We start from the raw sequence: 121,896 nt of genomic DNA, 5'->3' as shown, positions 1-121,896 counted from the left end.
CGGCGGCGGCGGCTCCCCGGTTGCTGTTGTATCCCGCTATCTCATTGGTTGTCTCGCGAACCTTTCACCTTTTACCCGGCTCTCGCCGCCAATCGCCGCGCGCCTTTCATAGCGCCAGGGCGCGGGGTGAGCGGGCTGCGCAGGGCGGTATTCTCAGAGCGGGCTTGCGTTGCGGGCGTTGGGTACGGGTGGGAGGGGTGGGGGAGGTGCGCCGTTTGCGTAGCGCCGGCAGCGCAGGGGGGAGGGAGGGGGAGGAGGAAGAGGCTGTCCCGGGCCCAGGTGAATGGAGGAACCTGACAGTTGGGAGTGAGGCGGCGGCGGGGAAATGGCGGCGGCACAATGAGGCGCGGTCTGTAGCGGGGGGGGAAGCGCCAGGCCGGATCCCGTCCGAGCAGGTAGGAGATGGCGGTCCGTGAGCTGCGTGGCGGGGCTTAGAGCTCCCCAAGCGGGGCGGGATGGCGGCCGCGGCTCTCGCCCTCTCCGCCTCCCGGCCCCGCCATCGGCCCGGGGGGACCCACAGCGCCCGGGCCCCGCGTGTGGGCGCAGCGGGGCCCCTCGGCTTTGTCTGCCCGGGCCTGCGGGGCTGCGAGCCCTCGGGCCGCCCTCGGCCGCTGGGGCAGCCCCGCCGCGGAGTGGAAGAGGAGTTTCCGCGCTGGAGCGTTAAAGGCGGTGTGAAATACTCTTAGCTCTTGGCTTCCTTTCCGTCCTCCCCCCGTTTAAATTAAGGCAGCGCGTGGAGTCGAAAAGGCATCGTGGCAGCATAATTCAGGCAGAGCTTGTGCTGTGTGATCTCAAGTTGGAAACTAAAAGGTTGAAAAGACAAATATTTCAGCACTGGAGCTTGTTGCTGTGTTGGCAAATCTAAAAAAAAATCCAACCCAAATGTATAGAAAATGGATTGTGATGCTAACATCTGAAAAAAATATATCTTTTGTGTGTTGTCATTAATCAGAAACTAGTGTTTCAAAAAAGTGAACCTGTCTTAGTGGTTCCATTAACTTCAACAGCTAAAAGTCTGGAGGTTGGCACTTCAGATGATGATAAGTTGTGAGTATTTTTGATGTTGAGATTTTAAGCTTCAAGCTATGTGGTAGGCTCAGGTGGTGGGAGTGTGTAGGCTGGGAGGTGGTTACCATTTTTAAAGAAACAAGACCAAATGGAAAATCAGAATTTGCAGATGCTCTTTTTACACTATGTTATGTTAAGTTTTATGCTTTTACTTTTTATAGGCTGTTTTCAATGCTCTGTTGAAGTACAAACTGCAGGTATACATTTAGGAAGTTGTGTGGTGGTTACTCTACAAGTTGATATAGACACAAACCGAAATTTATGTCTATTATGCCACAGTTATTGTCCTAAATCCTTCTTTTAAGACAGTACTCCCCATTGGCTAAGAGAAACGTAAATTGGAAGTTTTCCCTCAGGAAAGGTATGGGAGACATCATGAAATGTAGAATCATGAAGAAAGTAGATAGGGAGATGTTAATTTTTGTTTCCAGTGGTTTTGAAAGATGTTTATATTCTACAGATTCAAAACAGATGAGATACTCCTTTATATCATATATAACTAAAATACCTGGTACAGCAGCGTATTTGGAATGGCGAAAGCTTACAAGGAGGTTGAAACAATTAATTTGTAGGGAAGATCATCAGAGACTATCAAATGTAGGAGTATCTTCTCAGGCTCAGTAGACATCAAGGTGACTGGTCGGTGGAAGGTATTCCTGCTTGTCCTGCTATTATACTCATTTGCACGTTCTCAATTCGTTACTGGTACAGGGAAGCCAACAGGCTACAAAGCTGTTTTGTCTGGCATAATACAATATTAACTTTATTATACAAGTTATGTTTTTCTTTGAGAAATACTTTGGTCTTTTGTAGTCTACAAGAAGGAAAAAACACCCGGAACCTGAAGCTCAAAAACTGTTCTCATGGTTTTTCTGTACTCCATAGATGTTTCTCATTACTTTACAAATTTTTGAAATGGGAAGTTTTCCCATTTTTCAGTGAAGTTAACGGGTTGCACAAGATTATTTTATCACAGCTGATTAGAGTCCAAGTATCACTACTTCACCTGTGTTCTCTTTCAGTGTGAACTGATAAAATGTATAACTGGATGCAAGTTACTGGCAAAGCCAGTACAAAACCATTTGCATCCTTCTCAGAAGGGCACAGAGCTGTTTAATAAGATGAATATGGTAAGCTTGGAGTTTAAATGCTCCGACTTCCTTTTGGATAAGGTGTACAATGTAAGCGAGAGCAAGAGTTTAGAAAGATTTTGTGTAGGATAATACACTTTGGGCATGATGATCATTATAGTAAGTGCTAAGAACACGGACAGAAGTTTTATTTTGGGGTGTGATTTAGTCTATCAGGCAGCAGGTAGAACATCAAAGCATTCTTTGAGATGAGTTGTTCCATTATTCAGTTATTTGCTGTGAGGAAATCCAGTTGTTTTTTCTTCTCAGGTAGGTGGTACAAACTGTGGAGTATCTTGAGCCTGAGAGATTGTTAGCAGAACAGCAGGATGGTTCCTATGCTCTGCTTCCCTCCTGTCCAGTGCTTAGCCATGTAACCACTGACCATCTGTATCCCATCACCTTCATATGTGCAACAGTAATTTCTTCAGACTGTTAGCACAGAAGTTTGTGGTGGGTTTGTGTTGGGTTTGCTTTGTGGTTTTTTTGGGTGTTCCCCTTCTCTCCCCGAAAGTTGCTCCCTTTAAAGAAATTAAAAGTGTAATTGTAATATTGTATATAACAGGAGCCTCTATGTAATTGTGTGCAATGTGCTTTTAGAACACTCTACCCTGAAGGCTGAGAATGACTGGAGCAGAGGCGAAAGCATGATTTTTCTTTACACCACCCAGGCATCTTTCTTCATCCTCTAGCATTTCATGACTTCCATATATCTCATGATAAACTGGAAGAGAAGAACCTTAATATTAGTAAAAACTAGAGATTCATTTTTTTAACTGAACTTACTGCAGTCTTTGGTTGGGATTTGAAGGTTTGGTGTTCAAACTGTGTTGTTCTTTTGGGGGGATGGACAGATGTAGGAATGTCATTAAAATAACGATTCTAGAAGACTTAATCTACAGGACAAAGCAGTGCTTGCTTTTATGTATGCCATGGTATTATATTAGGTGGACTTCTGGTTTTGGAAGTTCTTGTGTGCCTTACCTAGTAATGTCATAATTTTTCCAGTTTGAATGTTGAGCAGTATATCTCATATTCCCTTATTATTTCTGCTTTGTATTGCAGACTGCATTAGTTAAGTAAATTTTCCGTGACATTTGTCACCTTCAAATTCCTGCAGCTTTTGGAGTCATGAAGCAAAGAACTGAAACTAGTATCAAGGAATTTCCTTGTTGGAGGTGTGTTGGCATGTCCTTCTCTGGTGGGAAAAGAGGGAAGGGCAGTATTCTCTAACTTTTCCTTACATACACACTCCTGCATCCAAGAGACTGTAGTACCTCTTGTTGTAGCTTTTACTTACGTGCAATACATCCATGAATCTGTGATCCTAGTTTTGGTTGGCACAGGTGTTACTTTTATCAAGGAAAAGGAATCAAAAGTATACTCTCTTGATCCTTGCTAATACATTGTAGAAAAACTTTGCTTGCTGTGCTTTTTTTCTCTTTATGTCCCTGGCTCAGAATTTACACTGTGTAAGCTGATGTGATCAGTTTCTGTCCATGATTTGCATCTTCTGTTACACTTCCTAAAGGAACAGTTCTTTGGGGTCACCGAATAAGCGTGAATTTTTATCTGAGATCAAGCAGAGGCACTGCTGATTTGAGGGGATGGTTGCTGGAAACAGAGGTGGTCACATTGGGAATACGTTAGCTGGCATTGGGGTTTTGTTGTTTTGTTAGAAATTGCTCATCAATATCTTTGCGTTTTTTCATTTGTACATGAAAAAACACCTGAACCCAAGCCCCTTACTGTTAGGCACTGGAAACTAGGTTTTAATTACTATCTCCTCTTTTGAAATCTGATTCCTGATAAATTGCCAAGCCATGTAGCAGCCTTTTCCTCAGCAGAGATGCTTAATAGGTAGCTGGGTAGTAGTGAAAACCAAATCAGTCTCCTTGAAAACCTAAGAATTCATGATTTTTTCTAAAAACTTTTCTATTGAAAACTAGTTTAGAGTTTTAGACCTGCCCACTTACTGATAGCATAAATTTCCTTTCCTTAGGAAGTGAGGCAAGTACAGCTTGCTTTTTAAAGTTAATTTGTTTGACATGATTGAGATGATTTGGTTGTGCAAGCATGTCTTTGCAATTCGTGTTTCTCATTTGTTTGTAAAGTCTGCTTTGTTTCTGATCTAAATCAAGTTTCTTACAGTTTCTTCCAGCTGTTACTGGTTCTTTATGATGACTTTGACGGTATATTTTCTTGTTCAAGAACAAATGAACAAGGCTTAATGGTCTAAAGGTGAAGTTGCTTCATAGTTGATGGTAAAAACTTCTGGAGGCGATCTAGTGGTTAGGACGTTGTCTAGGATTCAGAACTAACTTTGCTTATTGACTCTCAGTTCAGATATCTTTCTGTTGCCCCCTCCTTTGAGTTTTACTGTCAAGTGCTTAAATGAAAGTCTGTTTTTTATATGGTTATATTCCACCTCTGTACAATAAGACCTTTAGATAAATATCAGCTGACTTATTAATTGTGGCGTTATAAATTCTTAATGTTGATTATATGTGTTCATCTTGAATCAGGTTATTGGTGCCTGAAATCAAACTCAAATATGGCTTTTAGTTAGTCGCTTAAGCTCTTGTGTTTCTGAGCAGACCTGTCTGTCTTGCTATCTTTATGGCCAATGGCTAGTAGGTTCTCCTTTTTGGAAGAGGACATGAAATGAAAGTAAATGTTTACAATACAACAAAAAGCTTCAGCCTTTCATTTTTTTTTTCAGTGACCCACAGTCTTTTGCCATTTTTCCACTGAAGTTAAATGCCTATATTGTCAATTTACTGCGTAAAGTTATTAAGAAGTGATATGAGGTCTGTGAAAATCTTTTTTTGGGAAAAGACGACAAGCCCTCCCCCCCAAGCTGTTGAAGAAAATTTTTAGTTGCTCTTGCTGTCTGACACAGTGCTGTCTCAGTGACCTCCAAGGCTTTAGTAGCCCAGTGACCACGGGAGGTGGACATGACATGAAAAAGTGGGCATGAGAAAGTGCACCACTTCTAATAAATAAATATATAACCTTGAACCTCTGTTTCTGCTGTATGTTCTTTGAGTCCCCAGGAAGATGTATGTGTTCTTAAGTTCTTCTTTTTGCTATTTATGCTTTCCTGTTTCTGTGAGGCAAAATAAGAAGAAAATTTACCCTACCAAAGGAAGAGTTTCTACCAGTGTAGGGAACAGTCAGCATGGATGGCGGAGGCTAAGAGGAAAGTGACAGAAGTATGTTGCTAAGAGCCATGGGTTTATCCTTCTCCCTCTCTCAATATTTATATGTTTGTAAGCAAGGTCTGCGTTTTCTGTTAGCTTATGCAAATTAAAATCCCATGGGCCACCTTATAATTTTTTACTACTTGTAAAAAAAATGGGAGGAGAAAGTTTTTCTTCATTGTTTCCAAAGAATATTGAACTCTGTGAGCATCTGCCTCCTGAGTGTTTTGACGCTAAAGAAGCTGTAGAGCAAACTGTAACTGATAGGGCAAGAAAAAGCTGTATACTTTCAAAGATTCTAGATAAAATTAAGAAATCTATACCCAGGTATTCAGGTCCAAGGGTTTATATGCTGAATGAATCAGTTGATTAATTTACTGTATAATTAGAAATGCTTTAGTACAGTCTTCCTCTGAAGAAGTGTGACTATGCCATGTACTGAGGAATTTATCCTGGGGTTTGAGAGGAAAGAATTTGAGCTGCAAAAGATGAGAAAACTCTGGAGGAGAAGGTGTAGGTTTTGTGAAGGTAATGGACAATGTAGTTTTGTGGTTTTATTATACCTTGAAGTAGTTCATTGAAAAAGGACTGTGAGAATGCCGAAAACATTTATAGTTCCATGGGTCTTTGAAAGACATACAGTCAACTTTGAGGAGATAAGTAATTTTCCCTGTGGTAATCTTCGTATAGTTAATGCTCTGCTATGTAGAAGCTGAGAAGTGAAACACCTGCCTTGACAACCTGGGTTGTCAGGAAAATGATCTTCTCAAGACTATGAGTTACCTAAACTGAAAGGAAGGTGAGTTTTCAGTGAAAAAGTGACTTGTGAAAATTGTCTGCTGACTATTTATTATCTCAATGGATGAGGGTCTACAAGGAATTACTGGATGATTTTAGGGCATGTGGTGCCTGGCATAATGATGAAACGGGTGCTGATTTCTGGCAAGCTTTTCTGGTAGCTTGCCAGTAATGCTGCTAATGTATACATTGAATGCCAGCCATTAAGAGTTGTTTAAGTCTTTTATTGATTCATCCTGTTATTACTGTCTGCTGCCACAAGGCGTTTCCTTTTGCTGCAATCAGTTTCAGACCAGACAGCAGGAAGTTTTGTTTCTTGAATTTTTAGGTTCCTTGTCACTAGTGTAAAACAGTTCCACAACAGTTGGCAATAGGGAAGCGAAGCTGGTGTTTGTTTTTGAGTGGCAGTCAAAAACCTGTTGAATCTAATTTGCTCGTTTTTTGTAATGTAGGCGATCTAGTGGCTGTCACAATGGATGACAACTGTGTCCTCATGCCAGCTTTAATACTCGCCTCATCCCCATCAACTACTTAATTCAGCATGCTGAACCAGCAGAAAATTTGCTTAGGTCAAGAGAAAAATCACTTAGTTACTGTGCTGAACCGTTTCTTTCCCAAAGAGTCATACAAGTGTCAAAGCTGTTCAGGGGAGGGAAGGAGCAGCGAGAGCGGACATCTAGCGCTAGGTTGCCATGGGATTGGATCTGCAGTCTTGTGAAATCTAATCTCGAAGTATACTTAAGATTGTCTTATTTACTGTAAGAATATTGACTTCTTATCTATTAACTAATTGTTTCGTATTTTTCTGAACCTTCAACTTTCTTACTTATTGTTAATAGCTCCTGTTTTTATTACAGTAATCTTGTGTACAGTAATCCTGTTATAAGTCCAGGCTATGAACCAAATTGGGGAGGGAAGCCTATGGTGTGTTAGGAAAATGGAAGAAAAATTCCATTAGATTTAACTACATTTCTTTAGTGAGTAGTGTTCTGAGGCTTTAACAACTTTTTAACAAAGATGACAGCTATTAGAAAGTGCAGTGATTGAGATGGAACACTTAGGCTTTAGCAATTAGCTTGGGCAGTTCAGATCCAAAGATATGCCTAGTTTAAAAACCTCTAATTTTTACCTAGTGGTAATTTGTAGTCACAACTCCATAATTAAAGAGCTGTGCAAGAAACTGCTTTAAATTTTAGGACATATTTTCCATTTTTCCTCAAGTGCAGTAATTATGTATTCTAAGATGGCAATATAATCAAATAAAAATCAAAGCCTAATAACCTAAAAAATGAATGTTTTCCTCTATGCAGTTTTTCTTTTCTTCTGAAAGTGATAGAGTGGGTTTTTTGGTAATTGTGTGTTCAAGTTTGCAGGCCTACTGTGATTGGTTTTGAAAGCTCTTAAAAGCGAAGTGGTTAGGCTTCCATGAGGGAGAGGCAAATCGTTGTCCTGATTAAAAAAACGCCAAACGACAACCACCTCCCAAAGGCCTGAAAAACTACACAGAAATAAAACTCAACCCAAATCCAAACAAGCAACTCCCTAGTTTGTTTACCTCCAACATAGTACAGATTTGTAATCCTTAATTTGAAATCAAAGCCTTAGGACCCTGTGCTATCCACAGAAGAGGCCTTTAAATTACTGTGTTGGAAGTTCAAAAGCGAGAAGTTGGACTAGTTGAGAGAAGCAAGTCACCTTGGTAAATCAGGAAAACTTCCCGATTTTTCTTTTTTCCCTAGCTTGAGTGAGGTTTTCTCCTCACCCCATAAATTTGCTTTCAGAGGAGAACTGAGGGTGGGGTTAAGCTATGCAAATTTTCCAGACCATTGTTTTTTTCCAATAGACTAAGCTTGGTTTTATGGTGAAAATTGACTGTGTTTTTTTGTTAAAACATGTAATCGAATGGTAGTAGTATGGTTAAGAAACATTAAATCTTTGAGCAAGAGTATCCAAAATGTAAACAATATGCCTTTCAGTGTTAGGAGTTCAGCACTTAAAGTGTGGGCTAAATTTTTGTATCTCATTGGGTTTGTGGGATAAAAAATATTTACAAGTTTTAATTTATAGGTATACTTCTTAAGAATACTTACTTACTTAAGAATATCAATTGTATGATTTTCATATGAAATAGTAACCAGTACTTAATGCAGAATTATTTGTAAATGATGCTATGATGGTCTCTAGAGGATTAATTAAAAAGACAAAAGCAGAAAAATTTAACAGAATATTCATATTCTTTAAAAGTTTGCATTCTAATTAGGGGATATGTGATCATGGAGGCACCACTCAAAAGAGTAAATCCTTTTTCCTGTTAGGCATCTGAGATGCATAGGCTGTATCTTGGGCTGTAGTTTGATGTGCATTTTAGATGGAATTTCTGCCTTTAAGGAAAATATTTGTGTGTCCACAGCTAGTGGAATTTATTGTGAAGCTTTATTGATCCAAATGTTTCTGAAGTTGCATGGTGGAGTCGATTAAGGAGCCCAATTAATCTAATAAAAGTTTTATTCTGTGTAATTCTTTGTTCTGTTATGTTTTGTTTCTAGAGGTGGTTACAGATTACCTGAAAACAGTTGTGCTAGCATAAGAGGGGGTTGGAGACAACTTGTTGGTTGAAAAGTTATGTTCTTGTATGCATAGCAGTGCCATGTTAAATGTGTGTTAAGCTGTGATCTAGGAGCCTTATTGTCCAGCGTTTTGTCTTGCTGCTGTGTGAAAATGAAAGAAAAGTGACAAAATACAAAGTGAATTTCCTGTATCTTGTCTACTCCAGAGGTATCATATTTATTCTGTGATTATTTTATAAAAGCTTGCACAACCAGACAGATTTTTGAGCATACATGAGAGAGCTAAAATGAAATACCAATCTCGTGAATTTATGGTATGTTAAACAGCTGCATATGCTCTTTGTTTAATCCTACTAGAAAAGGAATAAGGTCACTCTTCTCAGTGACAGCTTGCCTGTAAGTACTTAACGCGCTTTTCCTTTTTAAATGAACTTCATTGCCTTAGTTCATTAGTCTCAGTTCCTCTAAGCTCTTGTCTGTGCAGTGAAGTCAAAGTTTTGAAAATAATATACCTTTAAAATTTCATTTTGAAACTATTCTTATATTGGAAATCTTAAATTTCTAGACTTATAGCCTGAGGTTTTGGTTTGGGGTTGTGTTTTTTTCACCAGTTAGTTTTAGTATGTGTTTGAAAGATACTGAAGTAGCTTGAATTTTAAGTTGAGTATAACCATTTTCAAATGAGAAAAAGAAAGTTTGAGTGTCAAAATTGTGCCCTACCTTCAGTAAGTATCTGTCTATTCAGTCCTTGAAATGGCAGGAACTAACTTCGCGTTTTTTCCAAAGAGTACCACTTTCTATTTGTGTTGTGCCAGAATGGTGTTTTAACTAATGTGTTAACTAGAGAGAAGATAGACAATCCCTCTTGTTAGGGTTGAGAAAGCAGTCCTGAGGAAGAAGTGGAGTGTCTTTCAAATCTCCACCAAAAGTTAGGCGTGTAATCTGCTTAAATCATTCTGAAAGTCATACCAATCCATTATCTGCCTCTTTAGGCATCTTAGAGCATCTGTTTATGCCTACTCAACTAAGTCAGCTCATTAACTATAGCCGGTAAAAGCATGATTAGTCAAAGAAATTGAAAGCCAGGGGTATTTACATATTTACTTTGCATAATATAAAGTTTATTTATTATAACTTTAAAATATATTTGCATTGAGCTGTAAGTTATTTCCAAACACATTGTTATGCATAATAGGCATGGGGGAAATTGTTCTACATAATGGAATATACCAATTAATAAGTTGAATTATATAATTGAATAAGTTGAATTATATAATTACTTGAATGTTAGCAATGCTGTGACACTACACTGCTAATTAATCAGATACCTGTATTTCATAGTTGCAAGTCAAATTAAATAATATCAATATGGAAGCACTTGTTTCTAAGGAAGACTACAAAACCAAAATTGGCTTCTAACTGCTAGAATGCTCAGTTATATGAGAAACCTTATATCTAAGGTTTCTCTAAGGTTTCTCAATATGAATTAAGATTAAATTGAGGGGTGTTAATGCCTTCAATTTAATCAAACTTTCTGTATTGGCATGTTATGGAGGAGTAATTTACTTTAGAATGCTTGATTATTGTCCTGCTTTTAAACATAATTATTTGCTATCTTAAGACACAGTAAAGTTGTTTGTTTTAGGCAGAAGTTTCTCTGCTTTTCCAGGACTTTTGTTGCTTTCTTGTTTTCTTGGTTTGCTTATAGAAACTTGTTTCTTTCCTTTTAGTCCCTAGTAGCTAGATTGTTTTCTTTGTCATTTAAACGCTGGCCATTATTCTTGTGATCCTACCTAAACGATTACATATTCACTACAGCTACTCTGCTCCCCATCCTCTTCTGTGCTACTTCGTGGATGCCTTCAGAGGGTCTGGATTTGATTGACCTTTGGAGAAATACATATTCAGTCAATCTGGCCTGTTAGTACTAATCATCTGCGGGGTACTGCGAAGATAAGTCATAGAATAGTTTGTGTTGGAAGGGACCTTAAAGATCATCTAGTTCCAACCCCCCTGCCACTGGTAGGGACATCCCACTAGATCAGGCTGCCCAAGGTCCCATCCAACCTGGCCTGAGACTAATGAACTAAAGCAATGAAGTTCTTTTAGAAAGGGAAAGTACGGTAAGTACTACAGGGCAAGAAAGTACTCCTAATCCAGTACTCAGTCACTAAGGGAAGGTATTGAAGTATTTGCAGAGCTGCCCACAAAGAGGTGCCAAGGAATGTTGTGCAATGTGTATACCCTGGAAAGAGGTATAATATGTCATACACTGGATTTTTTCAAATTAACCCAGATTGGAAGAATGGTGTGGTGATTATTCCAAAAGATCATGTGTGAATCTCTGCTTTTGCAGATTCAAAATGGTGATAGTCCAGGCTGATGCAGCTGTCAGGCAAACCTCATAGAATTTGGCTGCGTTTTTTCTGAAAGCTCAAAACTAATGAAATAGTGAAACATTTCAGGGTTTCTGCTGATGATTGATTGATGTTGGATTTTTAATGTTGCTGCCATCAAGTAACCTATAAAATGTCTGCTATTATACTTCCGGTACAGGCATACTTCTGACATTAGGCATAATAGTAGGTGGTTTGATAACTTCTGTGCAAACTACAACTGCTGTGGTAAAAATAAGATAGAATTCTTTATTTTGCTTCATATTTCCTATATTTTGACACTCCTATTATTCAAAAACCAGTGCTGTGGAGCTGGTAATTCTAGTAAAGCAAAATCATTAGTGATATTTTTAGAAAAGAGGCTTTACTGAAACTAGTATATTTTTGTTCTGTTCTGAAAATGCAGTTTGCAACTGATTGAATCACACCTTTAGGCATTCTCACATATTCCAAAAAGAAATTGGTAGGTTATGGAAATGTTTTACCTGTGATTCAGCTTTCTTCAGTGAATTGAAAGAAGCAATTTGTTTTGAGGTCGGTTCCACTCACACCCTCACCCCCTGCTCCCCTTGTTATCTCTCCAGAGATTAGATTCTATGGTGTCTGAGCAGATTTGAATGTCTTCTGAATTTGGGAGCAAAAATAAGTCACTTTATACTACCTGTTTTTGTGAACTTAGTATTGACTTCATCCCACCTTCACATGAAGGAAAATTCCAGTAGTATGCCCACAAATTTTTGCAGGGAAAGAACATGTGCAGATGTGTAACTGGTGAGAAACCTTTTTTAGAAACACTGATTAAAACCTACAAAACCCAAAATGTACTGGTGTAAATAATATGCTAACCAATACATAATGTAATATTTCCATATTATAAGATTGCATTAGGATGAGTTTGATGCACTGTTAATAATAAATATGTTCTTTTTTAAAAATAAGCCAATTGTTTGTACACTGTTTCTTGGGTGATACATAAATTGGTATCATGGCCAACTTTTTGAATTCTCATTTGAGACTTGGTAGAAATTCTAGAGGGTGACTTAAACCCCAAATATCTGCAGGTCTCACATCACACAATTAATGACTTCATGGAAAGCCTTTTGTGATGGAAGACTCAGTAATTTTGGCACAGAGATAACAGAAAACTATCAAAACACCGATGTTCTGGGGCATTTCACTTTTTGCAGTGTGGAGAGAAAGGATTTATGTTTATGTATATATGGGATTGAAATCCCCACATGGGGTTGCTTTCAGAGGGCAGCTGCTGCTTTTACTTATAAGCAAGAATAATTAGTGTTTCAGAACTGTTGCCTCACAATTTACCCCAAGATTGGGCAAGAGAGAAATCCTTGCCCTAATGTCTGCTTAATTGCCTTCCTGTTGAACATAATCTTTAAATAAACTAGATCCCAAGTAAATAATTTGGTACCCAAGTAAAAGACCAAATCATAAATAATTTCACAGATACGGTAAACTACCCCTTCTTGAGATATTGATATAATACTAGTACAGTTACCTACATAAATTAGGATCTGTAAACTTAATTGTGATTTTTCTGTGGGTTAGTTTTCAAGCAGGAGCTTGGAAAAAAATTAATGAACTATTACATGGAATAATTTAATTCCAGTTGCTGTTAAATCTATTAAATGTGTTTCATAGTGTTCATACAGCTCAGATTTTTTACTGAGATGAGTCCTGAATGTAACCTTTTTTCCTGGACTTTCATGGAGAAGACTTAATTCATTGGATGCTAAGAGTATTTTGTTTCGGAGTTAATCTGAAGTGGTAGGGAGTTTTGTACTGTTTGCTAACTAACTTTATTGTATGTACCATAATAAGCCAAAGATAAATATTTGAACTATAAGGTTGCTGGAATAATACATGGAAGAGAAAGATGAGTTCTGTTTAGTCACCCCTGCACACCCCCTCCTCCCCAGCATCTGTGACCAGCCGTAATTACAGAGACAGGATACCAGCCCAGATGGACTTGTTTCCTCCCAGACACAGTGGTAGTTCTTACTTTACCCCTCTGATGCTGCACAACTTTGATTCACGCTGGAATTAATTTTTACTTGTGTTAAATTAATTCACTTCACAGCTCTATTGTGAGTTTAAGTGCAGTTGCATAGATTGTGCAAGATAATTTGCAAGTTGTTAACAGTTTGAATAATGGTTTAATTAAATATTAACATCGTTTTGGGATGAAGGGAATAGTTTGATTTCAAATTGTAAATGATGTTGATGAGCAGGAATGTTGATAGCCTGTGTTTCAGATTCAGCTGTTGCCTGTAGCATGCAAATAGGTCTTCTAAAATTTCAATCTTTTTTCTGTCCATCATTTTTTAGCAGCAATAACTAGGTATCATATTAACATGATTATTTTCAAATACTGAATTACAAACCCAGAAAATAAAAGTAAAACCTGTTGATATATTTATCTGTTTACTCTGACCTGTTTGGATTTTGTATCTTGGGTTTTGGCTGACTGGCAAATAGCTGAGAGACTTGAAGATGTTGGCTGAGATTTGCAGAAGTAACTAGTGGTCACTTCCGGGTTCCTAGAGCACTGGAGATCTCCAGAGGCAACTGGTGTCGCTTCTTGGATGCTTCTCTTGATGTCTTTATAGGAGCTGATTTTTATTTTTTTTTTTTAATTGCAACTGCGTTATCCTTTGAGTATTTGATGGTTTTGTGATGTGTCTAGTTGGGCACTCCAAATGGCTGATTAGTTATCTTGGAACTCTCACCCTCTGTCTTCGGGTGAAATATGTGAATGTTGAACTCTTAATAGAAACTTCCTTTTTTAAAAAAAAAAAAAAAATTGTTGCTTTTCAATAGAAAACATTCTAGAAGTCTAATTTTCGGCAATGACAATGTAATTATTTTATCTTTTTGTCTCTTTTGCTTTCTTTCAACAAGATTCCTACTCACTGTAAAATGAGATATGTATAATTTTTTTTAATGTGGTAAAAAAAAATCGTATCAGATTGGGCTCCAATGTTATAGTTAACATAACCAATCCCTCCAGCACGAATTATTCGCTGTAGTAGCCCCTAGCTGTGTCCATTGTCTGGGTGGGATCCTTCGCAAGCTGCAGATGCCTTTGGCCTGCTGACGGGAAGAATTGGCCGTCTACCGCTACTAGGCTTTTGTCTAAGAGGGTGCACCAACACCATTTAGATGCTAATGTGATATAAGCTCACTGTTTTTTACTAGAACTTGACTGCATCTCAGGAATGTGGCCTGTCTGGTTTTATGTTGTTTTCAGCCTTAAAAGAGCCTTGTGTAATTGATGTCTGCCAATCGATTAAAGCTGCACTCTTCTGGCTTAGTGCTTTGATGTGCCAAAGGAAATTGTTGGGGTTGGTGGAGAACTAAATACCCTTTTTTTTTTTGGTTCTCCCAGATCGTAACTGCTGATCTGTAGAACCTTATTTTTTCTGTTCATGTTTGTTACGTGGTGGAGTAACTAAATGCTATATTATCCCTTTATGCATTTCTTACAAATGTGGAGTATATTTCTGTATTTTTACTGGAGATGTGACAGTTTTCTCTTAGGCTATTTTCTGATTCAATGGAATATTTTCTGGCTTATGTGTTAGAGGCAGTGAATAAATGAATAATCTAGACATATCGGGAACGTGTTATAATAAATTTATGTTCTGGTTGCTGCATCTTACCAGCAGTTTGCTGTATTCTGTGCAGAGCAAAAAGATGTGTATATGGTACAAATGAATTTAAGAAGTAGCCTTGGGAATAAATTTTTTGTAGGTCTGTTTTGTACGTGAATGCAGTGCTCATCAGATTTTCTGTGTTGCACTTCCTACATATTCTTGTTGTAAACAAAGCAGTAACTGTTTATATTGTTTTCTCAAAGTATCTTTAAGGTATTTTTTAAAATGTGTTGAATGATAAGTTTCTTCAATATTTCATTACTGTATTAGGTGAAACATGCGTGGAGGGAGCAAAGCTGTAAATCTAGTTGGACTCAGCTAGCAATTACTTTAGCAGATAAAACAAAATATGCAAATATCTCCTGAGGACTCTAAGGCAGATCTTTCAGACACTGACTGTCTGTATCCGTAGCCAAAAAGAGACAGATGATAATTAGATTTTGAAGGACCATGTGCTGTTGCTACAGAGCTAAATATTAAAATGCATGAAAGCAGACTACCACATGGCACAATTGATTTTTATGGCAGTTCATGTTAAAATGCTCTCTTTTTATATTGCCTTTTAGGTTACCTAGGGTGAAACAAAATTACAGGCTTGGAGACTCTGGAAAAGCTCAGCATCAGCATTTGAGGTAAAAATGAACATACTGAAGTAATCTTGGGAGTGTCCTTGTTAACTTTATGGAACTGATTGGAGTAGAAATTTTCATCAAGGTCCATTTTGCATTTAAGTTTTCAGTACTGATTTAAAAAAAATTTACTTCAGAATCTTTTTTTAGGTTTGGGGAGACATATTTCAGGTGTATGTATTGTGTAAATTGTCTGGTTTAGAGCTTTGAAAACATTGTAGATCTGCTTAGTGCAGTATCTTTGTTGCAAGTTCTAGTTTTATAGAATGATTAATATAGCTATGAAATTCTGTGTTATTAATGACTTTCCTAATTCTGCTTGTGTAGCTGAATGTATTTTTATTCGAATCACCATCTCAATAGTGCAATATTTTTACTTTTATTATAAAGCATGTGTTAATGTACTTAAGTGGTTGTTGCTTTATTGTGAGTATACTGTATTATTTGTGGCTTCAAATAGTAAGTTTCAGTTCTGATTTTTTTTTTACATTTAACTTGTGAAATGAAAATACTTCTGCGTGAAAAAGTGGTACAATTATACAGAACACAGTAAAATTATGTAAAGCATACTACAATATAGAATATAGTCTATTATACTACTACTGTATTTCTCACATGAACCAATTATTGACGTTGATCATTGTAACCTTTTAAGCAGGAGTAGGGAAGTACACTTTACTTGAACATTTAAACTACCAAAGATTAGCTTTTAAATAACTCTTAAATTTTTGCTTCTAATAATAAATTAAAATAATTCATCTTCAGGATAGACTTTAGTTCAGTTTCTGAATTTTAGTTATAGTGTAGGGTTGATGCATTTAAAGCTTTATAAGCAACTGCATTAACTATGTTGTTGTAGTTCCCTTTTCAAACCATTTTTATAGTTCATTGTTGTTGTTTTTAAGAGCTGAAGCTTGCAAATTATGTGATTAATCTACAAGCTGATATCATGATGTCAAGATGCAGTTTGGGAAGCATAAACTCAGAGACTGCGGAAATTAAAACGGTAAGACTATACTTTGTAGTATGGAAGAAGCAGGTTTTTGTGTATTACTTCACCATATTATCCTATTCTGTATTTAAAGCTTCTTCAGGAACATGGAGTGAAGTAACTTTCTGTGTAAGGTTCTAGAAATTTACTCTGAATTTCTTTGGAAAGAATAATAAAATTTCTTTTTATTTTATCCATAGAGGGTTAAATGCAGCAACGGCATAGATTAAAAAAACAAAATTGTTGTTATGAACACGTGCTTTGATATTTCTTATGAAGCTGGAGATTAGAAACTGTTCATTTTTTAAAAGGGGTTGTGTGTGTGTTTAAATATTTCTTGTGGATTTTATATTCAAATGTGGTTGTGTTGGTGGAATGCAGTCAGTTTTTTTAAAAAAAAAAGTGGGAAGAGGGGAGATATGAATGGTTGGAATTGGAATTGAATTTACATGTTTTTTCAAATAGAAGATATAAAGTAAATGGTGGGGAGGGTAAACAGCAGGTAAGTCGTCAAGGCTTTAGTTTCAATAGCATGCTTCAGTTTGAACTACGAGTCCAGCAAAAACAAGAGGAGAGGCTGTGCAATTAAAACTGTGTAGAAGAAAAATTGGTATGTAGTTTGATAACATAATGAAAACAGAAGCTGAACTTTTTTCACTGGTCATCACCTTGCCTTGCATCTTAAGTGTCATATGCTTCATGTTTTATCATGTTTTGTCCTGTGTGTTAAGGAGGTCTTAAAAGAAGAGGAATCTGCTTAGCATCAGTTCTGCACCACTGATTAAGCAACTACCCAGTTAGGACTGTCTGGCAGGGCTTTATACACATTGTTTTAAAAAGTGAAACAGTTTGTTCCAGAATCTGGCTACATGTCTGTATTTGTTAAAGGAGAAACATTCCTTTTTCTAACCTTTTATTCTGAATGCCTCAAATACTGGTGCCACTATAGATATGCTAGAAAACTGGGTTTTGTTTTGACATTGTATTTCTGTAGTGGTAAATGTTCTACAGCACATATATGTTATGCTGATTATATAGTGGTATAATCCTTTTGCTTTAGAGACTGCTACAATGTACTCCAGCACAACTTTTAAGTGATCTGTGTGGTGTGGACTTTGACAGAGCTAGAATAATTGCAACAGCAAGTGTCTGTTAGGCTTTTGCCTCAAATCCAGATTTGGTCGCGCTGGTGACTGAACACTTGATGAAGGACTTAAAGAGGTGGTGTGTTTTTCTGAGTCCGTTAAGTGTCACGTTGTACTCCATTTCACTCCTATATAATAGATATTTAGGAGGAATCTGCCAGAAATTCCAGCTTTAACTATACTGTATTGCCTGTAGAAATGTTTCAGAAGCAGTTTATTCAAATGCAGAGCCTTGGTGTAATCGTCATTTAATAAGCTCTTTAATGAAACTTTTCTGAACCACAGAAAGCAGTCCTTGCTGCTTTGGTATGTCTTGGTATGCTATTAGAAGTCAACATTCTGTTTGTGCTGTTAGACTGGTTCTGTATCAGAAAAAAAAAAACATTAAAAATTCTTCCAGTTCAAGATGAACATTCACAATCAATATGATTATGCCAGGGAAGCTGGGTCATATAGGAATGGTTACAGTTGAGCTTTGTAAGCATTTATGCGTTCTGTTTGTCCTTTTTGAAAGGGAACAGATCTTAAATAAGGGTTCCCCCCCCTTTAATCATATTGACTAATTGTAAGAATTGCTGTTAGGCAGTGTATGCGGTGAAGTTCATTGAAGGAAAACAGATAAGGGGTATCTTGTACAGCTGTATTGTATTTTAAAGGTATCATCATATATAAAATTTCTGCTTCATCTTATTGAATAATATTGTCAATGTTTCCTTACTTTAGACCTGGGCTGAATTACGTCACTTAGAAACTTTGAATTTTGAGTTGGGAGCAGAAATCTCGCTGCTTAAAGTATCTTAAATATTGGCTGCTAAATGAAGGAGGAGAAAAAACCTTTTGCCATGAAAATTAAACTTTTTGACTTGTTTCTGAGATGCTTGAGTTTTGGACTATTTTTTTGTTTGTTTGTTTTAAGTCTAAGATATCTGAAATTATAGGAGTAATATTCACAAAATATGCTGTTGTGATGCTTTCAGACTATCACAGGAAAAGTCAAATCCTTTTAAAAAGTATCTTTTTAAAAGCATGTTTAGAAACCAGACAATGTAGCAATCTTGTGTGTTGACATTCACTTGGGCAAAACCAATTTTTGGCACTGAATGCTTATAGTGTAAGTAGAAGTCACTTCACTGCAGTGTTCTGCAGTAGTTGGTGTGGAACGTCCTCAGTGAATATTTTATGTTTTGTAAATTAACACATTAATTTTCTACACCATATTTTATATTTGTAATATTGTACAGTTTTCTTATTATTGGTTCCTCTGTTACTCAAGTAAGAATTTTCTGTGTTAGATCTCTCAGCAAGTAAATGTTTCATGTAACATTCAGACGTAAAATTTAGTATAAAGAATGTGATATTTGGACTCGTTAATTGTCTGTATAAGAGAATATTCAAGAAACAAGATTCCATTTTATTTTTTTTTAATATTGTGCTTTATTTACTTTTGGAGTAAGTGGAATTTTTTTTCCTCCCTCTTTTTTTTGTAACTTTTTTTGGCTCATGCTGAGAATGTTTTTAGAGAATAAATTAGACATTCCTGAGCAAGGAAAAAAAACCTACAGCGTTAGAAGTTTTTGTATCGCAAGGACTATATCAGTTACAAATTTACAAGTCAGTGTTAGAGAAGAAAGCAGATGAGATGCATTGTATATGGCAGTAATATTTTTTGTTGTTGTTAATAGGAATAGTTGTAGTTTTGCATTAACTTGGTATGAATGTAGCACGTACTAAGCGTGCAAACAGTGATACAGACTTTAAAAGATGCGTCCCCAGGGCTCTAGTCTCTTCTGTTTACTTCAAAGTGTCATTCCATAAATGTTTTTAATAGTCCTTGGAACAGGAAGAGATCCAGAATGTCTTATTCCGGAGGACTGCCTGACTTGGTTTGGCTTGTATTCTGTAATGCAGGAAACCTTGGTTTTGTTTTTTTCTTTTGTTTGCCAAGAGATATAGTCCTGTGACTGAAAAACCTACACTGCAGTTTCAGAATTATTGTAGATTTGAAGAAACTGTTATTAAATGTTGTTGGCGGTTCATGCCCAAACTCATGCCCTTCTGAAATAAAGTTCTTTAAATGGTGGAACAAGGGGTGAGTTTTAGGTAGGCAGTTTATGGTTTAGTGGTGGATGGGTATGGTTGGACTTGGTCTCAAAGGTCTTATCCAACCAAACGTTTCTATGATTCACTGTTCACATAAATGTTCATTAAAGTAAGGACATCCAGTTGTGGATTTTGTTCTTAAAACTCAAGATTGATGGCCGTAAAACTGGACCTTTCAATATTGTTTTAGTAGAAAAGATAAGCTTGGGCACTGCACTGCTTTGTCTAGCTTCTGTAACCTAGCCTAAAGCCACAGGAAGTAAGACTTATTTCCTGTGTTTCTTTCCCCATATTCAGCCTCAGGAAGTTCTTACAGCTTCTTGTTTTGTCAATTTTCAAAATAATGCAGTGGATAAAGGTGCAGCATCTCAACAGGTATCACTGTTATTCAGAGTGGCTGAGCAGGACTAGTTTGGGGTTTTTTTTTTCCTGTTTCTCTACTAGCTAGTTCCAGTTAGCTAAGTTTAGTTGAATTCTGTCCATAAATTCTGAACACTTGTACATACACCTCAAATGTTTTCTATTTAAAACCTGTTTTTCAAATAGATGTGGTTTTTTTTCTTTCTTATTTGTTTTTTTTATTGAAGAACTTGATATTTTTTCCTTGCTGTCAAAATAGAGACTTAGAGTGATACAATTGCTTCATTATTCTGGCTTACTCCCTTAATAACATTGACATTGATCTTGTCAGATCTTGTGTATTTCCAATACAAATAATGCCAGTGAAGGCCAGAACTAGCAAAATAGCACAGCAGGAAGTAGCATTGATGGTTTAGGGAGGAGAGGTACATCTTTTTACCTGAATTAGCATACGATTGGACAGGATTTAAGCTATTTCAACTGTGTTCTGCCTAATGCAAATGGAACTCTGTTATTTTGCTAGTTATTCATGCAGTTTGTCACAACTAAATTATGCCTTGGTTTTTTTTTTTTTTGGTCAGATGGCAGGGTAAAAATGGTGTGGTTAGCAGTAGCAGGCAACATTTTGCTTGTGCTTACTTTTCAATTTTCGAATGTGCGTGAGTGTCTTCCTTTGCACTTCAGAGGTTTTTCTGAGAATGGCTTTTGATCTCAGACGTTTAGGCTTTAGGGCAGGTCTTTCATCAAGGTAAACAGAAACCAAAATTGCAATTTAGTCTGTATTTTGTTTCACAGCTCTTCCAGATCAAGCTGGAACCATACATAAGTAGGCATAAAAATGCTCTTGCTTCTTGCAGTGGAGTGGTTGACCTAGTATCACTGTCATGAAGCATGTAGCAAAGGACGTATGTATGTGTCATGGTTTAGCCCCAGCCTGGCCAATTTCAGCAGCTAAAACCATGCAGCTGGACTCCCAGTCCTCCATGTGCCCCCACTGTAAAGGGGAAAGGAAAATGAGAGTAAAAAGATTCATGGGTTGGAAATAAAAACTACAGTTTTAATGAAATGATAATAATAATGATGATAAAAATAATTAGAAAGTAGTAAATGTATGAAATATATGAGATTGCACATCCACCCCTCGATGACTATATGTCATCACAAATACTGTAGAGCAGGCATGAGGGGATGGGTCAGCGGCTAGGAATGAGATGGACTTGGGAACTGGATGCAGCAACATATGGATCCGGGATCTGGAGCAACCAGGCAGATGAAGTCCTCGCTGGACATCAGCAACTGCAGAAGAGACACCTTCGTGATCTCTCAGTTTTATACAGAGCATGATGTATATGGAGTGGAATATTCTGGTCAGTTTGGAGTCGCTTGTCCTGTCTGCCCCTGCCCTGCAGGTGCATCCCTTTTTTGCCAGCTTTGAGGATTGCTTTGTTCTCCATAGGAATAAGTATTAGCACTGGCCTTTCTGCATACCAATGCCATGTGCTATCACTTCTAGAGAGAAACTGCTGAAAAATGTGCAGAAAATGAAGTTACTTAGGTGAGACTTGGAGTCAAAAGCAGTCTCAAAGCAGTTATTTCTCATAACCATTATACTTTTTATTACATAACGAATTATACTTCTTTCATTTTTTTTCTTCCCTAGTGTGTATTTGGAAAACTTAACCAAATTATCTGCGATATAAAAAAGCAAGGATGTCTCTATGCAATGAGATGATAATTAGCTTTTTCTCATGTGTTTCTAATGAATGGTTAAAGTTGAAAGCATTGTCAATTTTATGCATTTCTTATTTTGAGGTTGGTACTAAAATGAATATAGAACATCCCAGAATTTTGAAGAAAAATAGCTTTTGGAAATATTTTGTCGAATAGGGTGTGTATTTGGTTTATATTCAGAATTTCTTAGATTTGATGTGTTATGTTTTTATTATACTTAAGTAATATTATCCTGTATCATCAGGTTTTAATCATTTTCCTGGGCAAGGTAGAATTGATTGTTTTGTGTGAGGTTGTTTGTTTGTTTTGTTTTTTTTATCTTCATCATCCCTGACAGAAAGCAAACATTTTAAAAAAACTCCAGTGATGAGGACTTCATAGGCTTAGTAGGAAAGTGTTTTCCAGTCTATAATTGAAATCAAGTTGTGAATAGCTTGTTTATCAATTAGAATATCTTGCCAGAAACTGGTAGTTAACCTGATGAGAGTCCCTTTCTTTGTTAGTCCTTACAAGAGTCATCAGCAGTTATTTATAATACTTCTGCCAATTTCATAAGCAGATAGCCTTATCAGAATCTGTTGACTTGAAAGTACTGAGGTTCTTGTGTAGTTACTGTTTTTTTCCCACTGATTAGTCTGAAGTTCCTGTTGCCTGTGTGTATGTAAACCTTCAATGGGTTTTGCTGGGTTTGGCTGGGTAGAGTTAATTTTCTTCATAGCAGCTAGTTATGGGGCTATGTTTTGGCTTTGTGCTGGTACTAGTGTTTGTGGCACACAGATGTTTTAGTTACTGCTAAGCAGCGTTTACACTGAGTCAAAGCCTTTTCTGCTTCTCACACAGCCCCACTGGTGAATAGGCAAGGGGGGGGCACAAGAAGTTGGGAGGGAACACAGCTGGGAGACAGCTGACCCCATCTGACCAAAGGGATACTCCACACTATATGGCTTCAGGCTCAGCATATAAAGCTGTGGGATGGAGAAGGAAAGGGGAGGGACATTTGGAGCAATGGCATTTATCTTCCCAAGTAGCTGCTAGGTGTAATGGAGCCCTGCTTTCCTGGAGGTAGCTGAACACCTGTCCACCAGTGGGAAGTGGTGAATGAATTCCCTGTTTTGCTTTGCTTGTGTATGTGCAGCTTCTGCTTTACCTATTAAACTGACGATATCTCAACACACAGATTATCTAATTTTTACTCTTCCAATTCTCTCCCTAATCCCACTGGAGGGAGTAAGTGAGCACCTCTGTGGTGCCTAGTTGCTGGCTGGGGTTAAAACGCGACACTGGTCATAGGGACTTTATGGATGGAAAGACAAATGGAAAATGTGATATTTGTGCCTATGCTCTAAGAAAGGATTCTTTTTCTTCCTTGGAGTAAAGCTAAAACAATGTGGTTTTTTAGAAAAAACAAGTTCCTAAAGATATTTTAAGTGAGATTTTGTCAAAGCATAAATGAAACTTTATTCTGAAATGTGTGTATGTAAATCCAAAAGCCTATAATGAACTTTGCTCCATGAAGTACAGCTCTTTTTGAATTCTTTTGGTAAACATACATCTCTAAGTGGAAAAGTGCCTGTGTATTTCAAATTAAAGTTTTCTACTGAAAATAGTGTGAGATTTAGCACTTGCAGGATCAAGTAAAATCAAGTAATGTTCTGTTCTTAGAATAAATTTTCTCTTCTTGCTTTATATTGTGACTATATCTAATACTGTTTCTTTTTCTTTTTGTAGTAGGCTGTGCTGAAACAAAAATGCAAGTAAAGAAACACTGGATGAATGAATGAAAAGCCCTGCTTTGCAATCCCTCAGCATGGCAGGACTGCAGCTCATGACCCCTGCTTCCTCCCCAATGGGTCCATTTTTTGGACTACCATGGCAACAAGAAGCAATTCATGATAACATTTACACGCCAAGAAAATATCAGGTGCTAGTGATAATACTAATATAGTAATGACAGAAAAAAAGCACAGTTAAATCCATTAACTTAATAGGAGAAGAACCAGAGCAGCTGGAGAATGTGCAGTGTTGCAGGCAGTCTAGGCATTTCTCTCTCACAACTCCATGTGTTGGGAGTTAACTGTGTCTCTTTCTGTAGCGTAGCTGTATTGTACATTTGTAGCATCCCCAATTCTCTCATCTCACTTTGCTCTATCAAGCAGGATAACTTTTAAGCTGAGTATTCTCTGTCCTCTGCAAAATGCTTTTGGGGACAAATGTAGTAAACATTACACTCTGCGTCTGGATTATATGCATACAATCATGTCTCCTTCCCCCTCTGACCTTTTGCCTCCTGCATGGTACGTTTTGATTTTTGGTTCACATACTGGTCAAAGCTTCTGAGTAATGTCAGAAACCCTATCAGGGCACTCTTTTTCTTTTGTTAAGGAAACTGTTTCCGAGTTCTAGAACTTCAGTTGCCTTTGCGCTGTAGAGGTGCCTGAAAGCTAGCATTTGCTTAGTATTAGTGGAAAGCTTAGATAACTTTGAGCTAATGTGCTTGCTTATTTGTCTCATTTAACATATATAGCTAGTATTAAAAGCTCTAGCCTCTTCATTGAAATAACATGTCTAGTTACTTAATCCTTTATTAAAAAGATAGCTAAAAAGCTATTAAAATAGCAGCAAATTGTGATACTGAAGGATTTCGGATTTAGAAGGTAAACTAAAGAACTGGAAAGATCTCTAGAGGTACTACTGACTTGTCTATAGTTTATTTATCATGTGTTATGTTTTTGTCAGCTTTTTCACTGCATTGCTGCCAGTAAGAACGTTATTTTTTAACCTAGGTCGAACTGCTTGAAGCAGCTTTGGATCATAATACAATAGTCTGCTTAAACACTGGCTCAGGGAAGACTTTTATTGCAGTACTACTCACTAAAGAGCTGTCCTATCAGATCAGGGGAGATTTCAACAAAAATGGAAAAAGAACTGTGTTCTTGGTCAACTCGGGTAAGAGGAAAATGTGTACTAAGTTCCTAAACATGCTGCTAATATATTCCATGAAATATTCCTTAATAGAAGTTGAGTGAAAGCAAAGCTGGGAGGAACCTTTGCATAAACTCTTCAACAGCAAAGATGCTAAACTGATTAAAGAACGTGATACCTTTTATCTTTTGCTTATAATCCATTTAATACAACCAGTTTACATCTGATATTTTCTCTTTCCTGCTTTAAGATTGAGGCATTGAATCTGAAGTGCAGTTTAGTTACCAATCTATATTTTTGCTGTGGTTTTACATGGAGACAGTTGCCATGTACACCTGTTTTAACATTAGTCTAAGCGAAAGATCATGTTATGGAATATGATACTAAGTAATATGACACATATCTTGAAACTTAATGTATGAAAAAATATTTGTCATTGAGATTTTTTTAATATTTTTTCTTAAGCAAATCAAGTTGCTCAACAAGTGTCAGCTGTCAGGACACATTCCGATCTTAAAGTGGGAGAGTATTCAAGTCTAGAGATAACTGAATCATGGACAAAAGAGAAGTGGAATCAGGAATTCTCTAAGCATCAGGTAATGTATTAAGTACAAATCATAAATATAAGCAGAGCCTACCATAAATTAGGCTTGGTTAAAGCTTGCGCTTTACTTATACCGACACTTTTCTTTTGATCTAGGTTGTGGTTATGACATGTCATGTTGCATTGGCTGTTTTGAGAAATGAGTATTTATCCCTATCTAATATTAATCTTCTGGTGTTTGATGAGTGCCATCTTGCAATCCAGGATCACCCGTACCGTGAAATTATGAAGGTGGGTTTTCATTATATGACTGTTCTAATATTTGTTTGTGGAGGAGGAGCCAGATGGGAGGGCTGCAAAAGTGGGTACCACTTAATGCAGCTTTTGCTACCAAGGAAAAATATCAGTGGAACTGTATTTGGGATGTTCTGGGACTGTAATGAATTAAGACTTAAGTGAAATTACAGGATATGTAGTAATTACTCTATTTTTCTTTTACAGTGGGGATTAAAAAAAAAAAAAGTGGCATTAACAGAGAATAGAGCCTAAATTTGTGGAATCGGCAAAATTCTGTAAATTCATTGATAAAATATTTGAGTTTGGGAATGGGATGTACTAATCAATTTTTATATTTTTTAATGTACTGATTTCTAAAGATGGTAGGGCTCTTTGGAGATGTTCTTGTCTCTGTGTGGTATTTGGCTTACACAATATGGAAAACCTGTATAATAGGTGTTTTTCGAAATTTCTCTTAAAGTTTAACCCAGAGCATGTGTCTTTTTATATTTCAGATGATACTTTACTTTTTACATGGTGTGGGAGTTGTAATGATGCATATGTTGTGGATGTGGCAAGGATATTTTGTGCAATGCTGTTTATTTCTTTGTGTTTTTCCACAATATAAGTATTTGCATTTAAAGGTGATTACTGTTAAATGTTATTCAATTTCTAGTTTAAACCTCCAGTCAATAGAATAGAAAATATCTTGATTCCTTTTCCAAAACCTTCTGTTGGAATGCTTGTTTCAAACTCAGCATCTAAGTTTGCAGTCTGCTAGCTTGATGGTAGATTTGCAGAATAACTGTTGTAAGGTATTTTATTCTCTTTTACCTCACAGATCTGTGAGGATTATCCATCATGTCCTCGAATCTTGGGATTAACAGCTTCCATTTTAAATGGGAAATGTGATCCTGCTGAGTTAGAGGAGAAGATCCAGAAACTGGAGAAAATTTTAAAGAGCAATGCTGAAACCGCAACTGATTTGGTGGTCTTAGACAGGTATATTGTACGGTTATGGCTGTTAAATTGATGCTTGCTTATTTATTTTGGATAGAGGAATAAATTTGTAGAAATATTTCCTCTTTTAAATTTTAGAAATGTTTATGTGTATATGATGACTTTTCTTCTGTTTGGGATGGGGAGGGAATGTTAAATTGCTTTTTGAGTAACCAGTGTTGGACTTCTTACCTTAATGGTAGAGAAAGGCAAATTTGCCTTGATATTTTCTGTAGCTGTTAAAAAAAAAAAAAATAACCATTAAACAAACCAAAAAAGACCCAACAAAACAACTAAAAAAATCCCCCCAAACTGAACAAATGAAAAATCCCAACCAGGCAACTAATTGAAAAAAAAAAAACCAAACCAAAACCAACAACCTAGCATATCACCAACCTGTGAAATTCACATTCCAAAACACATTTCTGAACTTGTGAAATGAGCTGTCTTATGTTGAGAGAATAACTGGTTTATGTTAGTATATGCCATAGTATTGCTATTTAATTTAGAAAAATGTTGCAACATCCACAGTACAAAGCGTTCTTAATGCCAGTATAGTTGCATGATTTTTTTTCTTTTTTTTTTTTTAATGAGTAGCCTGGGTTTAGAGTATGATGAAAGACAGACGAAGATGAGAAAGTATTAAAATCAATATTTAAGTAGTGGAGCAAGTGAGTGTTTTCCTCTATGTTCTTATAGAACGTAGAATCCTGTGGATGTGGTTTAAAAATAAAGGTGGTGATAATGTGGTAATTTGTTGTAGAGGACAATTAGTGTGAAATAATTCATATGTAGCATGTTTTCTTGCTCCAGCTTTACTGTGATGTATGAACTAAGTTTCAGACAAAGGCAAAAGTTATTCCGTGGAACGGGTGTTTTGTTGGTATGTTTTTTTGAAATGCATTTTTCTGGACTTGGTTGCACCATTTACTTTTAAGAATTTGTCACTCATAGCTCTGCCGTTCAAGAACAGTAATTACTTCACTTGTGGAAGTGTTTATATATAATCTGAATTTACATTATCGGGTTTGTATTTGTTTGGCGTATCAGAAGAGTATACTTCAGAATACCAAAAGTAAAGATGTTAGTCAAATAAATTTAAATTACTTTGTCTTAAGTTGTCCAATATTTGAAAAGAAGACAGTGATGTTAGCCTCCTTTTAGGAAATGTAGTAGATAGAACAGTTTTTTAGAATTGGTTAATGTAGTGTTTGGGGTGGTGGAGGGTATTTACTTTGGAGTATTTAACTGTTACTACTCGTCATTGTTAATTCAGTGTGGGGAAAGAAACATGCTTGAGCAGACTCCATGTTGCTGTTATTTGCTGTATAACCTTATCAGGCTGAAATAGCTCTGACTTTCAGAAACTACGTTTAACTTGATCTTTCCCTTCATTTAAGATATACTTCTCAGCCATGTGAGATTGTTGTAGACTGTGGACCATATACTGACAAAAGTGGTTTGTACGGAAGATTATTAAAGGAGTTGGATGAAGCACTTACTTTTCTAAATGACTGCAACATATCTGTACATTCAAAAGAAAGAGATTCTACATTAATTTCTAAGCAGGTAAGGACATTAAGCTATGTGAAAAAGCCAAGGAATAGAAATCATACTACTGTTTCTTTGCCATGTGTATCACATTACTGAAACTTTCTAAGCTAGCCAGCCTGGAGTATTTAAGCAAAAAGACTTCTGATTTTTGTACTTGTTACAGTGCAGATCTTTCCATAACTGGGGAAAAGCTTGAAAGTCAACTGTTGATTAGAAGCTCATTTGGTTTGAGAATCGTGTACTCAAATTTGCTTGAGTTAGTAAAATAATTCTGCACCCTGATGTTGTGTGTTCTTATTTCTGAAGTCAAGAATTTGACACCCCTGAAAGACAGAGAGTATTTTCCTAGATCAACGAGATGCTAAATCACGCCTAGCCCTTTAATGACTTGCTCAGTCAAAAGACTCGAGGAGTTTGGCATCGGGATACACCTGATAGAGGAAGAAATATGGGGAAAAGAGAGAAAAGGAACAGACGACCAGGATGGCGTGTGTGATTATACAGGGATCAGAATTAATATAACAATATCCAAACAAACCAGTACGAGTATAACATTTTAGCAAATAGGGTCAAAACTATAGCTCTTATCCTTGATTTTCTATCCCTTAGATTACCAATGGTAAATAAACAACTCTAATCTTAATGCATAACCCACAAACAATAATAATTTTGGAGCACTCCTAGGGGTGCCACTTATTTTCCCAAAAATTTTACAGTTCAATTTTGTAACCAAATCCCACTGGCTCAGATAAATTTAGGGGGCTTAAATCCAGAGCGTTAGGAAACTTGAGTTATGTATAAAGCCTCATAGTAATCTGGTTTCTCCAAAGGATAGAATTTTGGATCCCAAGGCCAGAACTCACAAAACACTGATGATGACATCCTCAAGAGTATCCTTGACCATCACTTTCTTGGTCCCAGTTGAGATCGGTGGGTCTAGATCTCTCTTCCTGAGGAGTAATAATAGCATTAACAGAGAATATTAACGGAGAAAGGTGCAACTTCTTTACGAAAAGAAATATTCAACTTGGGGAAACCCAAAATCTCTAATAGTGAAATAGTATAGTGAAAGTAGGCACCTTAATCATGTTGAATACAAACACAAAATCAGCAATTCTGACAATAAATAAATAAGCCAATCAGTTAATCAGCCTATCTCAATACAGGTATAGTGAAAAGTAGCCACATTAGTCATACTAAACACAAAACCAAAATCAACAGTTCTGGCAAAATCTAACTAAATAAATCGCAATACAGGTATCCACGTTAATCATATCAAACACTTTTTCCCACAACTGTTGATTTTGTCTTAGTCCATCTTTATTAGCAGAGGTTTTAGCAGGGCGTGTCAGGGCATGTTCTTGGTCCATGTGGCTCCATGGTTGATCACTGAGTTTTTTTCTGGTTTGGTTGAGTTTTTCCTAATAAAAAGAAAGAAAAAGATAACTTGGTCCAAGATAGGACCAATTTTAAAAGAAGGAACAATCCAGTGTGTATTTATCTTATTCTCCTTTACATGGGCATTGGTGGCTACCAATGCATACAGATTAAGTGTCATTTTTTAAAATAAGGGGTGCCTCTCAAAATGTGGGAGGCTCATCAGGACAGGCTGTCCTGGGCAGTATCTAGATTTGCCGGGTGGAAAAGTAGCTGATAAATCCCCATGTGTTTTCTGTGAGCCATCTGAAATAAGCCCACTGGCTGCTTTGTGGCTCAACTCTGCTAAAGGTAGCTCCACTAGTTTTCTCAGCCTGAGGGGGCTGGTAAACAGATCAAAATACTGGGGTGCACAGCCAGGACATGGGGGTGCAACTTCCCAAAGTTACAGAAATGAATCCCAACCTGTTTGGATCACAACCTGATCCCCGAACACAACCCAGGCCACTTGGATCCGACCTGGCATGTGCACCATAAGGGAACAGGAGGGAAACGGAGAGAAAGAGAGAAAAGGGGAAGGAAAGAAACCACCACATTCATGGCAGCAATGGTTCTCAGGAACATGTGGTCGTTGCAGCAGTGGCTTCTTCTAGTGGTCCAGACTGGTCTGATCGAAGTGATGGTTGAGACAGAGCATGAGAGCATGGGAGTGAGAGAGCCACTGCTTGGTTCCTTGTGGGTTCTTTTTATAAGGCCTGTCTGACCACCATCAGCATGCGTTGGGGTGGTCTTGCCATGTGTCTATTGGGACGGTCCGGCCTGGGCAGTCCGGTGGGTGGAGGAAGGTGAGGGGTGGAGCAGTCCCCGCTGCTGCAGCCTACCTATCCCTGCGGCAGCCTGCTCCGGGTCCCGAGCTCAACCAAGCAGGGAGAGCAGTACCCACTCCTGCACTGCCCCTCTGCTGAACCTGGCACCACAGGCAAGCTGGCGCCACAAAGCACGCAAATGGGCAATCTTCAGGCAAAATGTTAAAGGCAAAGAAAGAATTGTAGTTGGTCTTTACACACCTTCATGATCTTCCGTGACCATTGAATAATTCAGTACAGAAGAAGAAATAATGCCTCAGGAAGTATTTGGAAAAACTGTACCCAGGTATATTAAAAGATGAATAAAGTAAGAATTTGGGCAAAAATTCCAGCCGTAGATCTACGCCTTGCTGGAATAGAATTCGAACCTCAACCTTACCCTGCCTTTCTGTGAGTTTGTCCCTGTGCTGTTATGCAAGATGGCAGAGTGAGTCCAGAAGGCACAGTGTATAGAGCAGGGATTTATCACATGCAGGGGCTTTTTTTTACCTCTTGGGCTTCGTGGTTTGAAACTGCCTCCTGAGGTACAACTGTATAGGTATGTAAGTCCTTATTTAACATGAAGTCAGTACTGAGTCAGGTTTCTTCAGCCCAAAGTATTCCGGTTTCCATTAACATTCTTAGAAACCCAGCACTCTGATGCTGTCCAGAAGAAGATTATTTGGGCCAGAAGGAAGAATGATGCATAAGGCAGCCCACACTGCTGCGTGGGGAAAGGAAGTCCTAGTTACTTTTGTGTGAAACTTAAAATGTAAAAGGCTAAAATATGTAAAGAATGCTGCCAGTGTTCATCCCCAGGATTTGCATAGGCCAGAAGAGTGGATTAACTGCTGTACTGCTAGAACACATAGCCCTCTGTGCTTGTTTTCTGATCCAGTAGCTCTCTAAGAAGATGGAGGCACCCATAGTGAGAGGAAGAAACCAGCTTTCAGCCTGAGGTGCCTTTGATCTTGGCACTGGAGACCATCAAGCCTCTGTGCGCAGTTACAATTGGTTTTGATAAACTTTGCCTTTAAGTCTTACAGCTAACAGACTTCAGAGGGGATACTGTAAGGAGGATGATAGCCTGATTAGAGAAATTAAAGCAGCGACTGAAAACTGTATCATCCTGACTGTTATAGTTCTGTCATAGTACATCCATATAATGAGTCATCTTAATAGTATTGTAAGTGTACCCCCTTTCTGGATTCCTAGTTTATTGCTTGACTCTTGAGCAGGAAACAACATGCCATCAGATAAGATATTGATGGTATTCAAGTGCCTATGCCATAGTCCGAGTAGAGTATAGTTTGCACCGTTTTTCTTGTTCCACCCATGCATACAAAGCCTTGCTTTTTTCTTTTGAGGCTAGACTTGCTAAGATTACTCTAAGGCCCCTGTACAACTTTCTGGCTAGGTACTTTTGAAACCCTGGCAAGTATTAGTAACAAATAAAGTAAAAATGCCCAGTATTAGTTATGTTAAATATAAAGGATAATAATTTCTGCTTTGTTTATGTAGCTGCCTCAAGAAGTAATCTGCTTTTTAGCATAATTATCTTAAGATAAATTTCAAATTACAGTTGCACAAAACTATAAAATACTCTTTAAAATTGTTTTTTTTGAGATTCAGAAATATACAAAATTGAAAGTTTAGTTGTAGTCATTTAGGGAGGAAGGGGAAATTGTAGAAACACCAGCGTTCCCAAGGTAATCTAAATAAAAAAGCAGACTTCCACATACTTTTATAATAGAACAGTTGTCATAATCCTTACAAAGATTTTGCTATATGAGAAACAAGATCCCAGTCTTAAATGAGTAGTTTGTGAATGTACTCTTTGAACTGATATTTGAATTAATTTCTTGTAGGTACTGTCAGACTGTCGAGCTGTGTTGGTGGTTCTGGGACCCTGGTGTGCAGATAAGGTAGCTGGAATGATGGTGAGAGAGCTACAGAAGTATATCAAACATGAACAAGAGGAGCTGCACAGGAAATTTTTATTGTTTACAGACACTTTCCTAAGGAAAATACATGCACTCTGTGAAGAACACTTCTCGCCTGCCTCACTTGACCTGAAATTTGTAACCCCAAAAGTAATAAAGCTGCTTGAAATCTTGCGCAAATACAAACCATATGAACGGCAGCAGTTTGAAAGTGTTGAATGGTATAACAATAGGAATCAGGATAATTATGTGTCTTGGAGTGATTCTGAAGATGATGATGAAGATGAAGAAATTGAGGAAAAAGAGAAGCCAGAGACTAATTTCCCATCTCCCTTTACTAATATATTATGTGGAATTATTTTTGTGGAAAGAAGATACACAGCAGTTGTTCTAAATAGGTAAAGCTTTTTATTTGAAACAAGAAAAAAAATCATTTAAAAAAAAGATAAAAAGCCAGACTAACTGCCAGTACACAGATGGTAATGTTATAAATACATAGGGAGATTGTCTTATTTTCAGAACTCTTGTTTTATAAAGTTGCTTTAAGAGATCATACTGGATCTGTATAAAGAATAACAGAAGACTAGTAACTCTGGCTCTGTGTATCTGAGGTGGGTGGGAAAAGCAGGTCTTTCAAAATTGTACTCAAGGGCTTCTTTTGACCCAGGTTTGTAATGTGATTTCTTTAGAAGTCAAAATGTGAAATACTGTACTTAACCTGTAAAATAGCCATATACTGATTTGTCTTAATCTTTAAATTTATATTTGGAATGGATGGTGGAAACTTCTCTTACTGAATGCAATACTTCTGGAAAATTTACCATTACCTTACTAAATTACAATATTATATGATCCAAGTCCACAGAAAATCAGATTTGCCCTTGCACAAATCTCTCCTCAGATTTACCGGTGCTGCTTTAACAGTTGGTGTTTATAAAACTCCTATTCAGTCAAACACTAAGCACTTTCTTACGTTCTTCACCAAGAAAAATATGAACCCTGGAATATTTGCCAAGATATACTTTGCAATGCTCTCGTTTCTTATCAGTTCTTATTCCTGAATGCGATCCGTGTTGGTTATACAGAATACTTATTTGTTAAATGCTGGTTGCTGCAAACGATGAATGACATCTGATTTATTCATCTATTTTGATTTGGGGTTTTTTTGATAGTGTGCTAGATGCCCTGTGTAGTTTGTTTATTGCATTCTGGATATCTATGAATGTGACTCTTCTGTTGTTATGTTTTTGCCCGAGTTAATAGTTTGAGTGCATAATATTTTCTTCGATCTACAGGCTTGCCTATGTCATTTTTTTGGTGCACTTAATTTTTTTTCTTTGCCTGTTTTGCATTTTTTAAATGTTTACATAAATATGCAGTATGTGGCAGACTAAGCCATTGGGTGAGATGGACGTGTTCTATTAATAACTCCTGAAGAAATAACATTAACAGATTCTTGTAAACTTTTGCTGAGCTGAGTATTTCATTGTCCTACAGGGAGTGAACAGAATTGTGAATATTTTTTTTCTCTCTTATGAATGTGTTTTAAATTATACTTAATTTATACTTTTTCCACTGTGTGTTCTTATAGACTGATTTATGCACTATACTATATCTTAACTGCTGTTGAATCTGACAGCATATGGTAACTAAATAGGTAACCAGATTCCTCTACCTTTTAATCTTTAGGCACCTTTGGTACAGGTTATTTTCAGACAGAAATAAAACTATAGGAACTTTTTATCCACTTTGAAAGCTAGATAGCAGACTCTCAAAATGCTCCTTTACCTCATATTACACACCTGATCTCAAAATACCTGATCAGCAGACCTGAGCTGTGGGAATTAAGACTGGAAGCCTTCAATGGAGAACCTCGCTCTAGGTTTACTTCATTTGAGTAGATTCGGCTCAAGGGCCTCTGCTGACTGTGGCTGTACTTATGCTGTATATACAGGTGGAAAGACTATCTCCTGAATAAGGAAGTGATGAGCGTTTGAATTACTGTATCAAAACCACTTGAGCTTCCAGTAATCTGGTATGGATCATTAAACAGAATTAAGTTAAAGCAGAAATATAATTTTTTTCATATTTATTACGGTAATATTTAGGTACTAGAGTCCTTTCTGATGAAATCTATAGGTCTTGATGACTGAGGAAAGGCAAAATTCATGGTAGTGTTGTACTTTCTGAGAGAAAAAGGTAGGTAGAAAAGGGAACTTTCTTTGATGCAGAAATTACAGCTGACCTCTTTAGAGATCTGTAGCAACAGCCACTGTGCATATTGTAAACACTACAAGTTAGAAAAAAAATGAAGAAAAACGCGAACCCTAGTTTGTTCTTTGATTATTATTACACACACTGATGAAGTGATTTACTTACTGTCTTATTTGGTATATGCAGTTGAATTCTGGTTCCTATAAGTTCTCAGAAGATAAAAAAATTTCTAAATCCCAGCTTCTATTTTCATTGTGGTGCATCTTCACTGCCTTAGAAAGGAGTCTGAAAGCAGGAGTTTTGGTACCTATTTGAAAAACACCACCAGTTACCTACCACTAATAATATTTTTTAACCACTATTCTGAAGTCTTGATTGTTTCTTAAGAGCTTCCCAAAGATGTGCACAGTGAAATGTTTATTCAGATATTTTTTAATTGTCCAGCTCTATAGTAAATGAGATACAGTAAGAATGTTTGATATGCTTAGTAGGTAATCAAGCTAAGCTATGTATGACTTGACAGAAATGCCATGTGGAAAAAGAACTTAAAAAAAAAAAAGAATTAAGTTTTTTGTCCAGTTATTAACCCATACTTTCTTAGTATGTCTGAGCCTAGAGTAGATACAAAAATGTGCATTTTAGTACAGGAGGATCCTTCTAGTGTGTCTCTCTAAGGATACCAAGCTATTTCTAACTCCTTCATTCTCTTACCTATTATTTCCTGTCCATTCCAGTTTTAACAGTTGCAAAGGAAGGAAGTTTTCAAGGTGTTTTATGTTCCTATAAATCTTGTTTAAAATAGTGACCACGTAAGGGGAAGAGACTTAAGTAGTTTTCCAGGGGTAGAAGGGGCAGTGAGAACTTTGCCATTTTCCATCTGGTTTGACAGCAGCTTTCTGGGCAGGTGATAGACATAGAGCTGGGGACTGGCATAAAAATCGTCTTGTACATAAGGGAGAGCTGCCAAAGATGTCATTGCAGAAGGTTTGAATTACTGTTGGAGGTATATAAAGGCAGACTGTCCTTTGGATATGAGGAGCACCTGATAATGGGTGTGATGGATGTGCTATGAGCAAAGCAGTACTGGGATGGCTATAGTGAGATACGCAAGGGATGTAATTTTTTTGGTATATGATCCTTTGATTTTTATTGGTTCTGCTGCTCAAAAACTTGTTACAGTTGGAAATTCCAGATTCTGTCCATGCAGAAAACAGATCAACTAGGGACACCACAGCATAATTACTTTCATTACAGTGTGGTATTTTTTAAATCCATGAATGCTCAGTTCTAGATTTAGCACATTAGTTATATGAGCGCTCTTCTATGTTGTCTGTAAAATGAAAGCACTGCAAAAGCCAGCCTTCTCTGCTTCTGTAGTCCAAAGAAGGAGTAAACTGAGAGCATGGATGATCCTCACTTCACTTTTAAAGAATTGGATTCAATCCTGTGATTGTACATATTTTTGGGTTAACTTCAAAGATGGTTAAGTGACTCACTGTGTAGGCTGAGCACTGCTCTTTAGAAAACAGGTCAAAATTTTGTCATTAGTATACCTGAACAGAATACATGTTTTAATATTAGAGAGAATAACAATCTATAATTTAACCTAAAAATTAACACCCCATATTGAGGAAGAGTGCTTTCTTGAGTGAGCAGTTACAGGTGTTTTTGTTGAAATCGGTCATCATTTACAGAAAATAAGATTAACTAAAGTAGTTGTGAGTAGGATGCCTTAACAACAGAGAGCCTTAGAGTAATGGATTGGTTTAAAAATAGCTGATTTTGCCATGATAGGTGTGAAATGCATGCCATCCATGCACACTCCTGCTGTGTATCTATGCAGTCTGTTGTGTATTAGCCTTTCAGGGGTTTCGAAGGAACTAGTGTTTTTAATCCATTTCTGGTTTAATGTGGCTTGATTGCAACACTTTTATTTCTTTCTTTTCATGTAGGTTTTGCAAACAAAAGATTATCTTCCATTTTCTGGGTTGTGTGACTTCTAAAAACACATGCAATATTTTTTAGGTTGATAAAAGAAGCTGGCAAGCAAGATCCAGAACTGGCTTATATCAGTAGCAATTTTATAACTGGACATGGCATTGGCAAGAACCAGCCTCGGAACAAGCAGATGGAAGTAGAATTCAGAAAACAGGAAGAGGTAACTTAAATATTTGAAACTAACAGAACATTTTGCTTTCCTTTTAGTATTTGTGCCTTTAAAAACAAAACAAACCAATGGGCAGAGTCTGGAGCACAGTTATTAGAAGTTCAGGGAATACCACTGGTTTATCAAATATGCATACTTATTGGAGATACAGATGTTCTTCATAATAAAAAAAAGAACAACCAATGTTTAGAGACGTTGCTATGTCACATTACATAAATTAAAATTTCATATTAAATCATATTTGTGTCTAGTCGGATCACCAACCATCTAATTTTTCTGCATTTAAATATCATGATTTTTACCTTGCTTAAAGCGTGTGAAGTATTTTGAAAGCATTTTTCCTTCACACCCAGCTAGGTTGTCCTATTCTTCCCCCCAAACCTTTCCCTAGTATTGTTTGGCAAATCATATAAATATTAGAAGTACGATCTCTAGAACGTGCTTCCCTTCTTGAGGATGTTTCAGTCTCGGAAATCATTGGAAAAGATGCTGTCTTGAAAGCAAATTTTTTTTTTCTGTACTATAGCTGAAAAACTGTAAATAAATGGATGGCATCCTGTCCATTGCTAGTGGTTGTAATAGCTTCTTGAATTCATGTAATTCCACATACCACATTTTATTCCTAGCAGTGTGCCTGTTCTGATAAATAGTCTTGCTGTGTTTCTGAAAATATGTTTTTGTATTATTTTTATATCTGCATATTTAAGGTAAGTTTTTGGTGTGCTCTCCTTGTTTTTATTGGCTTTTCATGAATCTGAGGATGGAAACAGGTCTCAGACTAACCTATCAACTTTGTCTTTATTACTTTTGCAGGTTCTTAGAAAATTTCGAGCACATGAGACCAACCTGCTTATTGCTACTAGTATTGTAGAAGAGGGTGTTGACATACCAAAATGCAACTTGGTGGTGCGTTTTGATTTGCCCACAGAATACCGTTCCTATGTGCAGTCAAAAGGAAGAGCTCGAGCACCAATTTCCAATTACATCATGTTAGCAGATACAGACAAAATCAAAAGTTTTGAAGAAGATCTTAAGACATACAAAGCAATTGAGAAGGTATGATGTCAAAGGAATGTACCTGGTTTGATTAAACTTATTGAGTTTTTTTAAGGGGAAAATATCTCATCATGTTCTGTTCTTGAAATGTTAAGATCCTCAGAAACAAATGCTCAAAATCTGTTGATACCAATGAAACTGAAACTGAACCCATTGTTGATGATGATGATATATTTCCACCCTATGTGTTGAGGCCAGATGAGAACAGTCCCAGAGTCACCATTAACACTGCTATTGGGCACATAAATAGGTAAGAAGCACATTTATTTCTTTACTCCTTGTCTTTGAATAAAAAGTTTCTGAATCTGCAATATGGAAGCATAGGCTGGGGTATTGTAGACGTTTCCTCTTAGGAATCTTGACAGGGTGTTCTTTCCTCAAGAAAGTGTTGATAGTGATATGAAGGGTTAATTTGCATTTTGTCTCTTTATCCTGTGGAGGTTCTAGCTCTGATAATAAATTTAGCTATACTGATTCCTGATTAATTAAAAGCTGCCCTGAAAACATTCAGTTTCAAAATGGGTAGTAAGATGGGGGAGTTGTTAAAACTATAAACGAATCTTTCAGTTCTAACATCCACATTTGTAATAGCAACCTATTCTTTGTTTAAAAGTAAGCATAATACAAATCCCCAAGACAAGATGGTATGCTTTCAAGGGAGCTTGCTAAATATCGTCTTTGTAAGTCCATGGCAATTAGTAGAGATCTTCATTGACAAGAAAAGGTAAATCTTAGGACAAGGAAGAAGATCCAGGAAACTATAGACTGGTCAATTTTACCTTAGTCAAATGGAATATAGTGGTCTAATGGAAGCTGTTCCCAGGCACGTAAAGAAAAAGGGGGTTGGCAGCAGCCAGCAGTTTGACTGAGGGCTGGTTTTGCCTGACCAACCTTGTAGTCTCTCCTGTACGATGAAGTGATTGACTTTACAATCAGGGGAAAAGCAGTGAATGTCATTTACTTGAGTAAATTGCAATCGCTATAGTATCATAGTAGCCAAATTCTTGAGTTGCAGACCATTTCCATGAACTGCCTGGTAAATAAAACCTCACAAAACAGTCAGATTCAGAGGATGTAACGGTAGACAGTTCTAAGGCTGACTGGCAGCTGGTTGTGTGTAGCATTACTCATGGTCCCCTAGGGGGTCCAGTACAGTTTATTTCAACACATTTGTGTTTAACATCAGGTCGAGAGAGGAGGACGTGAGTGCAGTGAAGGTATGGCTACCATTCAGAGAGGAACCATGACAAATAGGAAGAACAAGACAGCAGTAAACTCAGGAGATCAAACAAAGACAAATGCAAACGCTGGTACCTGAGATCGGGTACTCTTGTGCATCACTACAACCTTGGAACCAACCAACTTGCTGGAGACTAGGTTTTTATTAAGGGACCTGGAGGTTTTCTGCTCGGCAGGTAGTTGAATATGGGTCAGCAGTGCTCAGTATGGCCTGAAGTTGTCTGTGTAGTGTTTACACTGGTAAGGCAAGATTCCACTGAAATGTGTTCAGGTTTCAGTTTGCAGGTTTTGATGATTTGTAAAATGTTTTGTTGACATAGGTACTGCGCTAGATTACCGAGTGATCCATTTACACACCTAGCTCCCAAGTGTAAAACCCGAGAACTACCTGATCATACATTTTACTCTACTCTCTACCTGCCAATCAACTCACCTCTTCGAGCTTCAATTGTTGTAGGTATCTGGGGAGAGAAAAACATGGAAAAGCGAATGTGTTGGTATAGATGTGCCTGTAGTATTTCTAGAAGTTTGTGAAAGTCACATGATTTTTCTTTTCCTGTATTGTTCTCTGTAACTGTATTTAGATCCTGGTTGTTATAATCTATTTTTCAGCAGCTACTGTTTATTCCAAAAGCAAAAATCTTTAGATATGCTTAAAGTACCTTGTTATTTCACACATTTATGTGTCATTTGTAGGAAAACATCACTTAATGGTTTTGATCAACAGTACGTTAAGTTCAAAAACTTGTAATTTTGCCTTCTCTGGAAAAACAACATAAGCCTGAATATCTTCACAAAACTGTCATCAATGTAATTTTTTTACAAAGCTTTGCTTGTCTAGTACATTTTTGTTAAATGAAAGTAATTGCATGTAACATGCATGATAAGTAATGTGCTAATCAACTGAAGTTTAAAAAAAATATTTAAATGTCTGTAGGGTCCTCCGATGAGTTGTGCAAGACTGGCTGAGAGAGTTGTAGCTCTTATTTGCTGTGAAAAACTGCACAAAATTGGTAAGAACTGGAAAAGCAACACCTGTTTGGTAAAGAATATTTTATAATTGAGAAATTGAACACGGTACAGATGATGTACATGTACATGCATTTCTGCTATAGCCATCTACTATAGCTTCCTTTTTCTTGCCTTGTTTTGTCATATGATCATGTACTTACTAATTTAGCTTACATCTTGTAAGCTAAAGTTTAATTTTCCAGGAGAATCAATCTGGTTATTTTACATAGTTTGTCTTAAATAGCAAATGCAACATTAATACAAAACACAGATTTTGACGTTGAATATACTTATTAAAGGGGAAGAGAGTTTTGTTCTCTAGAAGATTTAAGTTGTAGGTCAGGGACTACAACCTGCAGCCAAAAAATAACTTGTTTTTTTAAAATTAATTGTAACAAATTAAAACATAAAATGCACAGCCCTAAATTTATTGTAGTCTCTGTTGTATCATAAGTCATGTTCCAAAAATAGAATATTGCAGGATTATTTCAGCTCCTGTGTCTATATATATAATATAATGTCTATATATAAAGTATAATGTCTATATATAAAGTATAATGAACCATATTCTTTATTGTGGAATGTTTTAAAGATAATTCCATGTTATGGGTGCTTTGATGAAGTAAAGAAGTATGTATGTATCTTTTAAGCAAAAAAAAATTGTAGGTCTTAGGTTTGCATATTTTTTTTCTCAGTTAAACCTTCTGATTCCTGGATTCCTACCAATAAATGTATCCAAGAATAACACTGAGATGGCTTAAGTCAGTGTTGAGAGTGCACAATCAGCAACAGTAATTCCCTTTTTAGAATGATAAAAAAATATAACTGTTCTATCTTTGTTGGCATAACTCCATATGAATGATTTTTTTTTTTAATGAGTATTTCAGTTGCTGGTTGTTTTTTATGGGCAAGAGAGTTTACTTTGCTTTGATATTTTCATTACACAACTAATTTTTTTGCATTAAAATTTCAGAGATTTTTATTTTAAATAAGTATTTTTACCAAAAATTCAACCTTTATCACTCTTTCCTCAGTTACACTTTTGGAGCCTTGCAATAGTAAATGTATTTTGAAAACAGGTATTTTCAAGAGCAGTCACATCTACTGAAGGAACCAAGATTTGATGTTCATAATGCTATTTCTTTATACTCTCATAATATTCAGGTGAACTCGATGATCATTTGATGCCAGTTGGTAAAGAAACGGTTAAATATGAGGAGGAGCTTGATTTACATGATGAAGAAGAAACCAGTGTTCCAGGAAGGCCAGGCTCTACGAAGCGAAGACAGTGCTATCCTAAAGCTGTTAGTATCACTCACTGCTGTACGCATCTCTGATTAAATGATGAGGGGTGTAGGTTTTAAGCTGAAAGAGTTGAGTTAGATTAGATACTGGGAAGAAATTTTCTACTGTGAGGGTGGTGAGGCACTGGAACAGGTTGTCCAGAGAAATTGTGGACGCCCCATCCCTGGAGGTGTTCAAGGCCAGGTTGGGTGAGGCTTTGAGGAACCTGATCAAGTGGAAGGTGTCCCTGCCATAGCAATGGGGTTAGAACTAGATAATCTTCAAGGTCCCTCCCAACCCAAACCATTCTATGATTTTGTGTATTAATAAGAAGACAAAATTGCCAAGGAAGAATTACTGACTTTCTAGACAAATAATTGAAGATTAAAGGAGTTGCTCACAGAGGCAAAGTTGTCTGTCAGGCGCTAAACAAAGAACTTTTTTTACATGCTTGGTTTAGTTCGGTGACTTTGTAGGTCGAACACAGAATTTTTTAGTTTTTGGTGTAAATCTTAGAGTATCAAATAAGTATACCTTTTTTTCGCTTTTAAAAACAGTTCCAAATATGTGCCCTCCTTTAGCATATTAAATATAAGATACTTAGTGTAGCTCTGCATTAAGTAATAGAGTAAACACATCCATAGATGTGTTACAATAGGTTTCAGACACATCTGTTGGTAGACTTGTTAGATAGTATTTTTGGGGAAATGTTAAATACTTTAAAATAAAGAGTGAATGGAGAAAAGAAAGTTTGACATAATGTTTTGAAACTACTCCAGAACCTTCCTTTTTCCCCTGCAATTTTAGGTTCTGCCTGTGGTCCTTTGAATAGGACAGTTAATTTGTTTGAAATAGATTGCATAGTAGCTTCTGATAATCTTTACCTTTCTTGAAGAAACTGATAGCCCTTGGTCACACGTAGGAATGTCAGCATGTACACTCACAGAGCTACGTTACAATGCTGTATTGGATGTTCATGTGGAGCCTTCAGTTATGGTGATAGCCCTTAAGTTATTCCACTCTTGGCATCCTCCACATCCCAATTTTATTAATGGCTTAAATAATTGGTCATTAGGGAAGCTTAGGAAAGGATACCATGGGATCACGGAGTATATTACAGAGGGAATGACAGAAGAGAATACTTTTTTCTTGTAAAACCTCACAGTTAGAATCTTTGCACAGCATTACTTGGTGCTTCTTGTTGCAAGCACCTTCTCAGTCCTCTTACCTCATTAGTGATTTTTGAAATAGGGGTGACTCATCAAATGCACAGTTGTGGTATCTCTCATTCAGAGGAGTTGATTTGTAAAGTGACGCATTATTTTTTCTTGGTGTTTTTTGGAGTGGGTTTTTTTTGTTTGTTTTTGCTTTTCTTTCTTGGTACAGAATCCAAGAATACTTTCCCTTGCTTTTGTCCCAACTTTTCACATCTGGAAAAGAAGCTTTGGCAAACGTTTAAGGTTTACAAGATCCTCTTGGGCTTAATATAGTTATTAAACTTATGAGTAATTTTCCATTAAGCTAGGCTATAGTTCTGCTACAGTATAATTGTAAAATCCAAGACTACATGTATTGCTATTTAGTTTTAGATAAACAGGAGGATCGTGTTTTAGACCTACAAAGTAATGAGCTCCTACCAAACATAAAGCATGATTTCTTAAGGTCTGTGATGAATACGAGCAGCAGAGTTAAAAATGCTTGTGGCTGTTGTGAGTATTCACATCTACAAGCTAACACTGTTATTAGCAAACTTCTGTAGTGTTCTGCCTGGACAATGTGGCAATGTACCAAGTTTTGTCTGTGTGTTTGTCCCAAGTGTAGAAAAAGCATTTTTGATCTTTTTTAGCAGTTGCACTAGGGAAAAGAATCCATGTTAATGAAGCTATAAGTTCAACTGAACTTACATAAAAATTGAATTACGGGGATGTAGGGTTTTTTTTCCTGTGCATGCATGTTTTTGTCCCGTACCCTATCCCTCTGTTTTTCACTTTCTGCTGTTAGGCTCCAGAGACCTTGGATATAAAGTGTGCTTCAGAGTTACTAGCTAAATGTGGAAATTGGCATCAAAACTTCAGTTGTGTTTATTGTGAAATGCTTACTGCATTCTACAGTTAGACTTGCATTTCTGTCACAGACTGGATATGGAGGACATTTACTGATGTAGTGGAAGTTGCATCTGCAAACAGGAAGATTGTGGAGCATTGCACTCCCTTGATGCAAGAGTTCTGATAGATCTCATAGCTGCCAGGCTAGGCTGCTAACCAAATATTTTTGTTTAAGAAAGAAAAAATTACTTGAGATGAATTTTGGGTTTATTCCTCATTTTTAGGAATACCTCTCCAAATAAACATGTGAAGACTTTTTCAAAGAATAGTCTTTAGGTGTTTTTTACTGATTTTTATCATGTTAATGTTTTCTTTCTTTTTTTGATTTTTAGATTCCAGAGTGTTTGAGGGATAGTTATCCCAAACCTGATCAGCCCTGCTACTTGTATGTAATAGGAATGGTGTTAACAACTCCTCTACCTGATGAACTCAACTTCAGGAGACGAAAGCTATATCCTCCTGAGGATACAACGAGATGTTTTGGCATATTGACAGCTAAACCTATACCTCAGGTAATGAATCTAGGTCCTTCCTTTGCTCTGCATGCTGTACAACCTGTCGTTTTCCACTTCTTCTGCACCCCCAGACTGAAGAGTTGGAAATCACCATAAGTGCTGCTTGTATCTAGTAACCTCCAGAAAATAAGCAATGATATCCATCCAATCCAGTCATCACTTCATTTTCGGTTCTATTTTTGCCAAACTATTTATTTACAACTTTATTTTTTATTTTCTTGCAGTGGCAAATTTGAAATGTTCCTCGTTTTTTGTATGATGTATGATAGGAGTGACATATCAGCTACAGAGGTGGCCTGCAGTCCTACCTTATGTGAAAGCTATAGTAACAAGTCCCCTCAGCATTCCTGGTTTGCAGCAGCAGAAAAAGTAGGCCATGTTATTTGAAATTGGCATCTCTTGCTCAGGAAGATTTTTAATAGAAAGACATTTCTGTGAATGAGACTTAGCTGAGGAGGCTTTTTTCAAATTATATTTTCTGTTGTCTGCAGAAGAAAACATTTCAGGAATGTTGCTGGTTTTCACATTTCTTCTTCCATAGTGGAAAACACTTCAATTTTTACTTGATCTTATATAAAGAGAAGAGGTGTAAAACACAAGGAGAACTGTTAAAAACAAACAAACAAAGCAAACAACAATATTCTTTATGCTTTTGAAATTCCATACATAATTAAAGGTCATCAAAGGTCAAAATTCCAATCCAGTTTAATCTGCCTTGCTGTGGGGTCAGTCAAGTACTACCTCAGCCTTTGAAATAAATAACTGCTACACTATAGAGAATCTTACTCTGGATTTTCTGTCTTGATTTCTTTTGGAATTTTTTTCTTATTTAGATTCCTCATTTTCCTGTGTATACTCGCTCTGGAGAGGTTACAATATCTATTGAGCTTAAGAAATCTGGTTTTACTCTGTCTCTGCAAATGCTCGAGCTGATAACACGACTCCATCAGTACATCTTTTCACATATTCTTCGTCTTGAGAAACCTGCACTAGAATTCAAACCCACAGAAGCTGATTCAGCCTATTGTGTTCTACCTCTTAATGTTGGTAAGAACAGAGCTCTTGTTTATTATGTGTTCACTTTTAATTCCTTTAGCAACACAATTGTTAATGTTTATGTTAAATCTCAGGTGTTAGCTGTTAGAAATAATACTATATATGGTAGTATGAAAATTTGTTAGCTATATTTTTATGACTTTTTTATATTTGTTAGCTATATTTTTATGACTTCCTCAGAATTCCAAGTTAGTTTTAACTTGTTGATGTGAGTTCATTTATAGTAGGTTTCAGCTGACTCTATAAGGCTCTAAAATTGTATGTCTCCTTTGAATTTTTTTTTGGAAATAATCAAATATATGTGTAGAATAAGAAAAAATAAATTGCGATTTATAGCTTGCTAGAAAAGTTCAGCCTGGAAACTCCACCCTTGAATAACTGAGTTATGCGTTTTCCTTTTTAAGTTGATGACTCCAGCACTTTGGACATTGACTTTAAGTTTATGGAAGACATTGAGAAATCTGAGGCGCGTACAGGCATTCCCAGTACACAGTATACAAAAGAAATGCCTTTTATTTTTAAATTAGAAGATTACCAGGATGCAGTTATCATTCCACGGTAAGTATTGTGTACATACTTTAGGTATGTACCTATTGGATTTATACAAACACTTGTAATAAGGGAATGTCAGTATCTGCAACAGAATTTCTTGTAAGGAATGTGTGGTATTAATCTGAAGGTATCTGGTGGTGTCTTAAATAGTGTAAAGATTTTTTTTTTTTTTTTTTTAGTCAGTAGTTATTCTTATATAGTAGGATTTAAGTGTTTAGGCCTTCCAAGGCTCATTACCTTTTTATTAAGAATAGTAGAGTCCACCACAAAACGTACATAGTATTCTGATAAAGCACAGTGACCGCATCAATTGCTGGCCTACTGGAACCAATTATAATTTGGAAGACTGAGTGGGAGTCACACCAAGGCCTAGTAAAAAAGGTATGCGATTGGTAGACAGAAAAATTAACAAGTGAAAACGACCAGTTAAAACATCCTTTCTATTGAATGGTATTTAGAGAAGAAATTAACATAATTTTATGTGCCTGGATATGCAATGATTCTCCAGAATTGGTAGGTTTTGTGGAGACTTAATTATTCCCTGTGTCATGTTTGGCATGATATGAAATAAGAAAATGGACTGACTGGCTAGTGCTTGTACCTAGTGTGTTGTAAACAACAGTAGCTGCAGAATGGTATATGGAAGATAAATATTAGTACTTTGTTTTGGCCTGATCTGTGTTAGGCTTTTTTTGTTGTTGTTGTTGTTTCTCCTTTAAATGTCTTTCTACCTGTGCTGGTGTCTACTGTGGTATAAATGCTGGTGTAAAAAAGCAGTGACAGACCATCACTGTGTATAGTAAGCATAACTTCATATGATTAGAGTTAACGCCACAGAAGTAGGTCATAGGTGGTGTGAATTAACAGTTGCTGGACTTTAGTGAAGCTGTAGTACTTCACCTATCTGAAGATCTGGCCATAGCACCTAAACCAGTATTATTCTCCTCCATTGCCTCTCTATGATTATGATGATGATGATTACTGGGGGGCTGCAGTAGGTGGCTTTGCATGTCTTATGAGAATTAGTTGCTATCTGATAATGTTCAAGTTGGGGTGAAGCGAAAAAATGACCCTGTTTCATACATTAAGAAATCTCAGAATTTCGAGTATTTTTCAGTCAACATAAAAATGGTGGAAATATGTGCTTGTCCTTCTCTATCCTGTTTGGTTGTAAGCTCCTCACGGGGAAGCATAATACAATGACTATGTATTGGTACAGTTCAGATTAGGCATGACTGTAAATAAGATAAGAAAAAGGGATTTCATGAAAGCGCCTTTCATGAACCATGTTCTTCAATGAAGAAGTTCATACAGAAGTTCAGAAGAAATGTTTTTTCTTGCCTTTCTTCCAAAGAGAAAAATCAAAAGTCCTATTAATAGTGTGTTAATTTTATTAGAGATGTCTATTTAGATATTTGAATGGAAACTTAAAATGATAGATGCAGCAGATCAACGTACAAAATACGCTAATCTAGATACTGAATGTTGATTTTATGGTTTTTTTCCATTATTATTATTTTACTGTGCAAGTTTATCATCAAAGTATCCAGCACCCTTGAGAATTTACCTTACTAGATACTCAAGGTTTTGTGTTTTAATTTTATGCAGAGAATGACTGGTTAAAATGCCAGTTTAGGTGAGAGGTAGTATAATCTTTGTATGCATTGGAACTCCATTTCTACTTACGGTAGCATATAGGAGACTAGACATTAAAAAGACAAATTATCAAGTTTAATTGTTAGGTGTTTGTAATTAAGGAGTTCCCAAAAGGGAAGATAGCTGCCTGTAGCGTGATTTTATATAAGATATTGAAGATGTAGATCTTACATTTATTTTATTGTTTCTGTAAAAACTTTATTCTCACTTATCTTATACCATGTGTCTCATTCAGTATTTGAGTTAGGTAAACAAATGGTTTCTACAATACAAAAAACCACCCACCAAAAACCTCAAGTGAGCTATTTAATGGTTTATCACCTGATCATGTTAAAATGTGAAGAAGTTAGCACAAACTTTAATGTAAGGTCATAAAATATACCAAAATATTTAATATTTTTTTTAGGTATCGAAATTTTGATCAGCCTCATCGATTCTATGTAGCTGATGTGTACACTGATCTTACTCCACTCAGTAAATTCCCTTCCCCTGAATACGAAACTTTTGCTGAATATTATAAAACAAAGTATAATCTTGACCTGACCAATCTCAACCAGCCACTGCTGGATGTGGACCACACATCTTCAAGGTAACAACAGTCTTATTTTGTGTCTGGTGTTTGTAGCCTGACAATAAAGTTCGTTCCTTCCTTCCTTCCTTCCTTCCTTCCATCCTTCCATCCTTCCTTCCTTCCATCCTTCCTTCCTTCCATCCTTCCTTCCTTCCATCCTTCCTTCCTTCCTTCCTTCCTTCCTTCCTTCCTTCCTTCCTTCCTTCCTTCCTTCCTTCCTTCCTTCCTTCCTTCCATCCTTCCTTCCTTCCATCCTTCCATCCATCCATCATTTATTTATTTATTTATTTTGAATTGTGAGATAAAGCTAAGGGCTTGTTATGTTATAACAACTGTAACTTGAGTTTATTTTTTTTCCAGAGTTAGCTGTGCTGTCACTTCACAATGCATTAAAATTGAATACAAAGAATAAGACATCAGTTTAGAAAGTTCAGGCTAGTAAGTTGTATTTGTTAATTATGTACTTACATTGAAGTATTTTCACATCGTTTTTAGACTTAATCTTTTGACTCCTCGCCATTTGAATCAGAAGGGGAAAGCACTTCCACTAAGCAGTGCTGAGAAGAGGAAGGCAAAGTGGGAAAGTTTGCAGAATAAGCAGGTAAAATAGAAAGTATCTAGTTCAAGTTGCCTCTCTCTTAACAGTGATCTGACTACCACCTTTACAGGTGAAATTATTTTTTCCCCCCTTCTCTCCCCAGATATTGGTTCCAGAGCTCTGTGCTATACATCCTATTCCAGCATCATTGTGGAGAAAAGCAGTTTGCCTGCCCAGCATACTTTATCGCCTGCACTGCCTGTTGACAGCAGAGGAACTAAGAGCTCAAACAGCCATGGATGCTGGTGTAGGGGTTAAATCGCTTCCTGCAGATTTCAGGCATGTATTTTTTCAATATATATATTTTTCAGTATGATATCTGACTTCATTGGAAAACAGGATGGAAACTTCACCATTACTGCATAAATTTTAAACCAATCTCTTTTGTTTAACTCATGTCATTTTTCAGTGAAACTTAGTTTAAAAAGACTTGATTGTGAATGGTGAAGGTATGTGCTGCAGTCACTGTTCTTTTCAGAAGAATATGGCATTTTTTTAAACTTGTGTGTGCATGAAGAGTCCTCTTGAGATAATTTTTTTTTTTTAACAAAATCAGCGTGTGTCTTTACAGATATCCTAACTTGGACTTCGGATGGAAAAAATCTATTGACAGCAAATCGTTCATCTCTATTCCTAACTCCTCTTTAGTAGAGAATGAAAATTACTGTAAGCACAGCACAATTGTAGTCCCTGAAAATGCTGCACATCAAGGTGCTAATAGAACCTCTTCTGCAGAAAACCATGACCAAATGTCTGTGAGTTACAGAACATTGCTCAATGAGTCACCCAGTAAACTCCAAATTGATGTCTCGGCAGAACTTGCAGCAATTAATGGTGTTTCTTATAATAAAAATCTTGCCAATGGCAATTGTGATTTAGTTAACAGAGACTTTTGCCAAGGAAATCAGCTGAATTACTGCAGGCAGGAGATACCTGTACAACCAACTACCTCATATCCCATTCAGAATTTATACAGCAGTGAGAACCAGCCCAAGCCCAGCAATGAATGTACTCTACTGAGTAATAAATACCTTGATGGAAATGCTAACAGATCTACCTCAGATGGATGCCCCAAAATGGCAGTGACCACCAGTACTTCAAAAGCTTTTAATCTTTTGAAAGACAGAGCAGATTCTGAAAACAACCCTTCCAGTGGGTACTCCTCAAAAACCCTCGGTCCTAATCCTGGTCTCATTCTTCAAGCTTTGACTCTTTCAAATGCTAGTGATGGATTTAATCTGGAGCGGCTAGAAATGCTTGGTGATTCATTTTTAAAGCACGCCATCACTACATATTTGTTTTGCACTTACCCCGATGCTCATGAGGGACGGCTGTCATATATGAGAAGCAAAAAAGTAAGTAGTAACAGTCCAAGCATACTAAGTAAAAGACATCTTGTAATAAGCAATATATATAAAAATTTTACTAGAAGATTGAGTGGCAACAGGATGATTTAATTTCACAGCTTTACTGATTATACATTGGGTTACATGCATAGCAGTAATAAAAATACAGGCTAGCAGGATTAAAGTTCCCATAACTGTGAGTGATTGGAACTTCTATTCGACAGCTCATTTTGAAATCTAAACCAGCTGATTACCAGCCTAAAGGAGGACAGGACTGAATAGAACTAAAAGTTCTGGATTAGTGAGGACGTTTGATGGACTAAACACTAGAGCTGTATTTGAGTAGAAACTCTTAAACACGAGTGCTTGAATGAAGGAATGAGAATTAGCAGCACAGAGCCTTACTTTGTGGTATTATTTGACCTTTCCTTTCTTTTTTTCCTCAATATGCCACTTTCCTTGAAAAATTTAGCATTATCTTGCAGAAACACTAAAAATAGAATAACAAAATCTCACAGAACTGTTGCATCAAAACTAAACGGTAGTAAGCAGAGTCTTCAGTTCTGTTGCTTCTGGTTTTGGATTCCGGAATGATCAAATACAAAAGGTTTGGGGTATTTTTTCCCTACGTAATGTGATAACTTTAATTAAATGCTAACAATTTTCTGCCTCTAATAAAATGCATCACTAAGAGTTAAATGATTGAGTAGTTTAATCTTGGAAAATAAAGACAGCTAAATAAATTGCATAGTTAAAATAAAGAAAGCGATTGAATATTCAAGTTCAAATTTCAAGACTTTAAAAAGAAACATAGAAAGCATGTTTAAAATGGGAAACAGATCAGAGGTTGATAGTTTAAAAAGGAAAACTTTCTGTGTGCGAGAGTGCTTTTTTCCCTCCCCTTTAAAATATTTAAAAGAATTTTAGGGGCTAACAAAATAACGTCTGTATTATGACTTAAGATTTGTTATGCAGAACTGTTTTAACACTTTCTACTGCCAAGATTTAGGTCACTCTACCCATAATAGCAAGTATTTTTCATCTAGTCTCCATGTCTATTATTAATACTGGTAATCAATGACATTTTTACAGGTTATATTTACTATTGTTTTGAAAGTAGCAATTTTATTTTGCAAGAATTCTTAAGATATCAGACTACTATAATTGAAATTGTCACATCTAATATGCTTGGCCTTAAAAAAAATCTGTACCTTGCTGTGAATTGATTGTGCTGTGTTAAGAAAGCTGAACCTCCCTTTTGAGATCTAGAGAAATTATGTAATGGTACAAGATCTGGTTTGACACGTAAAATTGTTTTGCTTCTTTTGCTTTTTAACCTATTTTCATGGAAATATATGTCCAGAGGTTTATCTGAATGTTTTTCTTGAAGGTCAGCAACTGTAACTTGTATCGCCTTGGGAAAAAGAAAGGACTGCCTAGTCGGATGGTGGTATCAATTTTTGATCCCCCAGTCAATTGGCTTCCTCCTGGTTACATAGTAAACCAGGACAAGAGCAACACTGATAAGTGGGAAAAAGATGAAATGGTAAGAATTCATTTAACTGTGTTGAGGAATAGTTACTTGTGTGTCTATATTCTCTCACCCCTGCCTCCTCCCAGCCCTCAGAAATTTGGCTATGATTTCAGCAAAAAGAAGTAAATTTTTATCTTTGTTTCCTTTTAAAACTTCATTGTAACTTACAGAAAATGAGAGGAAAGCTGATCTTGAATAGAACCCAAAGTAAAGAAATTTATGGAACATCATCCAATAAAGAGTGTGTATAGAAAAGTAGAGAAGAAATACTTCTTTGCCTGCAGTTAGCATGCTCTCAGGAGCTTTTCTGAAATTTCTCTTGGAAATTTTAGCAGAACTATCAGTACTGGTTTTGATATAATATGTAAAGACAGACAACTTGCTGCTTTTTAGTAAATAGTGAATACACCTCTACAGAATGTATGAAATGGAATTGCTGTTTTTCATAGTGTTGAGGCACAGTAAAGGTTAGAACTCTCTTGAGAAAATGCTTAATATTGGATGTTGTTAGCTAAACTATGGGTATGACTGGGAGCTACTTCTCGTCCAGAATACAGTGTTGGCTTAGACTGTCTCACTGTCTATTACGAAAAGCTTCAGAATGACAAGTCTTAATGAGGATTCAGATTATTTTCTTACTAAACGCATTGTATGTTCAGAGTAGAAGTGCAAGTGTAAGAAATATCACTGATCACAGCAGACAATAATGTAATCTTTAAGTGTTTGAGACCAGTTTGGAGGTCGGGAGTAAAGGGGTAGAGGGATTTTTTTTTTTAACTTTTCCCAGTTCTGAGTACCACACTCTTAGGCTATAGAACCACCAGAGGGCACATGAGAGGACTATTAGGTAGATGTACTGTGCAAATAAATGTTTATTACAGAATAAAACAACCTGATTATTATGGTTCTGTATTGTGCCAAGACTTCATTTCAAAGAGATTTAATTCTGTAGCTTTCTAAAAATAAAGTAGCACATTTGGGACAGGAGCTAATAATTGCTTTTAAAAAGCTTCCAGTTCTCTGTAACTTTTCAGTGGCCCTTCCTCTTTGCTAGTCACTGTTTATTTGTGAACAAAACACAAAATTCCAGATCAAGAGGCAGACAGTGATGCAACTAAGAAGCAGGGATTTTGTGCCAAGTATATATTTTGCTTTCTTGAGTGTAAATTTCATTCTCCATCCACGGGCTATAACTGGAGCTAAAAATGCCATAGTATTATGACAAATTATTACTAAAGCATCCTAGTCAAGTGCTGATTTTTTTGTGTGTTTGTGTAATCAGTCTTTAATAGAAGGAAATATCTTTCTTTGTTCATTTGATTAAATAGCCAGTTTCAAAAAAAAAAAAAAATCAAAAAAGCTCTTGCATGTATCTGTTTTTAGCTTGTAGGTGGCCATAACGTTTAAAATCAATGAGTCATTCTGAAGGAAAGGTTCTTTGTTGTGGGGTTCATTGTTGATTTATTTTTTAAGTACTGTCCAATGATGAAAAAATCAATGATCAGATTTGCTTCTTGTCTCCCTTAACTATTGTTCATTCTCCTCAATTATGTCTTTTTTTAATATGAAGCAATGTGCAGACATTCCTAGAAGAGTTCATTTAGCTGTTCTGCTAGTTCAAAATGGATTTTAAGAAATTTGTGAACGAAATTTTAGTAAAAATGAAAATTATCATTTGTTCTTAGTGAAAATGGACATCAAGATCTGTTTTGAATCATCCATATAGACATTTCTCTTTCAGAGAGTTTCTTTTAATTTCAGTGATGGATATGACAGGTGGTATTTGACAAAAAAAACCCCAGCACTAGCTCTAATTAGGACTGGTTAAATTACTCCTATTTTGCACACTATACTGCTACTAGTACCCAGAAGAGCTGTTTCAAATCAAATTTTGTTGTCTCTTGCTGATCAATTAAAGTTACAGAAATTCCTGCTTTGTATATATGAGATGGGTAATTACAACAGCAGAGATTCTTTTGGCAAAATGTCTAAATTATGGATTTCTACAGCCACTTTTTTTTTTCCTGCCCTCTCATTACTAAACCTTAATAAGTCTGTTCTTTCCTGATGAGGCGTATTCTGGTGTCTTTGATCCATCAATGTTTTCAAGTGCTGCCTAGTGCACCTTTCAGCTACCACCCATCCACACTTCTAGAATTGTGCATTCAGCCCAAAGGGAGAGGTCCCCAGTGGTGGCATCTGGTTCACAGATTTGCAAGTTTAAGTGGCTGAGACTTACAATAATACAAACATAGATTGAGGGCAGATACAGGCTGTTTTACTTGATTCAAAATGGTGTTGTTTTTCAGGACCGAATCCAGAAAAGCACTTTGAATCTGATCTTGGTCCTATCAAATTCAGTGGCAGAATTCCCGCTGACATCAGTAATGCTGGGTCGAGCCTGTGAATAGTCCTTTTGATGTTAGGAAGACGACTTGGGCATTTAGCTAATATATTCAAGTGCTTTCCTGGACTGAAGCCATGGCAAGTCATACAGCATTGTATAGCTTGGGCATATCTGTGTTCAGCTTATAATTTACATCAGTCCATACCAATTTGCTCAATATGAGCAGGGAAAAGACATGAGATATCATTAGTTTTACTGTTGTAGATAAGTATGTAAATATTAGAATAACGGTGACAACTTTCACTTTTCTTTTAATTAGTTAAGGCTGTAAGTATAGCCTCAAAAAAACCCAAAACTATAAACAAATATGTACTTGTTTAAAAGATGGGATTAATACTAGTTGCCTTTGCATTGAGTTATTCTACTTCATGATTTAGTATATGTGTTAATACTCAGTTTAAAAACAAGCAACCAATAAAAATCTATATTACAGAAGTGTGCCCTTTTTTCTGCTTTTTCATTTTTAGACCTACTGTATTGGAATCTCGGTGATATTAAATGTATGACAAACCAGAGGGATTTCCTATATGTTAAAATTAATAATTATTAACTTGCTCTTACATAACCAAAAATTGGCTTATATCTCATGTCCAGTAAGCAGGAAGATTTCATTGAATGTGTTCTCCATTTGTGTGTCCCAAAACTGTGATTATCATGATTAAGACTATGGTAAACACTGCAAGCCACTTCATGTTTGCCGTAGAAGGATGCAGAAAGAATCTTCAAAATTTAATTGATTCAACATTTGTACTAGCTTTACTTAGCAGCTAGAGAGAAGGATGCACCCCAAACTGTTTCTTGTACTTCTCTAATTTTTTTAATTTAGAATTCAGTCTTTTGTTTACTTTGGTGTGCAAGTGTATAATGTTTAGTGGATTTAAAATTAATTGTACGCGTGTCATGTTCAAGTATAAGCATGAATTGCTATGGAACACAGCATATATTAGATGTGGAACATATGCTGTTATAGATTAATAATAAAGGATTTGTATTCAAAGGCAATTGTTCTAATTTAGAGAGCTAGTGTTAATTGAGGTTGTACTGCAAATCCAATCAGGCAGTGCAGTTAGGCACATCAAAAAATCAGTGATCTTATTAGCAGGCGCTACTCAAATTCTACACTCCTGACAGTTCTGGAACAAAAATTGCAAATTTCTCTCTCTAGTATCATATTTTTTGTCTTCTTTCCATAGACAAAGGAGAACTTGTTGGCTAACGGTAAACTTGATGATTATGATGATGAAGAGGATGAAAACCTAATGTGGAGTTTACCTAAGGAGGAAACGGACTTTGAAGATGATTTTCTGGAGTACGACCAGGAGCATATCAAATTCATTGATAATATGTTAATGGGATCAGGGGCTTTTGTAAAGAAAATCTCTCTCTCTCACTTTTCAACCACTGATTCAAACTATGAGTGGAAAGCACCCAAAAAGTCATCCCTGGGTAACGTTCAGTTTTCATCAGATTTTGATGATTTTGACTATAGCTCTTGGGATGCTATGTGCTATCTGGATCCTAGCAAGGCTGTTGAAGAGGATGATTTTGTAGTGGGCTTCTGGAATCCATCAGAAGAAAACTGTGGTGTTGATGCAGGAAAACAGTCTATCTCCTATGACTTGCATACAGAGCAGTGTATCGCCGACAAAAGCATTGCAGACTGTGTGGAAGCCCTGTTGGGCTGTTATCTGACCAGCTGTGGTGAAAGGGCTGCTCAGCTTTTCCTGTGTTCATTGGGGCTGAAGGTGCTCCCTGTAATTAAAAAGACTGATTGGGAAGGCACTTTGTGTGCTACCAGAGGGAATTGTAACACTGAGCAGAAACATCTTTCACCAAACTCTGTTTCTGCTTCTGTAGCTAATTCAGAGCCTTCTCTGTATAAAGACCTGGAGTATGGCTGTTTGAAGATTCCACCGAGGTGTATGTTTGATCACCCAGATGCTGAAAAAACCCTGAATCACCTTATTTCTGGTTTTGAAAACTTTGAAAAGAAAATAAACTACAGTTTTAAGAACAAGGCTTATCTTCTTCAGGCATTTACTCATGCCTCGTACCATTATAATACCATAACTGGTAAGTTGTCTTAAAGAAACTAGGTGGAGTGTCCCATATTGTAAATATAAGAGAAGCAGTATATGTTATGTTCCTATATGTAGTCTTGATTTAAATTCCACATGCTACTTTAATATTCAGTAGTCTCTGTATACAAAATCTTAGAGAAGAATATCTTGCCCCTTATTTAGAGGATGATACTTTTTGAACCTGTATCTCAAATATTCATATTTTGACTTGATACAGATACAAGATTTACTGAAGCCTAACTGAGTTTTGAGAAAGAGCAGTAATTTTGTCTCTGATGCTGTATCACTAGGTGTATGTAACTGACAGTAGATCCTTGTTTAGCTGAAAGAAGTCCTTGTAGGACTTTGGAAAATTGCAGTGTACTTCTAGAAGTAGCAATTATGTTTTGCAAAAATATTTATCAAATTCGTCTCATAATTTGATCCCAAGAATACTACCCTTTGACTGTACTTCTGTAGATTAAAACTAGACTATACAATTTCTATTAGCTAAATAGTTTATAGGATAGAAAAATATGGAGAATTCCATTTGAAGTTGTGAATAGGAAGGCTTAACTTAAGTCTAGGCATTTTATTGTGTAAATATATAAAGTCAATTTGAAGCAGTTGACTAAATCAGACTAAATATTAGTTTCAGGTGAAGTGCTTAATATTTCTGTACATGATCTTATAAAAGATTTTACAGCTGTAGAAATTTGTATGTCTGTAATCATCTTGAATTACTTTTGCTTATACTAATTAATTTAGTATTCATTCATTCTAAAACTTCCAGTATTTTCCTATGATAATATACAATTGAAAATAAATCATGGTAAAATTCCAACCCTATTTGAAGTGAGTGGCAAATTCCTGTGCAGTCAGCAGTCTGAATTTTTCCCCATAGTGAATTGGTTCCTTATTCCAACGAGTAAGAAAGCTCTGCTTTAGTTAAAGTAATAAGTAATTTTGAAGTGTTAGTACATTGAGAAACACTTCTGACAAAACACTAAAACACTCCTTTGGGTTTTTCATTCTAGGCAATATTGCCCACATTTATACTTACTTCTTACAGATATTTCTGTATATATGTCTATATAAATTAACAAGCAGAAACCCTGAGCCAAGGTGTCTAGTTGAAATTATGTTGTTGGTAACAGAAGCTTCTGATTCTATTTCTATTTACCAAGTAAAACAACCGTGAGTTGCAGTTACCTTATAACTTTTTCTCTTAAGGAGTTGAGATCCGACAGCATCTTAGGTTCAGCTATAAAAGCCTCTTAGTGCTAGCCATTTCACGCTCATGTTACTTTTATTGTAATTTTGTCTTCCTTCCTTCTCTACCCACCTATCCCTGTTGGCTTTCAAGAAGGTTTTTTGCTTTTGTTTATATTCTAAAAATAGACATCCATAGGTCTCCATTCGGAGTCCCCCAGCAATTTTCCAAACAGCAAAAGACTGATAATTTTAGTTTCCATTTTTAAAGACCGATTCTGAATGGAAATCTTATGTTCACTGCTTCTTGAGAAATCTAAATGTGTGGCAAATTGGATGAAGACTCTCAGATTGTATGTTCCCTCTGCTTTTAATGAATTGATTTGTTTATTAATTGTTTTGAGGTTTAATTTTTATAGTTTTCAGATAAGCCTGCTGGCGGAATCTCTTGATTTCACTTTTTTGATGTCTCTCAGCACAGTCTGAAGATCTTGAAGGAAAGCATTAATTGATTATAAACACAAATGTTTTACTAGCCTGACAACATTTATTTCAAAAGTGACTTTATTATTTGTTTATTAGATATAACTCCCTTTTTCTGATTTTTTTAAAATAATTAGATAACAATTTCTTTAAACACAAAGGTACCTATTTTAAAAAAAAAAAGTGCTTTTCTCTGAGCACTGGTTGGTTTGTGGAATTTATGTGGCAGTCTACCAAACCTCTTATCCAGAAAGGCCTGGAAAGAATGTGTGTATTAAACTTAATTGTGTTTTCGTATGTTCTTCTATTTCCAACACTTTAAGATTGTTACCAGCGCTTAGAATTCCTGGGAGATGCAATTTTGGACTACCTCATAACCAAGCACCTTTATGAAGACCCACGGCAGCACTCTCCAGGAGTTCTTACTGACCTACGATCTGCTCTAGTCAATAATACCATTTTTGCATCGTTAGCTGTAAAGTATGACTACCACAAGTACTTCAAAGCTGTCTCTCCTGAACTGTTTCATGTTATCGATGACTTTGTGCAGTTTCAAATGGAAAAGAATGAAATGCAAGGAATGGATTCTGAGGTTAGTGGAAGTAGAAAGAATGTGTTCAGTATCTGATTTGAAGCAGCATGTCATTGGATTTCTTAGTGTGATGTTGTAATGTTTTAGTTCTATGCACATAGCAGCCAAAGCAGCAGGCTCCCAGTAATAAAGCATTCAGTATGCAAAGTAGAATACGAACTTTAGAAGGTACAGAGTCAATAAGAACACTCAGAAACTAAATTGAAAGCAGTTTGCCTCTAGATCTTTCTGTGACACTTTATTTCAGTCATTGTTTTGCTTCTGTGTTGTTAGAACAACATGGTGGTGGGAAACCACTTAGTTTGCTTTCTTCACTGGCTGATCAGAAGCACCACACAAAATTGTGATTAAGAGTTACTAAGTACATAATGCTGACTCAGGATTGGATAATCATGCAATATCACGAACAACACTACCTTGGCCCAGTGCAGGGATTATTTAATGTAGCATACTGATGTACAACATGAGTGGAAATATCTTTCCACTGGTTTTCTTCTGATGTTTTCAGTTGGAGCAGATAGACATTGCATTTTACTCAGGTGTGTTTGATGTGCTGCTAAAGGCTTTATATCTGCCCACCAGTCAAACTTATGCATCTTTCAACTACGCTGCCTGAAAAATAGTTTAACTGAAGACTTGCAAATGCATATAATCTGTGCGCTGTGCAGGAAAGCTAATGATAATAAACTTTTTTTTTTTGCTGGTAAATGGGCTAAAAGACAGCAAGGGCCTTGTGGGTCGAAGTCTCATCAGGGTCCTGGAAGAGACGAACTTCCTCATTATCCTTTCTTTAAAAGTGTTATCCAGTAGATATCCTTAATAGTTTGTCTTCTGGAAAACTGCGACCGATGTCTTAGAAAACATTCCGTCTGAGAATAGTACAGCACTAAATAAAGACCTTATCTTTGTCTGTAGTAATTTCTTCTTTCTGATACACAATTTAAAAGCTTTGGAGTCAGAATACTTTGGTTACACATATGTGTGTTTACAGCCTTTGTGCTCTGTTCCAGAGTGAAATCAGTGTTTTATGGGAAGATTCAGAAAACATCAACTAAGAAATTTGTCTCTGAAACTTAGAGAATAGAAATTATTTTACATGAGAGTATCAAACTCTGTTATATGTCTTGTTTTCTTCACTGTATGAGTGAAAAGGCTGAAAATTTATTTTAAGAGCTCATAGTGATTTTTTAGCTTTGTTCAGTTCTTGCTAGTATGCAAAAAGGTTGCCTAGAAACTTCCACCAAAGTTGCAACCAAATTATGTGATGGCTGTTTCAAATAAAATTCTTGTTTCACTCTCCCCACGCCTGCTCCCTATCTTGGTCTGGCACTGAATTACTGAAACTCTTATTTCATCAGAGTTAATGCAAGAGTCTTTGTTTCTGCAGTTCATGCCAGCTAGACTGGTTTCCATGTGTGTCTCCACGTCATCTGCTTTTCTTTTTTTCAAATCTCGCTCCCAAAACATCTGTTGTCCCTTGCCTTATAGCTCTTAGTTTCTCTCAACTTCTGTTATTTCAGTATAACTCAAAAGTGCTTCAGTTTGCACTTGGTATGAAATATGCTGTTCATAACTCTTGAATTTGTTTTTTAACATAAAAATTCCCATTTGGTGTGTGTATACACATCAAATCTGATTTCTTACTTTATTTATTTTGGGTAGAAGTACTGGGTGGGACTAGTTTGTAAAGTATGTGGTAACTTAAAAGAACCAAACCGGGTTTTGAACCTCAGATAGTGGTCAAGTGGAGAGAGAGCAGGTAGCTGTTGGGAAAAAAGAGCGACTGAAACTTATTTCTCTTTAGGCAAAAGAGAGTAATGGTCAAAACCTTTGTTTTCAGGTTATTTTGTTTGGTCTTGAGTGAATGTATATTATATATACATATAAAGGATATATAAAGGATTAGGTAAACTCTTAATGTTTAAGACATCTACTGAAAGTTTAGTTTCAATAACGAGAATTTGGTGGCATAGAAAAAAACTTCACCTGCTACATTTAAAAAATACCTGTGTGCTGTTAGCTCAGTCTGATGTTGCTGGTTATCAGTTATTAATGGCTTGTTTTAGTAATGCTTGTACTTGTCTTTGAGAGTAAATGAAGTAGGAAAAGGTACATCTGACTCTCATATAGAGATTGGGTATTTTAAACACTCCTTGTAGAAGGTATTCAATGTATGAACTCTGCTTTGTTATGAGTAGCTTTCTAGTATTAACTGATAGAGCTGAGTCTTTTCCTTATTGGAAAAAAAAGATCCATGGAAAAATCCTACAGAATTATTGCAGTAGGAATTTACAAAGCCTATGAGGTCCCTGTATGCAGTGGCGTTTGGGATTTTTTTTCACATTTGAAAAATGATACATCCAGCAACTTGGTTTCATTGAGGAACAAAAGAACAATTTCACTCTGGAAAGTTGTCAATGAAAACTTAAAGGAAGCACCTCAGGATAGGATGTAAGAGTTTGCATTCTGAAGATCTTTGTTCTATTTTAAAAGAAGCAATCGTTTCTCTCTTTTCTCCTCCTCTTCCTCTCCCCCTCCCCTTACCCCCCTGCCTTTTTTAATTGCAAACAGCTCAGAAGATCTGAAGAAGATGAAGAAAAAGAGGAAGACATTGAAGTACCAAAAGCCATGGGGGATATTTTTGAGTCTCTTGCTGGTGCCATTTATATGGATAGTGGAATGTCTTTGGAAATGGTTTGGCAAGTGTACTATCCAATGATGAGGCCGTTAATAGGTATCGTAGCTTTCAGAAGAAAAATTAATAATTAAGTGCCATGTGCTATGAAGAGAACAAAACTAATTTTTTTCTTCTTTTCAAATAGAAAAATTTTCTGCTAATGTGCCCCGTTCCCCAGTGCGAGAGCTGCTGGAGATGGAGCCAGAGACAGCCAAATTTAGGTAAGAATATATTTTCTTCTGTACACACTGCCATAAAATGTATTTAAGCAGTGCTTTGTAAAGTACTGGGGATTTTTAAATGTCATGAATTAATTTTAATTTATTTTGAACTAAGCAGCTGAGATAATTATTGTCTTCATTAATGTTAATTTTTATCCTTGGATAACTTTCTTGAGAAAAGTAATGATTTCTGTCTAACTATACTGCTTTAAATTCTGTTGAAAAGAGAATGTCGGTCTCTTATTTCACATTAACTTGCAAAGGCAATACGTAATTCTTGTGTATATTTTTGCAGTCCTGCAGAAAGAACTTACGATGGAAAGGTCAGAGTAACAGTGGAAGTAGTAGGAAAGGGAAAGTTTAAAGGTGTTGGCAGAAGCTACAGGATTGCCAAATCTGCAGCTGCGAGAAGAGCACTACGAAGCCTCAAAGCAAATCAACCTCAGGTCCCAAACAGCTGAGACTCCTCTTAAAAATAAATAAAATGAGGGGAAAAAACCATACAAATAAAGGAAATTTTGAAAAATTTTGATGTTGAGAGGAACAAATTGGAAGACAGAATTTAAAGTTTGTTTGATAACAATAGATAGCAAAACATTTAACATGTATAAAATTTTGGAACTAATTGTAGTTATAGTTTTTTGCGCAAACACAATCTTGTCTTCTTTCCTCACTTCTGCTTCGTTTAATCACAAGAGTGCTTTAATGATGACATTTAGCAAGTGTTCAGAATAATTGTTGTCAGGTCTTTTTGGTTTACTTTTATTGTCAGTACAGCTTTGCTTAGTGTTAGAAGGCCAGGGAGCTTATGCCTAATGCAGTTGCTAGATTTATATATAGTAATCTTGAAATTTTTCAATCTGTGCACTAGTGCCAGTCATAAAGCAGTTGATAAACTGTACTGGATGATTGGGTGTAAGAAAGAATAAGTGTGCCAGTATTCTTTTTTTTTTCTTCTTTTTCTTTTTCCCCTCTCCATGTCATCTTTTTACATTAAGATGGCATTCCCAATCATTATTGCACTTATTTGTTAGGGACAGATTTTAATTGAAATGGCTGGCATACTGGTAGAATGAAACTTCAATTTCCTTATGCCACACAGTCTTGCATAAAAAAAAGGTTCTTGCCTTAAAAATAAATAAACCCTCATTAATAATCTTTAATTTCTGATCTTTTTCAGAACAAACTGTTTTACATTCCCTTCATTTTGTTATGCATTTTACAATGATACAGCTCTATATTTACAATACAACTCATTACTATGGCTGTAACTTATTACAGGATTATAATGAAATTGTATTCATATATATGTAACTAGGTTATTTTTAACGATTCAGAGGAAGTGATTAGTCTACAGTTTTTTTTATACCATAAACAAAATATGGTCTTTGGTTAAAATTCCAATTTTACACAAACCTGCAAGCTAGATAGTTCCAGTACTGGAAACAGTAACAAATAATTGCACAGTGCAAACTGTCACTCTTACAAAATAACCTGAGACATATCACACCTAAAATATGCTGCAGATTTTATAGTCAATTGGTTATGTATTTAACAAACAGAGCACCTTTACACTTAGAGATATTTCCACGTAAATTTCTTACTGTACTTTTCAGAGTTGCATGCATGTTTCACCTACCAAAGCTGTGCTGTTAAATAACATGAAAGTTGATGTTTGAGATATAACTGCCGTACTTTTGATACATCTGTGATTTAGGTCCTTAATTTAGAGAAACTAGCTCATTGGTGTTTTGGTCTACTGGGGTGGGGGGGGGGTGGGAAATCATACTTTTATTTTTTAAGCTTTGCCTATACTTTAATTAGAGTTTTGTAGGCACTCTTCACTTAAATACCTCAGTTTTTCTTTTCTTTTTTCTTTTCTCTTTTCTTTTCTTTTCTTTTCTTTTCTTTTCTTTTCTTTTCTTTTCTTTTCTTTTCTTTTCTTTTCTTTTCTTTTCTTTTCTTGCATGCGTTGTTTTTTTTCTGTTTTGGTGCTATGTTTATATATTATGCTTGAAATTTTAATTTTTTGCACTGTAACTATAATACCTCTTAATTTACCTTTTAAAAAAGCTGTGGGTCTTGTGTTCCCACCAATATCAGTAGAGGTTTGCTGCAATTTTGCCCTGTTAATTATGCTTGAAGTTTGAGAAAGCAGAGCAAGGTGTTTTAACGTTTTCCAGCACAATAGTTTGAACTTGATGCTGTGTCTTATGTATTAAATTACAAATAAATACTGTATTTCCTGCTTTTAAACCCTATTCCTTTCCTCACAAATGCACACTAAAACAAAACAAAAACTGTCAGCTCTTGCTTTCTTAAAACAAAAAAATGCCTTAGTGACAAGGGGTAGACATTAAGCTTTTCTGAAATACAGTTTTCCAAAGTTCATAAATTTTCTATCTTAGTCATTTTTCATTCTGCAAAAAAAGACCATTCTTGTATTTGAAAGCATCATTGTTATAGCAGTCAGATTGAGGATTAAAATACTAGCTTATAAAAAATTCCAGCATTTGTTTGGTACTTCAGTTGTGAAAATGTAACAGAATTGTAATATCTGCAAGTAAATGAGATGGAGCAGTAAAAACATGCAGTCTACATTTTCAAAAGTAAATTGCTTTGTGTTTGAAAAAAATAACAAACCTAAAACATCACAGATTTAAATTACAGCTCTTCCTTTGTGTGAGGAGCAATGTTTCTTAGAGAAAATACACAACCACCGGTGTTAGCAATTCTGTGTTTCTGGCCAGACATTAATCAGCAGATAAAATCAGATCATCTAGAAAGTCTTAAGTAGTTTTAACTGCATTATGAAAAACTTAAATTTAAGTGAAGTCTTCTAATGCCTGACATTTCGTTCTGTTTGTTACAAGGTTACAGATTCTCAGGGGTTTGGGGTAGTTGTTAACAGTAAAGTGCTACAGAGGGTTTTGTTGCAAAGAAAATTAACTGAACTTGTTCTGTGTTTCAGAATAGTTTAATGATCACTTTGTTACTAGATAAAGCCTATGAATTGGAAATCTGAAATGTGTAGTGGCTGACTATAAAGTAGCTTCTGCTGCTGATGCGTTTTTAAATGTTTTAAATGCCGTGATTTTTTCCAATGTGACCTCATTGAAATATTTTTTTAAACTTTGAGATAGAAAATTCATATTAGTGTCCATGTTATACATCTGTGTGTTTTACCCTGCAGTTGATATGATTTTGATATTGGACAGTGTATGCTATTAAAGACCTAAATCTGATCATTTGAAGGTTGGGATAGAAATCACTTGACATGCTGTAAGCACAAGTGTAAGTGGACTGTTGCAACCCATCTTCAAAAGCAACCACACAGGCTCATCATAAATAGTGTGGGGGTTAGTTGGCATGAACCTTGGTTTTTTTTATCTTAAGTCCTGTTATACTGTACTTTAAACAGTCCTCCTAACTATGCTGCGTTTTTATTTTTATGGCTTTTTTTTTTTGCGCTGTTCTGTTCATGTAGCACAAATAAGCATTGCACTTGGTACCATGCTTTACCTCATTTCAAGAAAAAAAAAGCTTAACAGAGAGGAAAAATGTGGTTTGGCCTTGCTGCTGTTCTGATTTACTGAATCTGAAAAAGATAATTATAATGCCTGCAATGTGTCATTTACTTGCACAACTTAAATAGGTCATTTGTAATGTCTGTGGCATTTTTACTGTATGTGAAAAAAATACAACAAAGATGTGTAACAACTCTTGATTGTATTTTAAAGCTATTGTTTTCCTACTACATCATTTTACTGTTATGTGAAGTAATTAAAAGTAGAATGACCTCTGACACTCCAGTAATTATCTCTGAACAAACCAACATATTATGCGTATAATGTAGTTTTTGCAAGAAGACAGCCCCTAGTAATTTGGTCAAACTCAACTAAATCTCTGCTCAGTCTGAATATTGAGTGCCCAGTAGCGACTTCTGAAGTGTTTGTTCAGCTTGATGCTGCTAAAGTCTGTACAGAAAAAAAAGCCTACTATTTTTAAGTCTCATTACACAATGGTATGTTGTGACTGCAGAATACAGAACTTGGATAAGAATGAATTCCTGTGCTAGGGAGGAATGTAGCGGTGGCCTAGGGAGGAGGGCCCAGATTCTCATCTAGTGCAAATTGATGTGCTATCATTTAATCAATGGAACTGCATTCTTTGACATACTTAAAGATTTTGTGCTTATACATATGTTGCAGAGTTTGGGTTATCCTCCTTGTAAGCAAATATAGAACCATAAACTGGAAAATATGTGGTTTATATAACGAAACTATGCTACATGCATTTACTTGTATAGAAAGTGAACTCTTTGTATCCCAGTCACAGCAGCACACCTAATCTGAAAATGACAAATGGTGTCATGGTCTGCTGTGATGCTACACTTGCCTCTGACAGTATTCTGGGTTTGTATGCTTTGGGTGGGGTTCCCTACAAAAACATTCCCATGGAAATCTCTGTATTTATTACATGAGTAAAGTGAGAAGGATTTTGGGTTTTGGTACTTATTTACTGACATTGATCCTTTTCCAATTGCTCTAATTTTCAAGAAGTTAATGTTGATTTCTTTACTTTCACATTAGGTTTAAAACTTAAAACACTACAGTTCATGACCATGAAATGTAATCTAAATATCAACTGTGATTCAATCTGAATTGTGGTAGCAAATATCTAGAGGTCATTGTAGTATACTCCACTAGCAGTTAAAGTTAACTCTGTCAAAGCTACTACATTTCTTAAATAAATTTTATCCGATGAAGTCCTTGGGTTTGTTCCCCTCTTTTATTTGAATGGCAACCACAGACTACTTTAATTGCTTTGTAGATGCACTCAGAATTTACTGCAGCAGCAAGTTGGAGAGAAAAATGTTTGTGAACAAGAATTGGAAATTGCAGGCCTTTTTATTGTAAATAGTTGGACTGAAAAGATGGTTAAAATCAAGTAGAATGAATAACAAATATAATTTGATGGACAATAAAATATTTACCATCACATGCTGCAGCTGTCTTTAAGGGACATAAAATGTAATTCATTCATACTGTAATCGTGCTGCAGAAGTTTGCAATCTGCACCTTATGGATCACAATTACCTTTAATAGTTTTTTGTAATAATTGTAGTTGAATATATCTCCAATAAAGTTATGGTCTGTTCACCTTGTATTGTCTTTTTGCTTTTGTTTTGAGTTTCCTCTTAATCTTTTCATGAATGTTCTAGAGTTTACAAAAAAAATTACTTTTCAATCCCGGTCTAAATAAAAAAGAAATTGTGAAAACATTATTTCTTGACCTTGTTTAAAGACTGCTTGTCTCCTTCCCCTGATGAATGAACTGTCTTCATAGCTGTGTGAAGCCTCTTAAGGGACACTCAGGTTAAAAATGATGATGTACGTGCTACAATTTGATCTCTGTGTTGACCATTATACCTGCAGAATTTCTGCTGGAGCTGGGAGGCCCCCAAGCACAAGAGTTCAGTAACACAGGCTTGCTCAATTCAGCACGTGTTTTAAGAATAACATGTTAATCTTTGCTAATAGTCTCAACATTAATACAATTTATTTTAATTATTTCTTTTCCATTTTTTTTTCTGTTAGTATTTCACTTACCCAGAATACTGAAAGCACGTTTGTAGTGTGTTCTGACTGGCACGCCAGCATCATGACTTTTTATGGGGATGAGACATTTTGCCAGTCAAAGACCAGGAGTCTTCGTTTTTGAAAACTTTCCAATGCAGCAGCCAGTTCATTGACATCTGTGATGAGCAACATCTACCTCACATTTTGTCTTAAGTTATAGAGAAAAGCCTACCAGAGTGCTGATAGGCATGGTGGTACCTTTTTCTGGGACCTGGGGGAGGGCCAAATCACGTAAGTCTTTTCAGCAGTGTCAGTTTGTTTGTTGTCTCAGCTGTAACGAAGCAAACAATTCTCAGCTGAGAATCCTTAGGAACCTTGTGGATCTTCTGTGGCTTTCTAGTTCTCCCCGCTGTGCTCCCCTAGTTTCTATCCTGACACTGATAGCACTGCTAGATATGTCCTCTTAAGCTTCAGCCTATGGGCTAGTAACCTATAGTAGGAGATGACAATACACGCTCTGCCCCTTGACTTCTAGTAACTGTGTCAAATCGGAAAACAATTTCCACAAATTTTCTATCAGAAAATAGGCCTGAAAATAATAATTAAAAAAAAAAATAGTTGAAGATGTCTTAATCTGTTTGTTGTGTAGGAATGAAATCAAAACAACCATCTAAATTTGAGTTTCAAAAGGCAGTGGTTCATCCCTTGCTGGGTAGTAATGTGAAGCACCCTGAGCTCTCGAGAAAGTTGAAGTGTAACATCATCTGCATCTAAGACAGGTGACTGCTTTTTTTCAGCATGGGAGCGTGACGTGCTTACTGCAGATTTTGAGTGCAGCTTCTTAGCGATGGTGTTGAACCTGCATAATGTAACGTGAAGATCCTTTTAGTTTTTTAAATTTAAGCTACTTAGGATGCAGCAAGGATTGATCTCATGGGGCAGGAACGTCAGGCTTGACTTTAAGAGGAATTACTGTATCTGTAACATGACACAAGTTTGCAGGATAGTCGCCACTTTCACCCTGACAAACCTCAGTGGCCACTCTGTAGGAACTGAGAAGAGAATGCTTCTGTCTACCTGAAGAAGGGCTTTATTATTATATGAATGTTTCATAATTGTGTCAATAGATCTAATATGTATTTGATTAGCTGCTATTCTTCTTAAGTGAAACCATACAGAAAAAGGAAAAGAGAAATTGAGTGAAGACTGAGGGGAATAAGTATTTTAATATGCTTGCCCTGGGAAGAGGTAATAACAAAGCTAATCATAACTTCAAGTCCACTAACACAGAGGAATGAGCAGATTTGGTGCTGGGCTGGTCTTCGCTTAATAGTCTACTAAGTCCAGGTGCAAGATCTATTCCTTAGAGGAAATCTCTGCGTCAGTGGATTCAGGCAGTACTGACATCTAAGTGGGTTTTATATTTTTTTTAACATTACTTTTTATATATAATTTATGGAAGGCCTCATGCTAACTCTTAAATTGAAGTAATTTTCTTCCCTTAACTAGAAAATTTCCTGTAGTTTTGGGTTCCTGTCCAACTCCCACTGAAGTCACTGGGAAGACATCCACTTGGGCTCTGTAATTTGTGAGCGTTTGAATTTAGCACAAGAGTTCTTCAGGTATAATAAGTGTAAACTCCAGACATCAAGTAAAAGTTGAGAAATTCAGCAATATGCAAAGGCTTCTGTTTTGCTTCTATTTTTCAGGCTTTTAAGTAAAAATGGGAGGCACGTTAGCCAGCTACTTACTTTTGAGATACCCCACCTATTGTGGTGAATATCCAACTGTTTGCTCCATTTTCTTTTGCCAGGTGGGCAAGATTTAGAGGGGATGAATAAGGACCATCTTCCTCAAAGCCTCTGTTAATAGCTAGGATACTTCTGCTAACTCCAGGTATGCGCTCTACAGACAGCTGCACCTGGGTTGGCTCCCACCTTAGTGGAGCCGGGTCAGCAGCTACAGTTGGGTTTTCTTGCCCTTGGGTCACGTTGAACAAGAGGCCCCTGCATTCCCACCTGGGGCTGATGCTCTGCTGATTAGATGGATTCCACAGATTGAAGCTGGAAATGTTCATTGAGGGAATTGATGGGGCAAGGAGAAGAGGAGATTCCAGCTAGCTGCAACACAGCCAAGTGAGTCACTAGTTACTCCAGGGTCGTTCTGGTTTCTTGCTGAGGTGAGGGTAATCCCTCTTCTTTACTGCCACTTGGCCTAAAGCAGGGGAGCGAATATGCACTGTTGCAGCTGTTCTAGTATTTATAGTAAACATGGTATGTTTGCAGACTTCGCTCACCGAACCCTGAAGTACTGAGCTCTCTCTGTGAGTAAACTGCAGGATCACCAATCGGGTCCTCAACTATATGTTCCTTTAAGAAATTATTTTTCACAGAAGTACTTGAGTGGCATTTTGGCATAAATTTTAGGATGGGGTTTTAAACTTCGTTCTTTAAACAATATAAATAACAGAGGACCAGTGCTGTAGTGGTACAAGTCACCTATTTTACAACTATCAGCACAAGCATCAGTGAATGCAGATATCGTTAAGCGTAGGCATCTGCTTTCATGTTCTTATACCACAGCCATCTCCACCAGCCATTTTGCTTTCATATATTCACCCTCCGTTCACACAAATTTAAGCAAGACCCTGGTGCCAGAACAAAACCCTCCCTGCATTGTCAAGCCTCGGTATCTTGATAGCTAAGATCTGCCCTATTCTAACTCATCTATAGAAATTAATAGCATTTCGTAGCACCAATTTGAAGTTCAGAAATTATTGCTTTCAGGGTGATTCTAGCTGGAAAAGTAGGGCATTATGTTCCTGCCAGCAACACTCATCACCTTCCTCCCAGCTTCACATAGTACGTGTGCTCCAGGCAGAAGAGATCTCATTACACAAACAAGCACGACACAGGCAGCTCTACTGCTATCTAGCCAACTGGCTGCTGCGCAGGGCCATGCCAGCGAAAACTCCCTTAAAACAAAGGCAAAAGTTCCCAGGACTCTGCCTTAACAACACTGCTGGTGGTGGAGATGGGGAGGGATTTGTGGAACATCCAGTAACCATTTTTCCCTGGACCAAATGCCTTTGCTGGTCTGCTCTGCCCTTTCTATGGAATCCATCAGCTGGAAGGGTTCCTGCATGGAGCACTGCCTGCTGTGGAAGGCTGAATTCCCACAGAGTAGCAGTGTCCCTGACAGGTGCAGCAAGGCAGAGGAGAAGGGTAGTTCAGACCTTGCAGAGCAGAATCAAGCACACGTCCTTGTGTGTGTGCATTGCAAGGGTACTCCTTATTTTACTTAATGTTTGGTTGCAACCCACTAAATTAGTGTAAAATAACCACACAACAACCTCTGTGGAAGATTTCTTGTACAATAATGTCGGTTTATTGTCATTTTAGCTAAGGTGAAGGGTTACTTAATGCAGCAGCTAAATAAATCACAATAGACCTTATGGTACATAGGTTACAGGAACTAAACTAAACATGAGTATATAACCTATGCTAGAAATATAGCAGCTGCTTTTTGTACAGGGTATACTGTGTTGATGTGTGTCAGAAAATCACAGAAACTGCAGTGACTGAGGCAAGATGGGGAACCTACATAAACGCCTGAGTCATATCAACAAATAGAGAAAGTTGTAGGCTGGAAATATTTCAGAAGAAATGCCAAGATCCAGAGATGCCTCAAATACAGAGAGGAAAGGTAACAGACCGGGGCTATTCCTCTTTTAAATCAGCTCCCCAGAAAGGGGTGAGCATTGTGGAGGAGGATTGGGCAGTGGAGTAAAGAGGCAGAGACAAAGTTCTCTTAGTTCAACATCAGGTTTTAAGGCAACAGTGGGACGTGTGGGACGGACTGATAAGAAAAGATCAACTGAATTAGAGCCTTACAAGAGACAGAGGTCGAGCTTGGACACCAAATACTGCAGAAGTCAATTACCAGGTTTTGCCACTTCTAATAAACTCTAAGCCTCATGTGTCCCTGAACTTAGTCCTCTGAGGTCCAAAACAAGCCTTGTGGTCTAGGCATCATCCTGCCCTGAATGCTCCCTCCTTCTGCAACAGCTTAGAGCTTGTGACTCTGCTTGTCAACCCTACCATAAATCTGTATCTTAACTGCAATAGAGAAAACTCTGTCTTGCATCCAAAGGAAGCCTACGGTGAGAAGAGCCATGGCCTATGCTGTGGCAACAGTAAAAGTGTAGTTTCTGTGCCAGCCACGCCACAGACAGCAGGCACAGTAGACCTGTGTTTTATAGACAAGAAACTGGTTTTGCTATTAGAGATAAGACTGCAGTTGTGGCTTTATTGGCTTAAAATCCTCTGCTGTTTTTCACCTTGTCTTGACTGCTCACACTGAGAGCTACATTTGCTCGTTCCCTACATTGGCAGTCTTCGTCTTTTTTGAAAAACTGTCTCTGCCCTGAGCCTTTAGCAAGATAACGTCTCAAACCAGAATCAATTGCAGCTTAGGGTTCCAACTTTCTTGTTGAAGTCTAATAGACAGGGATAAGCCAATTGGTGGTGGTTTTCAGGGGATAGTTTTAATTTTTCAACTGATTTTCTTTTAAAATCTAACTTGGTGTTCAGAAGTTGATTCCTCACTGTGGTCAAAGTGGCTCTGAGCAGGTTCTGAGTGAGATCATGCTGGAGAGATTTGGGGCTGACGTGAAGCCACAGGAGACTACTTTGGCAGTTATGGCAAGTATGAAGAAGCAGATGAAGCTCAGATTGCAGTCAACGGAGGAACACAAACATTTTTTGGTGGTGCAGGTAGCAGCAGTCTTTGATGGCCAAGTTCTAACTAGGTCAATGCCCTAGTCATAAATCTGCTTAATTTTTCTCCCGATTTGCCACCACAGGGGTCTCTGGTCAGTGGAGTTCTAATGGCCTGTGGCTTTCTGGAAGCACAGCTGGGATGATTTTTGGCAAATATGAGAAATGCAAAGTGACAATAGTGGAGACTGAGCCTTTGGCTTGACTCCCTCAGAAGCCAGAGGCTGCTTCATGGGGAGGCTCATCCCATTCCCTCACCGCTGCCCGAGAGCTGGAGCTAAAGGCTGCAGCTTGGCCCCAGGGTGGGGAATGTTCACCAATGACAATTACTGCAAGCACATGTCCTGCCATGGGTGCCCATGCACCTTCCTCACCTGCAGCTGGGGTTATACCTTTTATGTTTTACTCCTGAGACTTTTGTATAGTTTTCTTCACTCCCCATCCCCAACCATCCTTCTCAGCTGTCAGTGTTCATAACCACCGTGCACAATTACTGTCTTCCCCTAACCCCTGCTGCACCCCAGAGGCAGCTGTATTTCCACAGCGAATGAAGCAATTCCTGTGTGCATGATTTTAAAGTGCTTCAGGACCCATTGGGAGAGAAGGTGCTATTGTACAAGATATTATTAAAACAGGGATCTGTGTAATGGGTGATAAATTTTGATACTGTATGCTTAATATAATATGATGGTTGTAAATCCAGTGAGTTACCATAGGTATTTGCTGTGCAATGTGTTTATGAATTGTTTGGGCAGGTGTTTTTTAAGTGCCATTTTTTCACACAAAATGTGTATTATAGGACAATTTAATAATATTCCTTACTGGACTCCAATATACCACAATTAATTGCAGAAATGTTATCACTTGTTGGCTGAGCTTGCTTACTGATTAAATTCATGAAAAAGAAGGTAAAAGAAAAAAGCAGCATGGAGAAAAAAGATCTGCAGAAGTAAATTTTTAGATCTGTCTTTGATCTCTTACAAGCAAATATCTTTTAAAGCTGCAGAAATCAATAGTTTTGGTATTGTCCAACTGTATTTTACATGTTCTTCCATACAGGTTAGAAGCAGTTTATTTTGATTGCCACAATGACATAGTCCTCTAATAATTTATATTCAATAGTTATACTTTTAGTATTTCTTGATGTGATGGGACATCTGTACTGCACACATTATTTGAATCAAACCTTGCTGGATATTTTTTAAATTCAATCCAAAATAATGTAATTCAGGATTACAGAGGGTTGGAATTTCTTATTTTTATTTTTTACTGACTTCCACATAAAAAAGACTTATAAGACCGTGAAAAAAAATGTTTCCTTTCTCTGAAGAAGAGAGGAGTGCTCTGTTTCAATCTTCCATCTGCTTTTGTATTACGAGCTGAATCTCACCCTGAGCTGATGTTATACCAAGCAGCACAGCAGCGAACTTTCTAGAGGTAGCACTGGTTAGAGATTTTAAAACTCGGTGACCGAAGAACACATCTTCTCTATCACTAGAGGATTTTGCGAGTGTAAATTCGACTTGCATTGGTTTTATCAAAGATTATCGCCAGCATTCTTTGGGGCTGTGGAGCCCTTTGCTTTTCAGGTAGGTGTTTGCAGCTCCTGGGATTTTGCTTTGACTGAGGCACCTCCATAGTCATTAGCACCACCTTCCAGATGAGTGAGGCTCAGGACCAGGTTTCAGAGGTGCTGTGCTCCACCGCTCCAGCTGAGGTCCAGAGTGGCTGAAGGTGCTGTTCATCACTGCCCACCTCTCCAAGTCCCATCCCATCACACTTGTGCTTTTCTGAGCACCCGGGAGCTCAACACCACCAGGATCAGGCCCATCACTGAGTGTAGCGGGATCTCAACTGTTCGATGTTACAAGCTGGTAGCTTGGATGGAGGTTTACTTAGACATTTTGTTTCCACTTGGCTGGTGTAAGGAAGGCGTTTGCAGCCTGTCCCCCTTCCTGTGCCGTGCCTTGTGTACGTGTAAAAGCTGCCCTTGGCCCCAGATGATATGTTTGCATTTCATAATTAATGCTGAACTCGACTTGAGGCAGATACCAAAGGATGATTTTTTAAACAGATGTTGCAGGTCACTTGTAAGTTATTTGTCAAATAAGTTTCAGAGCACAAGCCGCTGCTTTTGCCATTGTAACCAAAGGCGTATGCTGTTCAGCAGCAGTAATTACAAAGCCAGGGCAATGGAGGGAAAATTCATCTTATTTAAAAGTGTTTTAGTGTCACCAAACAGCTTGCTATGCCATTAGGCAAGTTTTGCTAGACACATTCGAGTTGAGGGTTTAAATTTGTTTGAAGTATTCTCTAAAACAGAATTATGTTGGAGTTTACATAAAATGAGAGAATGACATGAAAAGTTTTAACTTAAGCAGCAAAATATAAAGGCTAATCTTATTTAAAAGTAATATGTGTGTCTTGATTGAGTGCCCAGATACACTCAACTGGGACATTTTAGTGGAATCGGTTCTAAGCTGTTACACTGAGTTATACAGAGTAGGTTTTCCTGAGCTCACTTTGCCAGACCTGAAATACTCTTGTGGCTGCATTTAATAAAGAAACGAAAGTCTTGGGTAAGGGGATATGATTTTTTATGACAGAAGGAATGCAAATAACTTTTAGTCTCATAGCCTAGACCGGGTTTGGTCTGATTTGATGGAGTTTAATAATGACTTATAACCTGTGCTGACAATGTGCAGACCCGCACAACGTCATTTAACTCATTTATTCTGCTTGCTGTAAAAACAAAGAGATGGCAAATAAATATATGGAAAGTTCATTGTTTGTCAGAGGGCCCAAGCCAAAAGTTTTCAGTGACCTTTTAAAATATGGTCCCAGGCTAGTACTAAAATGTCTGTCACTCAGCGCACACACTTGCACAATTTGGCCTTTTAACCCGTGCATCTTGTTTTTCTCTCTTTCAACTGGTTGTATGAATTTCAAATCAGCTGCAGCTATTTAAGTTTTTGCATTGGAGGATTACTGTAAATTGCAGTCTGACAATTACAATGTACAGCGCACAGGAGAGTTATTAATGGATAGGCCTACTGATGGCCTTTCAGCGCTGACGAGGGCCTGGTGTTCCTCACTCATAATTAGATCCAGTGGTCGTGGTCTGCACGGATGAGGCAGGGGAGGGGGTTGGCCATGGCGCGCCGCTTTATCAGAGGAAGATATCAATTGATCAGAGATAGTTACTATCGGCAACGTCTAAATCTCTAATTCACCTTCTTCTTAATGACTTGTATTGGCTTAAGAAGCTAAGTTATTTGACAGCACGAAGCTCGGCTGACAAAGCCACGCAGGTGGTTTTAATAGAGGATTTCTGTTGCTTGAGATTTCACTAAAGACGGAGCAACAGTTCAACAGACACAACAGAGGCCAGTAAAAACCCTGGTCTGCTGCTCTGCTGGCCGAGGATACCAGCGGGGCTTGGGCTGCTGCAAACCACCGCTCCCATTCACGCAGCACTTTTTTTCCTTTGCAAACCCCGCACAAGGGTTTTCTCTCAGGTTTCAGTATTTGTTTTAAGGAATGAATCTTATGTGGGCATAAATTATATTTGACAAATGAAAGCCCAGAGTGGGGGAGGTTTAATTTTTTTTTTACTGCCCTTTGAAAAACATTTTCCAGAACATAATGTTCCTGAAAAATTAAATATTTTTTTAGGATGAAGAGACAGTTCAATGCCCAGGAAGAACTAGGAAGCTTTGTAAAAGCTGAATAAAAACTGTTCATTTGCTGTCAATAAACCTAGAAAATAAACTGACTGCAAGCAAAGTGGTTAGGTTAGGTACGACATCATGAACCAAAATTTCAGCCTTTTAACGAAGTAACCCAAGATGCAACAGTTTTGTACTTCGATTATCACAGTGTAAATCCAATAAGACACAGGCACCCAACTCCCCAAGGCACTGCTGATCCAGCCCTGATCCTTTCTAGAAGCATTACAACCACCTGCCAGGAACTTTTCCATGCAGTAAGGCTTGTAGCTAATCTGATGTTCACAGAGGTTTTTTATTATTATTATTCAGATTATGTATACCTATGGCAAATATAGGTTGAGTCTGTTAAGGTTTTTTCAGGGTAAACATTAGTTTAAAATCTTTTTCCAATCTCTTAACACATACTGAAGTGAAATCTAATTGAGCAGATCACTGGCATAGGCAGAGCTTTCTGTTGTGGTTCTTGAGGGAGAACTCAACAGAAAAGCAGGTCTGTGAGACTTCACATTTAGCCTTAAATGGAAACATATTTATTAGTACAAAGTGTGCTTTTTTTAAGCCATTCTGGAACGAGCAAAGCTGATGGACCCGTCTTCTGGTTTCACTACCAGGTTCATGACCTCACTCCCAATATCACTTCTGGATTCCTGTCACAGTTTGTACTTGTGAGCGCTAATATGGCACTTGTACTTCCATTGGGCTTGCAACCTATTTCTGTAAGCTATGGCTTTGCAGCTCCTAGGTCAGGGACCATTAGCCTGAAGTGTTAAGAGTAAATGTATTGTGCACCTGTAGTGTGCTGTTATCTCAAGATCTCAAAGTGCCTTTGAAACTTGCTAATTATGGTTTATAAAGCTCTGAGTGTTATCCCTGTCAGAGGAGAAAGAAAAGGCAGAGGGAAATAAGTAACTCTCCCAAAAGCAATAAATTACTAAATGGCTCATTAAGAGATTTGCCCAGCCAGGGATACAGACTGAGCTAGAGCGTGGATTGCAGTGCTGATCCTTTGATGCCGATGGTGAGTTTTGTCAGATCACTATAATATTTTTTGCCTTACACGAGGAAAGCACCCAACAGCCCAGGTCACAGGGGAGTTACCACATAATTATAAACTTTTCTCATTAAAATGAGAGCTGTCATTGTGGAGCTGACTGAGCTAGCTAGCTGGGGTGTCAGTGTCATTCTGAAGGTAATATGGATGTACTAGCAGAAACCTACTTGGAGAATGATGCCAAGGTGGACTGCTGCTTCTCTGTACTATGAAGCAAAGAAAATGAACAGTGATAACAGTCATCTTCAGCCCAAAATATACCTATTCTGAATGAACAGTAATAGCAGTCATCTTCAGCCCAAAATATGCTTATTCTGCCGTGGACAATGAGGGATGTCCAACAAGTCCTTTTTGGAACAGGTGTGTAGGTCAGCTGTTTGTTATAAAATGAGTTTTCATTTTATAGTTATGCGTGCTTATACTCTTAGATTTCTGCTTTTTGTGTTTGAAAATACGTTGTGCAAGGGAGTTTTCTTAAGTTTGCAGAGTAACCTGAACAGTGAAAAGCTACTACTGATATCTTTGGAAGTTACTATTTATTCACAAATGACTAGTGATGGTGGGGACAATTAGAAATGTAGCTCTGCAGGAACCCAGTGTACCACAGCAATGAGTTCCCCTCCTATTCCTTGTCTTGAATGAGCTGCCAGGTATTGGTGCGGAGGCAGGAGAGAGCCTCTGCTGGTCTGTCTGCAATTATGTGCCAGATAAAAGTTAAGCTTCCCACTGAGGAAGACTTTGGCATCAAGAATTGAGCACAATTCTTTCTCTTGCTGTAAGTCTGTCTTTTTTATTATTTAATTTTTGAGTTGGAATGTTTCAATTACTTCATTTTACTTTACCTGTGTTCAAGGACCTGCTGAAAGAATCATTATGGATGCAAAGAGCAAACCTCAATCACTCAGCCCTTGAAGGTGACAGTTTTGGCACATTCGGAGGGTTCAAAGCCGGAGCGTGGGGCACATTATTTGCTCTTGTAAAAAGGGGAACCTCTGCTGACTCAGTCGAGCTCTGTTCATTTACACAGAGAAGATAGGGCCCGAGATATTGCTCTATAATTATTTCCATAAGGGACATCTCAGCTCAGTCCCTGTAATAGTTTGTGTGGTGTGAATAATCTCCAAGCTGTTAGCAATTTTGAGCAAGCCTGTTAGCACTATGGTCTGATCAGCTGAGATTTGCAGAGAGATGTCTCAGAGCCATTCTATTGCTCACAGCCGCATTGCTCTTGCAGCTCGTGTCTTCCTACAAGGCAACATAACACAGAAGCTGCTGTTAGGTTACTCTTCCCCCTTTTGCTTCAGTTGTGACTGTGCCCTACAACGTAATATTTAAATCCAAACACCCTTATTCGGTTCAATAACTTTGAAGGTAGCTGCTTTCCTCTTTAATGCTTATTAGCTATAGACGTTGGGATATGCTGATCAAAAGAAGGTATGTGGCAGGTGGGCATATTCTACCAGTATACCCATGAACCAAGACCAAAATATGATTTTACATGCATTGGAACACGTATCTATACCTCTTCTTCTTTCCCAAGTACAAAAGTTCACTAACTCAATCTTCAGTGTATATCTCTCTTTAAATACGCACACACTATATTTATGTGTATTTGACTCGCTCATACATGACTTTATGTCAAGCCATGTGATAACAAAGCAGAAAAAGTAACCAGCTCCACAGCTTCTGGTGCAAAGCCCTGCTGCAAAAAGCATTATAATGAATAACTGACTTCTGTCTTAGTGGTGCCTTCATCTTTTTATTCCTTTTTAAAACAGAGTCTGTTTTGACTGCTTTACTATACCGTTAACAGACAGATACACACTTAAAATGTTGCCAGTTATGTTCATGGCTGGATTAATATAGGTTTGTTATTTTACTAGTGTATCCAAAGGCAAGTACTCCTACTAGACTCCACCCTTCAGCTGCGAAGCAGGTTGTAAATCAGTCCCGTTTTTGTTGTTTTTAAAGTAGTTTAGGGGCTTTAAAATGGTATTTAACATTATTACGGTCTGCTTGAATACTGTACAATTTCTAGCTATTTTTTCTTTTTTTTATATCCACTTCTCTGCCACTCAGAATCTTCTAAAGAAAACAATGCAGTCACCGCTAATGCCAAGGTGTAGCATAAGTGCTTATGATGTTCCTAATGACCGTTCTCCCTCAAGCATTTTGGTGCCATAATTTTTAATCTGTTAAAGAGTCCCAAAATTTACAGAGGGAAAGAAAGAAGGTCAACTTTTCAGACTTTGCCCTTTTGTCTCAGAGACTGGAATGGATAAATTTGTCCTTGTTTCTTTTCCTAGGAAAGCTCCAGGCAGTTGTCCTTGTCCTCATGCTGGCCTCCTTAATGTAGCACTAAGACTATGGAAGAAAATATTCTGTGTCCAGAAATATGGAAGGAAATGGCTACTGAGTCAGCAGCCAGCAGTTCTGATGCTGTGCTAGCACATGTTCAGCCGCATCCAGGCACTCTGTGACCTGTGAAAACTGAAATATTCCTTTTCATTTGTTTCTGCCTTAAAGTTGTGGTGTCTGGATTTATTCTCTTTCCTCAAACTCAGAGCGAGGTAATCTGAATGCTGGAGGAAACTGATTTTTGAGCTGATCTTCTTAGATTCTTTATTGATTCTAAAAATAGGACCCTTCTGTCCATTAAGATAAGACTGAAGCACTGGTGACATTAAGCATGGCAAATAGCTTTGGTGTTCTGGTCTGCAAAAAAAAATGTCCATCCTGTCTAGCAGGGACACCGTGTCTGTCTGGTCCCTCAGACATTGGTGAGAGGCTCTGGTCTATAAAGTGTCACCTCCCACCATGTCCTAGAAGCTACTGTCCCCAGAGGGAGGAACCCGGTGAACATATCATGTTTCTCAGCTCTTGTGATAAAGCTTATATACCCTGGAAGAAAAACCTTCTTCTGCCTCACTTTGTTCTCTGTATTTCACAACCCTGATTCCTCTGTGCTCTTTGTTTTTAATTTCTTTGCAAAGGTCCCTTTACCTGGACTCCCGCTGGATCTCACAGACATCTTGCCCCTGCACCAGGGAGTGTACGTGTGAGTAACACAGCATGTTCTGGGGAGCCCTCAGCCTCACCAACAGACTGGCTCCTGTGTGCATCATGCTGTGCAAACCCAAGGCTACTGACTATATTGGAAGCATGTTTAGAGCTTCCCAAATGTAACGACTGAAAGGTGGGAAAAAATTGTGATTTTTCAGTCCCTGTAAGCTAACCATCGTGTAGATTGATATCCAGCCTTGCTTTCCTACCCTCTTTTGCCCTCCCAGTGCTCTGTTCATGCCTCTCCCGCAGTACTAGCAGCAGTGTTTGTAGCTGCATATTGAGCTGGGTGATGGAACTATCCCCATCCCAATGTATCTTTGTGTATTTTTCTGGTTTATGGTCACACCAGCTTTCAGTTGGATCTGCTTCCTCATCTGACCTACTGCATAACTTCAGGAGCACAGGAATCAACACGAGGGAGAAGGCAAGGCAGCTGAAGGCAGGAGAAGCAGTGACTGACGCCAGTCTCTGCTTCCCCTGGTTGCAGGCTGCTGTAAGATCACTGGCCAGGTGCTCCCAGCCCTTGTCTCCCAACACACCAAACATGGGAACGTCACAAGGATCAGCTCCTGACTTGGTGTTCAGAGTACTCGATGAGCTGATGCGTCTGCATGTGGCTGTGCAGTTCCAGCACAAAGAAAGCTTCAGAAACTGTTGATGATAGTCAAGATGCAGGTGGAAACCATCTCTAAAGATGAAGATGGCTCCCACAGCCTAGAAACATTCCCTAGGCCGTGTCATCCTCCGAAGACCATAAAAACATCCTCAGTAAATAAGAAAAGGAGAGTGATCATCTTAGGGGATTCCCTTCTAAAAGGAACGGAGGGACCCATCTGCAGACAGGACCCACTCCACAGGGAGGTCTGCTGCTTACCGGGGGCATCAGTAAAGGATGTTACTAGAAAACTACCTTCCTTGGTGAAAGAGACAGACTACTACCCTCTAGTAGTATTTCAAATAGGCAATGATGACTTACAGCGCAGAAAGCTGAAAGCCATCAAGAGAGACTTTAGGACTCTAGGGAGAACATTGGACTGCTCTGGGGCACAAGTAGTGTTTAGTTCCATTCCAGTGCTAAGGAATGAGAAGCAGGAGGTCAAACAGTTGATTAATGCCTGGCTCCGAGCCTGGTGTGAGAAGAAAGACTTTGGGTTCTCTGATCATGGGGTGACCCACCCAACCCCAGGCTTTCTTACTAGGGATGGGACACGCTTGTCTCCTAGGGGTACTAAAGTCCCTACTAAAAATCTAGCTCGGCTCTTAAATAGGGCTTTAAACCAGATGTGAAGGGGGAGGGGGACAAGACCAGGCTAGATGGGAGTGAGCCTAGAAGTGGGGCTCCAGAAACTGAGAGGTGGTATGCTGGAGAGGACCACCAGTACACCACCACAAAGCAAGTGGGGGTGATTATACCTGGGGATAGTAAGGATGAAACTGGCAATGTGGAGTTAGTTATTCCAAGGACCAGTCAATCAGGAATGAGCTCTGTTCCCTTTATGGGGGCTGAAGGTTTGCCAGCCCAGCTGAAGTGCATTTACACCAATGCACGCAGCATGGGCAATAAGTAGGAGGAGTTGGAAGCTGTTGAAGGCAAGGTGACTACGATGTCGTTGCTATCATGGAAACGTGGTGGGACGACTCGTATAACTGGAGTGCAGCCATGGGGAGATATAAACTCTTCAGGCAGGACAGGAAGGGTAGGAGAGGAGGTGGTGTAGCCCTCTATGTTAGAGAGCCCTTTGATACCCTTATGCTGGATTACGGTGAGGAAGGGACTGAGTGCCTGTGGGCTAAAATCAGAGGTGCCCACAAGAAAGCAGACATTGTGATGGGAGTCTGTTACAGCTCACCCAACCAAGAAGAAGCAGCTGATGAGCTCTTCTATAAACAGCTGGGGATAGTCTCTAGATCTCTACCTCTTGTCCTCATGGGAGATTTCAATCTTCCTGATATCTGCTGGAAATAAAATACAGCAGAAAGGAAGCAGTCTAGGAGGTTCCTGGAGTGTGTGGAAGAAAAATTCCTCACACAACTGGTGAGTGAGCCGCCGAGGGAGGATGCCCTCCTTGACCTGCTGTTTGTGAACAGAGAAGGTCTTGTGGGGGATGTGACGGTTGGAGGACACCTGGGACAAAGTAATCATGAGATGTTAGGGTTTTCAGTTCTAGGTGAGATGAAGAAGGGGATTAGCAAAACAGTCACATTGACCCTCCAGAGGGCAGACTTTGGACTGTTCAGAAGGCTGGTTAGCAAAGTCCCATGGGAGACAGTCCTTAAGGGCAAGGGAGCCCACGGGGGCTGGGTGCTCTTCAGAAATTAAATCCTAGCAGCTCAGGAGCAAGCCATCCCCATGTTCCGGAAAAGGAGCCAACAGGGGAAAAAAACCAGCTTGATTGAGTAGGGAGATCTTGAGAGATATCAAAAAGAAGAGGAATGTCTATAAGCTTTGGAAGAAGGGACAGGCATCTTAGGTAGACTACAGGGAGGAAGTGAGGTCGTGCAGGGAAAAAATCAGGAGGTCTAAGGCCCAACTAGGAATCAAATTGGCTAAGTCTGTGAAAGATAATAAAAAAATCTTTCTACAAATACATTGACAAGAAAAGGAGGACTAGGGAGAATATTCAGTCCCTATTGGATGCAGAAGGAACAACAGAGACAAGGGATGAAGACAAGGCTGAGGTACTTAATGCCTTCTTTGCCTCAGTCTTTAATAGTAAGGGAAGTTGTTCCCCCTGAGTACAAACCCAGGAGTTCGAGGAGCAGAATGAGGCTCCCATGATCCAAGAGGAGGCGGTTAGAGACTTGTTTGCCCAGTTAGACACCCACAACTCTATGGGGCCGGATGGGATCCACCCAAGAGTATTAAAGGAGCTGGCGGATGTCCTTTCCAAACCCTTTCCCATCATCTTCCAGTGGTCCTGGCTGACTGGGGAAGTTCCACTGGACTGGAGGCTGGCTGATGTTGTGCCCATCTACAAGAAGGGTTGCGGGGAGGATCCAGGGAACTACAGGCCTGTCAGTCTGACCTCAGTGCTGGGGAAAGTCATGGAACAGGTGATCTTGAGTGCTATCATGAAGCACATACAAGAGAACCAGGTGATCAGGCCCAGTCAACATGGGTTCATGAAAGGCAATTCTTGCCAAACTAACCTGATCACCTTCTATGACAAAGTGACTCTACTGCTGGATGGGGGAAAGGCTGTGGGTGTAGTCTTCTTGTTCTTCAGTAAAGCCTTTGACACAGTTTTCCACAGCATTCTGCTTCAGAAACTGTCAGCCTCTGGCCTGGACAGGTGCACACTCTCCTGGGTTGAAAACTGGTTGGATGGCCTGGCCCAGAGAGTGGTGGTAAATGGAATTAACTCCAGCTGGAGTCCAGTCACAAGTGGGGTTCCTCAGGGCTCAGTACTGGGTCAAGCTCTGTTCAATGTCTTTATCAATGACCTGGATGAAGGCATTGAGTGCACCCTCAGCAAGTTTGCAGATGACACTAAGCTGGGAGGAAGTGTGGATCTGCTGGAGGGTAGGGAGGCTCTGCAAAGGGATCTGAACAGGCTGGACCGCTGGGCTGAGGCCAATGGCATGAGGTCTAACAAGGCCAAATGTCGAGTCCTGCACTTGCGGCAGAACAACCCTATGCAGTGCTACAGACTGGGGGAAGAGTGGCTGGAGAGCTGCACGGAGGAGAAGGACCTGGGGGTGTTGGTTGACAGCCGACTGAACATGAGCCAGCAGTGTGCCCAGGTGGCCAAGAAGGCCAATGGCATCTTGGCTTGTATCAGAAACGGCGTGACCAGCAGATCCAGGGAGGTTATTCTCCCTCTGTACTCAGCACTGGTGAGATCACACCTTGAGTACTGTGTTCAGTTCTGGGCCCCTCACCACAAGAAGGATGTTGAGGCTCTGGAGCGTGTCCAGAGAAGAGCAACGAAGCTGGTGAGGGGGCTGGAGAACAAGTCTTATGAGGAGCGGCTGAGAGAGCTGGGGTTGTTTAGCCTGGAGAAGAGGAGGCTGAGGGGAGACCTTATTACTCTCTACAACTACCTGAAAGGAGGTTGTGGAGAGGAGGGAACTGGCCTCTTCTCCCAAGTGACAGGGGACAGGACAAGGGGGAATGGCGTCAAGCTCTGCCAGGGGAGGTTCAGGCTTGACATCAGGAAAAAAATTTTCATGGAAAGGGTCACTGGGCACTGGAACAGTCTGCCCAGGGAAGTGGTTGAGTCACCTTCCCTGGAGGTGTTTAAGGGATGAGTGGACGAGGTGCTGAGGGGTATGGTTTAGGGATTGTTAGGAATGGTTGGACTCGATGACCCAGCTGGTCCCTTCCAACCTTGTCATTCTATGATTCTATGATTTTAAGAGAGGCAGAGCTGGGCCACTACTCTTGGGAGAAGCTGGCTGCTGGGTCAGACTAAGTATGGTGTGAAACCAAGCTCACATAGAGGCACAGATCAAAGTGCCACCTCAGCATGTTCATGTCTGACACAACAAGCAATTTAGTAATTTACTTTGGTGGGCAGATAGAAGAATTTTACATAATACTTCTGGAAGGTATCAGTCTGTGTGCTGTGGCTCACCTCCTTCCCCCTCTGCTACACACACACACTACAAATACATGTGTGCACAAACACAGAGACATGAACGCGTACACAATAGCTTCTTTGTTGGCATGGAAAAGTGGACCACAGGGAGCTGCACATCCCAGAACACAGCTCTGTTTGCATCTCAAGTCATGATGGATCACTGTGGGGAGCCTTAAATCTCTGCAGGTCTCAGGTCTCTATCAAAAATGGGGGGCAGCTGGAGTATGCTCCATTTAGCATGAACTGCATGCATAGCTGGATTCCTTACTACCTTGTCAATGCCACCCTCAACTGCCAAGGTCTGAGAGCCCCTGAGTCTACTGAAACCAAAAGGAGGTGAGGATTTTCTTTGACTTGGATGCAGGTTTTTTAAAGGGGACTTGGGAAATAATTAACACATAATTAACCTGTGGAACTTTCTGCCAGGAAGTATTACTGAGGCCAACTGCTCTGCAGGGTTAGGAATTTATATGAATAATAAGAGATCCAAAGTGGAAAAGGTATCAGCCTTCAAAGTAAGTAGGACATTATTAACCAAAATGAGTTAAGGAGATGGGTTTTTTTATGGATAAGTTATTTCCTAGTGGTCTATTATGGGATGTCTTACGCCTTTCTGTGAAGCCTCTGGGAATAGCTACTGATGAAGACAGTAGAGACTGGTCTGATCCACTCTGGTAAATATGTTTCCTATTAAATATTCAGTATTGCAGATGTTGTGCTCTAGAGCTAATGGAACTGTACTCACCCTGCTTTCTAATGTGCTCTGGGAAATTGCATGGTCAACTCATTTAAAGAATGTATCTTATTTGATCCCAGATCTGTCACTGTTGTAGATTGCCATTATTTGAATGATTTATTCTAACTTCATCTCACTGGCAAGTTGTTCGTTAGAAATTAAAATGTACACATGGAGGAAGCTAATCTGTTTAAGGAGTGAACCACATAAGGGTGTGACATAAAATTGTTAGAACAAGTCAGACTGAGAGGCCAGCTAGCCCAAGACCTTTACAGCGGTCTCTAGGTATCTGAGGAAAGAACACAAGCAATGGAGTAAGTGTGGAGTTACCCTTCCTGGTAGACCATCTGATTGTGACACTTCATGGCTTGTGGAATCCTGGAGCTTGAGACTGTGTCCTCACCACAGCGCTTAATGGCAAATTAAGTTTTTCATTCCTTCTTAAACTATCTTTGTATTTAGGTCTTGACTACATGCTGTGGCGGTGACATCAATATTGTAATTAGATCCTGGGTGAGAAGGTACCTCCTTTTGGTTGCTCTTAGCCTGTTCAGCTTGTTCCCTCAGCTCCCATGGAGTGGACAAGACTGAACAGTCCTCCCTGCATGTTGTTATGGCCCCAGGGTCATCTCTCATACCTTCTACCTCCAGAGCCTTTTGAATGCTCCCTTAGTCCTCTTTTCCAAAGAAGAGCTGAATGTGTTCAGCAAGAGACACTGGAGTTTGGGAATATTTATCTCTTTTACACTCTATCCCCAAAGTAGTAGTTATAACCTCCTTTTCTCCCATCCTTGCAAATGATCTAAACTTTCTCTGTTTACTTTCTCTGTAGCATTTGTGATTTTACACACTTCCACTGTATCTCTTCATGCTTTCCACAGCCAACACAACATTTCTTTTCAATCCAAGTACTGTTTCCACTGTCTGGTTCCATATATGAAAGTTCAATACATCCTGGTCTTTCACAACCCTCAATGAACTTTCCTTCAACATGCTTGTTGCCTTTCCCTTTTGCAGTTGTGCTGCATCCTGCTAGAGGCTGGACAGCTGAAACAGCATCATGGATTCATGACATGGGGGCACCATGCATTTACATAGTAGGGTGAAGAGCACTGTGGTTGTGTTCTCCTAACTCTAACTCTAACTCTAACTCTAACTCTAACTCTAACTCTAACTCTAACTCTAACTCTAACTCTAACTCTAAGACCACATTTGCTTTTTAGACTGCTGTGAATCCCAGAGCTGATACTTTCAGAGGAACAATTGTGATGAGACCTAGATCTCTTTCCCAAATAGTTTTTGAGCCTGCTTAAGGGGCACAGCTCCAGGAACGACTTCTTAATCCATTTGTTGTGGGTACTTCCTCTCCACTGGGGAAATGAAAATCAGTTCTGCTAGGATTTTCACAAGAATGAAACTATGGCCTTTTTGGATCAGACCAGAAGCGCACCTTTCTCACAGCCCTGTCTCTCTGATAGTGGTGTTTGGATGCTTATGGAAAGAACCAGGTGTTATGCTGTGATATTTTTTCTATCAGTTTTCTGTATTATGGCAGTCTGTGGCTTGGAGACTTCTTGGCCAGGAGGTTGCATCTGTTTTCGTTCTTACAGTCCTTGGGGGACATTTTCTTTGTTCAATTTCATATGGATTTTTTTAATGCCTTTTACTTCAGCCATTTATTAACCTGCAAGAGGAACTTGCTCCTGTCCTTGAAGACTCTAGATGTGAGAATAAGAGCTGTTTTTTCTCACTGGTTTTTGAAACTCCAGACTTTTTCTTCTCACAGCCATAATAGCTATTAACATAATTTCATTGAAAAGTACCCTTTCCATTTATCCATCCTTGTCTCTTTGTCTGTACAGAAACCCAAGGGGACTGCAGCTCATGAAAGTCCTCCAACTAGGTTGCAACTGGCAGCCTCACGGTGCTTGGAGATCATGGTGAGGTGCACAGTGCCCAAAGGGTTATTTAGCCTTCTGCTGCTGTGACCGCACTGTTATCAGTACCTAGGAAGCCAGATGAAAGCTAGTCCCACTGTCTGCTGAAGTTGCAGTAACACCTCCAGTTTGCAGCGTAGACACCCTTTGTGTCTGACAGTGTTACGCTACATGAGTCTTCCAGTTATAATAAATTTACAGTGAAATATTCAACACCAGCACACACAATTTTCTTGGCAAAATGAAGCAAAAGTTGGAATCTGAGTTTTAAACTCTAATGCAACAAGTGAACATGCAGATTTATGGGCTTAGCAAACACATACAACTTTTGAGACATGCCTAGCAGACATCATACTTTTAAAATGTCACAGTTCATGTAGCTGTCACTTCAAACACTAAGGAAGCTGGCACTCCCAAAGTGCTAGCAAGCTCTGGCTGGACAGTAACAAGACTCAAGGTCTAAAATTAAAAACCGTCCAAGAAAATGTATAACTTCTTAAAGACCTCATTCTGAATGTTTCATACTATACTCCAGTTTGCAAAGAAATGGTTGTCTGATTAGCTAAATAGAAATGAGATGTTTCCACCATACCTTTGGTAAAGGAAACAGAGTTGTTTGTAATGGAGCAGCTTCCTTGGGGAGCTTTATGAGCCCTGCTGTTTAAAGAATGTTTTTTCCTATGAGGTCTACTTGCCTTTCTCTGGCAGATGTCTAATCAGTGATGAATAGGATGTGTTCTAGTTCTGCAGTTATCAAAAGCCTCATTTCTGTCCGCAAGTCAAATAATTTTTCTATCTGTTATAGCAATTTAGTAATGTCAGCTTGAAAATCTCTTTGCACCCTGTTTGGGTAAATGAGTTACACTGACTTAGTTGACACCTCTAGGATAAACAGACAAAACTCCCTGGGTTTTGAGACCTGCTTCCCTTCTCCTCCTAACAGTGACAGACAGACACCCCTTTGGAAGAAGCTTTGTCCCATTTAAATGCACTAAATAATTTGATAAATGAACCTTTTTATTCTAGTGCTCCAGAAAGTTAAAATAGATATCAGAACACAGAATACAAGAACCCACATTATGAATTCCAAGGAGACTTCCCCCTTCAAAGAAACATGTTTGGGTTTAAGTTTGGGAATTTAGAAATACAAATTTACTGGTGAACTGAGATGGAAGAACTCTGTAGTGAATTTCTTCTCTGCTAACAGGATATTGTGCTGATGCATAGCATTAAATAATAGTAGATCAAATGTTTTAAATGTTATTTTCTGTATACCTGGGTGTAGTTTTACAACCAGCCACTCCCTGCCCCGTATCCCAGAGACATACTTATTGTATTGGATTTTCCTGTCCTTTCCCTTAGGGTTAGTAGTCAGCCATATTAAGTCCTTCATCCAAATGACCTCACCCCCTCAAGTCCTGCTGTGGGCACAGTGAGGGACAGGTAGATGTGACTGAGCACGATGAAAGAATATCTCATGTCCTTTCAGCTGCAGGCTCAATAGTACCTTTTAAAAACCTCTGATGAAACTGTTGGACATTAATTAGTGCACTGATTACCTCGTTCCACTAAATTTCTTGTTTCCCTCAATGGTTTCAGTCACACTTTCAAGCCAAAGGTTTCTTTTAGGTATGGTGGCACTTTGCAATTTGGTTTAATTAAAGCACATAGTAGAAGCACTGCTCATCTCATCTATAAACACGGAACCATACTTGGAGCACATTAAGATAAACAGGCTTGTTACAGTTTCCTCTTCTAAGAAAGGTTTGTTTTGTGAGGCAAATGGGCATAAAATGGAAAGTAAAATAGATATTCTTCCTTATGGGATGAAGAATTAAAACAGAGAAGTCCATTGAAATCCTAGGACTAAAAAAAAAAAAAAAAAATAAAAGACAAGAAAAGAAACAAGTCCTGCATTGCCACCAAGGAACACAGCAAAAATGAGTGTTGTCTCTCGCTCACTTCTGGTGAGTTCATTTTCTCAACTACCCTTAAAAAACTGAAGACAGCAGCAAGGACTCTGATGCCATTGCACTTAAGTTTACTATCTCCATTCTTTGCTCTACTAAACTGCCAGGCTCCTTAAAAAAAGCCTTTTAGTTCATGAAAAGTTCAAGGACTGCCAGTTTGTACATAGAAGGACTGAAATAAGAAACTACAACTAAATTACAGACTTGTTATTGTTAGAGTATTGTCACAACAGACTATTTTGCTTTGGACATCTTTTTTTTTTTAACATGCAGCACAACACTAGGGCAAAAAGAAACTTCTTCAAGAAAATGAGATAAAGAGGTAACTCCAGTTTCTGTGTTATCAGATGCTTTTTGCTCAGAGTTTGTAACAACAGACACGTGGTGAGATACAGTGCAGTATAGTCCGTTTTGAACAAAACCAGACAGACTTGATCTAGTGGAAAGTGTCCCTGTCCATGCCAGGGGGCTTGGAGCTAGGTGATCGTCCATGCCAGGGGGCTTGGAACTAGATGATCTTTAAGGTCCCTTCCAACCCATCCATTCTATGATGCTATGATTCTATGGTTAAAACAAGTAGTTCTTGCTTTCATGGATAACCTTCTTCTCATTTGAGTGGGTAAAGCTCCTTGCTTGTGACTGCATCTGGAGAGTTACTGCCCAAAATATAGTGGCAATTTTATCAACTGGGGACAAAATGTCCACAATCTAAGCTGAACTCAAGCATTTATCTTTCCTGAAGCAGTTACCAGGAGAGTCCATCACAGGCTTTGTACCATCTTTCTGGTATTTAGGGCCATTTTTCTCATGGTGAGTCTCATGGTTGGATCCTAGGGAATGCAGCTGCCAAAAACATGAATTCTCCACTTATGACCACATGTCCCGCATGTCCTTCCCCTTCCAGTGCCTGTGTATCACAAGCCTCCTGTCTCTAGCCAGGCTGATTAGGTGTGTAGCTGGAGTTGACTAGCTAGTTGGGATGATATCTTTAATTACTCCACTGGGAAGACTAAACTATTTTGCTAGCTGTGTCCAATGAGTGGCCATGTACTTGACACCCTCTATTTACAGGGAGATGACAAGGCAAAACAGTCAGTATTGGGTGCAATGTATGTATGGATGATGCAATTCAGGGGCAGAGTAAGCAAAATATTTGAGAAGTACAAATGAGTAGATTGAAATATTTAGATTAAAAGCCTATCAAAAATTCAAGTCTTTTTTTTCTTGTGCTAGCCTAGACGGCAACACGAGAGTGAAATGAGAGTGCTTTGGGCTCCTGGAGTATCTGCCCACAGCTCTAATGCATCTCCAAGCACTGAGTGCTGTGCTCATGTCAACCCCCTAAAATGTCCAATATCATAGAATCATAGAATCACTAGGTTGGAAAGGACCCACTGGATCATTGAGTCCAACCATTCCTAACAATCCCTAAACCATACCCCTCAGCACCTCATCCACCCATCCTTTAAACACCTCCAGGGAAGGTGACTCAACCACCTCCCTGGGCAGCCTGTTCCAGTGCCCAATGACCCTTTCCATGAATTTTTTTCCTGATGTCCAGGAAAATAAGCTGTTTCTCACCAAAGCTTTTGTCTTTGGCTAAGGGATTTAACAGCAAACACACAGAGGAGGAAGGCCAAATGCCTGGCGGGACAGTGTGGTATGGGCAGCCTGCGTGGCGGCAGCCTCTTCTCTGGGATGCCAAGTGTGTGCCTGGGCAGATCTCACTGGGGACACGGTCCCTGTTGCCCTCTGCTTGACAATGTACAGTTGTCACCATAAGGTATTATGTATTTAATATCTCAAAAGACTTGTACAACTTCCAGGGTCCATATGTCATGAATGAGATGAAATATTTTTTGAAGTGTAAAGAAACCCCTTAATTCCACGGACAGCAGCCCTGGATTTTAACATTGCTACTATCATACTCTTCTCCTGAGTGCAGAAGTCATATTAGTAATAGCTTTCTCCTTGTAGAAATATATATTCAAAAAGATATAGAAATGTTGAGCTGTCCGAAAAATGATTGAAGTGGCTACCTATTATCTTTCAGGGAAAAAATGCTCATTTGTCACTGACCATCTTCTCTTGATGTGGTTATCCCCAATTAGTTTAAAAGTGCCAGAATTACAACATAGTGTCTGCCAATTTAGTTTTACAATGGCTTGATAATTATAGAGCAGGAAAATAGTATGTCTGGAAGGGTGTTAACTGGAGAGCAAGGAGCTGTGTAAATAAAATTGACAATGATATAGAAAGGCAAGAAAAAGACACTACTGGATAATAGCGTTATGCTGTGCAGGAGTTATTTACATGCAAACAGGAGCTTGTCACAAATAATGAGAATTAGAGGAAAACCCTTGCCCTTGCATGCCAGGCTCGCCATGGAACCTCTTTGCCTCAAAAATGCAAACATGTGAATGAAATTTCTTTCTGTGTTCCACAGTGCAGAAAATTGAAAACCATGTCTTCTGACAGGGCCTAAAATCTGGTCATAGTGTCAATCTCGACTTACCAGCTCTGCAAGCAAGTTGTTCAGTGGTCAATCAGTTCCAGAGAAAAGTAAAATGGGAGTATGGGGCATGGAGAAGTGTGGGTTTTCACAGAAACCATGAGGTTTGGATGGTGTGGGAACTCCAAAGAGCAGTAAGGCTTCATGGTAAAAACCACAAGAGTTAGCAACACTAGGCACTACTCTGCCCTTCCCTTCGTCATCGGATAGTGCTTACAAGAAAATTAGACAAAACTTCTGTTGATTTCTGTGGACTCCAATGGGGATCTATATAGCTTCAGGAGGACTTCAGCCTCTTTTATGCAGAAAGAATATTAAATTGCAGCACAAAATCCTGCATCCTTCATCTACTTAAACTCTCTCTGCAAGCGCTTGCAGAGTTTATCTACACGTGAACTTTTGTTTGCTCGTCTTCTGAAGTAGTTTAACCTTGTTCTGATTAAATGCAAGCTTTCCCTGCTGTGGCCCAGCTTGACCAGAAGGTATAGTTAGTGCAACTCTATTAATTATAAGAAAAATAGATTAGCATCAACACTGTGTTAACACAACCCCCTTGCTTTTAGCCTGCTCTGAGCATGTGCAGAATGAGCCGATATTTGCCTGGAGAATGCTGTGTAAATATTCTATTCCCTAAATTAAAAGGAAGATCTTGTTCAGTATCCAACACAACATCCTGCTCTGCGACAAGGTCTTTAATCTGCACTGAAATATAGACAAGGATCTTATCTGTAGCTAATAAATATCTTCAGGATTTGACCCATAGGACCCATAGGAATGATGAAGGAGGTACGTCTGTCAGACTATGAGGTGTACATAAGATTTCTTTTTTTTTTTTTTAACTACGGCTGTACATTGATGTACAGACACTGTGCCTAAAACTACCCAGTGTGGTAATACCCAACATATTTAGCCTTGAGAAGAGGAGGCTGAGGGGAGACCTTACTGCTCTCTACAACTACCTGAAAGAAGGTTGTAGAGACGAGGGAGCTGGCCTCTTCTCCCAAGTGAAAAGGGACAAGACAAGGGAGAATGGCCTCAAGCTCCACCAAAGGAGCTTCAGGCTGGACATCAGAAAAAAAAAATTCACAGAAAGGGTCATTGGGCACTGGCAGTCACCATCCCTGGAGGTATTTAAAAGATGGTTAGGGTTAGACAAGGTGTTCAGGGTTAATAGGAATGGTTGGATTTGATGATCCAAGAGGTCTTTTCCAACCTACTGATCCTAGGAATCTATGGTTCTATGATTCTATGATCTAGTAATGTATACTTACAACCCAGAAGGCCACTTGTATCCTGGGCTATATCAAAAGAAGAGTGGCCAGCAGGTCAAGGGAGGTGATTCTCCCTCTCTACTCCTCTTTCCTTGTGTCCAGTCCTGGAATCCCCAACATAAGAAGGACATGGGACTATTGGAATGAGTCCAAGGGAGGGCCATGACAATGATCAGAGGGCTGGATAACCTCTGCTATAAGGACAGGCTGAGAGAGTTGGGGTTGTTCAGCCTGAAGGAGAAGGCTTCAGGCAGTCCTTATAGTGGCCTACTAGCACCTGTAGGGGGTCTACAAGAAAGGTGGGGAGAGGAAAGTTGGGACTTTTTACAAGGGCATGTAGTGATAGGGCGAGGGGGAATGGGTTTAAATTGGAAGGGACAAGATTCAGATTAGACATTAGGAAGAATTTCTTCATGACAAGGGTGGTGAGGCCCTGGCTCAGGTTGCCCAGGAAAGCTGTGGATGCCCTCTCCCTGAAGTTGTTCAAGGCCAAGTTGGATGGGGCCTTGAGCAGCCTGGTCTGGTGGGAGGTGCCCCTGCCCATGGCAGAGGGGTTGGAACTGGATGGGCTTTAAGGTCCCTTCCAAACCAAACCATCCTATGAGTCTATGATTCTAGGTAAAGATAAAAATTGTTAAGGTGCCAATAGGCCAGAGTTTTGCAAGTATTTAAACTCTTGGGAGAAGCAGACAAGCGCTTGAGGGGGTTTTTTTGAAGTGCCCAGATACCTGACTCTCCCATGTCATGGGAGCTCAGTGGTTTTAGGTATGACTCTGCCTTCCATGTCAAAGGACTCAGAGCTGATACAAAGCACATCTTCACACATTCAAGCTGTCCATGAAATGAGCCCATGTTTCATATTGTTTAAATATGAAGACATACTGTATGCTTCGTATTTCATATTGAATAGCCCTCAGAACTCTCTATCAGCCTACTTCTGTCCTTCATGATGCAATCATCCATGGAATTTGACACAGCCTTTAGAGACTTCTGCCTCTTCTGGCATACCTCACCAAATGGTGCAGAGCCAAGGCAGGGAAACGCCCCTTTTGGCACAGAGAGGTGTAACACAGAGAGATGTGAAAAAGGATTCAAGACCAAAACATCTGAGCCTCCGTGCCATGCTTCCCTGCGGAAGAGAGCATGGGAACAATAAAGGATGGAGAGTGCACTAAAGCAGAGCCAATGTAGTTTCTCTTTAGGCCAAGCACATGACACAAAAGCGATTTACAGTTGTCATTCTGTTCCTTCCTTATCAAACTCGTCCCCACTGTTGTGAGACCAGCGCGTCAGATCACAAGGATCTATCCCAAAATATTTAGCTCATTTTGTACGTATTACCTTCAAGTAATCATACACCACTGAGTCATACATCATGGGATTAACAATCCGACACATGGTATAAACAGAACCTAAATAAAATCACAGAAAAAGGATATTGCCTTTTAAATAAGTCCTGACAGCTGTGGAAAATATTATGCCCCAATACAATCCTCCCATACGACATAGATTAATACGAAGAGAACCCCAAACTGTTCCTCTGGATATTTTGTAAGGTTTTATTTTATTATGGATTGGACATATTGAAGTAAGACTATAATCTTATTGTACTCTGACCTGTGTTTTTACTGTGCTGTATAAACAGCAGTTACTATGTTAGATGGAGAAATGTTTATAGAAAGAAGAAGTAAAAACAAACGGATTTATTGTGTTGCAGAAATTTGAAACAGGGCCGAAAGTCTGCCCATGTGTTTTGTGCTTGTAAGACCTTTCCCTGATGGAAACAGTCAGTTTAGACATGACAGAAGCACAGAGGTCCTGCACTATCAAAACTAAAATACAATATCCGCACAGCCAGCCTTGCCTGCAATCAAAGTGCTTGATATGGCTTTTGCTCTTGTCTGTTCACATACAGCAGGTTTGGGATCTGATTTTTATAATAGAGTTTGAAATTATTTTTAAGTGCTAATGAAAAGTGCCAGATCGACAGCTCTGGAGTCTCTTTTTAATCTCAGGTAGAGTACAGCATGGAAAACAGCAAAGTAATCTTCCTTCCCCAGCCCCATCAAGCACTAGGGTGGAGGGAAGCGCAGTGTGTTATCCTCCCCCACTGGCTGCTTTGTTGAAAATGCCCAGCCACCAGCCTTCATGGGCTTTGATGCAAGAAGCCACTCAAGGTACCCATAAAACCAGTCCAGGAATGCAAAGCACTGGGGAAAGAAAGACTCTGTCTGGGGAAAACCTTTCTCTCCTCTCTTTGAAAAGTTGACTTGTATCAAGACAATTAGAGAAAGCTGGACTTTTTCACCTGTCTTAGTTTGGCTTCTTTTTTCTGCTGCCATTTTTATTGACAAGAATTATCAAGATCAATGCCAGCATGATCATTTGGATTTTTATTTTTTTCCAAATTCTTTGTTTTTGGCAGAAAATAATGCTAATAAATGTCAGTGATAGCCTTGATAAGAAAGTTGATTAAAAACATTGTATGCAAGATTGTCAGCTATAAAACATAGAAGTGAAAAATTGGCTTATTTTCAACTCTGCAAAATGGAAACGATTTTGAAATTTTCTAGGTTTTTTCTGTTTTACATTTCAACCAGCCTTGTGATCCTCCAAGTCGAATCTCCACAGGCTGCTCAAAAAGAAAAAAAAAGAAAAGTCTCTTAAAATGAAACCCTGGCCCCATTGAAGTAATCTGCAAAACTCCAGCTGAATTCAGCCCAGCTAGAATTTCACCCCTTATTTGTATACTGAGCAAATCTGATCTGGAGTCGGTAACACATAATAAACATGGGACCCTAGGATGCCATTTTTAGTCACTTTTCAGGGGAGAGCTGTGCTTTAATTTATTTTGTCAACTGTTTCCACTTAGGGTTTTCATATTAATGCTTCTGTAACCAACTGCACAGTAAGGTTATACCTCATATAAGTTCTTCTCCCTTAATAGTTGTGGTACTTTTGCAAATGTTACTCTCTTTAATATGCGATTTCAGAATAATGAATACTTGTCAAAATGATTTTTTGCTGTCTTAAAATGAGTGGATGTTTTAAGCAATTTGCACTGAGAAACAGGCATGATATGACTTAAAAATGAGAGTGGGACCATAGAATGGGCTGAATTATCCAGAGCATCTTCCCAATAATCAAATGTCAGCTATTTGGCTGTTAAAAGAATCTTTCAGAATCTGTGATACTTCAGATGAATTTTGTCCCTTTCAGATGTCCATTGTACAATGTTAGTTTACACATGAAAAATGAATTTCTGAGATTAACGGTATAGCAGGTAAAACCCTGAAAAATCCTGACAGACACCAAACAGGTTAAAGAAGGTGACATACATGTTTTCACCTTCATAGAAGAGGAAATCGCAGTCCGGGTGCTATTTGTAGTGACACCAAGAATAGTTTGTAACATTAAATAGACCAGGAATGTCAGGGGATTATCCTGAAATAAGAATTAGTCAGAAAACAGGAAAAAAAAAAGTGATAAAGTTTCCTGTTTAGTTTTCTTTTTTTCTCTTTTAACATTGAAGAGTAAAAATCTTCCCCTCATTAAGAGCTCCTCAGAAGCTAAAGGCTAGGTGTTCTGAAAAAAAACTCATTGACAAATACCACTTTTTTTTTTTTTGTGGAACTTTTTTACTCTGTAACAAATAAAATAAACATCTGTATCAAAATCAGCTTTTCTAAAGCTAAAACCACTCTGAATTTAATATCTAATCCCTGGATGGTTCCTGGGCTGGGGCAAGTACCGGCTGACCCTGCCGTGCTCCAGCTCCATACATCCTTCCAGTAGTACAAGGCTAGGGCATCTCACTCTGGAGACTGTGTGCTGTCAGCTTTTCAGCATATGGTAGTTTTACATACAGAAGTGGTGTCACTAAATTAAATTAAACATTGAGAAGGGTAGATGTCAAGAAATATTGCTATAGAATCTCAAATTGTGGAGGAAGAAAAAAAAAGATTTTTCCAGTATGTGTATGTATATGTTTAAAATGGCTGCTTGAAATTTCTTAGAGATTGAGAAAGCCTTAGAGATACGCCTAAATCACTGAGTGCGGGTGGTGGTGGGAAAATAAACATTAGTTACAGAGTCTTGTGAATTTTATGTGTCTTAGACTCATGGAAAACAGGGCTGGAAAGAAACTTAGCATGTTACCTATTGCAACTTTCTTCTCTGAGGTGGGATTGAATTTTATTTGTTGTGCAGAGTCTAATCTGCATCTTCCCAGCTAGGTGACAACTTCGAAGCTGTCAGAAGTTCACGATCTATGCAGATTGCCACCTGGCCTTGCTGTCAGGCAGCAGACCTCGTGTTACGGTCATATAGGCAGGAGTTAAGTGATTCACCTTGTTGCTGGAAAAGCTTCCTCAGCCCTTCATTGAGAGTACTTGCAACTTCCTGACAGTCTGTTAGGTGGACTATGACTGAGAAATATTCAGAAATGTATGGGCTGTGGCATCTTCAAATCCTGCTTTATAGAAAAGTGAAAGAAATGTAACCTATTTATTTTGTCAGATGGAAACTGGGGCATAGTTGCAGGTCATAGCGAAACAACTCCAACAGTTCACTGCTGCTAAAAGGTATGGTGCAGTTGCACACCCTCTCCTCTGCGTGCCACTTGTGGAACCAAACTCCCTTGTGGAGGAGAAAGTTTGGATATCAGATAGGTCTTGATTTTATCAGTGCGATGGGAATAAAGATCACTGGCTAAGAAGGGAAACTTTACAAGGCAGTCATGTTTCCTTCACAAAAAAAGAGACCAGTTACATCCAACTGCTGAAACAACTTCTCCAAGGCTGTAGTGGAATGCCAAAATGGAGATCTTTAATAATGTTCTCCAGCTCAATCAGAACCTATTGGTTTGGTTCAGGAATCACTTCTTGGCCTATGTTGTATTATGGTCTTCATTATATCGAAAGTGAGACTAGATGAGCGTAACGGCCTTTTTCAGCTGACAGATCTTTGCGTCTATTATACAGCTTTAGAAAAATCTTACCCTGGCTCCAATGAGTTACATGTGATATTGGTGAAAGTCAGTGGAGAATATTGCCTGTGGAGGTACGTGTGCTCTCAATGTACCATTGTACAAACAAGTCCTGTGTACAAAGAGAAAGATAGGTAGGTGTTTGTGTGAGTATGTGAATAAAACAAGATGGTGAACTACAGAGCAAAAGAAAGCTTGATAAAATGAATCTCTATATAAAACCCGCCATCTAATAGAAAAAGAGAGAACAGATGGTGAAATAACTCTCTAAAGAAGCTGCTGCTTTAGACTGGCCTTCTACAAACAAGTTGCAAGTATTTCTGATCCATGGTCCGGTGATTAAAGAGAACTAAATTCAAAGGAAAAAGTGGGGGAAATCAAAGAGGGGACAAAAAGAATGCATAAAACCCCAATCCAGTTTAAGTTTCATAGTGGAATATCAAAGCAATATTGAAATATAGGAATATCAAATACCAATACTTTATTTATATGTTTTGCATTTGCTGAATCAGTTTCAATTGTATGAAGCTCTCTGCCCTTAAGCTCTATGATATAAATTTTATTGGATTTAAAGGAAACAGATTGGGAATCTGGGACAGAAATAAATATATTTTTACCAGTACAGATTTTATGGTTTTGCCAGAGGAAGCTGCAAAACTGTTTGAAGTGCTGCTTATTTGGTAATACTAACATATTTAAGACCTTGGGATGGGAAGAAAGAGAAGTATATGAGAAGGCACAGAAATCTGTGCAAAGACCAAATAGCAGCCTCCCCCTGAAAGCAGTAAAGCGATCAGAGACTGCAAGTATGCCTGGGGATGTGTGAGAGGGTGAGGGAGGTGGAGGTGGTGGGGTGATGAGGCTCTCACTGCTAGAAAGGCCAAATGTTTCCACCTAAGTTTTTCTTGCTCAGTCTGAGGGGGAGTACTCTAACCTCACCATCAGTCAGCTGAGATGTCGATGGCTGTTTACACCCCATTGTCGAATGCCTGCTGGCAGAGCCACAGCCAGACAACCCTGTGCACGTCCTTCCCAGGAAACTTCATTCTTGATTGACAGGGTGACTGTCTAGCACCTTCTTTGTGACCAGCTAGCAAGGACTTATCCCAGCACCTCCCAAACACCTCAGGCTCACAGTGGCACTTAAGAGTGCCTTAGCCAACATCTGAGTCTTATGTTTCAGTCTCACAGTCAGTAATCCAATGAGAGGAGAAGCAGTACAGCACTGCATCTATAACTGAATAGACCCTCACACTTTGCTCAGGTAGAGGTCTTGTATGGGAATTTGCCCTTCAAGCCACCCAGGAGAGTTACAAGACATAGAAAGTTGACTGGCCAACCTCTTTGCCTGCAAAATATTTCCTGAGTCTCTGAAGAAGGTGTTGGAGGTACCTCTACCATGGACTTCCAGAGGGCAGAATTTGGCCTATTCAGGACATGGGTTGAAAGAGTCCCTTGGGAGATAATCTTGAAGAGCAAAGAGGTCCAGGAAGGCTGGACACTGTTCAAGAAGGAACTCTTAAAAGTGCAGGCTGTTCCTATGTGCCATAAGATGAACAAGTGGGGAAGATGACTGGCCTGGCTGAAGAGGGAGCTTTTGTTGGGACCCAGGAAAAACATGAGAGTTTACCACTGTTGGAAGAGGAGGCAGAAAACTCAAGTAGAGTACGAGGATCTCAAGAAGAGTACCGGGGTCAGGCAGAGAGAAAATTTAAATGATAAAAGCCCAGCTAAAACTCAGTCTGACCACTGTTGTAAGAGATAAAAAAAATGCTTTTACAAATACATTAATAACAAAATGGGAGCCAAGGAGAATCTCCATCTTTTATTGGATGTGGGGGGAGGGGAACTTGGCTACTGAAGATGAGAAAAGGGATGAGACATGTAATGCTTTCTTTTCCTCAGCTTTTAATAGTCAGACCAGTTATTTCCAGTATATTAAGACCCCTGCGCTGGAAGACAGGGGTGGAGAGCAGAATAGACCCCCCTCATAATCCGGAAGGAATCAGTTAATGACCTGTTACGCCACCTGGACACTCACAGGTCTATGGGGCTGGATGACATCCACCAAAGAGTACTGAAGGAGCTGGCGGCGGAGCTTGCCAAGCCATTCTCCATCATTTATTAGTAGTCCTGGTTAACAGGGGAGGTTCCAGGCGAATGGAGGCTCGTCTATGTTACACCCATCTGCCAGAAGGGCTGGAAGGAGTATCTGGGGAACTACAGGCCTGTCGGCTTGACCTTGGTGCAGGGTAAGATTACTGAGTGTTTCATCTTGATGGTGCTCATCAGGCATGAGTAGAACAACCAGGGGATCGGGCCCAGCCTGCATGGGTTTATGAAAAGCAGGTTCTGCTTGATCAGCCTGATCTCCTTTGATGACTACCTAGTGGATGAGGGAAAGGCTGTGAATGTTATTTACCTAGGACCCTACCTTTCCTTTTTTTAGGAAATATTTGAATGTTAAGTTGAAATCTACTACCATTTGTGAAAACGACAGCAGTGATCTGGTCATCCATTAACGGTCTTAGTCACCATGGGGCAGTTGGTCATACGTTCATATTTTTCAAAGACTGGTTTTCTGCTTGGCCACCTCCATTTCTGCCTTCTACGAAGCCTTCTGGCCAGGAATGGAGGCTAGGACATTGGAGGAAAGTTGTTTTACTGAGAGGATCAGCAGCTTTTTGACCATAACTCATCATCTTGCCTACTTCAGCTATGTGTCTCTTGAACTGGCTGGTGACAGAGCCAGCTGATGGTGATGACCCAGATGCCTTAGCTATTCCATAGGAGGAGTCATCATTTAGCATGTTAACAAGGGTAGGAAATTAGTCTCTGTTTTACTCTTTCAACTATTCTATGTGAGAAGGTAGGGCAGAGAAAACATCTTTCTGGAGAACATAAGGAAAGGTGGAAGAACGTGCAGAAGGGAGGGGAAGTTCTAATATTTCACAAGGATTTGGACTATGTCCATACCTCCTGGCTAAGGGGAAGGTGAGGAACCACAAGCTCCTGGACTTCCACAATTGAGGCAGGTATGGGCAAGAATATGAAGTTTGTATTCATGGTGGCGTTAGCTGTTAATCTTGGACACTGAGGAATTCGGAAATCCTCACCCTCATTGGTTAAGTAAGGGGTCGCAAACAGACCAGCCTATCATGCAGCAGCAGAAATGGAGTTGTTTCGGAGGGGAGAGAAGGGAAGGTACTTGGAGGCAGCTGAAATTGAATGCAAACTGGGTGTCAAACTGCCTTTCTTGAAACTTGTGGGACTGGGTAATTAGTTCTGGCGGTCAGTGACTGGTTTCATTCAACCATGAGTAGCTCTGTATTTCCCGAGTATCCCCAGAAGATGCTCCAGGCAGAGGGTGAAAATATACTACCCAAGAATGTGCCTTAGAACCTATCTTGTGGTAATCCAAGCAGAGGCAGTAACAGTAAATTTAATGTTGGGTGTTTCTAATTGGTCACTAGAAATACATTTTTGCACTGAAAATTATTTTTTTCCAAGAGAAAAGATATTCTCTCTCCTTCTTTTGAAGGAATCTCTATTACCTAAGAAATGGTTCTCTATTCTGGCTTTTCTTTCCTGTTTCAGAGCCCAAACTTTCTGAATAAAGTGCTCAAAAATCTGAAAGAATTCTCATGCAATTCTGTGTAGGACCTGAAAACCTAATGATCAAGAGTTACAATGATTCATCTTAATAAACATATCAAGTAAAAGAATTTATTTGCCAATTATCAAATTTGAGATCTAAAAATATTTTGCTGAATGATCTGGAACAAAAATAAAAGCATAACTTATACACAGCTATTAGTGGGATTTCTCAAAACCGCACTGTATAACCCCACAGGTTTCATGATAATGTGAAGCTAGAATAAAAAAATGTTTTCAGTGATAAAATATTTTTCTTCCTTTTGAACTCAAGGAAAACTTTAATTTAATTCACTGGCCTGTAGTATCTAGGCTCTGAAAAGACGATTATTGCTCTCCAATGTGGAAAATAGCATCCTATGGGAGAGGAGGGATAACCATAATACCAGTAATGCTGGGCAAAACCCATCCATGTGGCTGCTGAAGGAAGACAACTATGGCATTAAAAAAAATCTTTACTATTAAATTACAATGTGTACTAAAACTTATATTCTCTCTTATACTTTCTTGTGCATAATCTGGGTTAATAAAATGGTTGAAGCATTTGAATATTTTTTAGCTGATGGTTCTGACAAGTTAGGACTAAATATACATTGCAGCAACCACTGTTGTATATATGTTTCGTGCACAAATGGAGAAAATAACATGTTGACTGTAATTTCATAAGACCAGAGAGATCAGTCTCAGATTCGTATCTTAAGATAAAATGGTGCAATTACCACTGCAGTCCATCTTTCTGGAATATCTTCAATCAAAGAAAAGTCAACCATAATTGTGGATTTCAATGGAATATAGATGTAGCAAAAATGTTTCAGACCACTGTGATTACATCATCTGCATCTTGATGATCCCATGCTGCTCAGTCTCAAACCCAGCACAGCCACAGCTCACTTGATGCATTGTAAAGATCAGCAATACCGCACAGATGAAGACGAAACAGATAAAACCTGATCAGGGCGTATAGGGTTTAATGTGCCCACATACGCAGGTTTGCTCACATGCCCAGGGAGTGGAGGGTGAGGCTTAAGGATCTTGACCATGATCCCACCCAGGGAGCTTTGCTCAAGCCCATGGTGGGTGGTGGAGGAACCAGAGCTGATGTCATTGCGCTTTAGCTGGTCCCTCTATATTGAGGCCCTCAGGCCAGAGGAAGCTGCTTCTTTCAATGAACAGTGACCTCAGTTTGGAACACCTGAAAGTTTGATGAGAAAGAACTTCTTATCCTTGAGTAAGGGAGTACATAAAAATAGACCAGATAAAGGAATCCCCTTGTTAGCAGGGCAGGTTTAAGACACTTGTCCTTTTTCTCTCTCTTGCGGTGTGGGTGGACCTCGCTGGGCTGCTCTTGCTCTGGGCCCTCTTGCAGAAATCTTCTGTCTGCTTCAGTGCACAGACAGTTAGACCTGTTGTCTGCAGAACTGTCAGGTCCATGACAGATGGGAGGAGGACGAAAGGCAGGAAGATGGTAGGGAGCAAGGGAGAGGGCAAGAAGGATTCCCTAACACCATTACCACCCTGAGCTTTTTGGTTTCTTTTCTGTCCCTAAAGACATTGTGTATACATTGTATATCCTGCTGCTCAGTCATAATAGACCAATGTGATGTGCCACATATGGTTCCCTGGACCCCTTTTATTTAATCCACCCTTGGAAAAAAATACAGTTCCACTGCCATCTCACAGACTTATGCAAGTTATAATAATCACCATTTTAATTTCTCCCACAACTTTGAGGCTTAATAGCTTTAAAATCTTACAAGTTGTAAAAACAATTAAAGCAATAATTGTAAAAATAAGCAGAATGGGACCTTCAAAAGAATGTGAACCTTTAACACTTCATGGTTAAATAAGGGCCTTGTAATACAGTCACTTGAAGGCCAGCCCTGAGAAAACGCAGAAGCATCCTGTGAATTTGTTGATGCTAGTTCAGACAGACTGTTTATTTTCATGATTTCATGGAAGAATTTTAATTTAATGAGTGTTTTATACACTAATGTAAAGCATAGTTTCAACCCTATAATTATAGTGTCAAAATATTTCTGCTTAAACAGCAGCAGCTGACTACAGAAATGTGATTTACATCTGAATTGTATCAGGGGGACACTGCTAAAAATAATCAGCATGTGCCTCTTAATTGAATAAAAAAATTAACAAAGAATATCAATGTATCTCTCAGCCTAAGTCTTTCTGCCTTTCATTTAAATGATCTGTTTATTTGCTTATTGCCTTTTTAGGGCTAAGGTTTCCAGAAAAAGTATATGCAGAGAATGGCTGTGTGTCATTTTGCCCACCCGTTTCTCCCTATTGCACATACAGCGATGGGAAATTGCATGAGCAAATTGTCGGTTCCTGTCATTGGGAGTCTACATTTTTTGAAAATCTCACCATTAATCTTTCAACTCAGTTTTAAAATAACCAACTGCCATCATGAAACAGGTTTCTCATGCCGCTTAAAGCTGTCAGCAGATTTTGACCAGTTCAGGCCACATTTTGCTCTTGGAACGAGGTTAGAAATTTCTTTTTGTTGTAGTTGTTGGAGAATTCATCTTCTGAGGTAACGCCTAGGCCGGCTTCAGATGAGAGAAATCTTAGTTATGCACTTCCAATCTGTTTGCACTACACACCACTGAAGAAGGGAATGCAGCCCTGCAGAGCTGTCCTGGTCTTTGTTTAGCCCTTGTCCATCTGTAAGGCAAGATTATTCTCTGTTTGTCTTACAGTAATTTCTAGAGGCCCTGGATGAAGTGGCATGCCACTGTGCTGGGTGTTTTAAGCACTTCCCAGTAAGAGACAGTATCTTCCCGAAAGAAACTACCATCTACAAGCCCAGAAACATGGAGGAAGGACCTTTATCCTCATTTTGGAAACAGATGACTGATTTTGAGGTTACATCCACACTTACCGTGGGGGATAGGACATGAGATCCCTCTGAATATACATCTCTACCTACTGGGGAAGGCCCACAACTGTCCTCTAAAATCTCCTGCATTTTCAGTTCCCATGCAAGAAAGGGATAGGCAGTAGGAGAGAGAACCAAGGGCAATTAGGTCGTCTGAGGAACACAAACCAGGGAGTTCATCATAATGTACACCTGCTGTCCAGTTTAGAAATCTTCCAAGATTATGCTAACTTTCAGATTCAACAAGATCTGTGGTGAAGCAGCAGCTCCTTGTCCAAGACATTTTGTTTCATTGATACAGAAGAATTTGGGAGAAAGAGAAGCCTATGATGTATGTCATGTATACAACTATATTCATGTTTGTCTTGCCTTCAACAGATGTGTAGCCTGCTCCTCCTCTTCTGTGCTGCCTGAGGTTTAGTAAGTTTAGGTTAAGCAAATCTGTCTTGCTTGTTCAAAGAGGTTTAAGATAGCTGCCTAGTCTGCAGGAGATCCTTGCTCTTCTCTCTCAGCTTTGGGCCAGCTTCCTTGCGCATAACAGAGCTTACAACCAGCACTTTCTTTTCCAGCCAGGACAGCCTCAACAGGCTGCTCCGGGAATCATGCAGCAGTGTCAGCAGCCCAGTATTTAGCACGGAGGAACACAATGCAGTCCCAGTGAGTTACTGAGACCTTCACAGCACGGACTGATAGACAAACACTGTCTAAATCTTTTCTGTGGTCTTTGGTTTTTAACCAAGCTAAGAATGTATGATTACGTCCTTGTACAACCACTATGTGATCATGAATGCATCTGCATGTTAAAAGAAAGTTTCTATTATATAAGGTTAAATTGTGTAAACATTGGATATGTGCATTATATATTGCATGTGGATAAAGCGGCAGATGCATATGCGCACCCATGTGTATGTATAAATATGCTTCCCTTATTTAATGAAGCATGAATTTGAGGTCCGCTAGAATTCAAGGGCTGATCCAGATTCCCATACATGCATTGGCTCTAGTTCATTCTATTCCTGTAGCACCAGAGGCTCTCCAGTGCCATGATGTGATATGAAATCTTTTTCACAAGGCAAGATTCTGAAGTTCTGCTATGGCCTTTTATGACATGAGGACCAACTTGTACAGATGAATCTGGCATTTGTATAGATTTCAATGTCTCTGTGGAAACTGCATATGCTCTTTTTATTTTATACTAAGATTCCACTAAATTGTCCTTTGGATTTAGTTCAAAGAAGGAAAAGTTGGAAAAAAGGCAGTAAAGATTGCTTTTCTTATGCTTTAGTTGTTTTTTTTTTAACTCAATTATATTTTGAAAATTCTGTATGAAACTTTGGAGTATGTCTTTGTTTAAGCAGTATACCTTCCATAGGAATAGTCAGTTAAACGTATATGGCTAGTTTCAGGCATAACAAGCTTTGACAAGGGCATTTAGCGGTTGTAATTCAAATCTAATTCAGAACATCTTAGTGCTGGACCTGTCAAGCACTTGAAATGCACTGTAGCTGCAAAACTAAGGGATATGGTCCCAGTTGTGCTCTGTGTGGCATCAAGCTGACGTGTCAACAAGAGCAGTTACAATTACAGGTTCTTTCAAGCATACTAAACTAATTTACAGTACTCTGAAAATGTGGGAAAAGGCCTTGCTAGCATAAAGGTGTATGGAACTTCTAGGCTGCAAAGTTAAAGCAAGCAGTATGGCCATTTCATTCAGGAATTTAAATATTATACAGTATCTGTACCACCTTGGGGGTGGGTGGGCAGATTTTTAACTAGATATTTTGTAAATAATAGCAGATTTGTCTTACAGCCATCAAATACCCTTGTCAAATCCCATTAGAATCACATCACGTGTTTATTCAAAACTCGGTCTAAAATGCATGCATTTGCTAAGGGAGGATGAGGTCCTAATTGCACTGGCAATGACTGGTCCTTTTTGTTTGTTTCTCTTGCTTACCTGATAAATACCGTTTACACTGGCTGCAAAACGCTTAGGTGTCTTCTGCTTACAGGGATTAGAAAACCTAGTGCAAAGGGAGAGGTCTTTCCAGAAGCAGATCTGATTCAAGGATGTCCCACAAAAAGCAAGACAGAATTACAGTAACCAACATGTAATTTTAACATCAAGATATAAAAAGACTTGATTTTAAAGTGCACCAGTGATTTAAAGCAGCTGCACACATTTAAAGGGCATTGCTTTAATGTGCACACAAAGGCTAATGGAAGCTTTTACAAAAGAAAAAAAAATCAGGTTTTATGATTTATCTACTTTTAGGTACAACATTATAGGCCCTCCCCCCAGGGACTCATAAATGTGATTTTTACTTCCCAAATCACAAAGCTAGTCAATTATTTGGGAATGAGTCACTCATTCAAAAGTGTCTGTAATGGGATGTGTTAACCATCAGGAAATTTTACACCAATTGGAATTATAAACACTGGGGGAAAAAAAACCCTCTTGGCCAACCAGCTATGTCTGTTTATGAAACCTTGAGTATGGAGAGCAATACAATGCGTGCTGGAGAAATTCTGAGAACCTGATTTTGAAGAGAGGAAGGGGGGACAATTTTTTTTCTTTTCCTTTCGATTGTATAAAATGTGTTTATTTTCTTTTGAAATAATGTAGTTAGCAAGTCTGCAGAAACTTGCAGCCAAGGCTCCTAAAGCACCTTATAAACCTTCATTGATTAAGCCTTGCAGCCATGGATAGGGTAAGGAAGGAACTATTAGCCCCATTTTATGGAAGGGGAAGCTGAGGGCCAGAGGTGGTTGCTGATAGGCAGACACACAGGGGTTTCCTTCGGTGGCTGAAGCCTCTCCTTTCTATATCACAACTCCATCAAGGCAAAAAAAAACCAAAAAAAAACAAAGGAGATTTTTGATTTGCATCTTCTTCCCTCTATACTTGCCTGTTGGCCCAAAGGACTTACTTTGACTCATACAGAATTTGGTCTAGAAATTTTCTGCAGCCAACTGTCCACACCCAACTCTCTGTGGTGTTAACTCTAAGTGGGAAGACCCCAACCCTAATCCTACACTTTAACTCCAACCTTAACCCTAAGCCCAAACCTCAACCCTAACCCAACCTGAATAGAATTTTACTAGCAGGAAGTCAGTCATGTAAAGTTGCCTGCAGAGAGCTGTCCTGTGGAAAGTTATCCATATCTGCCCAGAACTCATCCCTGGGGTTAATGATGAGCTCTGAGCACGGTTGCCACTGACAGCTTGTACCTAAATTGGTTGCCAAAGAATGCATTGTTGAAATACTGAGTGATTCTTTTGACTATTGTAAACTCCAGTTGTAGACTGGGCCAAAATTAGAAAACCTCTGGGGATCTTCATTAGACGCCAATCCTCTGAAGAGAACACCAATCTAACAGTAAGGAAAGAGGAGAAATAAGTATAAATAGATAGGTATATCTCTGCTGACATTTCCTCTGCTCTTGCTTGGTGGGGAACAATCCGTTAAGGCCCTTCATGCTATCAGTAACCCAAGTTACCAGCGCTTGTCCCTACATTTGCCTACTACGCTTTTAAGTAATGTAATGGAGGTAGTCTGTCCAAGCCTCAATAAATATTGAATTCATTTTCTGTTTCTGTTAAATAAAACTACAGAAGCATCTTTGTAAAATTCAAAATCTCAAAATCTGTTTCCTGTCCCCTTGTCCTTCTGCTTAGCACCCATGTCTCAAAAAATTGGAAAATGGAGTTTGTTACGTATGGAACAGCATTTCTTTCCAAATCACATGTCCACTGTCTTGCCCTCGTAGAATCACTCATGAATCTATAATCTGTGATGTTCTTTTTCTCAGGAAGAAACTCAATCTTCGCTCCTAAAAAAAGAAATTCATACATAGAATGAAGTGTGGGAAAGTAGGGATAGTGTATTTATATTGCCACTGCTCTTCAAAGTATCTTTAAGACCTAACAATTTGGATCCAAGTTTGACCTCCATCAGTTCCAGTGATGGAAATGTTTAACATGGCTCTGTGTGGTAAGCATAGCAAAGAACACTCACCCTCCTTGTGTGACATCTTGGCTTTTCTACAACATCTCCTGAAACACGTTTTATTACAAAGCAGACTTTTAATTACTGTGTGTAGTCTTTGGGCTCCCAGGTGCTATAACATCTGAAATTTAAATCTCATCTCCTCATACCCAGAGAGGCTACTGATTCCACCTGCAGAATACATGAATACCAATGTAAGGACAGAAACAGAGTCATGTAAAACCTAGAAAGAAGAGGTCATCACATAGCAGCGTCATGATGAGGTTATATACAGTAACCTCATACCTATATACAGTATACCTATACATATATATATATATATATATATATATATATATACCTATATACAGTAGGTACTTTAGGTATAAGCCATAAAAAGGGTAACTCAAACTTGAAGAAATGGCTCACAGGGCCTTGGCTAATTGCTGTCAAGGATGGAGAGAGCTTCAGGCGCAGGAACAACTGACACAGATCAATCCTGCTGGCAGAGAATAGTGAGAGGTGTCATAGTACCTACAGTAGAAAGCTGCATAACAAGGTCTGCACTGACGCTTTATGAGCTAGAGGAAAGGTTCATAAGGTCCATAAGGTTCATTTTCTGAGGCTTTGCACAATGTTTTGATTTCTTTTTTGTACTTAAATCTAGACCACTGAAGTGCGGAACCATGTACTTTGCATCAGGTGTTTACTCGTAGCTGCATTTCTGCTGTGTTGTAAATATTGCAAACACACAACTGCCATGGTGAGCTCTTGATGTTTTTTCTCTGGAAATGGAAAAAAGAAAACCAAACCAGCATCTTTTGAATCCTCTAAAAGCTGGGTGTTCAGAATCTTTGTCCAGATTTGATCTATGAGACATAAGCACATGGGCTTATATAGGTTGTTTTAAGACGGGAATAAAGACAATATGGTTGATTTAAGACAGTAATAAAGCCAAATCATTCTTTTAAGAAATCAGGTTCATTCCATATCCTGTTTACAGGTAATGCCATTATCCAGGCAAAGGCTGGATCCTACAGGGACTTAAGAATGGTGTTATCATTAAGTGTGCGAGCAGACATATCGCCTTCAGAAAAGCTATACATAACATAAAAATTAAAAATATATTTAAGTGTTCACAGAACTGATTTCTAATAAAGCCACTTATGGGTTGCTGAATCAGGCCCTAAATATTTTGGCAGTGCATGATGAAAGCTTTCCTTCTGTAAATTACTTTATGTGAAACACTTTAACTGAGTTCCAGACAAATGGGAAAGTTAAAACAAAGGTGGAAAAATTCAGAGAAAAGTAGATTTCCTGAAGTCCTAGTTAATACTTCAAGAACTTATCTGCTACACAAGGCTTAAGAGTGGGCTGTTAAATTTTAAAGTATTTTCCTGACATGTTCTTTCCAAAGAAATCTAAAAAACGTTAAGTAGCTTGGGTTCAGGTATTATTTACAGTGCAAATCAAGAATTCATTTTTTTCCATCACAGTCACATGCCAGGAATCTGACATAGGATCTGAATCTCAACAATTGAAAATTAAAGAAAGTAAAGGCTATTCTCTTTGTCATCACACTTCCACTTATAGTGACACACTCTTTTGTTATTAAACAGGCCCAATCAAAACAAAAGGGATACTGTTTCTTTTATGAGTAATGCACTAACCCACCAACAGAAAAAAGTTCACGTAAAATGTATGGGTTCGGACAGCATAAGATTTATTACGACGGCTACAAAAATTATTCCTTCTTAACAGCACTTAAATTGTCTAATTATTCACAGCTGTTTTCAATTTGTTTCAGGTTCTTAATTAGGGTGTAGGGTCCTCTGCCCAAGTCCTAAACTGCAAAAAGTTAGGGATTGCTTCATGCTAAACCAGCCTAGCCCTAGGGCTGATTAGTGGAATCCACTGCAAGATAATTTGTTATTGGTACTTATCCATTCACCTCCTACTGGGCTGAGATAAAGATTACAGAGAGACACAATTTCCTTCTTGTTTTTGTAGTTATCTTGATTCATCAAGGCAATCACAGTCTCAATGGGGAAAAAAAAAAAGCAATGTTTGCTGTTCTTTTAGAGGAGTAATGCAGGGTAAACAGATACGTCTAGGAGCCAGCACCTGATAATCTTAATTAATCTCTAGATTTGAGGTTAGGAGATTCTTGATAAAATTTAGTGTAGCAGCAGGAGGCTGTGTGCCTGAGGGGTTCCTGGAGAGCGAATAGATGTGTAACCTGCAGATAGGAATGACTCCTAAGGGTTTTAGACTTTCTGCAAATGCAACTTTCCGATATTACAGCAGGACACTGCTGGTCTCTGCTGATTTTGGATAGGGAGCTAAAAGTTCGTTGCTGAGAAGAATATGCCAGTTCTCTTTACACAAATAGGACCATAAGAGTGGAAGATTAAGTCATATTTAGAAAGATGAGGGCTCAATTATTCTTTTCAGGTTGCCTCAAATTTGTCCTAGACATTTTCTTTTCTTTCAATAGTGTCCGTGTTTCAAACATTACGGTATAAAGAAGTCAAAAGTCAGTGAGACTCCTTGTTCTCCCTCTGCCTGTGAAATGGTTGTGCATTTTGCATCAGCAGCCTATGTGCGTGGAGATTACTGCCCTTGCATACAAGAATTTGTACTTGGATGGCTGACTGGGCACATGCAGTAAAGGGAGTTTGAGCCAGTTCCAAAAGTCTTACTGGTTTAAAAGGGGGTGAGATCAGGACCTAACTAAATCTTTCAGGTCACCAGCTGCACTTAGCTGGTCTCATTAAAATTCAGGTCTTTAATATCTGTGGGCAAGTGTATGAAAGGGGGTTGTGGGGTGAGTTGGTCAACAGATTTGAGGTTTGTTTGTGCTCCCTGTGGATTCCCCTACTGAAAGTCCTAAAGAGTTTAATAGGAAAAAAGAACCTATGTTTTTGGTTTTTTTAAAGTATCCTGTAGGATTTAATAGGGAATTATATCCTGACTATGAACATTTTTTTATGGTTCAGATAACTGTAGGCAAGAATGATTTGTGCATTAATGCATTTTTCTAGTGTGTCTCAATTATAGAAACATCTGCACTAAGTGAACTTGAAACCTCTTTGATTCCCTGTGCAAATTCTCACTGTTCAAAAGCCCTCGTGTTTTGCTCTTTCTTGCCTTTAGCTTAATAGTTTCAGAGTGGGTTGCAATAGTATGTAACTGTGTATCTTACAACGAGAAGGGAGTTTTCTTAATAGAACAACTTAAACCTTTCTAAGCCTGTATTTGAAAAACATACCTAGCTCACCACTGGTTGATCTCCTGGAAGTTATTAGCAGTATCTCTTACCCATGCTAGAGACAAAGATTTTCAAGCTAAACAACACTACTTACCCTGCAGCACTTTACTGGGCTGAGGAAGCTACACGAAACCTCTCTTACAGTCATAACTGTTTAATGGAAGAGTGGAGTTTCATCTGATTTTCAGCCTAGTACATGACATGATTTTCTATTCCTCTCTGCTGTCATTTACACCAGTGCAAAATTAGAGTAAGCTGCTACTTCCCAGACCGTAGGTGGGCTATTTCACAAGGTGCAGGACAGTGGAGAATTTTTTTTCAGCTAATTGGAAAATGAAATACTACTATCTTAAAACACATCGTTAAGTTTGTAAAGTTCTTTTCCAGGTTCATATAACAAGTTTATAGCAAGTTGCTCTTGTTCTGGGTGTGTTGGACAGCCCAGGCAAACTTCTGCTGGCCTGTTTGGTGGTGAATGGTTTCAATTCACTCTTTGCTGCATGGTACCTCCAAAGCACGGCTGATACCAGTTCCACGCTACCAGCAGCACTCTCCTTCTGGTGAGACAACATGAGACCAGTTTTGGCTCTGTCTCTGACTGGAGCCCAGGGGCAGTGTCTGCTCTACAGACACTCCTCTGCAACCAAAATGCCCAGTCCCACACCTTGTGTTTTGCCCCCTGTTTTTTTGCCCACCTCAAGAAGTGTCGAGCCTATTCCCTCCAGCTGGCAGTGGGCTGCAAGAAGAGGACTTTTAGAATCATAGAATCATAGAATCACTAGTTTGGAAAGAACCCACTGGATTATCAAGTTCAACCATTCCTAACAATCCCTAAACCATGCCCCTCACCACCTCATCCACCCATCCCTTAAACACCTCCAGGGAAGGTAACTCGACCACCTCCCTGGGCAGCCTGTTCCAGTGCCTAATGACCCTTTCAGGGAAAAATTTTTTCCTGATGTCCAGCCTGAACCTCCCCTGGCAGAGCTTGATGCCATTCCCCCTTGTCCTGTCCCCTGACACTTGGGAGAATAGGCCAGTTCCCTCCTCTCCACAATCTCCTTTCAGGCAGTTGTAGAGAGTAATAAGGTCTCCCCTCAGCCTCCTCTTCTTCAGGCTAAACAACCCCAGCTCTCCCAGCCACTCCTCATAAGACTTGTTCTCCAGCCCCCTCACCAGCTTCGTTCCTCTTCTCCGGACACGCTTCAGAACCTCAACATCCTTCTTGTGGTGAGAAGCCCAGAACTGAACACAGTACTCAAGGTGCGGTCTCACCAGTGCCGAGTACAGAGGGAAAATAACCTCCCTGGATCTGCTGGTCACACCATTTCTGATACAAGCCAAGATGCCACCGGCCTTCTTGGCCACCTGGGCAGACTGCTGGCTCATGTTCAGTCGGCTGTCAACCAACACCCCCAGGTCCTTCTCCTCTAGGCAGCTTTCTAGTCAGACTTCTGCAGTCTGTAGCACTGCATAGGGTTGTTGTGCCCCAAGTGCAGGACCCGGCATTTGGCCTTGTTAAACCTCATCCCATTGGTCTCGGCCCAGCAGTCCAGCCTGTTCAGATCCCTTTGCAGAGCCTCCCTACCCTCCAGCAGATCCACACTTCCTCCCAGCTTAGTGTCATCTGCAAACTTGCTGAGGGTGCACTCAATGCCTTCATCCAGGTCACTGATAAAGACACTGAACAGGGCTGGACCCAGTATGGAGCCCTGAGGAACCCCACTTGTAACTGGCCTCCAGCTGGAGTTAACTCCGTTTACCACCACTCTCTTCTACTGTTATCTCACTTGATAAAAGGCAGTTCAATTCCTGGAAAATTTTCAGTCCAAACAAACACAAAAAAACCGCTAACAACCAACCACAGAAACAAAGACTCCAAAGTCAATTACTGTCATTACTATAACTAAGAGTCACAGTTGACAAAGGCTGGGTCCTGTGGCTTTCCCCTTTGGAAGAGGTGAGGAAGACTTTCATTATGGTGGAGAATCTGGGGACAAACCAGTTTGCCCAGTATCACCAAGGATCTGTGGTAGATTTCAGAACTGAACTAGAAATTTACATCTCATGTATAACTTTTCTGGTGTTTGTTTGTTGTTGTTTTTTTAAAAAAACTCTCTGAAATAGCTATGCTTAAGCCTTTCCACCTAAGTTATACATGGTGATACAGCTTTCTTACCAAAGGACGAACCTCTGCTGGGTCAACATATGTTGGTGATGACAGTTACGTGGATATTTGCTGATACACACACTTCTGTGTTTATAAGGGCCAATTCCCTCTGAAATTGATTGAAAGTCTATTAGTAATACCACTGACTTTTGTCTCGGGTTTGGAATAGAAACATCTGCACAAATATTTGGAAACTTACATTGTACTGTGACCATTGCCATTGTTTGTCCTCTGTCCAAGCTTGACAGCAAGTGGATTTTGACTGGAGAAATGGCACTGGCAGCTTTGAGATGGCTGATATCTAAGCTTTAAGAAGGTTTAGTCCAGTTTTGGACTTTTGTGACAGCAGCCTGAAATCTGCCAGTAAACTCAAACCATTCTGGAGAGACTTCAGAAAAATTTGGACCAATATAATTTTATGCTTGTATGAATCATCCCAGTGTTTTGTTAAGTCTTAATTTAGTTTACATTTTAGTCATTCACTGGGACACCAATAAGAAAGAAATATCCTTAAAGAAAAAACAGCTGGTGATTCAAAATCAAATCCTGCTAATATTTCTCTCCCAAGAAATTTGGTATCGCAGATATGAAGGCAAATTTTTTTCATTATATATAGTATGATGTACTATAGTACACAATAGAGTGCACAGGCACACATAAAAACCTGGTGCTTTAAGAGTTAGGATTTAGAAAATATATAGAGAAACAAAACTACATTCACCACCAGGCACCTTATTACTGAAAAGGATAAGCTGGAAGGACTTTAAAGAGGAAAAGTTAAAGTGACTGTGAATCCAGGGGAATTAAATTATGAGGAAGGATTAAAGCACCTAAAACCTGTATCTAGCCGTAAATGAAGTCACTCAGGACTCTAACTTGCATCAGTATTGGCACCGTTTTCAGCTACCATCTGAAGGAAAGTTGAAGTGGGAGCTGGTTCATACTGGGCTATAAACTATCATGGTTTTGATACGTCTTCACAGGCAACTGAGTCATCTCTGCAGCAGGGCTGGAAAGAGCAGCCAGGGGCTGACATGCAGCAGGAAAATACAAGTATCATGCAAACAGCTAACCAAGACAGGAGGAATGTAGTCATCTGTTCATGGACACAGTTTCCAGCAGAAGCAGGGATCCAGCCCAGACCCTAAGGTCCAGGTATATAAACAAGCCAAAAAATGCCCTTTGCTTGTAGCAGAGTCAGGTTAGAGGGAATACTAGCAACATATTATACGCACAGAACCAGAAATAAAAAGGAATCACATCAAGAAAAATTCTTAATGCTAAAACATCACCTTTTGAGTGGACCACTTGATCTTTTCCTAATTTTCAAATTTTATTTTTTTAAAGCACACATTGTTTTTTCAGTAATACATTTATAAACTTTCTCCCTTGGGAAGGTTCTTGTTGTATTCCTGTTACATGATATTTTTACATTTAAGTGTAGCAAAATCCTGTTAAAGGAAATAACACTGTTCGCTATGTTTATTTTTGTCCTCTCTGATAGTTTGGTCAATTTAACACACTTTCTTCACTCCAAACAAGAATTATTTCCTTTCAGATATTATCTGACAAATTAGGATGTATTTTCATAATGAAATCCTACCCTTTATTTTAATCAGTTACAAAATGAGATCTACTCATGCAAGAACACTAAAAAATGAACTGAATGTTGAGATATTAATATTGTATTGTTATTTTAGGTGTTAGAAGATCCATTTCATGACTGGAGCTCTATTGATAAGGAACTCTTATTTGCATATCTGGGTACGTAAGATACGGCACATCAGATGCTGATACTGTTTCATTGTAACATGGCTTTTATGGGGACTGACTGATAAACTTTTCAAAAAGTAATGGACTCTGTGTATAAATTCTTATTGAATCAGATCATCAATTATTTCCGTTTCCCTCATATTTTGAACTTCCTCTTCTTATTTTGTTTAGAAAAAGGTGTACTTGTCCCACTTAAAACCATTTCCTTTTTGCTCTTTTCAAAGTGAAAAAGCAGAGATGTGAATTAGCAAACATAAAAGAGCTATACATCTGCTGCAACAACTTATTGTGGGAAATCTTGAATCCTAATTATGGGAAAGAAGAGACCTGACCTTTGGAGAGTGATAATGTAATATTTTACATATATGAGCATTTGGAGAACTGCAACCACTTTTGTGTTTGAATTTATAAGTGAAAGGTGAAATATTATTAATGTAAGTGAAACACGCTTCAAGCAAAGAATAAAGCAATGAATCATGTTAAACAAATTTTTAAAGAATGTGCAAAGGATGTGTTCTTACTCCTGAACGGTTATTTTCTTGCAAACAGGCTTTTAGGCTGAAACTGTACCTGTAGTTTGCTGTTTAATGAAAAAGCAAGATAAACTGGGGACACTACAACAATAATGAAAAAAAAGAAATCCATGAGACAGGTTTTGTAGAGTACTTCCTCAGGGAGAGGAAGGGCAGGAGGGATGGATTGCTAATAACTAGAAGTAAAAAGTTTGATGGCATTACCAGGCAATGTAAATATGGGCTAGTGGCCTCATCCTGCGACACCTTTTCTGAGGTGCTGAATGAGCAGACTCAAAACTGAACACAGCCAGCAGAAGCCTGGACTTTTCAGGATGAGACCAGAAGGTACTGGGAATACAGAGCAGGATTTCAACCCCTGCCTTCACTGCTGGTGGGAATACAGGATCTTGACCCCAGAACACACAAATTCTATGAGTCATCATTCCCTTCCTATCTCTCTTGCCTGAATTTAATGGGCTTCTGTACTGATTTATGCTTTAAAGCTCTTCATTCTTACAGTTACATGGGGAGACATTCAGGTCCCTAAATATCGGTAGCTTCCAGCCATCACTCCATAAGGGCACCCAACTCTTGCAGAGGTCTGCTGTCATAGAATAGTAAATTAATTTGTGCTGGAAGGGACCCCTAAAGGTCATCCAGTCCAGCCCTTCTGCAGTGAGTGGGGACATCTTCAACTAGGTCAGGTTACTCAGAGCTCTGTCCAACTTGGCCTTGAATGTTTCCAGTGATGGGACATCTATCACCTCTGGGCAACCTCTTCCAGTGTACCACCACCCTCACTGTAAAAAATGTCTTGCTTATATCTAGTCTGAATCTATCCTGATTTAGTTTACAACCATTACCTCTTGTCTATCACCACAGGACCTACTAAAAATTCTGCTCCTATCTTTCTTATAGGCCCCTTTTAGTACTGAAAGGTCATAATAAAGGACCCCCAGTGTTTTCTCTTCTCCAGGCTGAACAAACCCACCTCTCTCTTCGTTTCCTCATGGGAGAGATGTTCCATCCCTCTGACCACTTTTACAGCACTGCTCTGCACCTGTTCCAACAGGTCCAGAGGCTGGATGCACTACTACAGGTTGGGTCTCACCAGAGCAGAGTAAAGGGGCAGAATCACCTCCCTCGACCTGCTGGCCATGTTTCTTTTGATGCAGCTCAGGATACAGTTGGCCTTCTGGGCTGCAAGCACACACTGACGGCTCATGTCCCACTAGGAGGATCTGTTCCATGATCTTCCCTGGCACAGAGGTGAAGCTGACAGGTCAGTAGTTCCCAGGGTCATCTTTTCTACCCTGTTTAAATGGATATAATGTTTTACTTTTCCAGTCGCCAGGGATGCCATCTGACTGCCAGGACTTTTCAAATATCATGGAGAGGTGGCTTGGAAACTACATCCAGTTCCCTGAGAACTCTGGGATACATCTCGTCCACTTGCATGGACTTATGTATGCTCTGGTTCCTCAGGTGGTCTCAAACCTGATCTTCACTTACAGTGGGAACTCCACCAGTTCCCCAGATCCCCCCCAGATCCACTTGAGAGGTATGAGAAGAGAGGCTGCCAGTGAAGACTGAGGCAAAAATGTTGTTGAGTACCTCAACCTTCTTCTCATCTGTTGAGAGTAGGTCGCCATTCTTGTTCATTAGAGGGGGTGTGCTTTCTTTGACACTCCTTTTCTGGCTGACATACCTGCAGAAGCCCTTCTTAATACTCTTTGCATCCCTTTCCCTGTTTGTCTCCAGCTGCACCTTTTCCTTCCTGACCCTATCTCTACACAACCGGGCAGCATCCCTAAACTATCCTGGGATATCTATCTCTGCTTCCTCTGCCTCTGTGTTTCCTTCTTGCCCTTTAGTTTGACCAACAGGTCTCAACTCTCTTTCCTGATTTCTTACACCCGGGTATCGAGAGCTCTTGTGCTTTATATAAAACGTCCTTAGAGAACTGAAAACTCTGTTGTGCTCCCTTGACCCTGATGGCATTTTCCCATGGGGTTCCTATCGACTAACTCCTTGAAGACTTGGAATTTTGCTTTCTTAAAATCCAGGGCCCTGACTTTAGTCTTCATCTAACCCAAATCCCTCAGGTCTGCAAACTCCACCAGTGCATGTTCACTGCAGCCCAGGCTAGCTCCAAAGTTGCCATCATTGATCAGCCCATTTTTATAGGTGACCATGAGGGCCAGTATCACATCACCTTCTTGTAGGACTCTCTGTTACCTGGCATGAGAAGTTATCCTCAATGCATTCCAGGAGTCTCCTGGATTGCCTATAGTTCACTGTGCTACTTTCCCAGCAGATGTCAGCATGGCTGAAGTCCTCCAGCAGGATGAGAGCCCACAAACGTGATACTTCTTGTAGCTGCTGTAAGAAGGCTCTGTCAACAGATGCCTGTTGCTCTGACTGTCTGTAGGAGGCACCAACAACAAGGTTCCCTTTGTTGTCTTGGTCTCTGATTCTTACCCATAAGCTTTCAACCTGCTTGTGGATGTTCTTCAGAGACAGCTTTTCACACTCTATCCATTTCTTGATGTAGGGTGCAATGCCTCTGCCCCTCTTTCCTTCCCTGTCCCTTCTGAACAGCCCGTAGCATCTGATAGCCACACCCCTGTCATGAGATTCGTGCCACCAAGTTTCACTAATGGCAATTATGTCATAGCTTTCTTGCAGCATGGTGGCTGTTCCTGTTTGTTGCCCATGCTATGAGCTTTGGTGTAGAGGCACTTCATCTGGGCTGTTGGCCATGGCACTTGCTTAGAGAAACACCCCTTAATTCCTTTGTGATATTTTGGTGTTTCTCTGTTGGTTTCTATCACCTCAGGAGCCCCTGGCTCATCTCTGTAAAACTTCAAGTATGATGCACTGTAGCTACCATGTCTTAGAGCAACAAGCAGAGGGCTCTTGCTAGCATTCTGTCCTTCTAGCCTCAGCATGTCATCCCACAGCTTGTCTCAGGCAAGCCTGACATTATCCTCCTCTCCTATTGAGTCTTTTTTGAAGGTCTGCCAGTGAGGCCTGCTACCTCATGAGCAAAGACCCTCTTCCCTCTTTGAGAAAGCTGAATCCCATTCGATGCCAGCAAGCCTGCTGGCATATAGGCATTCCCATTATCAAAAAAACCCACAAACTGTGGCGGTGAAACTAGCCTTGGAGCCATGTATTAATGGACCGGGTCCATCTGTTTCTTCTAATGTTGCTACCTGCAAATAGAAGGAGAAAGGGAAAAACAACCTGGTCTCCAGACTCCCTTACTAACAGTCCCAAGGCCCTGAAGTCTCTTTTGATCACTCTTGGATTACACATTATTGCTCTATGGTCACCCACATGGAAGAGCACTAATGGGTAATAGTCTGAGGGCTGTACCAAGCTAGGAATTCTCCTAGTGATGTCCTTATCCCAGGCGCCAAGGAAGCAGCAGACTTCCCTTGGAGGAGGACCTGTCCAGCATATTGGGTCCTCTATTCCCGCAATAATGGAGTCACTTGCAAATATAATCCATCTTTTCTTCCTCATGGAGGTGGTCATGATAAAGGGGGTAGGCCTCTCTGACACTGGCAACACCTCTGGTGTAGGTAGACTTTCATTCACATCATCTATTAATTGGTCTTCTACATCCAGAGCCTCATACCTGCTGGATAGAGGCACCTGGAAAGCTGAGGTGGGAAAACGGGGAATGTGTGTGTGCCTGTTACCCCGAGCATGGAATTGCCTACATTACTTCTTTCCCTATGAGCTATTTCCTTCAGTCTGGTGGATGGAGGAAATAGCATCCTTTTGGTCTTGGATTTTTTTTTAGGGTGGCTATTCCTGTTTCTGTCTCAGGGAGGGCAGAGCATGATTCCACCAGTCTATCTCTTTCTCAGACTCCCTGATGATCCTTAACCCTTCTGCTTCCTCACAGCTCTGCCGCCAAACTGAGCAGATCACCCACCTGGTCACACCCCACACACCTGTTCTCACTACTGTCATCCGTCACTAGCCAGAGGCTTCGGCACTCCCTGAAGCCTGAAACCTGGTAAGCTGCATGTTTTCATAGAAGCTCTGGGTTGCCATCTCTGCTGGCCGTGTGCTAAAGTCTGGATCCTCAGATGTTCAGGATGCCACTTAATCCCTGCAGCTAGGCACTGGCACTGCCCCCTTACTTCCAGCTGTATATCTGGATGAAAGAGGTCGATTTTAATTTATATCAGTAATTTCTCTCTGATGTTCCTAATGCATTTGTGCAGGTCGAACATTCCAGCTTTAGTCTGCTAGAAGCTGGAATTCTCTGCAGGTAAGGATCTGTTTGGATGTAGAAATGTTTTACACAAGTATAATTGATCTTAGATACTGCAGGTCTATGTAGAGAAGAGTACTTATGGTTACTATGGTTTTCTGAAAAAAAAACTGCCAATGTGCACCGAAAAGAAAAGCAGTAGTTCTGGCACTGGAACAATATTATATAAAAGTCTTCTTTATGGGTTGGGCCAAATTCAGCTATTTTTTCCATGCATTTGCTCCTTTTGAGTGGCTGGTGCTCCTCACAGAGACGTAAGAATATATTCCCTCTTGCCATTTTCCCTTCAGCTGCACAACTCCTTCTTCAGGTATGGCAGCTTTAAAACAACAAAAAAGTGCTCTTTAACCCGACTGACCTTTAAGCACATGGCCTGTGAAAACATCGTCTTCTTTATATCTACCGTACTCTGTATATCCAAGCACACGTTTGACATTTATGTTTTCCTGAGGCAGTAAATTTTCCTTTTGCTGACATTGAAGTAAATGCTTTAATCAGAATAAATCTGACTCTTTAAATCAGCTAACTACATCTATAGCAAATTAATTACTAAAAATGGCTGTGCTTAGGCAGGCTGGATGTTTCTAGTATTTAATAAGAGCATGACTTTTTTTTTTTTCTATGGTCTCTCAAGAGATTTAATCTCTGTACAAGTGAATAATTCCAGTTCACTTCAATAGGGCTAGTATGTGGGTTAGGTGTTATTAGTTTGAGCCCTAAAATTAATGTGAAACCTACTGCAGGCAGCAAACTTTTGTGCTTCCAAGGGTAAAACAAAGCTGGAGACGTATGAAGTGAATAATCTTTAACTCATATTGTCTACAAAATGGATGTCCCTGGGAGAAGATGACATTCGAGCCCTTGCAGAAAGGGCTTTGTAATCAGCCCGGGATTGGAGATAGGATATCGCTGTATTGACCACTGAGCTTGAGGCACAGGCTGTGCTGGAGTTTATCTCTCCTACCAGCCTTGCACCAGCCTTGACTCTAGGAAGGCATTTGGCATACTCTACAGATACATTCATTGAGCCCGAACAGAAAACTATAAAAGAGCTTCTTGCAATTTTTAATAAGAAATGCATCCAGCCTCCATAAAAACAATAGCTGTCATAATTACATTATATAAACACTATTTAAAGTTTCATTTTGTTGAGAAAGGAAGCTTTAGCTGTTTGGAGGAAATGTCAATCCAAACCCTTTTTGGGAAAGGAACCTTTAATGCTTCCAAAACCTGCTGTAATTGTCCAGGATAACTTCTAAGTCCAAACTTCTGAAGATCTCTTGTCTTTCATGCAGATGATCAAAGGTCCCTCTTTTTCTGTTTTTCATGTATTAAACAAATTTATGTGAATTGTATCGAATCCCAGGCAAACCCTTTAGCTCATACTTTGTTGTGAAAGAATGTATTCAATTTTTTCCAGAATTTTCACAATACCTCTTCCCCTAAGTATCACTGCTTTTGCTCAGAAAGCAGTAAGTTTAGCCAAACCTCTTTCATGAATGCAAACTATAATGGGAAACAAAAGTAAGATCTTTCCCCACCCTGAGGAACTACTATTATTTAGGCCTTTGTTTCTTTCTCAAAATATGAGCAGAACAGGCTGTGTTCAAATCTGCCCTGGCACCACCTGCAGCTTGGCATGGCTGTTTCCTAAGAAACTATTGAACATCCAGTTTGTGGTGGAAGCACCTTCCAGCCCAATGTCAACATTCCCTTTGTTAAAAACATGACCCTCGTTGGTGGTGGGTGAGGGGACAGATATCCGTGACTGATGTGGTATGGAAGAGCTGATTGTGGCGCAGCATCATTGGAGGATCAATGTGCACAGTAAGTGTAGGGACTTATTTCCCTGTTCAAATGTGCAATGCTGAGATCTTCCTGCTAAAATCAGTGGTGTGACATGTTTCAAATGGACATCATTCAACTGAAAGCGCTGGCCCTGAGGTATTCAGCTCTTGTGAAATCTGGCTAAGGGTGAGTTTTGGGGCAAAAGTAGCATTCTCTCAGAACTCAGGGGAAACTATGCAATTTCTCACTCCACTCACAATAAAACAACAGAAAAAAGAATTGTAAGATAAGTAGGTAATGAACAGATCTTAACTGGATAAAAACAACAGCAGTTGTAGACTCCTTATAAGCCTGAAGAGTGACTGATTCGAAACTTGCTTGCAAATTCCTTCAAAATCATTGAGGTTACAATGAAAAGCAAGTCAGAGATTAAGCAGCTGATCCACTAAACTCCACTGAAGGGTGGAAGCCAACAGAGCTGCCAAATTCATGAGGTCATGTTCAGAGTGAGATAACTCAGTCCAAATCTCATTCT

The 121,896-nt window shown here is 38.9% G+C and overlaps 1 protein-coding gene across 5 annotated transcripts; it reads left to right on the top strand.

The window, feature by feature from the left end:
• The first annotated feature begins 256 nt into the window (after nt 1-256).
• DICER1 (dicer 1, ribonuclease III) lies at nt 257-62,567 on the top strand. Of its 5 annotated transcripts, none has more exons than XM_054068024.1 (29): nt 257-395; nt 15,403-15,468; nt 16,371-16,471; nt 23,521-23,713; nt 24,576-24,738; nt 25,180-25,310; nt 25,415-25,549; nt 26,376-26,536; nt 27,934-28,102; nt 32,178-32,650; nt 36,492-36,624; nt 37,447-37,689; nt 37,785-37,939; nt 39,249-39,381; nt 39,866-39,941; nt 41,104-41,243; nt 43,661-43,840; nt 44,677-44,890; nt 45,304-45,457; nt 47,514-47,696; nt 48,174-48,279; nt 48,380-48,555; nt 48,848-49,631; nt 51,013-51,168; nt 54,757-55,636; nt 57,642-57,910; nt 60,482-60,644; nt 60,733-60,808; nt 61,104-62,567. In XM_054068024.1, the coding sequence occupies exons 4-29, from the start codon at nt 23,570-23,572 to the stop codon at nt 61,267-61,269; spliced, it is 5,763 nt and encodes a 1,920-aa protein (XP_053923999.1). In that variant the 5' UTR covers nt 257-395; nt 15,403-15,468; nt 16,371-16,471; nt 23,521-23,569; the 3' UTR covers nt 61,270-62,567. The 5 variants fall into 5 exon arrangements, with proteins under 5 accessions (XP_053923999.1, XP_053924001.1, XP_053924002.1 ...); XM_054068025.1 differs by lacking the exon at nt 257-395 and adding an exon at nt 1,583-3,376; XM_054068026.1 differs by lacking the exons at nt 48,848-49,631; nt 57,642-57,910; nt 60,482-60,644; nt 60,733-60,808; nt 61,104-62,567 and having other exon boundaries at nt 54,757-54,893.
• Nucleotides 62,568-121,896: the final 59,329 nt, after the last annotated feature.

The sequence above is a fragment of the Cuculus canorus genome, chromosome 5 (assembly GCF_017976375.1).
Source record: "Cuculus canorus isolate bCucCan1 chromosome 5, bCucCan1.pri, whole genome shotgun sequence".
Taxonomy (NCBI): domain Eukaryota; kingdom Metazoa; phylum Chordata; class Aves; order Cuculiformes; family Cuculidae; genus Cuculus; species Cuculus canorus.
The sequence above is the reverse complement of the archived record's forward strand: the minus strand, read 5'-3'. Positions and strand labels throughout refer to the sequence as shown.

Bases quoted from the DNA above. Each gene is read 5' to 3' on its own strand.
- DICER1 (XM_054068024.1), top strand. From the start codon at position 23,570: ATGAAAAGCCCTGCTTTGCAATCCCTCAGCATGGCAGGACTGCAGCTC. The intron at 37,690-37,784 runs GTATGATGTCAA...TGAAATGTTAAG, and splicing joins CATACAAAGCAATTGAGAAG to ATCCTCAGAAACAAATGCTC. The intron at 45,458-47,513 runs GTAAGTATTGTG...TATTTTTTTTAG, and splicing joins GATGCAGTTATCATTCCACG to GTATCGAAATTTTGATCAGC.